The 144,179-nt window shown below is 36.4% G+C and overlaps 3 protein-coding genes and 4 pseudogenes across 9 annotated transcripts; 3 read left to right on the forward strand and 4 right to left on the reverse strand.

The window, feature by feature from the left end:
* Positions 1 to 13,803: 13,803 nt before the first annotated feature.
* Positions 13,804 to 24,973, reverse strand: LOC122145156 (annotated as a pseudogene).
* A 7,997-nt stretch (positions 24,974 to 32,970) lies between these two features.
* LOC122145157 lies at positions 32,971 to 41,125 on the reverse strand (annotated as a pseudogene).
* Positions 41,126 to 43,615: 2,490 nt separating this feature from the next.
* Positions 43,616 to 48,834, forward strand: LOC109089955 (trichoplein keratin filament-binding protein-like; the record flags this gene model as incomplete). Its single annotated transcript, XM_042757373.1, has 12 exons — positions 43,616 to 43,825; positions 44,393 to 44,603; positions 44,688 to 44,744; positions 45,128 to 45,198; positions 45,443 to 45,616; positions 45,836 to 45,948; positions 46,314 to 46,380; positions 46,471 to 46,643; positions 46,737 to 46,818; positions 47,983 to 48,168; positions 48,247 to 48,390; positions 48,483 to 48,834. Coding segments are annotated over 12 exons (1,521 nt in total), but the record flags the coding sequence as incomplete, so codon positions are not given.
* An 807-nt stretch (positions 48,835 to 49,641) lies between these two features.
* Positions 49,642 to 73,117, reverse strand: LOC109089954 (ARF GTPase-activating protein GIT2-like). Of its 7 annotated transcripts, none has more exons than XM_042753821.1 (21): positions 72,450 to 73,117; positions 68,605 to 68,738; positions 67,125 to 67,237; positions 66,353 to 66,458; positions 66,057 to 66,143; positions 65,827 to 65,957; positions 65,066 to 65,160; positions 64,766 to 64,811; positions 64,537 to 64,542; positions 64,345 to 64,396; positions 63,495 to 63,567; positions 63,286 to 63,383; positions 62,122 to 62,233; positions 61,887 to 62,029; positions 61,632 to 61,781; positions 59,111 to 59,389; positions 54,732 to 54,814; positions 54,305 to 54,496; positions 52,579 to 52,734; positions 51,376 to 51,439; positions 49,642 to 51,042 (listed from the first exon to the last, which is right to left on the reverse strand). In XM_042753821.1, exons 1-21 carry the CDS (start codon positions 72,529 to 72,531, stop codon positions 50,830 to 50,832), a joined length of 2,415 nt encoding a protein of 804 aa, XP_042609755.1. In that variant the 5' UTR covers positions 72,532 to 73,117; the 3' UTR covers positions 49,642 to 50,829. The 7 variants fall into 7 exon arrangements, with proteins under 7 accessions (XP_042609755.1, XP_042609760.1, XP_042609756.1 ...); XM_042753826.1 differs by lacking the exon at positions 52,579 to 52,734 and adding an exon at positions 57,341 to 57,433; XM_042753822.1 differs by lacking the exon at positions 64,537 to 64,542.
* Positions 73,118 to 73,424: 307 nt separating this feature from the next.
* On the forward strand, positions 73,425 to 80,581 carry LOC109090346 (ankyrin repeat domain-containing protein 13A-like; the record flags this gene model as incomplete). The annotated part of the gene is given in 14 exon segments (XM_042757374.1): positions 73,425 to 73,915; positions 74,703 to 74,838; positions 75,190 to 75,314; positions 76,018 to 76,063; positions 76,163 to 76,306; positions 76,535 to 76,724; positions 77,326 to 77,392; positions 77,613 to 77,694; positions 78,191 to 78,252; positions 79,239 to 79,369; positions 79,508 to 79,637; positions 79,639 to 79,666; positions 80,160 to 80,301; positions 80,509 to 80,581. Coding segments are annotated over 14 exon segments (1,464 nt in total), but the record flags the coding sequence as incomplete, so codon positions are not given.
* Positions 80,582 to 91,140: 10,559 nt separating this feature from the next.
* Positions 91,141 to 99,207, reverse strand: LOC122142746 (annotated as a pseudogene).
* Positions 99,208 to 116,381: 17,174 nt separating this feature from the next.
* Positions 116,382 to 144,179, forward strand: part of LOC109090364 — a 35,614-nt pseudogene continuing 7,816 nt past the window's right edge.

Here is a 144,179-nt window from a genome sequence, read left to right on the forward strand (position 1 = left end):
GCTTCCATGCCATGGATTTAAAAAATGACTATATATATATATATCATTAATGTTTTTTTTTCAAGTTATAATTGGTTTACATTGCTTTTTTAGTTTCATAGCTATACTACATATTGGCTCCTGAAACAATATAAGTTATGATTGTTTGGACCGTCCCTGCTGGGAAGGAGATATAGAGAGATGTAGACTCTCTGGCTTACTTTAATTGAATCGCCTCTGCTTATATATTATCCGTTATATACTCGGCCTAAATCATATGTGCACCGCACCTCACTACAACATCCAACTAATAATTTTTCATTGAAATGAATTGAGTGGAATTTTCTGCCCTGTCCTGTCTAGATCAGGAGTTATCTCGATCCTAGTTGCAAGTGTATGTATAGGAAACCACGGTTTGTGTTTGTGCACAGCAGGCCATTGTTACCGCAGCAAGTATTTGAAGGGCACAGGCCCCTGTGGGAGAGAGACAGAGCAGCAGTAACAGGGGGAGAGATATGGCAAACCCAGTGAGCATGATAGAGAGCTAAAAAACCCATAATCACCTCTGAGTGTAAAAACCACTAAGTGATAACTATTTCCTCTGTGTGGCTTGATGGCAGGGATCTAACTCTCTTCGGGGTGCCGTGCGCATACAAGGCCAAAAAAACAAGGCGTGCCTGATAAACGGCCATCCCTCTAACTTCCTCATCCTTATCCATCTCGCTCAGCAACAGAAATACAAAATAGGCGCAGCTGCTCTCACCGCAAATCTCTTGCACTGCGTCTCGAGCATGGCACGCACACCAAACTGTAGGTCTTGCCCCCATTGTGGTTCGAACTCAGTGAGGTGCATGTAAACCAAAACACTGCTTTTAAAAGGTGCGTTGCCTCTAGTGCAGAATGTACTCTCATGGAGAGCTTCGCTTCTGATCTGGCTGCCACCCCGCACACATACTACGCATCGAAAAGAGAGATACAGATTCCACCCAATGTTCATCCCAGAGATCATGCCAGGGGCCTCAGTGCATTCTGGGTAACTCGGCCGCATCCAAACCTAATGCTCCGTTTGATGGTATAACATTTTGAGATGTTGTAATGTTCTCTCAAGGAGTTCACGGCGGCTGCATCCCAATACGCCTAGTCGCCTACTTATAGTATGCACTTTGAAGTATGCACTTCATTGATGAGAGGAAAGTGTGTACTGCAAAACACAGCAGTGCCAGTATTGTTTACCTACCCTCATGTCGTTCCAAACCTGTATGAGTTTGCTTTCTTATGTTAAACATAAAGAAGATATTTTTTGAAGAAGATTGCTGGTAATCAAAACAGTTGGTGGTTCCCATTGACTTCCATTTTCTTTTCCTACCTATGGAAGTCAATGGCACCCACCAACTATTTGATTACCAGCAACCTCAAATATCTTCTTTTATGTTCAACATAAGAAAGCAACTCATACAGGTTTGAAACAACATGCGGGTGAGTAAATGATGACAGAATTTTCATTTTTGGGTGAACTATCCCTTTGATGTTCCTGATGACCTGTGTATTCCCATTTAGACACTTGTTAGCAACTGCTTTTTCAAGACAAGTAAACACTTTAAAAACAATCTCAAGGAGTATTACGGGTGTATTTTATGCTGTAAAATACACCCGTAAAAATACACAGACCTTGTTTCAGGCATTTAACCAAAAACCCATTAAAAACCCCCACTGACTTAAGGACGATGCAACTGGAAGTGCTAAAATTTAAAAAAGTAAAAAGTTGTTTAACACATGGGTAAAAGGACAAATGTCCGACGTGTTAGATATAGTACAATGCAGGAATGTATTTACACCTAGATGGGTTCATGAATGGTCCACAAAGAATTCAGTACATCCTTTCTGAAAGTCTCTCTTTTTCTTTCTGTGCTGATCTCTTTTTTAGTCAGACAGTCAGCAAAACTAAAAGACAAAAAGAACAATTGCATTGTTTGCTAGGTCGCAAGCCAGAAGATTTCAGGATGGACTTCACTGGCCTTTCCTCGGAGGAATTGCAGTGAAACTGAAGATAGCTGAGCCACGATGAAGAGACACAGAAAACGAGAGAGAGAGGGAGGGTGAAGAGCTCTTTGTATTTGTCACTAAATTGGATTAAAGATTTAGCTGTGGTCATCATTTGTAGTAATGTTATGCAGAGTTAAATGCTGCTCAGAAGCCTTCTCACTCAAAGAGCTTTAATACTGAAACCGAACAAAGTGCATTCAGCCGCGCTGAACACAATCTCTACGGGATGAGCAGTTTCCTTTTAATGTTACCATAACTACACTTCACTGCACTTTTGGCAAATTTCCCACCCTTTTGAAAAAATTTCAAAACCGCTGCTGTTTCTCTCACTGTCTAATGTGAGGAAGAGCACTCGACAGTCTGGAGATTAGTTCAGCAGTTTTATTTCCCATTAATGCTGTATTGTTTTGTTGGGCTCATACTGAGAATACATCTGTGATTGAGCAAAAAGCAGTTCCGCAATGTTTTTCAGCGCTATTAAATAAGGAACGGGTGGATAAAAAAACGAGAGAGAACCAATCAAAAAGCTTTAGACAATGAATCTGGAAATTCCGAGAATCGGCTGTGTGTGTCTTACATGCAGTTTAATGCTTGACAAAAGGACTTTGTTTTTTAATCTTTTGAAAGAGATGCACCGTTGTTAATCTGACTTTTTGTAAAGATGAAGACACTGACATGAACGATAGTTTACTCTCCTCTGAAAGCATCTAATGCGTAACTGAGGGACTTCAAGGATGGAGGGGGTGGAAGAGAGAGAATAGAGATGGAGATGGCCTTTACCTTTTGTATGCTTGTAAAAGGCACAATCCCATTTAAATCAGTTATGGAGTTCACAGTAGCAGTAAAGATCTTTCCAAACTAGTCTGAGCCAGTTTTTAGCTCTGATCAGCTCAAGCCAAACCGACTCAGCTACTGCTTTTCCTTTGAAATAGTTGTTTAGTTAAATACTGCTGTTCATCACAAGTTCTTCTTGGTTTATTGGTGGTGTTTAGTGTAAATATGCTAAAATGTAAAAAAAAAAAAAATGGATAGTAATATACTTAAAAGGATACTAATAAAGCAAGTTACAATTTTAAAGTAGCTTCCCTTGTGCTGGTGGGTGTACAAATAAATGGGTTTTATCAGTCTGTGTGTTGAGCGAACTATTAAAAAAGAGAGAGTGAAAAAGCTTTTGGGGGGATGGAGGAGGGTAGATGTGTGTGGGGCTTGGAGGGAGAAATGCAAATAACCATGAATGTGGAACAATAACAGCGTGAAAATTCAACTTTGCAGAAATTTCTCACAAATCAACTTCAAGCCCCCAAAATTGTGCCATCAGCACTCCACCCAAGCCGAGCAATGTCTGACTTCATTAAGGCTTGTGAGCGAAGGTGCAGCTGCACATGAGTGTGTTTGATTAACTCTGCAATGATTTCTGACTTAATCAGTCAGAACAAATTCAGTGAGCAGGAAGCCTTTTCATCAGCCAGACTCACTCACCTGCACATCTTCCTGCCTTTTAGCCAGCAGCAAATTAGCAAACCGAAGGCTGTCAAAAATGAATAATTGAACTACATTTACAAAGATGAAGGCTAAACTGGTACACTATATAAATTTGTATTTGCTAGGCTTTGACTAGATTTACTACTTGAAATAAATACTTCTTGGTCACGTGTGGCGGATTAGTATATTAGTTGTTATTAAAGCATCACGAGGAGTCCATGGTTTTCTTAGATAAATTAAAAAAATATACTTGTAACTTTTAAAAACAAAACATCCTCCTTAGTAAGAACTACACAGACTAAATTTGAAAAGTAGCATACTAGCAGACTCATATTTCTGCATATAAAGACATTGCATAAATAGTTTCCAAATTCACCACTGATCTGTGCCTAAATTCACATATTGTCAGAGTATGTAATGCATTTGATGAAGAATTTACTGGACCATTAATATAGTAGGCTACATTCTGTACGCATCAGAAGTGTGTAATATGAGTACAATCTGGTCATACTAACCTTCCATGTCACCTTTGACATGAGCTTTGTTATTGTTTCCTGACATTCACAATATGGTGATGCCTTATCCTGAGGTAATAAAGTGTCCATCATATGGCAGTAGGTCATTCAGATAAATTTTGCCTCGTTTTTACCACACTTTAATACGATTGCATGGCACCCAGTTTTCATCTTGGATAGTTATTTTGCTTTTTAAATTATATGTTTTGTAAAAAAAAAAAAAAAGTCAACATTAGCTGAAAATGTCCTGTTTATTTTTCTAAGGTTCAAAAACAACTGGAAGAAGGTTAGAAGATGGTATGAATTAAGTTACATTGTAGGTAGACCTCAGCCAGGAGAAAATTTATAATATTAATAATAACAATAAATATATATCATGATAGATGATAGATATTGCTGTGTGAAGCTCAGTGTTGATTTTGTATCAATACATACAGATTTTATTTGCAATAAGCAGATTCAGACATTCAAAGCTTTAGTGTTCAGTCCAAAGTAGTGATGTAAGAACACAAAAAAATGTAAAATGTGCGTTTCACAATCCAAACAAGGAAAACTCCACCTCTGCTGTCTCATATTGGAAATCTCATTCATTCAGAAATGCCTCACGTTTGGCGACGAATTCTCACCGCTATGTCTGAAAGCTATGCCTTCCTCCTCCTTCAAAGTAAGAACAAATTTACTTGGGAAAAGAGGAATGTCTGAACCAGCAAAGAACAGAGAGGGGTTAAACAGTGTCAATACCATAACCTCATTTATTTGCCGCCCTTAGGTCAGCAGGGCCTACTCCCAGCTGATGTTGGCCATTAGTCCAGCCATTTGACCATATGTTTGGAACAAAATGAGTGCTCGGCTAAGTCATGGATCCGATAATACAACCCTGGGCAGTTACTGTATATTTGACTTTTAAATAGGACTGACTGATACTGTATGGTTCATCCTGAATGAAAAAGATCCCAGTGTGCAGTATTTTATAATGCCAACCCACACATTCACTTCAAAATATTATTGGAGCTATAAAAACATGATAAAATGCATTAACTTTCAGATGGGATCAGTTGCATAAACATGTTCACCAGTGTTGAGACTGTCTTAAGAACTAGTTTGACTAACTAGCAGGTAACCACCGTGGTAATCAGTCTTACTTTTTGGATTCAAATTAGACCAATTTATGCTTTTATGTAACTCACTTTTAAGAAGTTATGACCAGACTTGCAGAGAAAAAAAAACAAGTCATTATCTTTTAAGCCCAGTCTAAGCAGTTTTATGCAAACAGCCATTCTCTGGCTGGGTATATACTCTGCAAAATGATGCCATTTGTTTGTTTTTGAAATCTTTTATTGTACTTTCTGCAATCATTTTATTTGTATTTATTTATTTAGTATTTATTTATTTGTGTTTATTTATTTTTGTCCCCAGAATGGATACTGAAAAAACAAATTACATTTATGGTAAAACTTTAATCTGTCCAATAATCTGTCTACTTGCATACTGGCAAAATAATTTGAAGGGAAAATAAGAATAAAAAAATAATAATTTTAAAAATTGAAATGGGTGGGGGAATTGCTGTATATTTAAATGCTTTTGCATTCACTTCTAAATTTTTTTATTTTTTTCATAAAAGTTTTACGTTTCTCCAAGAAACTTTGCATTTGCTTGCAAAGATACTGAAATATACAGATTTATTTTCTTGTCATTTCCATCACAAAAAGTTTTGCAAGAGAACGTAAATGCAATCTAGCTAAATAAATATGTTCTAAGAACATTTTGTTAACGTTCCCCTTAAACTATGAAATTGTTATTTTTGAATGTTCTTTGAACATTTTTTTTTTAATGTTTTAAAAACATTTTTCCTTGCGCGACATGCAAATGTTAAAATTTCATAATCATTTTGCAAACATTACTGGAAGTAACATTTCATACCCCGCCCCCCCCCCGCAATCATTAGACAAACTTCCAGCTAAAAGCTTGCAGACCCCCCCAAAGACCATTCACCATGAAAAAATATATAAATCCTGTTTTGAATGCTTCCAGAACATTACTAAAGAACAGATTTCCTCTGAATGAAACATTCTCTGTTAAGGATTCTCTTAGAGAACCTTGCCAGACATTTCATATCTGAGACCCAAGATATCAACATCTCTAAAGTCACACAACATATGATGGTTAAAAAACAGGGTTAATGTAAATTTCTAATTATATATATTCCGAATTTGTGTGTTGAATTTAAGTGTAGATTTATTCACTAGAAATGGTATTAGCATAAACCTTAATAAAAATGGTATTAGCATAAACCTCTAATAAAAGTATTGGTGTTTACAGTATGTATTTTTTACTGGAAACCCAGACACACACACACACACCACACACAACAAAAAAAAAAACTAGTTCATTTTTTTTTTGTGTTCAGGGGACAAGTTCAAAAAGGCCCTTTTTCTTTGGCTTCTGAGCTCAAACTCACACTCAGATTCACAGTATCAGTGCACTGGCAAATAGCCATCTGACTCGGGCCTGGGCGGCAGAGTTAAGTCACGGTTAGTTCGCGCTGACAAATATCATTCTGAGGCCAAGCATTCATCTTTCTTCTTTGTATTATCCATCTCTTTTCTTATTAATTTCCTTCCTGCACCTTTCTATCACATTCTCTTCTTCCTGCAGCTCTCACCTGTGGTTTGTCGTTCTCTCTGTCTCACACAGAGGAGTGTGCGGTTGGGTGCTGAGCCGCTTAGGTTTCTGCTGTGGTTACAGAGGTGCTGACGGTGACACTTGCTGGCCCGACCGTGCCCTACTTACAGAGAGTGAGAGAGAGAAAGGGAAAGAAGGAGGATGGGTAGGCTAAGTGTCAGCAGTGTGAGGTGCTCAGTGCTTAGATAAACTCCTGTGGGAGTATGGCCTATTTAAAGTTGGTGCTAAAGAGTGATTAGCCTCCAATCGGAGAGGTGGCAATAGATCCAGCATGTCCTTCAGCGTCAGAGGCAGACGAGAGGAGAAGAAGGATGAAGGGGAAGAAGGGGAGTGTTTTGTAGGTTGCCACTGAGCATGGGCAAAAACAATCACATCTTGCAGTTGACACATTGGTCCAAAATGACACCTAGTTTTCCACAAAGTGTGATGAAAAATGATGGCAAATACGTTGACGGTGCACTTGACCATCTTTAGCAAATGAAGTTTTTCAGATTTTTTAGTTTGAGTGAATATTGTGCATGTCGGGTTGTATATTCTGTGTTATTTGTATTGTGACTTTTACTGGTCTGGTACGGCAGACAATTTAAAAAGTTACTATGGTACTTTCCTTTTTTGAAAGCATGGTAGCATTATAGTAGCTCCTTTGGGTACCATGTGATACATATTTACAAACTTTTGCTTTTTTTTCAATCAGAACCAATTAGAAGTCAGATAATACACAGTAAAAATATGAACTACAGTACTGATTGTGTGTACACACACAGGTGGCAATTCGTTAAGTTTCAGTTGTTGTGTAGAACGCAGTAGCAAACATATGGAACTCTAGGGCCATCTAGTGGTCAAAAAAAACAGACACATAAAAAAACGCCCCTAGTCTAGAATTTTTTTTTTTTTTTTTTTTTTTGTTTTTGGTTTTTTTATTGCAGGACCTTTCAGCAAAGAACGAAACAGAGTTTTAACACAACCAGTATTAATTTAAACAGATTTTTCTAAAATTAAGTTTTCCACATTAATGGTCTCATTCTTCCGAAGGAGTATTTCAGTATGACGTTTGGTGGACCTAATTAAAATCATTTTTAAACAAAAATGCATTCACGATCTAATGGTCAGAAAGTGGTGTCAGTCTGTATGAAAGCAATGACATTTTAGTTCTGTTAAATGCAAATTATCTGTAGTGCATATTAGTAGCAGATTTAGTGATTAAGAACACAAAAGATCAAGTTAAACATACAGTAAGTAGCACCAAATTAAATACTACAATAAGAACAAAGCTGCTTTTTCAGATACTTAAGAGTGGGCAATTCAAAATCTCTTTATTGTTGATGTGTGAAAACAAATCTCTCTGACTGCTGGAATAGTCATCCAATCCAGCACATAAAAATAATGTTGATCAACAGCAGCATCAATCATCTAACATGCGGGCAGGATAATATTTTGCTACTAAGAATATATTACCATCTATTCCTTTACATTCTTCTGATGCCTAAACAATATGTATGTCTAATATAATACAGAAAGGATATTTGCAATGACCAGAGTGTGTGAAATCAGGCTTGAAATCAGCCCTATTCCAGCCCTCTATAAATCACACTTCATGGACTTTAGAAATAATACAAAAAAGACCTAAATTGAAAATGTCAGTTAAAAGAAAGAAAGAAAAAAAAGATTTATCAATCATGTACAACAGCATACGGACAATGCCTTTTGTACTCTTTAAAAATATATATTAAAAATACATAAAATAGTTCCCCTAAAATATGTCTTTTTTGGCATTGGTTTTATGGGTGAAATAAGAAACCTCTAAATCAAACTGAACCGGTCGGATTTAAATCATTAACCACTATCACACCACCATTAGTTCAGTGTCACAGTGTCACTATTGCTAGCATACTGAGGTGAAAATAGCAAACTGCTGCTGTCTGGCATTGTACACACTCCTGGTGTGGGTGCCACATCTGTTTTCTGCATGACCTTTATTACAAAACAAAGCCAAAGGCCAAATCCGAGCAGCATTTTCTGTCCTTTCCGTTATGGGTTGGCAATATACAAAAGAATAATAAAATTTTTTCATGAAAAAAAGTACTGTACTTTATCATAAATGTACATTTAACACTGAGGTATCTGACATGACTTTGGATTAAAATGTAACCTTTTCCACATAATCCACAAAAAATGGCAGCAGGAATCAGAGCAGACAGATGCTGATACTCAAATCCAAGACATTGTTTTTTGATCAAAATAATAATAATAATAAAAAAATCTATTTAAAATCTATTGCACACATCCCACGAAAACCCACTCAACATTACACATTTAAATATGTTCCTGAGTGTCTCATGGGTCCCCAATTACATGTAAAACACACATCATCATCATAAAAAATCAGGATACTTTTAAAAGTCCATAATATATATATAACTGAGCTGTTTTCTCTCCCAATAGTTATTAAAAACTGTAGAACTACATTACATTTACATCTACATTTAGTCATTTATCAGACACTTTTATCCAAAGCAACTTACATTTTGAGCACAATGGAAGCAATCAAAAATAGCAAAAGAGCAATGATATGTAAGTGCTAGTAACAAGTCTCAGTTAGCTTAAACGCAGTACACGTAGCAAGGGCTTTTAAATAATATGATAAATAAAAAGAAAACAGAACAGCAAAAAAATAGAGCAAGCTAGTGTTAGAGGTCTTTTTTTATAATTGTATAATAAATGAAAAGAAAATAGATAGAATAACAAAAAAGATTAGAAAGTAGTCGTTCGATCCTTTTTTTTTTTTTTTTTTTAAGAATAGAATTAGAATAGTGAGTGCTAAAGGGGTTAGAGGGTCAAATAAAGATGGAAGAGATGTGTTTTAAGCCGATTCTTGAAGATGGCTAAGGACTCAGCAGCTCGGATTGAGTTGGGCAGGTCATTCCACCAGGAGGGAACATTTAATTTAAAATATCGTAAAAGTGACTTTGTGCTTCTTTGGGATGGCACAATCAAGCGATGTTCCACTTGCAGAATGCAAGCTTCTAGAGGGCACATAAGTCTGAAGTAATGAATTTGGGTAAAGGGGGTGCAGAGCCAGTGGTGGTTTTGTAGGCAAACATCAATGCCTTTTTATTTTATGGGAGCAGCTATTGGTAGCAAGTGCAAATTGATAACAGAGGTGTTGACGTGTATATTTTTTTCTGCTCATTAAAAATTAGTCTTGCTGCCGCTTTCTGGATTAATTGTAAAGGTTTAATAGAACTGGCTGGAAGACCTGCAAGAGAGCATTGCAATAATCTAGCCTGGACAGAACAAGAGCTTGAACAAGGATTGTTGCAGCATGTTCTGAAAGAAAGTGCCTGATCTTCTTAATGTTGAATAAAGCAAATCTGCAGACAGTTTTAGCAATGTGGTCTGAGAAAGTTAGCTGATCATCAATCATTACTCCAAGGTTTCTGGCTGTTTTTGAAGGAGTTATGCCTTGATTGTGCCTAACTTGATGGTGAAATTGTGATGAAACGATGGGTTTTTGCTGGAACCACAAGAAGTTCTGTCTTGGAAAGGTTAAGTTGAAGGGTGATGGTCCTTACATCCAGCAAGAAATGTCTGTTAGACAAGCTGAGATGCAAGCAGCTACCTTTGGATCATCAGGATAGAATGAGAGGGTAGAGTTGAGTGTCATCAGCATAGCAATGGTATGAAAAGCCATGTTTCTGAATGACAGAACATAATGATGCCATGTAGACAGAGAAGAGAAGTGGTCCAAGAACAGAGCCCTTATAAACCCCAGTATTTAGATGTTGTGTCTTGGACACCTCACCTCTTCAAGATACTTTGAAGGACCTATCTGATAGGTAAGACTAAAACCACTGGAGTGCAGTTCCTGAGATTCCCTTTGCCAATAGGGTTGATAGGAGGTTCTGGTGGTTAACCATGTCAAAAGCAGCGGATAGATAAAGCAAGATAAGTATTGAAGATTTGGATTCCGCTCTTGCCAGTCTTAGGGCTTCAACAACTGAGGGCAAAGCAGTCTCAGTTGAATGTCCACTTCTGAAGCCAGATTGGTTGCTGTCAAGGAGGTTGTTCTGTGTGAGAAAAGGCGCTCATTCAAGTGTACAGCTCGTGACTATTGTCAGCTTTTATAAAATACATAACTGTCTGCCCAGTAACAAAAAGTTTCAAGGGCTTGACCCTCTTTTAAGTCCTTAGCGTTCAGCTTTAGCTTTCAGACTTGTGTCTGTGTCTGCCTGTGAGAGGCTCCATCTCTAAGATATGGTCTCTGGAGCCCCTGTTCAGTTCAACCACTCTTGGGACGACCGTGGACCAGCGATCTGTTGGAGTAAGAGAAATTACAGCTGTTAGCTGATTTTTGAAACATACAAATTTTTGTGTATTACTGTGTACACAACAAAACAAAATAATAAAATATATATAACAATAAAATAATCTACACAAAAAATAAAATTACACACTTCAACTCAAAATAAAAATTTACAAAATTTCAGTCTTTATACTTCAAAGTTTCATGTTTTATCTAATGTATTACTTGGCAAATTCAGCTTTGTCATAACAGGAATAAATTACATTTTAAAATATATTAAAATTGAAAACATTTTTGTAATAATTTTTGTAATTTATTATTTTGTAATAATAAAAAATATCACTGCAATTTTAAAGTTAATTCTAATCAAATACATGCAGCCTTGGTAAGCATAAGAGACTTCTTTTGAAGTTATAAATAAAACTAAAATTATTGGAGTACGTTTTACAAGAAAATACTATTTCAGTCTTTATACTTCAAAGTTTTATGTTTTATCTAATGTATTACTTGGCATTTCTTTGAAATTAATTGTGAACTTTACTAGCAATTTCTGAGTGAAAACTGGGCAAAATCTGTGACCAGAAGTCTTGAAATATATTTGTTGATATATGCAGCATAGTGGCTGTGAAAAATCAAGTCTGCTTGTTTACCAACCTCTTCGAAGGCCCCGTCCACCCTGTGTTTGTTCGTAATGGTCTTTCTGGCCTGGATCCTCATTTATGATCCCCAGATTTTGAATAAGAGGGAAAATGAAGGCCCATAACTCTGGGTAGCATGAAGAATGAAGGCCCAGAACTCCTGTAATTTACTTGAAGGCTTTATGCTGTAATTTAATAAATGAATGGTGGATATCTTGTAGCTGTACCTGAAGCACCAGCGTTTGTCTGGCTTTCCATCCAAGCCCTTGCCCACAGTAACCATCTCTCCAACACGGAAAGACTTCCGCAGACACACAGGGAAGGACCGCGTCAATGTCTAGGATAGTTTGTTGCCCACTGATGCAAACAAAAGGAAAATGAACATGTTGGAGATGAAATGCATTTATAACCACCAAATACAGAGTTGAAAGCCTTGGACAGAAGTTAACAAAAAAAATGATTTGACTTCCTGTCAGATGGGGGCACCAAAATAAACCACTGAAACAAAAACTTAAAAGGAAAAGTTCACCCCAAAAACTGCCATCATTCAGTTTCTCTCTTTCATGTCATTCCAACCCAGTATTTTCTTTTCTTTCAAAAAAACCACAAAAGGAGAGTTTGTATGGAGCTTTTATGATACTGTGGGGAAATTAAAAACTTGGATATTCTGCCTTACATTTCTTGTGTTTCACAGACGCATTAAAATATATGGGGCTGAAATGATATGAAGAAGAGGAAATGATGAGAAAATGTCCATTTTTGGTCAAATTACCTCAATTTCAATACTATCTAAACAACCACTTTTGACCTTTTGTGTACACCTCACCTGCAGTTTCCAGATCTGCTTGCTCTCTTTGGACACCTGTCCCACCGTCTCTCCCATCAAAGCAATTAACATGTTGAGTAACAGGACGAAAGGTGAGAATAATGTAGGTGACCAAGAGAATGAGGAAGATGACGGGATACTGTGCGCCCTTTAGCATGTCGTCCAGCTCTCTCCAATGCCTATGGTCAGCTTAAACAGGTCCCAGGAGAAATTCGCTGAAGGTGTTTGTATCTCGGCATTCTGGGTATTTGGGGCAGCTATCATTACATGTCTTCTTATCAGGGCAGATAGTCAGCAGTGACACTAATGCTGGTGCAGAATACATAATGAAAGTTTCACTAAACTTCTGACAAATGTTTCCCACAAAATACCAATAAATGAACTATTATTACAAGAATACCTGATGCATAGCCGCATGATCATGAATAGCACATAGACCAGCAGGAACCGGAACAAATCTTTGATTAGAATCTGAACAAAATACCCAAAATGAAGACACAATGGGTGTAAACGTAATGGTCTCTCCGTTAATTACACTGATAATATTAGAAGAAAGCAGACCGGCAAGGATGATAGTTATTATGAGAGTTTTTCATGTAGTTTCTAGAAGCAGTGTACACTATTAGGATGCGGCCATTACTGGAAAATAATAAGGGATAATATGACATTTACTATATATCAGTATATAATACCATCTCTACCTTTCACTATATTTTCAGAAAAAGAAAACTACACATGGTCCCATGTCCAGTGGACCTTACTAAACATTAAATGCATTTATATATAAACACACACACATTATATACAGTGTGTGTGTGTGTGTGTGTGTGTGTGTGTGTGTGTGTCTGTGTACATGCATGTATATATATATATATATATCTGTTTTGAACTTTCTATTAATCAAAAAATCCTGAAAAAAACATATGACTGTTTTCATTAAAATATTAAGCAGGACAACTGTTTACAATGTTGATAATAAAAAGAAACTGAGCACCTAATCAGCATATTATAATTATTTCTGAAGGATTATGTGACATTGAAGACTGGAGTAATGATTCTGAAAATTATGGCTTTGCCATAACATGAATAAATAACATTTTAAAATATATTAAACATTTTTATAAGAATAAAAAATATCACTGCAATTTTACAGATAATTCTAATCAAATACATGCAGCCTTGGTAAGCATAAGAGACTTCTTTCAAAAACATTAAAATCTTAATGTTTTAAATGAGAAGAAAAAGTAAAGAAAGCAAATATCACTATCAAAGTGATTTCACCATTTAGAATCGTTCAATTAAATTTAGTGTACATGTTCCTTCACCTGCTCTTTTTCATACCTTCTGAATTATGATGCTGTAAGTTCCAGTGAGTTTAAAGCCTCTGGTAAAATAGAGGGTGTTCATCCAACCTAGTGCTAGAGCAAACACCATTACAGACACATGGGCCTCAATCCCTGACAGATACAGCGCTGCACTCACCAGCACCAACACGGAGTAGATGAAGCTATGGAAACACAAGGGATTGGTCAACAGGTAATGTACTCGTCATCAACATACTTCAACTATTAAGGTTATCATTTGTTTTATATTTACTGGTGGCTTATTATGATCTCAAAATTGATTAAACACACTGTGGCCTATGGCTATTTTCTGATTTTGTTACTGTAAAGGTTATAAAACATCTTTTAGTTTCTATCTGGCTTTGTTACTGAGTTTTCAATATGTAAGATTTGCTTTTCAAATGCAAAATGCCTTACTGTTTTACCAATGCCATATATTAATTATAATTAACATAAACATATCAGTGAACTGCAGTCATCTTTGCTTAGATCACACTGTTTTTATGCAAGGAGATTAACTATTAAAACATGCCAAAGAAAGGATTCTGGAAATTATTAGACAGCTCAATTAAAAAGAGGTAGGAAATCGCCTTAGGGAAAGACATTTGAGAGTAAAGGAAGACACAAAGAATGGAACCGAGTGTCTTACTAGAGAAGTTGAAAGGATCCATCAATAAATAAAGAATTCACCCCCGGGCACTTCTTCAGGAAAAGGTCCTTAATCTAAATCAGGGGAGAAAACCAAGAAATGCTGCTAAAGGTTTTTAGTGATAGCAAAGATAGGGAAAGAAAGAGTGATTGTGTGTACTAAAACATATAAAACACTGTTGGTGAGATGGAAGTGGGATCTTTAAAAAAAAAAGTACTAAAAATGAATGGTTATTGTGTATGTAAAGCTTACATTCGTTACAAAGAAAAAGACTCCAGAAGCCACAGTTACGATCTCCCCTGCCAAACGCACCTTGGCTTCTGTGGTGTTGTAGGCGTAAGGGGGCTGTGGAGGTATAAGGTTTAGGAATCAACTACAGACCTGTTCATTCCCAGAAAGCATCTCTACCACATGAACTATCTATCACACAGGAGGGCCCATCTGGCAAAGGAGTTATTACTCTGTATTTTTATATAAAACCACAAGCACCCACATGTACACTATCATTCAAAAGTTTGGGGTAGGTAAGACTTTTTACAGCTTTTGAAAGAAGTCTCTCATTTTCACCAAGGTTGCATTTATTTTGATACAAAATATACTGTAATAATACAGTAATATTGTGAAATATTATTACAATTTAAATAACTTTTCCATTTTAATAATGTAATTTATTTCTGTGATGGCAAAGCTGATTTTTCACCAGCCATTACTCCAGTCTTCATTCAGTGTCATATGATCCTTAAGAAATAATCTTTAATTTGCTGATTTGCTGCTCAAGAACCATTGATAATAATAAAAAAATTTTAAAACAGTTGTGCTGCTTGTTCAAAAGAACATCATTTATTAGAAATAGAAATCTTGAAATATTAAATGTCTTTACTGTTACTTTTGATTGATTTAATGCATCCTTTGCTAAAAAAAAAAAATATATATATATATATATATTTATCATTTCTTTTTTTTATTATTATTAAATAAAAATAAACTTTCATTTACCCAAAACTTTTGAACGGTAGTGTTCGGTAAAGCTCAATATACCTGCTGGACAAATTATACAGTGTGCTTTAGCCTGATTTGAGCCTGATTTGAGCTAAAAGCTGAATTTAATTATAATACTATTGATTTTGTCATTTGATTCGTAAATTGACGTTATCAAAAAGTAATTTTGACTAACAATTTTTGAGATTTCATTCATTCACCATTGAAGCAGATGTAAGATTAGTCTGACTGGAAAATGAGTCAACTGTACTCACTGTACCCACTGATGGACGATAATAGGCCACAAGAGTGAAGATGATCATAGTGACAAGGTAGGAAAACACACTGATGTAGAAGGTCACAGCAGCAAATTTCTGCCACTTGGCCCTCAGCAGCTCGTTTATGGGTTCCACCGCCAACATCTCATGGCGATTCTGAGGGCACAACCGATAAAGCATGTCATAAAGCTGATCACTGGAACAGCCATCAACTTAATGAAAAAAGATTCTTGGTGATTATGATTTTTTTGTGTATTTTTATACCATTTCCATACATGCTTTTCTATACATTCACAACAACTTGCACAAGTTATGTCACAACATTCACCTCCTGCTGTTTATGTACTCTGCAAGGCCTCTAATCTCATGTGATAACATGACAAAATACTGAGTGCCATACAGCACACACATTATCTTTCTCACTTTCTTTTGTCTATCCTCATGTTCACCTCAATCTTGCTGTTGTAGACGAGTATCTCCAGAACAGAGACTTCCTCTCCGCAGGTATCCAGTGAAGACAGATCATACAGGTTGGAGTAGACAGGTCCATAAGCCCAGTCCTTAAACTTCCGGGAAAGATGTCGAGCCTCCTCATCTTTTATCTCTCTCCGGATAATGTGCTGGAACACCTGTGGAGAAAAAAAACATTTCATTTTAGTTTTCCCATTTCCTACCACACTTTCCCAATGCATGTTCCTAAAGCAATCTCCTACCCCAATTTTGCCCAGCTTGGCTGCCATCATGAGAGGGGACATGCCATCATTGTTGAGTACATTCTCCAAAGTTGCAGTCTGGGTAGGGTTTGGCACATTTGATGAGCAGCAAGTCGTACATCTTAGTGACGAAACGTGTGTTGTCCCGAGTGTTGTCAGCGATATGGACCAGGGCGTGCAGGACTGTGTTTCCCCTCGAGTCCTGCCTCCGCAGATCTGCCGCCTTGTGGCTATTCTCGGTCAGATAATGCACCATGTCTGGTTGGTTGGGTACAAGCTGCAAGTGAAAGAGGCAGCTCACCTGTATAATCAGAAAGAGACAACATAATGAAGAGTTCAAGTTGTCAATTTGTCTAAATTGTAATTCTAAACAAAAACATTATAACAACATTTTCTTTGCATATACTACCATTTAAAAGTTTGGGGTCAGAAAATTTTTTCTAAAGAAAGTAATACTTTTATTCAGCAAAGGTGCAATAAATGGATCAAAAGTAACATAACAGAGACATTTATAATGCTACAAGAGACTGTATTTCACATAAATGCTGTTGTTTTGAAGTTTTTATTCAACAAATAATCCTGGAAAAAATGTATCATCTTTCCACAAAAAAAATTAAGCAGCAGAAAATGATACTAAAAATATACGTTTCCTGATTTCTGAAGGATCAAGTGATACTGAGGACAGGAGTAATGGCTTCTAAAAATTCGGCATTGCCATCACAGCAAGAAATTACATTTTAAAATATATAAAGATAGAAAACAGTTATTAATAAATTGTAATAATATTTCACAATATTACAGTTATTACTGTATTTTTGAAAAAATAAATGCAGCTTTGGTGAACATTCTTTTTATAAAACATTTTAAAACAATGCCTTAACTTTTGAAGTGTTTATAGCAGAAACTTTTATTTAGTGCATCATTTTATCTGTAAGTGTTTTCCACTGTTTAACTGAAAAGATCGGTTTAGACCAGCATTATGGGTTTATGAGTTGGTTCAGAGCTGGTGATTTACCATCCTAGTCTGATAAATCTGGTTGCAAAAGGTAGTTTAAAAAGCCTAATGAGGACCAGCATCCAAAACACAAAAATGCTCTAGGATCTCCAGATGTCTCTTTTATCTATCATTTTCCTTTACTAAACACCACGATGAAGAAATACAATTAGCCACTAAAAGTCAATCAGTCCTTTGCAGGGCTCACATGACAAATGTGCTTTTATCTAAATGTCACTATTTGTATCCAGTCCTCAATTAGTGCTCGTCTCATGAGAACCATCTCAAACAGGAAAACCAAACAGAGAGACTTGAGAGTGAGCTGTTGCCAGGGGTGACAGATTATTTTCATGTCACTTCTTATAGAAACGCTTCCCCCTCATTGATTTGCACGCGCTCAGAGAGCGGTTAGCGTGACTGCTAAATCACATTAGCTGTCAGTGCTCACAGGTTCACGGGAAGCTCCGCGGCGAATGACTCCCTTCGTGCTCAGATCAGGAGGGATTAAACACTGACAGCCCGTGTCTAATACAAATGAAAATTATTTACAGGTGAATAAAAGAGAGATGGGGACTCCTGGCAGGGCACCAGAAATGTTAATCCTATTCTGTCATCCTTGGATTATTTTAAAATAGTTTTGCATCTTTCAATCAGTTCCAACGCAGACGTCTTGTTTTGGGGTTTAAAAATTGTGTGAGATGTAAATGAGGTTCATGAATAGGGAATTCAAATTCTCAGCATGATTTTAAAATCACAGCTTTGTAACACTAATGTCCTGAGAGGATAAACTTATTAGAATATTTGACATGACAAAAGAAATGTAGGGGCAGGACTTACACAAATTATCCAAAGTTGTCACTTCAGAAGAAAAGCAAAGCTTACATTTTGGATGAAAAATTACAAAAACAAACTTTTCTTTTCTTTGGAATTACATGCACTAATGAATCATGCACAATAGAATGCACAGAATATGCCTCTATTGACTTCCATTGTAATTTTTTGTCAATACAGTGGGAACCAAACATGAATAGTTTTTGTGTGTATTCCACGGAAGAAATAAACGTATACAGGTTTGGAACAAAATGAGGGTGAGTAATTTTTGGGTGGACTGTCCCTTTAAGAAAATCAATTTTCACATAGCTGTAGTAACACACTCTGGTCAACAGGGGGTAGAATGTGTTCAGGCAGATGAGGAGGAAACTTTTCTGGTGTACTTCAGACCATCATCAGGCCTCCAAATATAAGATCCTTTTACTGTTTTTTCCATTGCAAAAACAGAAGCTCCATTCACTCGCTTACATCCTTATTGTATACATGACATAATGTCTTGTTGGTTTTTCTTCTAAGCTCCAGAAACCTTTTTATTCATAGCTAATGAATGTAAAACTGTGTAATGCTCCTTACATTTGCCAACTATAGGGAGGGTTTTAGGAAAAAGGAAAGAAAATCACCTGATGTTACTATGGGAACCACTGGGCCAAATGTATTGAATAATGTATTGTGTATTCATTGACAAAGTTATAAAGGCTGGACTGCTGCTGCAGAACAAATACAGCAATATTGTGGTATATTATTATAATTTAAAATAACGTTTCCATTTCAGTATATTTTAAAATGTAATTTCTTTCTGTGATGGCAAAGCTGAATTTTCAGCTTCCATTACTCCAGATCATCAGTGTCACAGGATCCTTCAGAAATCATTCTAATATGCTGATTTGGCGCTCAAGAAACATTTCTTATTATTTTTAATGTTGATTACATTCTTTTACAATTATACATGTCTTTAAATTTGTCACCTTTGATCAATTTAATGCTTGCTAAAAAAAAAAAAAAGTATATTACTAATTTATATATTCATTTCTGTCAAAAAATAAAATCTTACTGACCCCAAAGTGACTGATAAAACAGGAAATGGAGCGTCCCTACACATAACTTTGGGAGTTAAAGGCTCCAGCATGTTGTAATGAGGTTAGCACTGTATAATTGGGCCAGATGTTTCACAACAGAGAGCATTAAAGCATTCAATATATGAATGAAGAATTATTAATGCAACTGACGCAGCTTCATAACCTACACAATACACTCATATTCCCAATACATTAAACATTAATAACTGGTTGGATCTTGAACTATATTCCTTATCACTCGCAACACAGACTGTTTAAACCTTAAGAACAAAACTAGCATCAACAAACCCACCGAAGTAGAAGTATCCACCCTCCTCTCTGGGCTGGAAGAATCGGCCCCTGGCCTGGGCATGAACATCAGCCCCCTTCTCCCACCAGAAGCTCCACATACTGTTTGCATCGTCGTTCTATGGCGATATGCAGTGCCGTCTGACCTACAGACACCACATTTTTATTATAAATGCAGATGCCAGTGAAGAATCAGTTTGAAGCAGTTCGTCACGTGATAATGAATTGAGCACAACATCCAAACCAAAGCGCTCTGTAACGTTACAGAAAAACTGATATCTATGACACATCTTATCAGAAAGAGCAGCGGGAACCAGCATGATATTATTAGATACTATCAACTTATCTTACACACGAGGAAGTATTGCAATATGAAAATAAGGCAATATTGCTCATGTTCTGCCCAGAGCCTGTAGTTTTATATTTGAGGGTTTGTGTGAGAGCTCTACAGGACATAAAAAAAAAACACTTTTTTTTTTCTCACTGCTAAGGTCATCTGCTTCTTTTGTTTTTTAGATATATTTTAAATTAACAAAAATACACTCAGATCTGTTTGCTTGGCTATTAACATTTATGTTTTTTTAGTGACCCATGTGTCATCTTAAGAAATGAAATCATCTTAAATGACTTGATTTTAGTATTTCAGTGCATTTGTATGTGTTTTTGGCAGTGGGTCTACACAAGGAAATCAGCTGCCTGACAGAATTAGCCTATCTGACATATACACTTTACTGCCTGGAGGACTGGAACCAACACTAGTAAACAAACTGAACCAATGTGTGATTGATTGTTTCCTGAGGAAATGAGAGGCAGACTACACAACGTCTGCTGCAAGTACATTATTATGTATTTCGAGAACTCTAACTTCCCTTTATTAAAATAATGCTTGCCATTACAAACCTGGCATGTACAACATGACAAAGATTACAATGGAATAAAAATCAAAAATTTAGGTCTAAATATGAGTCTACTGCCAGAACATATAAATAAGAATGAAATTGACTGTAATATATTTATAATATGCGGCCTTTCAAAAGCTTGGAGTTGGTAAGATTTTTTATATTTCTGAAAGAAGTGTTTTATGCTCAGCAAGGCCACATTTACTTGATCGAAACTACAGAAAAACAGTAATATTGTTTAAATATTATTATAATTTAAAATAACTGTTTTCTTTTTTAAAATGTTTATTTTAAAATGTAATCTATTATTTTAAATGTAATTATTTTCTGTGATGGCAAAGCTGAATTTTCAGCAGGACACTACTCCAGTCTTCAGTGTAAAATGATCCTTCAGAAATCATTTTGGTGCTCAAGAAACATTTCTTAAACTTAAGCAACTGTTTTCAACATTAATAGTAATAAGCAAAACTGTAAAATTGTGATTCTTTTTTTTTTTTTTGGTTAGAAAGTTTAAAAAAACAGCATTCATTTGAAAATAGAAAATCTTTTGTAGCAATGTTTAAAGTCTTTACTGTCACGTTTAATCAATTTCATGTGGTACTTGAATAAAAGGTTTTAAAACTTTTGAATGGCAGTGTATATAAACATTTTAATATATTTTAATATTTGTAATATTTTGGCCCGTTTACCTCTGTAATTGACATAAAAGAGAAGAAAAAGTAAGAGACATAACATGAGATGCTGAATTTATAACACTGAAATTTGTCACCCTCAGGAGCACCAGTGTGTCTTTGCTGCTAGGCCTCAGCGCTGAAAACTGTAATGTAAAACATTCATCCTTTTTTTTGTATCAGAGGGAAGGGAACGGGTGTGGCCCTGGCAAATTCCAAATACTCTAAACAGCGTCAAATTCAGCACTGCCTGTGAGGACTCTTTGTACTACTAACAGGGTGGAGAATGCAGGAAACCCAACGCTAACTCTGGGGTAACTTCTCTAACATTGAGCTCAGTCAGAAGCATACATGAAACTTCCACCCTTCCTGTTCGTATTTCATTAACCTGCTCAGGGCGGCACTGGAAGCTGCTCAGAGTAAATGTTTAGCTCAAGCCACAGATTTGGGAAACTTTTAAGACAAATGATGCTTGAAAAATGGGTTCTAACGGCTGAATTTTTTTGTGTTTGAATCTGGTCAGTCTTCAGTGGTTGGAGGACTCACACCTATAATACACATCTCTGAAGGGCGTGTTGATGAACTCTCCTCTGAGGTTTCCTGTCTGTTCGGCAATGTCCAGCAACACAGGGATGGTATCGTTGTGACCATTGTGCAGGTTCAGAAGTGCTTTTGGTAGACATGTCTTCCCTGTAGAAGGTTCTAGAGAAAGTAGAGGAAAGAACATCTGTTATCAACGAGAGTTTTACATTTTATTAAGAAATTTGAGTCTGTCCCAAGTCTGTACGATATTCTGGCTCTTAAATATGACCTGTGGCCCTCCTTCAGTGTACTTCTATGGGATTTTGTTTGGCTTTTTTATCATCCAGCAAGTGCAAATTTTGGGTCTGATAAATTAGAAAAGAAATAGAGAGAACATTTATATGTCAAAGTGTAATAATTAACGTTAGGGATTTGTTCAAATCACTAATCTGAAGTATAAAAGTATCAGCAATGTTGCTGCCTCTTCTTTCATAAAGGTATCAGATTTTTCTATAGTTTTCTAATTCCTGATCTTCTTCACTCATGGATCAAGTGAGATGTTTTCCAAGCATTTACATTTAGCCAGAATTATGTTTGATCCCCTCAAACAGAATCCTTCCTTCCATTTGTTGACAGTTTGCTGCGATTTCTTACAACTCTCTGTTAAAGCTTGCTTGGCCTTTGAGGCAGGAAGTAGAAAACGACCCCACCTTGCGGGGTCACTTAAAACTGATATAATAGAATTTCCTTTGCTAAATGAAAATAGCACAAACAACAAAAGCCTAAGAAATGGACCATGAAGAGAAAAAGTGTTGCGATAACATAGGATATTTAGGGACACGACCCTTGACGGGCTTTGTCTTTTTAATAAAAAAAGTGAAATCATTATTAAGGGAAGTCAAATTTCCTATTAAGAGTTTCTTACCCAAATAAAACTGTTAAGACATCATTGTTCAGACATTTTTCAATCTGAATTCTGGACAGCAAACCTAACATGCACTTACTGCTCTTTGCTCATAGTCTAAACCCAATCCCAGAATGCACCTTTGAACTCCTCATCTATCAGCCTCTTTTCATGTGACTGAAGATACTGCAGGAGACCATCCAGAGCTCTTCGATCTGCTCGAGATACGGCTTCAAACAACAGCCAACGGTTGAAGACTTTAAGAACAGGGGGCTCTGGGGATCCCTCGTCACATGACATCTCAATCTCGGCCTTCCTGTATGAGGAAACAAATGCTTTTAAAGGAAATTTGAATACGAATTACGACTCCAGTGAAAAGTGCACCTTTCATCATCATTTCCTGTACTCTTTCTGCTACAATATCAAAAAAAGTGGCAAAAAGCCCAAATATGAACCAAAAACACACAGAAGCTATGTCTCTCACCCTCGTGGAAGCTTCTTCCTGCGTTTTTTCTGGTTGTTGAGCTCCCTACATGTGCCATAGTCGAACAGGGAGTCCATAGGTGCTTTCTTAGGCCCAGGTGCCACTGGATACTCAGACATGGTGGACTCAAGACGGTCCATGGGGTTAGGAACTCCCTTTTTAAAGGCTCCTGGGAACCTTATTCGCGAGTTCTGCTTGTTATAATTCTGTTGTCCAGGTCGAGCTGAATCTTGGGGCGAATCCTGAGTTGGCTGTGATCCATCATCATTGTCCAGAAGTTCTGCCAGTGAAGACATGGGGAAGTTGGGATCCCCAGTCTGCTGTTAATTAGGTCCTTACCCTCTGACAGGTCCTCAGCAGCAGTACCGGATGGTGAGGAGATTGAGTTTGACTCTGTCATGGCCAGACGATAGCGCTTTAATAGAGTGGAAGTGGAGAAACCCTGCTGGAAAGTCAAAAATGTATTGTGTGAACTTTAAACGCAAGATAAAACAATTATTCTGGATTATGCTCTACATCAGAACCTCCAAAAGTGGATCATTTAAATGGAAAGTAATTAAAACTGCAGCTAGGCAACCATCTCAACCAATATGACAGATTTTATTAGATGCATGCTTAATGGAACTTGTCCGGGGCTTTGGAAACAATGTAAAATATACAGTTACTTAAAGTGGTCAAAGTTCATTTCCCCAACTGTAGGCTAATTAGTATTCTTGAACCTTGATCAGCACTGGTATTAAACTTAACTGCATCAACACTGAACTGACTTGAACTGGATAAAGAAATTGCTGCCTTTTGTAGAACTGCTTAAAGCTAAACTGAACTCATAAAAGAGCTGCTTTACAGCGGAACCGGACTTGTCTCCATAGTTGTTTCCATTAGTGAATCTGCTGTAAAGCTCTCTGTAAAGCTGCTTTGACACAATCTGTATTGTATAAAGCACTATAGAAATTTCTTGGTTTCTGGTTTCACCACTCCTTGAGAAAATCCACTTCAGCATGAATAGAACTAAACATCGAGAACTCTGCAGGAGAGATGCATTCCAGAAAAAAACAAAAAACATGACCTGGAATCAAATCTGCACTGGACTTCAACAGTCAAGAAAACAATTTTATTCCTGAATGCACAGGAAAAATGAAGATACATACCTAGTAATAAGGCTGCTGGAATGCTGGTACCCTTAGATAACCTTATGACCCTGGCCTTCCTCTCTCTCTTTTTCTCTCAATAGTGATTAATTAGTTCAGTTGGGTCTCTTTTTGTTTGATGACAGGTTCTTTCCCAGGTAGGTTCATCTCTCCAGCAGGGTCAAGGCTATTTGCGTGTGTCCTGACTTTCATTAGCGGTTCTATATTATCTGGTTGCTTTTGGTAGTTAACCACTACACACCTCTGCTTTTCTCAGTGTAGCTTAATCGAGACCGTTTTAATAAAATGTTCTATTATTTATTAATACATTGTGTATGACCTCCTTGAAATTGCAGTCACGAACGAGCTGAAAGTAACAGCAAAATACAGTTTAAAGACATTTTCATGACACTGACTGCTATCAGAACAATGGCGTTTTCTCCTTTCTTACATTGTATGTACGAAAGAGTTGTCATCGCCAATGAGGACTCTTACCAAACTTCTGCTGTAACTTTGGGCTGTTAATCAAAAGCATTTCTGTCTGACCTTCTGAAAGCCTTAACAAATTTTGCAGACCACTTTTGCACTGAAATGACAGCTTAAGGAAAGTGTTTGAAAGTCAGGCTTGGACATAACTAAGTAGAAATACATAGGCTACTTACTTCAGTCATTTCTTTGTAAGCTATGTGCACTTTCCCAATGCCAAACTACTCCTCCGGGGAGCTGGAAAGTGTCAGGAAAATTGCAGAAGAGACACAAACAAAGCTAGAGGGGGGAAAAAAATACCAGCGTTTCACAGAAACACAACAGTCAAACTGCAACTGCAAAGAAGCTTGCTGTACAGATCCATGTCCTGCTGACCCATCTTCCTACAATATTCCCAAGGCTTTTGAAACCATTCAGTCATTATACACCTAGTTCATATTTTTGTGTTTATATATAAATACCCCAGGCAAATTTGTGGACATCTTGCAGCCCCCATGCAGCTCTGAACGTTGATTTGCATACTGTCTGCAGGAGAGATGCATTCCAGAAAAAAACAAAAAACATTCCTGGAATCAATCTGCACTGGACTTCAAATCAAGAAAACAATTTATTCCTGAATGCACAGGAAAAATGAAGATACATACCAGTAATAAGGCTGCTGGAATGCTGGTACCCTTAGATAACCTTATGACCCTGGCCTTCCTCTCTCTCTTTTTCTCTCAATAGTGATTAATTAGTTCAGTTGGGTCTCTTTTGTTTGTGACAGGGTTCTTCCCCAGGTAGGTTCATCTCTCCAGCAGAGTCAAGGCTATTTGCATGTGTCCTGACTTTCATTAGCGGTTCTATATTACCTTGTTGCTTTTGGTAGTTAACCACTACCCAACCTCTGCTTTTTCTCAGTGTAGCTTAATGGAGTCGTTTAATAAAAATGTTCTATTATTTATTAATACATTTTTGTGTATGACCTCCTTGTAGGTAGGTAGCCTTAACGAGCTGAAAGTAACAGCAAAAATACAGTTTAAAGAGACATTTTCATGATTAATTGACTACATCAGATCAATGCATGCTTTTCTTCTTTCTTACATTGTATGTGTACTTAAAAGAGTTGTCATCGCCAATGAGGACTCTTTACCAAACTTCTGCTGCAACTTTCGGGCTGTTAATCAAAAGCATTTCTGACTCCTCTGAAGCCTTAAAACAATTTTGCAAGACACTTTTGCACTGAAATGATAGCTTAAGGAAAGTTTTGCAGAAGTCAGGCTTGACATAACTAAGTAGAAATACATAGGCTACTTACTTTGAAGGCCATTTCTTTGTAAGCTATGTGCACTTTCCCAATGCCAAACTACTCCCTCCGGGGAGCTGGAAAGCGCTGCACAATTGCAGAGACACACAAACAGAGGCCAGAGGGGAAAAAAAATACCAGCTGTTTACAGAACACAACAGTCAAACTGCAACTGCAAAGAAGCATGCTGTAAGATCCATGTCTGCTGACCCATCTTCCCTACACATATTCCTTTTGCAAGGCTTTTGGAAACCATTCAGTCATTTACACCTAGTCTATATTTTCTGTTTATATATAAATACCCAGCACATTGTGGAAATCTTGGCCAGCCCACATGCAGCTCTGAAAGTTGATTTGCATACTGCTGTGGCTTTGTCTATATCCTAGATCATTTCTTCCCCACCCTCTTGTAGTCTTGGATTTCTTTTTTTTTTTAATTAATTGCACCATGCTCTGAACTGCCTTTTGGGATTTTTTGAGTCTGTTAGTGTGCTTGTTGTGAAACTGCATTGTACCTTGGATTGGCTTTGTTTTAATTACATGCTGCATGAATCTCAATCTTACTCCAGAATCTGTATCAACACACGTAATGCCTGCCCGTCATCACATGATAAGCAAACCACATTACTGAACTGACTCAGACAGGTGAACAAATGTTAATGCATTCGCAGTATAAATTATAATAGAAAGAAATTAAGAATCATAAATCAAATAAAAAAGATTAAAATTTATTAAACTTCAAAAAAATTTGGACACTTACTGTATATATTTGATATATGTTGGTGTCAATGCATGTAATGTTTGAACCAAGGCACTTCGTCAGCAGCTAAAAAAAAAAAAACACCCCTCTATTCATCCCATATATCCCCTCCATACCCACCTACACACATCCCACTCCAGTCCCTTTGTCCACATACGCACAATCCATTGGGGATTCATCTCAGTTCTAAACTGATTTTCTCATTTCCCAGAAGAGGCATGACTCACACTCCCTCTGTCCTATTCTCTTTTCCCAGTTCAAGGGGAAATTCCTCCATTGCACCCATGTTCAGTAAGTCCGGATAATCCCTGAGACGCATGAATGTATGCTCACAGCCAAGAACCACCAGGCCTATTGCTGATGTGCATTTATTCCAGGGCTGTATAAATACCTAACCCCAAAAAGTGTAAATCTGTCATATGTTTAAAACCACAGTTTCTTGATTTGTGGAATATAAAAGAAAGAAATTTTACAGCACGTTGATGCTTGCTCTTTCCCATACAACCAAAAGTAGACCATGAAACGGGGTGACAAGCAACCACTATGACAAAAACAGGCACAGGGTCAATCCATTTCAACAAGAATACTAAATAACAAGAATACTTACAATAACACAAGAATGCTCAAAAGTGTTTTTGCTATACTAATACAGAAAGGTAATCACTCAAAAAAGTGGAAAATTTAAAATCAACCATATGTACCATATTCTCAGAGGCTATACTGCGACTAACTCGTTGGGGCTGATACATTTTTTGATTGTGATAGTTTTTTTGAACAACAAAACACTCCCGCCAACATCATATATACTGGCGTTGGGTATCGAAAAACTAGCACACATGTGTAAACTATGATATGAAACATCATCTATATTTGGTTTGCCCTGTTTCTACACTAGAGGCTGGAAAAAGTCATTAGTTTTATGGTTTTGCGACAACTGCTTCATGAGAATTTTTAGTCATAGTGAATGTAGAATTAATTCTGGATGCATCTGGCAAGCCGTGGGACAGTGTCGTGACAATACTTAACTCACCAGCACGTAGAGAGGCCATTCATCTTGTCAAATATCGGGCCAGCAGTCTGCAACAACGCAAAGCAGCTTCGGGACACCACTAAGTATCTATAACCGCCTGTGAATCTGTCTTGGACTGTGCGTACACAGCAGTGCAAAACCCACATCGGTTACCACCTTTTTCGTCATCCGTGTACATCGCTCTTTAGGCCAGCACGACGTTCGACCACGGAACGCTCCTACAAATTGTTAGCATGATGCGTTGTCTTAGAGCACAGTTAAAGCAGTTTGGTGGCTTGCAGAGAGTCCAATTCCATCTCCCACGTGACTCACTCCCATGGGTTCAACGTGGTACCTCATGGGCAAACAACTCTCTGATGGATTTGAGAATCCCTACTGTGTGATGTGTGTGTTCGCCACTCTTTGCTACACCATGCACCCTGGGCCTAGGCTATACGAAGATCTGGGTGTATTACTACCTAAATCTACAGTTTGTTTGTGTGTGCAGTTACTCAGTGTTGTTTCAGGTGTGTGTTACAGAGGTTTTTCTAAAACCAAGCTTCCACTCGGATACAGGCCCCCTCTGCAAGGGCCCTCCCTCGATCATAAGCTTGGTTTTGAGTCTCTCATGCTTGTGTGTCATGGTGAACCAGACGCTGGCTTCACCCACCATCAGCAGGCCACTCGCATGAGTGCTGCCGCGCACCTGCGTTGTGTAAGGTTGCCAGGAAGTTGGCCGCGCCAATTTGTCGTGCCCGGTCGATGCGCTGCCCGTCTGTTGCTCTGAAATCATAGTGCCACACACTGCCAACAAAGTCAGTCTCTCGCATATGGCCGTCATCCCCCAGAAAGGAAGCCTCTTCTAAAAGCTGGCTCACAAGAAAGCCCCGCATAAACAGTTTGCTTGAAGGCAACCTGTTCAAGAGCATGAATTCACTGAAACATGTCCTGTGGTCTGATGAGACTAAGGATAAACTTGTTTGGCTCAGATGGTGTCCAGTCTACAGCTGTGTGCGCGATGCCTGGTGAGGGGAGTACCAAGGAAATTGTGGTCTGTGACCCACCGTCAAGCATGGTGGTGGGTAGCAGTTCATTGGGTAGTGGGGCAGTATGAGTGCTGCTGGGTACTGGAAGCTGCGGTTCCATTAGAGGAAAAAGCGGACGCGCTCACAAGCATTGTACTGTGAAAATCTGAAGCCGGAACAGGAGGACTCTCCTTCAGAAACTGGTCCCCTTCCCGTTCCCGAAACGGCCGTTTTCTCCACACATCTGTGTATCACACAACCCACCAAACACACCGCCAAGATGACAACCCTGGCCCTGCCTCTGCCGAGGTAAATCTGAAGGCGAGATTGCCAAGTGGCAAAGTTTAGTTTCTCAGACCCAGGCAACTCCTTTGAGCCAAGACGGTACGACCGACCAGCGCGCACCCCCCTTGCTGTCTCCCTTCTAACATCAAAGCCACGCTCCAGTGAACCCTGTACATGTCATCGGCAGGACGTGGACGAGGAGTCCCAGCAACACATACCTACGTGTGCAGCTCTGGTGAAATTCCATGACCGACGTGAGGATTAAGGCCTCAGATCAAACAATGGTACTCACACAAAACTATTGACACCATTGGACACAGTTGCTGAACACTATTCACTTAGGGGCTGTACTCCCCTTTTTAGTGCCAAATATATTTAGACAAAACAATGGCTGTATGTTTGAGTTATTTGTAGAGGACAAGTAAATCTGTACCCTGCTATACAAGCTGCAAATTGATAGTCTAAGTAGTATCACTTCTCCAATGTTTCAGTTCTATAGTATTGTCCCGTGACATACATATAATAAAATGACTGCCTGATAATGTGAGGGGTGTACTCACTTTGTTTGTGAGATAAGCTGTATAGAGCTTATATATACCGACGAGAATAGCAGGCTTATTAGATGTTCTATAGGACAATCTTTGTGCTCCAGACTTAAAAGTCTGGATGAGTCCTCAGTGTATTTAGTTGTGTGAGTTTATTCTCTGTAACCATAAAATAGGCAAGTTGCCTATATTATGTTATGTATATGTTTTTAAACCAGGCATTTCAAACAGGTCGTGTATTGAATGCCAGCACCGTAAGGCTACATCCACTGATACTGAAGCAAAGTTTTTTATCACTCTTGTCCCAAGCCGGTTCAGTATGAAAGATTTCATTGGTTGGAAAATGCACAATACACAAGCCCCCACAGTTATGGCCAATCGGCATGGCCACAGTGCTATCCACATTACTGGCTACCAGCAGTACCTCTGCTCTCGACCCGGACATCCCAGTCCATATCACCACAGTGAGTGAAAGCAGAACAGTGAAAGTTTTGATAAGGAACAGTGATGACACGAACAGCGCGATGGCCTTAAGTCATCTCTTACTGTGTTTTGAGAATTGGAGGGTGCGATGGTGGTGCATCAGACCGCGTAACCGGGAGAACTAATGAGCAAATATACACAGATGGAGAAAAAAGGCCGGTATACATAGAAGTAGCATTATGATAACTAGATGGAAATGGACAGAGTCAATCTCCATGGTCCCAGAGGAAGATATAACCTTCCTTTTCCATGTTCACCAGGGCTGTCAAAGAGTCAATACAGAACGTAACTAAAAATGATGTTGTGAGAAAAATGAACGTGTAATTCAAACAGCATTCAGTGCGTGGTTATGCTGACAGTGACAACCACAGTTCTGAGCCCATGAAATGACTTTGTAAACCTTTGGAAACAAATAAACAATGAGCTTGATAAACAACAGAATCTGTGCATGTCAAACAGGTTCTATTCTCCTGGATACAGACAACCACTGATTTAGAGATAATCACGGAATACGTGGCCACAGAAGTTGTTTTAGACTGTTACTGTTTAAAATTCTAAATGGTTCTAAACTCCTTTAACATATGTTCTAAACGGTTTCAAACGTTTTGAATGAATTTCAATCTGCCTCAAACATTTCCCACAACAACCAAAAAGTTTAGAAAAACTGCATCAGAAAAGTCAAGGGTTTAGGAAAAGTTGCTCAGTCAGTCAAAGACAAATGTATTGCTAGTACGTGTTCTTCTTAGACGTAGTAATCAGTGTATTCCTTTTATGAGGTAAGATTCGTCCATGTATTATTCAGGTGGGATCCGTTATAGGCTCTTTAGGTTAAACTTTATCAACGGCTCATGTTTACCACACTGGGTGTTTCAAACTGGATAATAGGAACAGAGTGCGACTTGACAGCTAAGAACAGTTTTCGATTTCCCAACGCCCACTGAATGAATGGAGAGCCTGTAGTATTCGAATGAAGCGCTGTGCGACACGTAAACCCCGAAAGACAACTGGGGTCATTTTTAGTCTGAAAGCGTAACCAAACTAAAATATTCACAGCCTCTACACTTATGAACCTTGAGCCATTTTTACCTTAGAAAGATTGTAGACAAAAACTATTCTCCGTCTACAATTCGAGAACTTCACAAACTATTCACATTTCTAACGGTAATACTAGCAAAACGTAAGCTTTTTTTTCACCCATTTCCCTTTTACTTTTATACCCTTGAGAACATACAACATTACAATACTGTTATATTATAATCTATTATACATATTATAGCCTAATGTATACATTGTTAATTCATGTTTGGTGTGCGTGGTTGTTAAGTTTCTGTGAAAAATATGGAAAGTTAATGCTATGCATACAGTTCGTGAAACTTAGCAAATTAAAATGATTTTCATATACTTACTACAAATACCCTACAAACAAATACTGTTAAGAATAGGTTACTGATTGGCCATAACAGATTTCACCCGGCTTACGGTACATTGCTAAGCTTTTTAGCGTCTACATGCAAAATGGTTGGGCACAGCACCATCTGGGTTGTTTTCTGAAGAAGCAGATTAAGCGGACTGTAACGCGCTTATATTTGATCAATACACAATATATAAGGATAATATGTCCGTTTTATACAGCTGACTAATTATTTTAAATAGCTATTACCAAAATACATACTTTGCATTTGTACGTTTACAATGTATTATTTTTCTTCTTCGTTCCCGATTATTTGAATTTCGTTCAGATGTTATGGTTTCAAAGTAGTTGTTAAAGGTATTTCTTAAAACATACTTGAATAAATCTAATTAAGTTAAACACGTTAAAATTAGATAACCTCAAAATAACATTATGTAATAGATTCTCTTTTATATAAATTATAAATTAAAATTAATTGTAAGTTATTTGTGACTTTCTTGGTTAATGTACATATATTCAAATCTGGATTTTAAGATACCCACCGACAATGGTTTAATATTCATTTACATATGCGTGGAAAAAGTATGGTATACTAGACAAAAATCGTATTCTTATAGGGGGCTCTCTTTTGGGGCAGCCAAGAAGGGGAAAGGACAACAACAAAATACAACTTACAAGGTCATGATTTTTAATGAGATTTTTAATATAGAGACCAAACATAATCAGGATCAATGTGAGGACACTTTAAGATAATTAAATTACAGTGGAAAAGCAAATCAGCACCAGAAAGGCATTAATCACATGGTCATCTTGATGTACTGCTTCAGTTTTAGTAAATAGATAGAAATAGAAAGTTTTACTATTTACGCAATATGTTTCGCAACATCAATAGAGTGTCTTCATTGTCACTTATAAAGAAGTTGTTTCGGTTATATCTTTGTCACAATTCAAGAATATTTTTTATCATAATATATAGAATCAAACAGTACAAAACATAACAGCAGTACAGTCGCAAGTCAGAGTTATGTGGTTAAAGGAGCCTGCAGACTTTTGTTTTTGGTGTAATTTATATAAGTTAAAATTCAAATTTGCAGTATATTGTTAAAGGAAAAACACCTACCATAATTCATTTATCATAACACATACTTAAAGTGAACATGTATTAAGAATCAAACAGAAATTAGTAGTCAGTTTAAAGTTATAAAACACCTCACCAACTTGTGTTTTTTAAGAAGACTCCTCTACTAAAGAAACGCCAAGGCATCGAACCGTTAACATAAAAAAGAACAAACAATAACAGACCATCCTCCACTTAAGAAACTATCATCAGAGCCTTCAGCAGCTTGGACATAATTTGTCCTCCCTAGGGAAAACACAACAGTATACTGCCGGAGATGCAGGATCCAGTCGGACAGAAATTCGAAGGAGACGTCCAGTGAGGAGGACTAAAGAGGCGTTATGGGAGGTGGACGATGATCCAGCGGGAGGGCAGAAGATGCGGGTATGAAGTTTGCTTGTTTGTGATAGGTGAGCTCACAACAGTGTAGTCAGGCTCTGCATTCCAGTTGGTGTAAAATTCAATAGATGGCGGTTCATAGTAGCTGGTGAAGTTTACTAGGAACCTGCCGCACTTATGTCTAAGCATTCTTCCTCATTGACCTCTCGCACTCTAGAAAGAGCTTTGGAGAAAATCTGATCTGTATGTTGCGGCATATAGGTGCTGCCTAAAAAAGACAGGGCAAACCTCAATAGGTTTTTCAAAGCATTTTACAGTCTTCACAAGAAATGTCTACATTTCTTCACTTCATTTCACTTTTAGATGATGAAAAACTATTTCTAACTTGGATACCAAAACAACCTGTTGACTATATACATACAAAATGTTTTTAAGAAACTTACTTGAAATAGCTTCTGGACAAAACAGCCATGATACCTCTTCAATGCCATCTCATAAGACTTTGGTGATGTTGACTCTGATGAGGTTAGGGTTGTTTTCATCTTATCCCATCACCTAGACTCTGTAAGAAGAACCTGGATAAAGCGTAGCCCCCCTAACAGAAAAAACACAGGTTTTGTTTTAAAAGGCTAGTAGTTTAACCTAAAAAGAAAAATTTGCATTCCACATTCAAGTAGTAGTTCAAGAATGTTCGTGTGCTTGTTTTCACAGAATGAACTGAATGGGGGCAGACGTTGTCCAGCTCCAAAAATGTCATTAAATCATCAACGCAGTTGGTACCGGACTAAGGGGGCTAGTAAATGATGAATGAATTTACAATTTACTTTAAAGGAATAGTTCACCAAAAATGAAAATTTGGTGAAAATTTTATTCACCCTCAGGCGATCCAAGATGTAGATAAGTTTTTCGTCATTGGAACAGATTTGAAGAAATTGAGCACAACATGACTTGTTCACCAATGGATCCTCTGCAGTAAATGGGTGCTGTCAGAAATGAGAGTCCAAAAAAAACTGATAAAAACATCACATTAATCACACAAATAATCCAAAAACGACTCTAGTCGCCGCTTATTGGAGTCCATAATCCATAATAAACACTTCCTCCAGTGAACAAGTCCATCCCCTTTTGTCTTCTCACATGAAAATCCACCAACATATCTGTTTCGGACTGCTTTGATGACTTTAAAGCTTGACGGTTTGAAGTTTAAAGTCTTAACGATTGGATTTGTTTATTAGTAACACGCACCTTTTCACTTCACAAGATGTTAATTGATGGGCTGGGTCCCTTGTGGATTATGTGTAGATTACTGTGCTGATTTTATCAGCTGTTTGGACTCATCATTCTGGCGGCACCCATTAACTGCAGAGGATCCTTTGGTGAGCAAGTGATGTAATGCTACATTTTCTCCAAATCTGTCTGCGATATAAAGAAACAAACTCATCTACATCTTGGATGGCTTGAGGGTGAGTACATTTTTTAATCAAATGAAAATTTTGTACGATGAACTATTTCTTTAATAAAAGACAGAAACAGAAGTCTCAAAGTACCATGTGTTTTGTTATGGCAATTTTTTGTAAATTTTAAAATCAACTGTTTTTTCACGGTGTCCACTTCTACAAAAATCAAAAACATTAAAGGGGTCATTTATGACGTTGCTAAAAAGAACATTTATTTTGTGTATTTGAATGTAATGGCAATGTGTTTATGCGGTTTAAGGTAAAAAAAAAAAAAAAAAAAAAAAACCATTATTTTTCCACCTGCTATACATTATTGTTGCACTCTTATGCCCCGCCTTTCTGAAACGTGTTGATTTTTTACAAAGCTTATCGTTCTTCTAACAAAGTGAGGTGTTGTGATTGGCCGGAATTACTCAAGCATGTGACGGAAAAATGTTACAATACATTAAAATACTGTGATGACGTGTCCCGGCACGGAGACAAACCCAATAAAAAACCATTACAAACAAAGGATTTGTTGCATCCAGTGGGGACATAATTACGGATTATAATGACTTATAACTGTCTTTTTACACGTTGCTGTGTGTATCGTGCACCTAAACATAAAACCATGTCTGCACTTGTGATTCAGAGAAAAAACAAACAACAAGCGCTACTATACACTGCTCCAAACTTGTGTGTGTTGAATCAGTCAGTAGGCAAATTTTCTTTAAATAATTACAAACGTACTTACAGGCTGTGAGTCAGAATCACCCAGACTGTCCTGTGCACAAAGTTGGAATTGCCCCACTTTATAGAAACAACTCTCTCAGGTTCAGGAAACAGTCCTCCGTAAATGCCGACTGGCAAACATCTGAATATTTGGGTTGAAACTATTCTGGAACATTGGCTATAAATACAAACTTTAACTGCTGATTTTCTAGGTTGTGGCCTCTTTTGGGAAGACCAAACAAAGTATTTTCGCTTTCCACAACAAAACACACGAGCATGCATCCATGAAATGGCGGTGGCAGCAACAATACTACAGTGAGAATAAAAGTTATGCATTCTTTCTTTGCGTGAACAATTGGGTGGTGTTATGCAAATCTTCCCACAAAGTGACGTAGACGTGGGGTCTTGTTTAAACGAGGTGTTTTTAGGGACTTTAGGGGCGTGGTCTTAACTTTTATAAAGAATATCTCTTTGGGTTTGAGACTTTAGTCTTTGCAACATTAGGGATCTTATCTATGCACAGACAGCTTGTAACACTCCAATAGATAAAGGAAACTTTAAATTGCTTCATACGACCCCTTGAACAATAAAACTTTTCAGGCCAGCCTTGCCTTTTCAGCCACATGAGGGCAAGTGTTGCTCCTACTTTTGGCCACTCAGTTCCATGCATCTCCTTCTCTGCCTCCAAAATGTGCTGCAAGGTTTTAAACCTGGTAGGGGTTGCTGTCATACACAGCCTTGATTTTGTGTGAGAAAAAGCAGAGATGGGGTGGAGTATGATTGTAAAAGTTATATTGTTCAATGCTTATCAACCGTGTATATCACGTGGGTGAACTTACAGTGATGGTTACCCACAATACAGCTTTGATGGGAGAAAAAACAGCAGAGCCAAGGCCAATCTAAGAGGTGAAAAAGAGAACAGATCAGTAATATTTAAGTACATGCAAATATTTTAATAACACTTCGACAATTTGCATGTATCTGAAATGTTGCCTGGCAACCTACTTAACACATGAAAAGTAGATTGTTATGCATATGTGAGAATGCAACATTCTTTCACAGAGCTGTGAGGTAATCCTTTTACATGCTAGGATATTTACAGGAATATAGCAGATACACAGAAAAAGAGTGAACTCTGACATTACCACCTTAAAAAAAGAGGTCTGTACAATTAACTGTGCTTGGAGAGCATGACAGATTTCTGAAAGCACCCATGCGGTTCATTAAAGTTTCAGCACCACCCATTATCACCGCTAAGACCAAATGTATTGCGAGTGTGATAATGAAACAAACACCTGTGGAAATGGAAACACACTAAATCACTTCTGTTTCCATTCCTGCTACCAATAAATACTGTATATGCTTTTTCAATTTTTGTTTTAGACTTCTTCATTAAAAAAAGTGATTTGATTATGATTTACTATGGGCTGTTTGTATTCCTAACTCTGTAAATTAGATAATTATAAATAATTATAAATTACTGTTTAATATCTGTATATCAAATATTCATCGATAGTAATAAATTAAGGGTGTGTTTACACTTGTAGTTTGCTTCTCTTGGTTTTATTGGTCTAGGATCAAAAAACAAATACGTAATAATAACCTTTATTTCGGTTCGCTTTCTGTTCACACTGTAATTTTTTATATAAAAAAACATAACATTATAAAACAAAAAAAGATAAAGTCACAAGTACACTTTAAGTACTTTTTCATATATCACAGATAAAACTATAGCCTAAGAAAGTTCAAACATGATTAAAGGCAGGTGAACAGTAAGAAAAAAAAAGAAAAAGAAGAAAATCAGAAAAAAGAACAAATACACAAATTACAAGCATAGATAAAATAAACTGTAGTAATCAGGTACAGAAATGTAATAATTAAGTGTAAAGTAGAGTTGTGACGTTCGCGAACGAACCGATTCTTTTGAACGGCTCATAAATATGAACGATGGGAGCCGAGTCGCGGCTGGAGGGGAGCCGTTCTTTCTGTCGTTCTTTTTTCCTATGCGTGTTTCACACAGATAAGCTGTTAGCTGTTTTGCACAGACATTCATTGCAGCCCACTTTGTTATTGTTCATTGACTTGAAGGGGCTGATGTCCTATTTGCAAAGTTTACAGTAGTAATAGTATGTAGTATGTAGACATTTCCATTTTATTTATTCTAATTTTATCTACTTTAAATATTTTTTGTTTTCTATCAAAATGTTCTTGTGTGATAACAATGTTCTTGTGTGGAAGTGTTTGTAGTAAAAGCTGTTTTTGCACAGAAATTCATTGCAGCCGGCTTTGTTTTGATGTTTATTTGGTGAGTAGGTATTGTATGAATAACATAAGTCAACGTAGCTTTACACACACACACACACACACACACACACACACACACAACACAGACACACACTGTGTACTAAAGGTAAATCCAAAATAGTGATGTCACTGTCTAAGCAGAGGGATTTGTGCAACCCTATGGAATATAGTCCACACATGACAAATGAGATAATAATCAATGTTTCAGAATAATTCAAACTCAGATATTGGTGTGTGATATCTGAGTTTTAATTATTTGACTACAAATCTCACCTCATCACTCCTCCCAGTGATTATTTCCAGGATAAACTGAGATGCCCCCAAGCTGGCTTCTTAAAACTGACTAAATATTTAAAAAGAGCCAAAAGAGCCGTTCTTTTGAACGGCTCTTTGAAAGGAACGGATCGCGAAGATCCGGATCCCTCAAAGAGCCATAAATCCCATCACTAGTGTAAAGTAACACATGTATAGTGTTCACTGTATGAATTAAATTTAGATTATTCTTTGTTAAAGCTGTGTTTTGTTGTTTGATTAACATTAATGACATATTCAGCAGCAGGTATTAACAGACTGCTGTCCCTTTAAGACCGACTGCAAGGATCCAGAATAATGAAACATGTCAGATTTCTTTCTCAGCTGTTCACATTAATTTAAAACATAACTGCCTGCGTTTACGAGAGTGATAGTCGAGATGGGTATTTTGACATAAATCTGTGTGTATGTCTGTTCAAACATAAGGAGATGCGAAAGACGATGCAATTAAACAGCTTGAAAGATCAAAGGCAATTTTTTATATAACTCTGACTGGATTCGTCTAAAAAGAAGAAAGTCATGCCTTGAGGGTGAGTAATTTATGGCTTAATTTTTGGATGAACTAACCCTGTACCCTCGTACCTTTACATCTCATTATACCAGTGCACACCGGCCGAACGATTGCACTCTCAAAGTTCCCCTCTTTCTGTGCTATTATATAGTTTGTTATATTGTATAATCCATAGAGAAATGCGTGTCTCATGGATTGTTGCAGATGTGATAGCCTATATTTAAGATAACACTGAAAAAAAAGACAACTCACAGCACTAATGGATACATTTATTAGTGTTTTTAATAAAATATGTGTGCTATCAGGAACCCATTTGTATGTATTTATTTATTTTCTGTTTTGTTATGTCATTAAAAAAAAAAACAAACAACATATTATACTATAAGAATTCAGTAGAATGCACATGTGGGGGTGCACATCAATATTTTTTCAGGAAGCCCAGAATTCCCTAGCTATGCCTTGACTGTAATGGGCAATATGACGGATTCATATTGCTAGTTGTGGCTTATGTGACGAAAAGAGAATGTTTTAGTTCATTTTTCGGTCCATGTTGTGTTCACATATTAGTCGAACCGTGCCAGAGAATCTGAAAGCCTGAAAAGGTGGGTCTCGGTCCATTTATTTGGTTATTAGGATGAACCATACTAACAGAGCAAGTGCAGCAGAGTTTGCTTTAATCAAATCAAACCTGTCAAGAAACGGCACCAAGAAAACCAGGACTGCCACTAGTGCCCCTCACAAAAATAGATGCATGACATCCCATACCAACATTTTATGCAGGCCGAGGATCTAAGCACATACAATCAAAATGCCTGAAAGAAAATTTTTGATACTTAGAAAGTGATATACAGTATGTGTTCCTCAAGTGAGAGTAGCACCCGAGTAGAATTTCCCAACATAGAAGTGATATGTTCAACAGTGTAGGGTTCAAACCAGCATAGCCCATAGGAAAGATCTGGGTCGTCAGCATTTTGTACTGTTAGCAAAAGGAGCATCTCCGGTTACAGAGGACTCCAAACAATCTCAAAGTCTGAATGAATGCCTAACAATTACAGAAAACACACGCACACACACACACAGATTCACTCACATCATGTCTAACAATGCCAGCCCTCAGGGCTTTTTGTGATAAAGTGCGAAAACTAGACAAAATTGTCTTTCTGTGGGATTTAGTGACATCCACAACAACCAGTGTCCCCAATCACCTTATGAAATCACAGGATAATAAATACGTCCCAAATCACAGCCTGCCATAAAAAGTGTGTCTATCGAGGTTAAGTTCCAGTATCATTCATATCATCAGATCTTAATCTGTAGACTCCAGTTGGAGTTTCTTGAAGAACAAACAGTGGGGTCCAAAGTCTAAGATCAATAGTGAAAATGCTTCTTACTAATATATATATATATATATATATATATTATATATACATATATATATATATATATATATATTATATATATATACATATCGCGTGTGTGTGTGTATATATATATATATATATATATATATATATATATATATATTATACATATATATATATATATATATATATATATATATATATATATATATATATAGCGTGTGTGTGTGTATATATATAATATATATATATATAATAAATATAATATATTATTATATATATATACATATACATATACATATACATATATACACATATTTTTTTAACTTTTACTTTTTAACTTTACTTTTTATTCAAATGATTATTTTTTCTAATGAAAATGTTTATTAAATGAGAAAATACTAAGATTTTATTAAACACAATTTAATTTCAATAAATGAATGCACAATTTCATTAAAAATAATAACATCAGCAAAATCATCTGAGTCAAAAAATTTAAATGTAAAAGAGCAAAAAAACAATTTTTTTTATAATATATCAAGTTTGTGCTAAAATGTCTTTTGTTCAACATGGCCAATTTAATTAGTGACCTAAAATAGAGCAGAAACTACAATAAAAATACAAACTACAGCAACAAAAATAATAACTCAGGAGCTAATGTGAACACCTCAGGCTTGGCGTTTCAAGTGGCAAATTCATTTCAAATGCATTTTTATACCAAATGACGCTTTGAACAAAGATTTTCTGAATGATGTTCCGTTACACCAATGAATACAGCAGGGCAACTCAACACCATGCTAATCAATTTTCTCAACTTCCAAAATCGAGGGCAGCAGATTAAATTATGCATGCAATAGGTTTGTGGCCTTCTTTGTGAAAAGTAATTTGAGCCAAAAAAAGATTAGTCCTCAACAGCAAACAATGGCTTCTGCTTGACAGCTAGGCTTTGTCAGACAGTAAATTACTACCAACTTCTGCAGAGCACTGAAGATCTTGATCAGGAGTGGAAAATCTCACCCCTGATCAAAAAAACATAAAAAATCATATAATGTGTATAATTATGTAATTGAATCAGTTTAAAACTCTTAATTATTCTATAAACGTGCACGCGTCTCTCTTACACTTTGTTCAATTTTATTAACAATAAATTTGAAAAAAACACTTTTAAAAGATCTAATATACAAGGTATTTAAATTAAAAACATTAGCTATATTATAATTTGCATATTGAAAAATATAATAACTGTTTGACGACTTAAGTTACACTGAACGCCTTAAAACATCAAACTATTGCCCTACAGATCATTTGAAAGCCCAACCCATCCGGCTGTTTCATGACAGCACAGAGTTTACGATCAATCTGAGTTTAAACTATGAGAGATGACGGAAGAACCTACCGAAGAAGGGAGGAAGGTGAGACACCGCCTCGAGAAACGCCCGGGTTTCCACTTGTTTGTCGGAAGGAAGTTGCCGGAACTGGTGCTCCATTAGAAGAGCCATGATTGTCTAAAGTGGGCGAAAGTAACTTTTTGCCTACAACATAAGACGAGGACAACACAGCAGAAATTAAGACAGAACCCGGAACTACCGCCGGACAGACAGGCACAGTGTTTACTTCTCCACTTTTACTAGCGCTGCTCCGCACAGCTGGACAACCCCTACACCGCACCTCTGTGCAAATATATGCAGCGCATAGCGGAAACGTTTGGTAGGGAGGAGCCAATCACATCACAGGGGGCGGGGCCGAAGCTTATAATATATTATTTTCAGTACCCACACTTTACAATGTACAGTCATGAAAATGTTACTGCACAGAAAATAGCCAAATGAAATAATGTTTGTGCTACAGAACCTTTATATACCTATATAACCTTAAATCTGCTATTTTCTTTAACTGATATTATGCTGAAAGTTTTTTTGTTTTGTTTTTTACTCCCACCATTAAAACAGATTTATCAGATAAAATATGTTTAAAAAATATTAAGGGAAACTAAAACTAGTTTGTCCAATACACCAGTCATTTAAGGAGGTTATAGGCCTCTGCTCTGATTTTCCCAGACTTGTGGACCCTTTTCACACTTCCGGGTTTCTCAGAAGCAGAAGTCGTCATAGTTGGGTAATCTTCTATAGTGGTGAATGGGAGACTACATCAAATATATTTTTTTACATTCCCATTTGCTTAAACAGCAAAAGAAAAACAATTTTTTTTAAAAAAGAGGAAAAAATAGTGAATGACATTCATAATAGAAAACAAAATAAAAAACAACGTCAAATCAAACCTCACTCACACAGCCACAGCACCATCACAGCAGCATTAACTATTTTGTAATCAGCAAAGGTTTTATAATGCAATGTATGGTGTTATAAATGTATACATTAAAAAAATAAAAAACCTTTATAGGATTTATGTGTTGCCGATGTCCGGTCCATTTATGATTATGGTCTGTGCAAAATGCTGATAAATAGTGAAGTAAAATATTGAACAACCAGTTCTCTGTAGATGTTACTTCTCTTATTGTGGTTTAGCTTTAGGCGTATTAAAAGATTCCGTTTGGCTGACCATTTAATACAAGACTGATCCATCATGAAATCATCTAAAGGTGTTTTTCTTTTTCTTTTCTTTTTTTCTAAAAGTGTTTTTCTCTTTTTTTTCTCACAATTGCTTCTTTGTGGATTGTATAACTTAAATTGTATAAATTAATCAAACCGCAGCTCCAGTTTGAATCTTTGCTGAAAGTTTAGGGGCCTCATTTTGTTAATAATTAAAATGTCCTTTACCCTCTTACTGACATTAGAGGTTTAAGCGGAGAGTCTTTCTGATGACGATTAGGCACGATTATCTGGTCACCATTAATCATTCACATGCACTGTTTAATTCATCCACCAGCAGGTTTAACCCACAATGACCCAGAAAGTCTTGTCATCCTCTCTTTATTAGTGCTGCCATCATTTTTAATCAATATTTAATCTTCTAAAGCAGAGTGTTAGTCACCTTCACTTCATAACTTTATCAATATACTAACACCCAAAACCCTAAAATACTCATCACAAAATTACTGAAAGGCCAGCATGTCTGAATTATAAGTATTTTAACAGCTTTTGATGCTTTTGAAACTTGTCCAACGGTGTTATAAATGACATGGACACAAACATTTAGTATCATTCAATAGCTATTTTAGATTAAATCAGTTAGCATAGTTCAAATTGTTTATAAGACTGTAAGTGCATTTGACCAATTTGAACTGCAATGCTGATTTGGGGTTTTTGACAGCTATTTATGCACTAAATACTTTATAATTATGAAAAGGAATCACTCTGACGTTATTCTGTGAAGACCATGCACAAGAGTGAGAATGCCTGCATTTTTTTTTTACATGTATTTTTCTGACTCATCAAGAAGACTTACATTTTATAGGCCTACTCTTGTTTTAACATTATAGACAAAACTTTGATTTACTATTTTTTTCTTAAAAAACCTCCAACGTAAAAGCTTATATGATAATACTACTATACGACCTACAAAAAATCATAGAAAAAACACAACATATTACCCCCCTATCGCTTCTCCCTTCGCTCTGTCAACTCAGACCTGTTTGTACCTCACTACGCGCCGTAGGTAACCAGGAAGTAGCGCCGTAACCAAGTGGATCGCTTCTCTTTCGGTGTTTTGTTTAAGCGTCGTTATCTGCTTTCCTCCTAACTACAGTTTTGTTTTCATATTAATCATTTGATTCAGAACAGCAGCGGAAGCTCAACGCTCCAGTGTGGTAAATTCAAAGCTTTCAGCGTTAATGTTCAAACGGAGTTAGCAAGCAGAGCCTATTTTACGTCTTTTGCAGTTTCATCGGTTAACGTTACAGTTAGCCTCAAATGCAGCATTAGAGCATGTCATCTGCAGTAATCACATTTTATAATAACAGCATTTTGTGAATTAAAACCGACTGCTTCAGTGATTGCAGGTCGAGGTCTGTCATAAAGCTTCAGAACTGAACTCTGCGACTGCCGCTCCATGGCTTTACCGACGCTTTCAGCGCATTGGCCGGGTCGTGTGCGGGCTCTGGAGAGGCAGCTGGTGCGGCAGCGGGAGCAGGAGGCTCGCTGGAGGCAGCAGTGGGAGCTGCACTCTCAGTACTTCAGAGAGCAGGAGGTCCGCAGCAGCAAACAGGCGCAGTGGAGCTCACGGCAGTCCTTCCAGCGCAGGTACTGATGGTGAATCTGTCTGGGCCGGGTGATGAATTTGTTTCATTATTCCCTGTGTTTGTTTGAGCTAATGCACAAAGTCTATAACTGAGAACACTTCAGCACACATCATGGCCTGTTCTGGGATCAGTCTATGTGACCGTTTTCCCGCCAAGTTTTCAAATCATCAACATTTCAGTTAGCTGAACAGCATAATACACTTTTAATACACTATTAAATGTTGGAATGTGAATTATTTGGTACTTTTCACTCTATTAAGCCTCTTTCTGAGAAGTAAAATCTTTGCAACGCTTATTAATTTAAATATATGGATCAATCAGAAGACAATGTGATTTAATGGATGGGTTTAATTGTGAAACTGCATTTTGGAATTAATTTGTTTATTAAGATGTAATTATTACTTTAAATGTATTATTATGAATATTACTATGATTGGCTGATTTCACTAATACGGTGGATGATAAAACTATCAGGAAAATCCCATATAAATTAAATGGCTTTTGCATACAATGATGAAGGCAATGTATCTGTAACAAAGTTACAAAACTTCTTTCCTTGGCGTTTTAGTATGTCAGCATTTCAGCGGGAGCAAATGAAGGAGGAGAAGCGGCGGAAACTGGAGGAACGCAGGGAGCGTCTGAGGTTAATGCTCCAGGAAGAGAGAGACCAGCTGGAGGCCGAGCTCACAAATGTTCGCCCAGACAGAGACACACTGACCAGACAGCTAGTGGGAAAAACAGATGCCCTCCGGTCTGCCAGAGAAGAGAGGAGGAAAAATGTACAGTATGAATGCTTGTCTTAAAATTATGTTCTGTTATACAGTTGAAAGTGTCTGATTGATTTATTTTATTTTATTTTTCAACTTGCACAGGAGCTGCTGAGGGAACACTGGAAGCAGAACAACCCAGGACTGCGGAAGGTCAGTCATATATCAGGAAAAGAGTCTCAAGCTGAAATTTTGATGTGTAAGTTAGTTATGAGTATTATTAAGAGGCCATTTGTAAGTAAACACATTTTTTATAATGAATTTATATACAGAACTGTCAGCAAGATTTCTTATATAGATTTACCTCAAATAAAATTGCAAATAAAAAGCTGAGAGGGGAGTCAGAATTCCTGCAATGAAATAAACCTTATTTTATCAAGAACCAGACACGACTGTAAGTTAATAGGGCAAGTGATGTGTTTCTTCCATGACTGATCTGTAACTCTGAGCTCGGGATTTGGTTCCGAACACACGCAACCACTTCTGGAGCATTGTTTAATCAGACATCTCAGTGTCTCTAATGTTTGTGTGTACAGGTGGAGTCAGAGTTGCACAAAGATCACATTGTGAGCCAGTGGCAGGTTTCAACAGCAGGAGAAAAAAACAGGTGAGACGTTCACAGGAGGTGTTAAATGCCAGTGCCGCCATGTTGGCTCATGCATACCAGTTGAGCATCATGTAACATTAACATCTTGAATTTTTGTGTACAAATAAGAGTAGCTGAGTCCTTGGAGAAGAAGGACATTTAATTTTTTTTTTTTTGAGAAATTGACTTTTTTTTGTTTGTTTAACATGGCCAGTGTTCTTTACTGTTATTGCATTGAAATGTAACTCTGTTCTGTAACATTCAGGCTGATGAGAGAACTCAGGAGGAGAAACGGCGTTTTGAGAATGAGTATGAGAGGACAAGACGTGAGGCTCTGGAAAGAATGAAAGAAGAAGAGGAGAAGAGAAGACAAGAGGAAAAGAAGCGAGCTGAAGATCTCCGTAAACAGATGGAGGAGCTCAAACTACGGGAACAGGAAGTATGAAATTACTGTAAAATAGGTTATACTTGTAATGCATTGCTACAACAACAACCATGTGACAAATAACAAACACATTAAAGTGTTTATTAATATGTGTGTGTGTGTGTATGTATATATATATATTATTTTAATTTTTTTGTCCAAGAAAATGAAACTTTTCAAGGTCTATAGTTTGCACAAATGTAAGGCTTTTATTCCATTTTGTTCTTGTTCCAGGCTGAGCGTCTTAAGCAGGAACAGGAAGCTCTAATGTCTCAACGCTGGGAGCTTGAGAAGCTAGAGGATGAGAGGAAGAGGATGGAGGAAAGCAGGAGGAAAACTGAATTTGGGTAAAATATTTAGACAAATTGAGGGATTTATTTCTTCTGCAACAATGTCAACTAAAACGAACTGTTAAAAATGGATGTTCATTTAAATAAATTTGAAATACAATATAAATATTAGATGAAAAACAACTAAATGCAAATTAGATGTTGCCTTGGTACCCTTGCTGAAATAAATAGTGAATTACAAAAATTATCTGAAATTTAAAAATTACAACAAAAAAAGAGAAAACCATGTAACTACAATTAAAATGAAAACTAAAAGTATAAAAGTTAATAAAAAATAATAAAAAAAAAATAATATAAAAAAAATAATAAAAAACTGACACTGTTCTGCAGTAGCCTAAAGCCACTGTTCTCTGCCTCCACAGGCATTTCCTGACTCGTCAGTACCGTGCTCAGCTGAAAAGGAGAGCACAGCAGGTGCAGGAAGAACTGGTAGGTTACCTCAAAAAACTGAAGTTTTGCATCAAAGCTGTATATAATTTGTTCTGACTGAGTGACTGCAATACCTTTCCTGTCCACCAGGAGGCAGACCGCAAGATCCTGGCAGCGCTGCTAGAGGGAGAAGTGGAGGAGCGGAGAACGGAGAAAGCCAGGAGAGAGAGAGCTGTCGCTGATGCCGCCTGGATGAAGAGAGTCATCGAGGAGCAGCTCCAGCTGGAGAGGGAGAGGGAGGCAGAGTTTGATATTTTATATCGGTGAGTATACTCAGAATGTTTGTTAAGAACTTGAAGAAATGTGTTTGTAACTGGACGTCAATTTCATACTCTGATTTTGTTTGCCGCCTGCAGGGAGGAAGCTCAGCGTGTTTGGGAGAAGAGAGAGGCAGAGTGGGAGAAAGAGAGAAGAGCTAGACAGAGACTCATGCAGGAGGTGAGACACAGCATGCCTGAGGCTGACGGCCAACAGATCAGTAGTCACATGCTCCAACGCTGGTTTTCTTGAAACCCCTTCAGCAGTGCTCTGTACAAACTTCATGTGAATAATTTTATAAAGTTTTGTATTTTTAAAAGAGGTCAAATAATGTGAAATTTTCCTTAATCTTTTGAGAAATAAGTAGTATAGATATTTGTCCCTAGACTCATTCTGAACTTGCTGACGTCAGACAGATGAATATATTAGTATATGACTTTCAAACCCTCAGCTAGCAAGTAAGTGCAAAATATCATTTCATATACATGAAGGTCATAACAGCAAAAAATAGTCTATTTAATTTGGAAGTCAGAGAGAGGGCGGAAAATAGTCATGGAAAATCAATTTTTGTGCAAAAACTTTACTATTATATACACATTATCTTTCAAAAGTTGGTATAAAGTCTCCTATGTTAATTACGGCTGTATTTATTTGATCAGTAATATATAATGTGAAATATATATATATATATATAAATATATTACTAATAATATATATATATATATATATAACTATATAAAACAGTTGTGATTAATAATTTTGTGGAAAAAATAATACATTCAAAAAAGAATCTTTAAAAAGAATCATTTCTTATTTTTATGAATGTAAAAATAGTTGTGATTAATAATTTTGTGGAAACCGTTATACTTTTTGCTCAGGATTTTGATAAATATTACATTCAAAAGGATAGCACTTATTTGAAATATGAATCTTTTGTAACATCTTAAATTTCCTTACTGACACTTTTGACCAATTTAATGCATAATTTATTAAAAAATAAATAAATTTGTACTTACCATAAACCTTTGATAGTGTTTTGTTATGTATAAAATAAGGTTAAAAAATGTATTATAATACCCCTTTAAAGATGATTGGTTTGTTTATTTATTTTATTTTATTTTATTGAAATCATAACTTATTTTATAGCCTTTGTGGACCTCTGTGTTTGAAAACAGTCATTATTTTTGCAATGGCAGATAAATGAATCACCTTATCTTTAAATTATACAGTTATATGTAATGATAATATAATCATAGTATATACATTTTTTAAGAAATGTGGTTAAATAGCTGACAGTTAGAGTGCGTTTGGATGCTATGATATATATTTAATCATGTTTGGAAGGTCTTGACAGGACGTCAACAGCAGTTGGAGGAACGAATGAAGGAGAACAGGCTGGCAAGGGAGGAGTCTCTGCAGAGGAGAGAAGAGCTCATCCAGCAGCTGGAACAAGAGAGACTCACCCTACGCCAGGAGAGGGAGCAGCAGGAGGGAGCCCGCACAGCTCGCATGCAGGAGATCAATGCACAGGTCTGGATAGAGTTAACACTACTTTGTAGATTTACTTGGGTTATATAGATGTCTTCAACTGATGTATTCGTCCAACAGGTGGAGCACAGACGCAAGGAACAGTGGGAGGAGCAGCGACGACAAGAGCAAGAAGAACTACAAGAGAAGGAGGAGCTTAGACAGCAGGAGGAGGAACTTCGTACTGAGACAGAGAGAATGATTCGACAGGGCTACAAGGAGAGAGTGAGTCAAGATTCAAGTGTAAATGAAATCATATGAAATTAGATTTTAAGTGCAGTGTAATATAATAACTGATCTATTTTTCACCATGGCAGATACACAGCAGACCCCGGTCAGCATGGACATGAGAGCACTTCACAGGAAGAGTCTTTGTGCCACATCCCCTTTCAGATGCATTGTTTTTCATTAAGAATTGGGGATATCCATGTCCATGTTGATCTCGGCCACTTTGTGGTTAAATGACAACCAGGTTCTCCCTCAGAGATGCTTTTAATATACGTTTATGATTTACATTATGGTTTCCATAAATGATTGTATAGGTGCGTTTTAAACCTCAAATTTCCATTGCACTAGTGCTGAGGTTTGCATGTAGGTCTGTTTTTATATGTAGATTGTTTTGTATAGATTTGACAAGGGTTTCAATAAAACGTTATCCATTGTCTCCTGCATTCATATATAATTAAGAATTTTAACTGGACAGCAATGTGCAAAAAGTAATATTATAAATGTAAAAAAAATTAAATAAAAAATGAGTGAGAAGATTACTTATATTATATTTAACACTGACTAGAATAAGTGTATAAAATTAAATTATTACATTTGTGTTCTTGACTGACACTTTATTCTGGAGTTTAAAAACATTTTATAGTGTTTTACAGTTATAGTGTTAAATAATGCATATCAGTTTTAAGATAAAAAATGCCAGTAAGACTGCTAATTAAATCATGGAATACCCAAAAATGAAAAATTGCTGAAAATGTACTCACCCTCAGGCCATCTTAAGTTGTAGGTAAGTTTGTTTCTTCATTGGAACACTTGGAAATTTAACATTACATCGCTTGCTCACCAATGGATGCTCTGCAGTGAATGGGTGCCGTCAGAATAAGAGTCCAAACAGCTGATAAAAACAATACAATAATCCTCAAGTATTTTGGCTTGCACTTCTGTAACCAAATCTGAATTTATTTTCCCATGTAGTGTGTCAGCCATATTCCCACACCAGCTAAACACCCTCTGGCTGAGGGTTGAGCAGGAAAGAGATCTTAGCAGACCTGCTCTAATGTTTTGATTGTTTACACTTTGGGGTGAGATAAACATGCATGGCATACAGTACTTATAGTAGTCAATGAACAATTAACTGGGTTAAGAGAATGTATTTTTCGCTTACAAAATGTTTTAAAATCATGAGCAGAAAAAGAACAAGAAGAACAGTACAGCTTTTGATAGTAGAAATAATTTGAGATAAGGTTTAGGTCTTTTACTTTTCACTTTATTTATATGACTCAGTTTCTGATATTAACAAAATCCCTGGAGCATCAATTGAAGCTAAAAATGATAAATTAGTTTATTTAGAAAATAAAGAACACATTTTCTTCTTAACCACAGGCATAGCAATTACATTAATGAGTGGAAGACCAGTTCATCTGAAAAACTACAAACACTCAAAGGGAATATTAACACTGAGCTGCAAGTCGCTGACTCCAAGCTCTAATAACACTGAGCTACCGGTGCACTGCACAACTGTTTGGTAAGACTAACCTGATCAGGTTAGAACATAATACTTAAAGAGGAAATAAAACGATCTGCAAAGTAAAGAGCTGCCCAAACACTGAACTGAATGTACGATAAGATGACCTTAAAAACACACACACACCTAACCCATCACAAACAGTCTCTGCTGGTGGAGGTTGTTCATCTGCAGTGTATTGAAAAAAAAAAAGATGTCATTAAATACTGTACTGTGACCTCCAAATAACTGATGAAATATAATTAAACTAAGGTTAATTACCATTTCCCCACTATATATTTTTTTCTTTAATGCAGACTGTAAATCTGAATTACAGCCACCTGGTTTCTTCAACTGAGAAAAAATATATTTAACATTTGGGCATCTTTTTAAAACTATATTTAATATGATTTTTATCTTTATAATTACAAGTTTATTGTACCTGTATTTAAAATTGGCCTACCTGACCACAATAACTGAATGTTTTGTACAACAGATTATTTTATTACATTATAGATTTAACTGAGATTACTGAAAAATAGGCTTGATTTAACGATTTAAAAACAACAGACAACCACAAATAATGAACTTAATGTTTTCAGAATAGTGCAAAGAGTCAGACATTTACTGAATATTTAGTACGTGATTTGCTGCTCATTTCTATTCATTCTTCTCGCTCTCTAAATCCACAACATCTCAACTGTCACTTTCACAGGTCAAAACATATACACGTACTTACACAACCCTTGAGAGCATTTCAGGCTTTATCTTATGGCTTTAAGCCAAACAACACTGATAACAGACACCTTCAATTAAAAAAAAAACATGCAAATACACCTTAGATTAAAAAAAAAAAAATCATGTGACATACCCAATAATTACTGGTAAAATAACATATGGTGAAAACAGTCAGGTGGAAATGGGTGGAAGCAGGATCAGTTGTTGTTCTCTTTGGTGGTTATGGTAACAAGTTGCTTAGCAGCCTTGGCGATGTCATAAGCGCACTGGATGACCAGCTGGGTGACCAACTGCATGTCAGCTGCGGTGCTGCTCTCCAGAGGAGACGCTTTCTTGCACTCACTCTGCAGCCGGTTTGCGCTGGATGTTAATAATCGTAAAGAGCTCTTCACCGTCTCAGAGCGTGGTCTCTGTTGACAAAGGTGAAAATACAGAAATAAATACTAGTTAGACTAGTTTATAGTATTTCAAGGCAACTACTACAAATACTACACAAGAAAGTATTTGGACACTGAAGCCACTCTTAAATGTATATAAATATTTTAGTGAATGTTACTACTACCACTACTCCTACTACTAATAATATACTGTATATTTAAATAGTTTATAAATAATATTTGATCAAAAGTGCAACCTAAGTGTCCAAATACTTTTTGTGGCCAATACACGTCCAAATAAAAATCTAATAAACACCCTACAGATATTTTTATTGCATTTATTAAGTGTGGAGAGAGAGTGCACACCTTGGGGAACAGGGCAGCCATTTCACTCACAGCCACATATATTCTTTCTGCGCAGGGTATAAAGCTATTGGAGGAGAAAATAATAGACACTGTATTAAAATCTCAAAATAAAAACCATCAGAGTTTGAAGAGTGAAAAGTCAAGCTATCCACAGAGCAATCAGAGAGTAACGCTTTAAAGGCCCGTTCAAACCAAGGATGATAACTGTAACAATAAAGGTATAGTTTTAAAAAGAGTCCATACTATACACAGAGAAATTATATCATTGGAATCACTTTAAAAAAAAACTTTCAAAAAAATCAACAGCCAATCAGAATACATCCTGCTTTAAAGAATTTGAGCATTTAAAGCAGCAGACGACAAAACTGCAGTGCATAGTTATAATAAACAGAACATTATCGTGAGTTGATGTGGATGCTAATATAGTTATCGTTAAAGTTTTTGTTTTTGGTGTTAACGGGCCTTAAAGCTGGACATTTACACTCATGGAAAATACAGTTTGTCCAAACTATTGTATTGTATACAGATATTTTCTGTCTTTTAAAAATACCTTTTGTTGAATAGTATTGATTTTTCCCCACTCACATAACAGTTCACAGAAAAGTTACATTACACATTATACATTTGGTTTAATTTAGAAGTGTTGCAGTGAATATACATTTGGTTTAATTTATTTATAAGTGTTGCAGTGAATGCTACAAGTGTTACAATTTCTGTGCAATAATCCACCCCCCAAAAAAAACAAAAAAAATAAACATGCAGATTTGTTTGAAACATTAGTTGTGCAGCAGACAGACATGATGCATCCCCAGTGCTTTTACATTTTTAAGAGAATAAAACTTGTTTTAAAATAACTGGGCTTGATGTCCTTCACTAAACCAAAAAAAAAAATATAAAAAAAAACACACAGCTTTTCAATCAATCAAATAAAAACAAACCACAAAAAAAAAGAAAAACTATTAAAAGTTAGATGGATGTCAGTACAAAGCCTTTTCCTAAAAGAGAAACCAAGTGCACCAACACAAGTTCCTCCAAATAATAGTGCAGTTTAGAAAACAATAAAACTGACACAAGCCTTCAGCATTAGACATACTATTAATCATGCATATTCCATTCATGTCCAGATAAGTGGGTTATGAAGTTATGAAAAGAGAGGTAGAGGTAGACACTGTGCCTGTGAGGCAGGGACAGAGGCCAGAGTACCAGGAGGCAGGGTTGTTGGGGTTGACTGGGTGGGGAGCTCTTAGGCCGAGGGACTGCATGGGAGACGGGGGCTTGTCTGCCCAAGGCACCAGAGTGCTGAAACAACCCAGACTGTGTCTAAGTCTGCGGACACTCTCCCTCTGCTCACATGGTGTACTGGTGGGGAAAGAGACAGATCGGGACCCAAACAGAGCGTGGCCCCCGAAAGCACAGACCCCAAATGATGAACACAGACAATTGAGAACAGACAGAAAAGGGAGAAGGTATGAATGGAGGAACTAATTCAATGGATGGGAAAGAAGTGATTTTCAAAAACAGGCACTTTCCATGGATAGGGTACAAAAAAAGGCTCAATTGTGAATTTTTTTTTTTTTTTTTTTTTTTACTTTCCAGAAATATATATTTAATATATAAATATATACATATACTATACAAAGGTTTGGGGTCAGTAAGATTTTTAAGAAAAAAAATAATACTTTTATTCTGCAATGACACTAAATTGACAGTAAAGACATAATTTTACAAAAGATTTCTATTTTATATATATATATAAAAATTATAAATTCAAAATTATAAATCTATACTGTATATAACTAAAGATTACAAATATAGTCTAAACTACTAAACTATCACTCAGTGGACACTAGCCAGTTTAAGACTAAATCTAGGATATATTGGCTTATGTTTCCCATATTTATCATATTATTATAACTTGATTTGCAGTTTTGCAGTCATAAAAGGCTTGATTTGCCACCCCTCCATGTGCAAAAAAGAATCTAAACAAAAAAAAAAAAAAAAAAATATATGGTAAATATATACATATATATATATACATATATATATATACACCCCTACATATATGCTGCATAAAATATTATCTATATACATTTACCATATATATATATAAATATATATATATATATATATACATATATATATAGTATATATATATATATATATATATATATACATATAATATATATATATATAATATATATATATAGTTTTTTTTTTTTACTATAGTGAATTAGATATTAATTCAATACATTTTCAAAATTATGTCATTGTGGTATGGTGTCAATTGTTGGTAACAGCTGAGAATGTAAAGGCTGGAAAGGCCAAAAAATAAGCTAAAAAGTGCTAACCTTTCATAATATGTTAGATTTCATCTGAAATATCTAAAAGTTCTCACAACTAAAAACATGGATTTGTGTCTCTAATGCTTTAGTCCACCAAAAATTAAAAATTCTGTCTTCTTTTACTTACCCTCATGCCGCTCAAAACCTGTATGACTTTCTTTCTTCTGTGGAACACAAAAGATGATACTTTAAAGAATGTTGGTTTCCAACCAAAGAGTTTCAATTCCCATTGACTTACACTGTCATTTCTGTCCATACAATAAAAGTCAATGGTCACCAACAATCTTCAAAATATCTTCTACGTTCCGTAGAAGAAAGAAAGTCATACGGGTTTGGAATGACATGAGGGTGAATACATAATTTTATTTTTTTGGTCAACTATCCCTTTAAATGAAGTAATGCGAAAACAATTTGTACCCTACTCATGGAATGCGCCAACAATTCACATGTGAAATTGTTAAATAGGCCTATGTGGCAGAAGTTAACAAAAGGAAGAAGGGAATTAAATGACCTCAGATTTATTGCTGCCAAATATGATGATGGAAGAAATATGAGATGGCAGATGTTGACATTAGACGTCCTCTCACCTCTCATGCTTGTTCTCCTGCGCAGCCCTCAGCAGGTCCTGGATGTTCTTGGTGATCTGCTCAGTTTTACGGATGACGTCTTCAGTGCTGGGCAGACTGGGGTCAGGCTCACATTCGTGATCATCCAGCTCAGGTATAGAGCCGCTGTCTCCCATCCAGCCACTGCTGCGCAAACGACATCTTCGGCCAAAGCTGCAGGGAGGGAGGACATTATATAAATGGAACCAAGGCGTCAGGGATGAGTAATGCTTGATGCACAGTTACTTGATGCCTTTAGAGCATCATTAGTGTGTTTCCTCACTTTACTTGGCCAAAAGTGGAGGACAGGCAGTTCTTATTTTCAGAGGGAAAAAAGGCTGGCTTTGTTTGTGAGCAGGATTTGAGCCAGGAGTCATTTCAGATCATAAAAAGGAAAATGGACACATACCCGGAGTCGTCCAGATCAGATTCGTTGACAGTGTTATCATAGTCACCATCAGACACACTGCTCTGCTTGTCAAATTTGGAGGCCTAAAGGGACAGGAAAGGATACAGTAAAAGACAAAAACACACAATGAAATTGCAGTGATGGCATTAGAAATATCAACATGTCTGGCAGTTCTTATGAAATTAAACTGAACAATCTGCATTAATTGAATGGTCAGTAGAGTATAAGCAAGCTTTTAGCCTTTACATACATTAGATATTTCAGGCAAATCTTTGAAAAGCATCACAAGGTGATCACAATGAAAACCTGAGGTGAGCAAACAAAATAGTTTTACTCAAGTCTTTAAACTTCTAGCCTAGCTAAAATCTACCATATTTAACTGAGCGCCAAAGTTGTCAACAACAATTTGAACATTATTTACACTAATTTGATTACTTTCTCCATAAGACAAATATGGCTGGCCACTGTTATACATTAGGCTTTGGATGCTGGATGCTAACAACGCCAAGGTCATGGTGTTGACTACCAGTGAACACAAAAAATGTATGTACACTATTGCACTACTTTTTAAAAGATTAGGGTCATTATTTTTTTTAAAGAAATTAATACTGCAATGATGTATTAAATTGACCAAAAAGTGATAGCAAAGACTTTTACATTGTTACAAAAAAAATACAGATTTCAAATAAATGAAATGTATATGAAATTTAAACTTTCTATTCATCATAAAATTAAATGTATCACAGTTTCCATAACTATATTAAGCAGCATAACTATCTTCAACATTGATAATAACTAGAAATGTTTCCTGAGCACCAAATCAGCATATTAGAATGATTTCTGAAGGATCGTGTGACACTGGAGTAATGGCTACTAAAATTTTGCCGTCACAGGAATAAACAACATTTTAAAAATATTTTAACAGACATCATTGTAGTAGGTTTACAACTGTACCTTGAATGCACTTTTAAATCCAGTGGTAGGTCATCTGTTTTGAAACAATGACTAGCAAATACTAAAATTAAAGTAAACAAACTTGTGTGTCCTTAGGGGTTAAACTCAGGACTACAACTGAATCTAGGTCATGGCCCTTATCAGTGTATTCCTTCATAGTGTAGTAAAGCAATTACAGTAAAGATATTTGACAGCTTCACTGGAGCATGATTCGCTGTGCCAAAGGATAATGAGGTAATGGGGTCAGATGCCAGCCTCACTCTGACCTGGGACATTACTAAATTCGTATAGCAATTTCTTGTCAGGCAGCACCAGTCATGATGCTTGGAGAACTGCCACATCATGTCAGAATAATCAAATGAATGCTCCACATTGACTTGTTTATGCTTCTGCTCTCCACACGTCTCCTTGCACACAAGTATGTAAAAATGCATCATTGATTTGTGACGTATTGATCTAACAATTAATAAAAAGTTCAATACAATTTAATAATCGATTATATTAATAATGCCCGATGTACTGCACTGCAGATTCTATTTCATACACAATATAATTGTTAACAGCTGTAAAAATTCCAGATCCTCAGTTGACTCCAAGTGAGGACATACTGTACACACTACCGTTCAAATGTTTTTTTTTTCTTTCTAAAATTAATTAATACATTTAGCAAGAATGCAGAAAATTTTAAATTATATGAATCCTGAAAAAACTGCATCTCAGAGTCAACAAAAACCTTTCAATATTAGTCAGAATAAATTTTTCTTGAGCACCAATTCAGCATATTAGAACGATTTCTAAAATATCACGTGGCACTGAAGATTGGACTAATGGCTGCTGAAAATTCAGCTTTGCTATGACAGGAATAAATGATATTAAAATAGAAAATATTTTATATTGTAATATTATTTCACAATTTTACTGTATTTTTTGATCAAACAAACGGCCTTAGTGAACATAAGAGACTTTCGAATACAAAAATAATGTGTATTTAACTGTGTTTGGGAAAGAAAAAAAAAAAAAAAAAACTGCATGCGAACACTCCATGACAACAGAATGTATTTAACTGTGTTAGGGTAAAAAAATTATTGATTCATTTAATTGTCAGATCAATGCATAAAAAAACCTGGCATAAACAAGGCCCAAAATGCATGCAAACACTCCGTGACAACAGAAACATTCATCTAAATATGACTGTAATCTGCACACACAAAGTGACCAAGCTAATTCAAACCATTTACATATCAGTGTTTCATAATTGTGTATTTCTTCTTTCTACTCTCAGCCCAGAGCACATAGCATTGCGAGACATCCTGAAGAGATGAGTGAGCAGCAGCAGCAGCAGACAAGCCCAGAGCAGTGCATCCTGGGAGTGAAGACACGAGCCATGAAATGTATGTGCTATCTATTAGGATGATGGTGATGATGATGAAGGCAGAAATACGTATCAGTTGAAAACAGCAGCCCCTGGAGGGTTGGTGCAGGGACTGTTCATGCATGGTGATGCGTGGAGCACAACAGGTGTAAGAGGAAAAGGGATTGATGGGAGTTGAGGAGGCAGAGGATGAGTTTGTGAAGGAGGGTGGAGAGGAGGTAAAGGGATCCTGGTGCTTCCATCCGCTCCCACGATGAACGGAGCATGTGAAGATGTACTTAACCCTTTGCGCACTCTCATCCCACAAACAGGATGGGGAGGATGAGGGGAAGAAGGGGAAGGAAGAGGAGGTAGCCACAAACACACCCTTTCCCATCTAAAAAGGGGTGCAAATTAGTCTTAAGACAGAGAATGTAAGATAACTGATGAAAAAAAACAAATGCAAAATTTTTTAAATACTTGGCCGTGATTGAGAGCCTGGACTAGAGAAGTCTAATAAAATAGATATAAAAAAATAATAGTAGTAAAATACTAATAACCATTAATGTAGTAGCTATCATGAAATTACAATACTAATAATTTGGTAACATTTTACCATAAGGGTTGATTCTTTACCATTAGCTATCATGAAATTACAATAATCTAATTTAATATTAATGTATACACACTACCATTTAAAAGTTTGTGGTTAGTAAGATATTTTAATATTCTTGAAAGAGGTGTCTTATGTTCACCAAGGCTGCATTTATTTGATCAAAAATACAGTAAAATAGTAATATTGAGAAATATTATAACATTTTCAAATAAGAGTTTTCTACTAGTATACAGTTTTATAATGGGTTTTATTCCTGTGATGACAAAGCTGAATTTTCAGCAGCAACATGATCCTTCAGAAATTATGATTTGCTGCTCAAGAAACATTTATTATTATTCTCAATGTTGAAATCAGTTGTTCTGCTTTATATGTAACCCACAGTTAATATTCAATGATAAACAGAAAGTTCAAAAGAACAGAATTTATCTGAAATAGAAATCTTTTGTAACATTAATTATTGTCCAATTTGATCCATTTAATGCAAGTATTAAGTATCAATATTATTATTAATTAATAATTATTAAAATTAATAATCATAATAATATTACTGAGCCCAAACTTTTGACTGGTAGTGTATACCAATACATTATTAACATTATATATTAATATTAGTTATGTATTATGAACAATCGTGAAGAAACATTTTTATAAAACCCAGCACAAACCCAGTGTTGAATAATAATGGACTGATGAATAAAGCTTGAACAGCTGCAACATTTACATGCATTGGAAAATAATCAATTTCATCAATTTGCAGTAAAAGCGATGAAAAGGCATAGGGTTAAAACATATATTTTTTAATATCAACACTCAAAAGGTCAATAAAAAAGTGGAAAAGGAAATTAATATAGGAACTTTCATTGTAAAATGACATGTGAAAATAAAATACTGGGCATTTTACATCGAGATGAATTTTGTGAGCTTGAATAACTGTGACATGTACAACAGATATTTTTATGGTTTAAAACTATATATACATATATATTTAAAAATCATTTTATCTCAGTAAATCCCAATTATTGAACACAGGTAGGTCATTATCTGTCATACTGGCCAGCAAAACACACACACAAATAAAAATAGCTAAGTGCACCTTTACCTTCAATCTTGAAATTAAAAATAAAAATAATATGTACAAACTAAGTTATATAAAACAATGAGAATGAGACTGTGTGACTTATGCACTGAGTTGGCCATAAAGACATGTCTTGTATCTCCCAACTGACACATGAAATTAAAAAAGGGAAACAGAAAATATGGTGAAATAGCTGCTATGTGAGCCAACAGGATGCAAAGTTAACTAGTAATACATTGAGTAGTCTATAACGTAGCGTGTATTTTGGAATCGCTCATAAATCGCTGAGAATGGGAAATGTACCTTCAGCATGCTGCAACATTTGGAAAGGAAGGTGAAGAAGAAAAAGAAGGAGAGAAGGTGAGAGGCAGGTTTTTACTTACATAGGTTGGGAAGGGTTGCAGGGTGGGGAAGGTCTCCTCAGGGTAAGGGGTCTCTCCCTTGGGGAGAAAGGGCTTCAGACCAGAGCCAGTTTCATACATAGACATTGGGCGGCTCACCCGTGCAGATAGGTGGCGTTTCAGGGCAGAGGAGGAGGAAGAGGAGGAAGAGGAGGAGGGACTGGAGGGATTGGGGTGGTCAGGGCCGCCGGGGGCCTGATAGGGTTGTTGAGCAGAGACCTGCCGCCTGAGAGAGCTGTTCTCGCTTTGCAGAGACTGCAGCTGAAGAGAAACACGAGTAAGCCAGAGAAACGCAGAGAAAAGCAGAAACTGTAGCAAAGATGAGCTTACAAGAAGAACTCTTAATTCGTAATTGTATGAGTATGTGCTTTTTGTGCATGTGTACTTTTAGTTGTTTCTTGTAAATTTTGAATTTATATTAGGCACAAAAAAAAGATTAAACCAGTCTTTTGCCTTTTCCATTTGATAAATAAAGTTTGTATCAAAACAATGGAACTGATTCAGATAAATTTTTTATCCTAATTGATATCATAATTCTCCTAGTGTTATTCAGAGAAACAGCTCGAGCTACAATGCAGTTTTTCTACTCTTTCAGTTTATTCTGAAATATAAATATATAAATTGATATATTTTGTGAATGATTTGTTCGTTAAAATAGTTGTTAACTGAGTATGTGCTTTTTGTGCATGTGTACTTTTAGTTGTTTCTTGTAAATTTTGAATAGATTTTAGTACAAATTTTTTTGTGAATGATTTGTTCGTTAAAATGTTCGTTCACAGATTTTATGCACAAATTTGTGTGTAAACATTCTTAGTGAATGAAATCCAATTACTAAATTGTATATGAAAACATAAAAATGAACATCATATTTTCTACTATTTCGTTTGATTAACTAGCTTTAAAATCTGGCATATGAGAAATAAAAAGTATTAATAATAATTAGCATAATATCCATCTTTTTAGAAAAAGCTTTCTGATCCATGAAACTGCAGGGGGCTTGCGATGTTGTAATAAAAAGTAAATTACAAATTAAAATTTGAACAACAAAATAACTTTTAAATATTTTTATTTTAAAACCAATTTAAAATGTTCTATAAAATTAGACATTTACTTAGATCTTATTCTTAACTCTTGTACTTAAAAATTATGATGAAAAAAATAATTATAACCATTATATGGAGTTGCTCAATAAATCCAAACTCCTTAACGGCAAATTCCAGTTTAGCATGCAGGAACTGGCAGATGCAATGTCTAGACATGCTCACAGAACAAACGCATGTTAGACATGCTTAAGAATCTACAGAGACAGAGAGAGAGAGATTCACTCTGCAGCTCAGAGAAAAGCCAAAGCTCAAGTCAGACACATTGGCTAGGATCAGAAAGGAAATGCGGAGAGTAAAAAAGAGCCTAAAGACTTAATTCACGATAAAATTATTTTGCCCATTTCCATTTTTACCCATTAAGATGTTCATCCAATGCAAAGCCACACAGTTTTATCATTCAAATGTCTCAATAGCCTAATTTTTCTAATCACAAACATTTATAATAGCATCCAAGAAATATCATGTATAACCTTTTGTGCAGGAAATAGATATAATCTAAAACCACTTTCAAATCATTATACATTTTAAGCAAGTTTTCAAATCTTTAACACAACTAAACTAGTAACACGTTCTTTTATGAGAGGACCTAAAGTGGTAAACAGTCAATCATCCATAACCAAATCTTTAATATACATCAATCACCCTTTCCAGCTATAATTCAATTTGAAATGTCCCAAGAAAGCTGGAACTGTAATTTCTTTAAATGCTCATTTAGGGACTGACCTTATTTTATATTTGAGAAAACATTACTAAACAATTATAGCTTGATTTATGGATGACTATATTGACAATAAACTTCAGTGAGTGTGAGCAAATTCTCTCCGACTAAAGTATAAGTTGTCATCTTACAGAATAATCCTTAAATGGGTTTTAATGTCAATGTGAAAGAGAAATAAATGAGATTTTAAACTATTTTCACACTGAAATGACAATAAAGGCCTGAAAGTCTCCAAATTCAATTCATAATCATTGTTTTATAGTCAATCAGTTTTAGCTCTGATTTGTATTCTGGAAACCCTTGTATAATGCAAATACATATAGAACACAGCCAATTAAAATGAGTCATGCTGATGCAAGAGCCAACTTAAATCCGGTTTGTGGTTAGGGAGGTTAGCATGCCAACTAATCAACAACAGTCAGTATGTTTTGGTTTCATGTCTCTAATACTGTATCTTGTGTCTTTTCCAGTGGTTTAGAGGTCAACGTCATGCTGGTTATTTGAACACTACAGCAGGTATTACAGTATTATTTTGACATCAGCATTCCAGGGGATTTTAATCGTTCAGTCAAATTTGCCCCCTCACGTGCGAGAAGAGGTGCAGGTGTAGGGGTTAGACAGTCTTGCTTTGTTTAACTGCTCTGACCAGGGCTTTCAGCGCTCACTGCTGAATCTCTGGTACCTTTTTCTGCATCAATCTCAGCTCCTCACTCAGATTACTGTTGGCCTTCATCAGTGTCTGAATTTTGGCCTCCGAGGCTGAAAGCGCATTTTTCACCTCCAGAAACTCCTGCACGGAAATCTGTCCATCGGACACATCAGAGTCCAAACTCTGAGGAGAAAAGAAGTAGCTGGGTAAGACAGCCAACATGTGCACATCTACACTGCAATGGCAAGAATGGCACAAGACAAAGTTCCTAAATCTTTACATGTCTACCTTAGTTCGGTCTTTTTTGCACACTCGTAAATCAGTTTCCGTGTCCTCATCAGATGCCACACTGTCATAGTCTGGCTGGTCAATTTCCTGGCTTTCACTTCCATGTCGACTACCCGTACTTTTGAAGAATACATCGACATTGTCTACGAAAAAGTAGACAACAATCATGAAACATCAGTAAGAACTTTAAAAGAAATCAAGGCGCAAGACTGGTGTGTCTGTATGCAGGCTGTACCTTTAGGACTTGAGACTGAATTCCCCTGCTGGCGTCGCTTTGCATCACTTAGAATATCAATCACAAGTGTGGCAAATTCATGAGCATTAAACCTTGCCAGCTTTTGTCTTCCCTGTCAAAGAAATTAAGTGATGATTTCAATGCATGTTCATTGCCTGAACAACTAGTTGGTCTTTACATCACTTGCTCACCAATGGAACCTCTGCAGTGAATGGGTGCCGTCAGAATAAGAGTCCAAACAGCTGATAAAAACAACAATCAACACATTCCAGTCCAATCAAAATGTTCTTGATATTTAAACACATAAGCGATTAAAAAAAAAAAAAAAACATACTGCAAATTTTAGAACTGGAAAAGAACTCTCCGGATTAAAATATAAATATACTTTTCTACCATTCTGAAACGACCGGATTTGAAATTGGGAGAACCTCTTTATAAACTAAGAAATGTAATATAAAAATCTGAAACTGCATTTCACGACCCCTTTAATAGATAAACGTTCATTGATGGACTGGAGACATGTGGATTATTGTGGTGTTTTTATCAGCTGTTTGGGCTCTCGTTCTGACGGCACCCATTCACTATAGAGGATCCACTGGTAAGCAAGTGATGCAAAGCTAAATTTTTCCAAATTTGTTTTGATGAAGAAGCAAAATAATCTGCATATTGGATGGCCTAAGGGTGAGTAAATATTCAATAATTTTACATTTTTGGGTGAACTATTCCTTTAACTTGATATTCCTTAAAAAGCAATGGACAAAGACGCCCATCTGCATGTGTACATTGATTAGAAACTACTATAGTAAGTTTATGGTCATTTTCTTGAATTTTATTGTTGAAAGTGGAGGTTTGTTACAAAAACACAACTTTCTTGATTAGTGGCAGTGTCTCAAAAGACAACTTCTCTATAATCTAGAATATGCAAAATCTAGCATTTGTGGTTTGGTTCTAAGCTTCAGTGCATAGTGTTTTGATGTCATTTCCTTTTTTAATAATTTTGTGAAATCTGTTTCCATGTTCATCTGACACATTTTTGCATGTTGCACTTTTAGCTGCAAACACTGCATTAAAGGTGTTATAAAATATCACGTGAAAGTGCAATATCTTTATTTCCTGTTAAAAAAAAAAGACTTAAAGCGTGATAACTTTCTGTTTAGAACTTGCCTGGTTTCGTGTTGACGAGTACTCTGGGTTTACAGGAAGGAAAGGCACAAGTGTTGTCTCTGTTACCAAGGTGCTGTGGTTCTGAGTGGCCAGCCAAACTGAACCAGATACAAAGAAAGTGCTCATCAAAGTGTCACGCTTTGCACTCGTATAATGTACATTCCATGAGTCAGTTCTTTCCATTGTTTATTAAATGCAGATCATCTCACCTGCATCAGTCTCTCTTCGATCAACTTCATCGTACACATCCATTGCCAATTCCTCAAACAAATGATCGCTGAGCTGCAATAATATTAGCAGAGTTGCATCAGTCATCTGTGCTCTAAATGGTTGTAAAACAGCATAAAATCATGTTTGGAGAAAGGTTAATAGCATAAATGCTGTCTTTTATATTAATGACTGGCAGATAACGGTTTTGGGGGTGTTGCTGCACTTAAAAGGACATCTGCTTCAGAGAAGCCCAACGGTTTCCTCAGTGCTTAGCTGTGTTGGCTTTTCAAATAACAAGCTACAGTACAGTAGTTAAACTACAGTTAAGCTAAGCTTTACCCTAAGTTTACCTACACCGCAATCTACTAGCAAAATGTAGCTATTTAAAGAGGTAACCTTTAGATGCATCTATCAAATGGCATCATTTATCTCTGCAATCACAGTAGTGTTTATCTGGTACGCAACTAAACAATAAGGATATGGCTTTGAACTTTGGTAATACTGTAGATTGTATTCAGTTAAGGTGACAACATTTCAACAGAAAACCTGACACTAAATAAAACCTGAAACACTGATGTGGTCAAAAACATTAACTATTTAATTACAATATTCTGCTTAATATATCAACTTATATTAATATATCAAGTTATGCAAAAAAGATGCAAAAATAAATTTGGAGGACTTCTGATAATAGTTTGATTAAATAAATCCTAAAATAGTTTTTATTGTTTTACATCAACTGTCTGAACATGCCGATTCACTAAAAAGAATCAGACTTCCCAAAGCAACTGTACTGAAATAAGTATTTTAATTAGCAGCATAAAATAAAATAAAATAAAGAGGACTTACAGACTGCAGTTTTCTTTTAGCAGCTTTTGCGAACTCTGATAACTCCAGACTGCTATAAAAGGGAATAAAATGGTAAAAAAAAAAAATATATATTAGTTTGTCTATTAAATTGATTTATTATAAAAACTGTATGGTAAAAGATAAAAGGTGAGATTAAATTTTCAATTGCCATTCTCAATATCAAATACTTACACATTTCTTTTCCATCAAAGACAGCAAAAAAGGCAATGGCAAGATATTAAGTTTAAATTATGTTAATCTTAAAAACTTGTTTGGACTGCTATCATAGCCATGCAAGGATGTATTCTGGGATCAGTATTATCCAATGACCAAAACATGACATATTCCACTAGTAGAAACTACTATAAAAATGGCATCAGTCCACACAGGAAAACATTAGAATGCATTAGATTGTTACTACCTGTCCGCCATCTGTGGTATAATGAAATGCTGTCCATTCTTGTGATCTAAAACACAGAACGTATTGACATTGACATAGTTTAACATTTTCAATTGACAATCCAAACTAAAACAATAAAACATTAAGCTGACTCTGACATCACTGTGATATTTTATTGAGCCATCTGGCGCTCTAAAGAGCATAACCCACTAAAGTAAGAGCGTGCTATAAACTGGCTTCATCAGCATCTGCAGCCCCACAGCTGGATATCAAAACATCAGCTCTCACGATAGCACACCATCGCTCTGCGCTCTGACTCACCAGGCTTCCGCCCACAGAGATAGAAGGCCAGCCTGTCTGTGAGCTCATACTGTATTTCCACCAGTCTGTCTGCCAGGTCTTGATGGCCAGCTTGCCTGATTACAAACAACACAATGACGTTATGACACATGGGTTTTTATTTTGGAACTTTAAGGTCCTGTGCCAAATGCTGAGACTTCTGTGGAATTGCACACCAATAACAGGGCACACAGCAGGCATTCTGAATCATAAAATGACAAATGGGACACCATACAGACCAGTGATGTTATTGTTAACTCAAAAGCACGTAACAGAATTAATAAAACTATATTTCTTTAATTAAACCTGAATTTTTTTTTTTAAATACTAATGCATTTTATAATAGTATAAAAATAATATGTAAAATAATAATATTGTTAACCAAACAGTTTTGGTTCCTGTTGTTGTTTTTGTTTTTTTGTCGACACAATGGAAGTCAATGGGTACCATAACTGTTTGGTTACCAACAATCTTCAAAATATAATTTTTTTTGTGTGTTTCACAGAAGGAAGAAAGCCATACAGGTTAGGAATGACATGAGGGTGAGTAAGTAATGACAGAATTTTAATTTCTGGGTGGACTATCCCTTTAATCTGGATATTTGTCAGTAAAGGCCACATGACAAATCTATGACAAGTATTCTTTTTAATCACTGCATTGACAAATAATATTGGAAGTAATCATTAAATGCAGATTTTAGTGCCAAGTAACTTTGGAACATCAATGCATTAGCTATTGACTACCTTGCATAGTGGATGGGCGTTTTGCCAGTGGAGTCCGGAGCACCAGGGTCTGCCCCATAAACACAGAGGAGCTCAGCCTGGCACACTTGCCCTGCTTTAGCTGCTATGTGCAGCGGAGTGTTTCCTTTCTCCTGTTTAAACCAGTGCAGAATCGTTAAAAATGAGCAGTAAGTTCGGAAAGCATTTTTAATGTAACTGAATATGATCAAATTAAGATCAGAGCTTTTTACCGGGTGGAAGTAGTTGGCTTGAGCCCCAAGCGATAGTAACCGCAAACATGTCTCAAGATTGCCGGTTCTAACGCTGGAGTGAAGTTGCTAAAGAATCAAAGACAACATACGTCAATAGAGACTTTTTTCAACAAGTCTGACAGAAGACAACCACAGCAGATGAGTATTAGATGTGCTAGAGGAGCAATAATGTAAAGTCTGAAAAAAATGCACCATAATGAATGCATTAAATATTTGAACGAACTGAACACCTTAAAGAAGAACATCAACCATAAAACTAGTAACTCTTTACTAACCTTGCTTAGATCAGCGGCTGCTGAACTGTCGTCATCTCGACAGGGTAAACGATGGACGAAAGCCAGCATTTGATACTTTGATTTTATGAACTCTGTTTTGTTAGGGCTTTTTGGGTGAGAGAAACAATGGAGCTATTAGAGTCAGTTAACATTGGTATAAACTATTGTACAATCGTATACACTATTGTTCAAAACTTTTTGTTTTTGAAAGATGACTCTTATGCTCACCTAGGCTGTATTTATTTCATTAAAAATACAGGAAAAACAATAATATTGTGAAAAATTGTTATCATTTAAAATAAGTGTTTTCTATTTGTAATATATTTTAAAATGTAATTTATTCATGAAGGCAAAGCTGAATTTTAGTAGCCATTACTCCAGTCTTCAGTGTCACGTGATTCTTCAGAAATCATTCTAATATGCTGATTTGGTGCTCTAGAAACATTTCTGATTATCATCAATGTTGAAAATTTATGTTATTATTATTATTATTTATTATTATTATCAATGTTGTTCTCCTTAATATTTTTTTCCAGGATTATTTTAAGATGATTAAAGAACAGCATTGTTTTGAAACAGAAATCATTTGTGGCATTATAAATGTCTTTACTGCCACTTTTGATCAATTTAATGCATAGTTTCAGAATTATTATTTATTTTACTGACTCAAAGTTTTGAATGGAAATGCATACCAAACATGCATTTTTCTATAATATAAAAAAAAAAAAAAAAAACCACTTTCAAAAAATTCAAGAAAAACAAAAATACTCACTGGACTTTATCCTGCGGATTGGGTTTGCGTTTCCCGCTCGTGATGGATGACAGGTCCAGCAGAGTGTGCTCCCATATTGCATTAGCACCATTGTTGTACAATGTTTGAACCATCTGTGAATGAGAAAGAAATTGAGGGCATACATCACAAGACAAAAATTCATTATGACAACATGCTCCTTTAAATATGCTCTGTGAGTCACACTCTCTGCTGGAAGGCCCTCCAGTGAGGTCGCACACCAATAAACCATTTTCTTATAACCATTCAAAAGACTCCATTGATGGATTAAAAAACAGATCTACACATAAGAGTGTGGAAAAATGTACCAAACAAGGACACATTAAATGAAAAGAGACATTACTGGATTAAAGCTATGATTCATTTACATCAAAACAACAGGAACTTGAGAGAGTGGATGCTGCAGGCTGTACAAGTATACAATACTGTGACCGATTTTCGTGTTCTAATTAAAATAAGAGGCAGACAAAATCATGGCTATTAGATCTCTTTCTATGAATGTTTTTTGCTCATTTAAATTTAAATTAATTAATCAAGTGAATCTGCATACATATTGACTTAAAAAAAAGAAAGAAATAGTAAATTACAAGAGAGAGTAAAAACTTATTAAAAACTGAATTCTGCTAATTCTGTCATCATTTACTCCCTCCAATGTCATTCCAAACCCATAAGACTTTGGTTAATCTTTGGAATACAAATTGAGATATTTTTAATGAGAGGTTTCAGTCCATCCATTTAAAGTTCAGGTAACCAAAAAGGTTATAAAGTCATTGTAAACTTAAGTTTTGTGCATGTGAATAAAACCTAAATTCATCCTGACCAAAGTGTTATGGGTCTGGAAATACATAAAGATGAGTAAATGACAGAATGATGACAGAATTTTCATTTTTGGGTATATGAATTTGCAATTTCATTGTATCTGTAATTCTAACCATTTCTGTCACATTTGCCTTTTTTACTTTAATATTGAATGTTTTGAACTGTGAAAATGAATCATTAAATTTTAATGTAATTTTATTTTCAATGTTGGTGCATACAGTACTTAGCACTTTTCAATAATAAAATGCATGATCAATTTTTAATTTGAATTATCATTTGATTAAACCAATTTGAACCACCTACAGTATCTAGAGCCTTGAACACTTGTTTCAGTTAGTACTCAACTAGTTATACAGCATACTGGACAAGCTGGTACATACACATGTATTGGACAAGTTAGTTATACAGTATATAAAAGTGGACCAAAGTTAGAGTTTGAGTAAGGTTCAAAATCTACCAACAATACTGTAGATATCAACATCAGCCATAAAAAAACCCATATGGATCGATCCCTACTTTATAATCTGCCTGAAACTAAAGATGCTTACTACAATGTCAAAAAGTCTCAGATGAAGCAGGGTGGTCAGTTAAAGGCATAATAAAAGGGTCCCAGGGTGTCTGCTTGTCTGAGAGTGTAACTCACCTGTAGCTGGGTGGGCGGCCAGGATGTGTTTGACAAATGCCGCACTTGTGAGTTGTGGCGACCCAGACTGCGGTGAACACCGCAGCACCCATCACATATCAGAACTCCTCTGTTCACAGACGCCCAGCGAGGATCTAAAGCATCCCAAGAAAATCAACAGATTAACAGGAAGAAAGCAACAGCATGTCTCAGCATCGTGTTGATCACTGATCGATACACAATAACACTAATGGAGCTTTTTGGCCGGTGCATGAGATTGAAAACAGAAACACAATACTTTTTAAAAAAGGAAGATGCTTGTTACAATAATGCACTGAAGAAAATGAACAGAAATGTGCTTGTCTATTTACAAAATTAATTCAAGCAGTGCACAGAGGCAACATGAAATGGGTGCCACATTTTCCACACATTATACTTCTGTAACTGTACTTCTGGAATTGACTATATTTCGAACTTTTGAAGAGTACAATTTCAATTTATGTAGTTTTAAATAATTAATTTATTTGTTCCACTATAATAGTCTGATAAACCATTACTAGTAGCAGAGATGCCTAACAAAAGTAAATATGAGCATTTGATTTTTCCTATTAAAAAATACGTAGTTCATGACGACAACAAAACGCGGTGCTGAGTTCTTCCTTATAAGGCCAGACTAGCAAGGGTTTACTGTCATCCTTTCATGTTCGGCTGTACACGCGCTAACTTCCTCTTACATACACATGCCTCAAACCACAACAAATGCTAAGCAGCTGAGCTTTACTTCCAGGGTACGAGCAGGTGACTGGGAAACACTGCATGGCTTTACTTTCACTACCTTATAGATTATTCGAGAGGGTCGTCTGCAGTGTAACTCTAAACTAGTTTAACTACAGAATTTAAATTAAGCATCAAGTGGCAACCTAAAACAGTTTTAAAAAATCTGATCAGTTTTCAAAAATCTATTAAATTAACATGGACTGCATATCTCCAACAAATTTAGTATAAAATAAAATAGACTGAAAAGGATTTTTATAGCATTTTTATATGCATAAACAACAGCAGAAGAGTGAATTACCAGCATAACACAAGCAACAAACACAAGGCTAAATATTGCAGCGGTATTATCACTTACATTTTTTTCACCACTTTACTATACCTAAGCACATTATATGGTTAGCTGCAACCTGCAACCCATTTTTAGGTCACAACCCACCAGCTGAGACCTGCCCCAAACCCTTGATCACTCAAAGATCCCCCACTACTACACTTGACAAACTCGACAACCCCAGAGACAGAATGACTGCTAATACATTAACACTTGTCACTGGCAATCGTCCTTCATGGGCGTCCAATATCAAGCCAGTTTTTAAATAGAATACTCACTCCTTAACTGAGTCATGATCAGTGAAAGTGGGGCCAACCACAATGGACCTATGAATGAAGTGTCTGATTAGCCCAAGATTCGTTCATATTTTCAACTTCGTTCCCCATCAATCCCCCACCCCCCTTCCCAAGGTCAGATTACAGCCAACTTGCGATTTCACTTCCTTCAGAAACAACGATGTGAGTCAGCGCTTGAGAGTGTCAGAATTCCCCAAGAACAGAGTTTTGAGGATTTTATTGTCACACTGATTACAGAAAAATGCTTTTTCTAATTAAATGTTAACTAAATGCATATTTTATATTGTTATACAGATTATTAAAATTTGAGCCAAAAATATTTTAACCCTGTGGTGGTCTTTGGCCATATTGGACCTTATGTTTTACATTTTTTACTTCATCAAAATAGTACAAAAGTACCAAGTACAAAACTTGGTCATTTTGTTGCATTTGCTATATGAACAACACACATGCACACACAAATCTGAACATTATTTACAAAAGTTTAATGGTATTAAAGATAGTCACACTTGTGATCTTTGCAATTAAAAATGACTGGCATAGGAAATTAATAGAAAATAACAAAAAAAAAAAATACAGATTTTTCAGGGGCTACAATCTACAAATAAGCCATGATGAAGCAGTTATTAATAGTGTCTAAATGTATATATCCAAATGCAAAACCTAATAAAAGTTAGTAATTATGTCTGAAAATACTCTTATGAGCAACTATGGAATACACAGCAAAGGTAAATATAAAAATCTGCCTTCCATGCATTAGACTTTAAATCTAATGCTTGATTGCTCTCATTTTAACTTAATGTATTATTAGAAAAATTATTTGCCAATTATTTTAGATAGAAATAAATGGTGAATAATTGAGAGGTGAATATTATTTAGTACCTTTAGATCCTCTCAAAATACCAAATACTAAAGAACATTAACTATTGAAACAAAATATATTCATTTGCTTAAAAAAAAACATATACATACATATATGCATATATACATACATACATACACACACACACACACACACACATTACAATGTTACATTTATTTTCTTCAGTCTATTTTGACCTCAGAGGATTACAAATATGATCCCTATTCCCTAACTTAAGTGAGGAAAGCTAGAGGGATAAATCTAGACTAAATCTGTGCCAGGTGGGAAGGCTATTAAAGATACCCACACTTAAGAAGTGAATGACTAATTTGGGTTTCACAGCCTGTGTGAGGGATATATGATACCACAATTGCATCAGTCTGACAGAAACATGAGCCATCTAAATTAAAAACTGATCCACTGATAAGCAGAGAGCAGCCTAGAAGCAAGTCACTTCCCTTCAAGCAAAGGAAGTATCAAACAACAGCTGCAAAGAGGCCAAGGGCCAGAATCAAGCACCTGGCACAAGCATCATTCCCCCTCACCCTCAGTCTCCCTTCCTCTACTTTTCTTTCTCTTTGAGCCAAGTGCTGCTCTCTTCCCCATCAAGTGCTGCAGCGGCTAAAATAAACCCCAGTGCTGAATGACTAAAAATATTCACCCCAACAACAACTGCCCAATGACACTGACACGCTGGGGCAGCCCAGGCCAGCTGGTGACTGAGGCGTAACTAATCAAGGGGAATCAATAAGGGGAATGAGGAAAAAACTGAACAACAGAACATAAACAAATCACAAGACAAAAAGTTAACAGCATTTCATAGTTCAAGCACCAAAACGGGTGCCATCTTAAATACAGTACATTTCAAATATAGGATTTATGAAATTGTTCCCTACAAATTTTAGCAATTAAATAAATGTGTTTTTTCCCATCTCATTTATAGTCCCTGGAGGTCAAAACTCTCATATAGTCAACAGAATTATTTATTACTAACATGTGCTGGTTAGGGTCACTTGTTAGTTATAAATATTGATTACGATCAAGTGACCCTAACCAACACATGTAGTACCCTGACTTCTCAAAGACTGAAAAAAAATGAATAAAATGTCTCAATTAAGCAACCTTACACCATCAATCAAACTAGATATTGTAGATGTTTTCACTAGGAATACCACTTGATGATCAGTAAGTACATTTACCTATTTCTCCAGAGAAAATAAGATTAGGTAAAATATAGTGTGATTGATCATAGATATTCACAGCATCATCTGAAGCTGAAAAACACCCGTAGAGTTGAGTCAACACTGCATGCAGTGGCTCTGTCTCAAAACCTACTGAGCCGCCATCGTTCAGCATGTTTGGACACGCGCTTACGATGCCTAAAATGCTGTCTAGCTAGACAGCGCACTAAGTTTTGGGACGTAGCCAGTGGCAATACATCATTACACTCCAAAATACATATATTTATTATCAATTTATATATCCAAAATAGAATTAGGGTTTGCTTAAAATCTGAATCATATATGTGTATAGTTAAATGTCATCTTTCGGTCACTTAATTCAGTAATATCACCTGGTTATCCAGTTACCGGAATATACTCACCCGAACTGCTGCAGTCCGCACAAACTTCGCTATTTCGCAGCCGTTTCGACATCCTGGTCTCCGAGAACGATGGTATTACCATGAATTATCGAATCACAGTCGCACACGGGTACATTTAGAGCATGCACTGCTTTGACATGATGATCGGATCCGTTTAAAAGCGTTTTATCACTGAAAGAGGATCTCATGCCCGAAGAGGACGCGCATACGGAAGAGTTGAATGTGTGCATGCATCTGCACTGCCGTTGGCTGTATGTGAAATAATGTATGTCAGGCTAGCTTGAAATTAGGACAGGCGCGTCAGGCAGTGGAGCCTGTCATGATGCATTAAACACTACACTACGGAAATGCTTGCCAGCAGCCCATTAGATCGCAGTAGAGTGCCATCTGCCCTCCCAGACCACACATTTGAGTTTAGTGGCGATAAATCAGCTTTCTCGCGCTGCCTGACACACAGTGGACAGACGCGTCACTGCAGCGCGTGAGATATTTTATCAAATCATCCATCTATTCGCGGGCCATTCCGAAAACATAAATCATATTTATATTTGGGGTACAATTAAAAACTCAGAATTAACCAGACATGGCCCGAAATTAGATTCAAGGAATGTAGGGCGCGATCATTATAATGTAATGCGTTCGTCGTGCCCGCGCATGCGCAGAAGTGATTCACCAGCCCGGGAGCCGCTCCCGAAGAGCTGAAGATCATTTAAAACACTGAGGCGTCACGCCTACCCCGCAGGCGAGCGAATTATTTATTACGATTATTTAATGATGTTTCATTTGAGAACATTTTCGTTTTATAGCTAATTTTCAAAAATAGCTTCTATTTACGAATGCGCAGAATTCACTCTTTGACTTAAAATAGCCATATTTTATGGCACGATCTCCCCTCCTTCATATTAAATGGTTTAGTCTGGAGTTGGGCTTTCCCATTTAAAAAAAATAAATAAATGTATATACATATTTTTTTTCCTTTACCATTTTTATTGATAGGCCATATATAGCTAATTAGTCTCTTATCGAATAGTTTACATTGATGATATTATTTATAAATATAACTAAATGCAAAAGGGTTTGGAGGAAAGATTTGTCAAATGACTGGGGACACCCCCACCCAAATAGTCTCAACCTGCCACTTCCTTGTTTTTCAAAAGTTTATTTTGGAAAAAGTTGATTGCGTTTTCGGCGTCTTCTTTACTAAAATCCACTTGTTTAATAGTCAGAGTCATTCTATAATTATCAACAATTAATTAAACGCATGAAGAGATTTGATGGTTCATGACAGTACGTTAGCTAGCTCGCAGGCTGGCTCTTGATTTTGGAGAGGGAGGCACGGAGAGTTTGATCGAGCCAGAATGTTATCCGCCACCGCTGCCAGCGTCGAGGATTTCAGCCTTAGGTTTCCACTGCATACCCTGGTCTGGGAGAATGATTACAGGAAGCTGGAAAAAGAGATTCAGACGGTATGTGTGGGATATCCGTAGCTGCTGATGCGTGTACACTGCTGGTGCAGCTGATGGAGGAATCAGTTCACTGCTGTGGGATTTCTGCCTCCAGTGAATTTCATGACATGCTTTTCATCTATTTAATAATTAAATGAAACTGGAATTGACTTATTATTGGATATTACTGCAAATGCTTCATCAGCTTGCCATCTTCTTGTTAACTACAGCACTGCTGTATATCATTGCACTGGAGAGCTAGCGAGCTCTTCCTAACATCAGGAAAGCTTCATTTTGCTGTACCATGCTGTAGATCAGGGGGTTTTTTTCTCTCCCCTTTTCAAACTGTGGTTCGTGGAAAAACCTGGAGGAAAAAACTACTAATAGTATACTAAATTCTAAGAGTAAACTAAATAAATAAATAAATGTTTATTCAAATAACTAAATAATACATCTATTAGTGCAGAACTGTAGTGAGTATAAAAAAGATAAAAAATAATGTAACATATCACCTTTGAATGTCCATGGCATCTAAAAGACTGAATATTGCTACTAACTATCTATCTATCTATCTATCTATCTATATATATATATATATATATATATATATATATATATATATATATATATGTATATATATATATATATATATATATACAGACATCATGATCATTCCACAGGACGAGTATCCAGTGTTTTGGTTAAAGACAGTTGCATTCCACAATTTCATTTTCAACAGCAATGCTCATGATTTTCGGCCCTTCTCAGTTTCCTCACTAAGATTTGAGCCATTTATGCTGACTTTCAGAGTAACATTGAAGAGGTGGATCCCAGGGGCCGGACCCCTCTGCACCTGGCCGTCTCACTAGGACACTTGGAGTCGGTGAGAGTGCTGCTCAGGCACGGCGCAGATGTTTCCAAAGAGAATGGCAAAAATTGGACAGGTGAGAATAGAGCTTATGAATTGCACATTGGTCTTGTAGGTCTTTTATAGTGATAAGACATCAGATTGTTTTACAATAAAGCCACAGCAGTCTTTGGAGTAAATTGCATTGGCCCCCAAAACCATTACAACTATTATGACAACTTGCACATCAGTAGATTTCCCAGCCAGTGAAAGCGTTTAATACCTCTGGTCCTGCTTTCCCAGGATACAGTGTTATATATACACTAATGAATACCTCCTCTATATAATAGAAGCTAGTGTGTTTATATATCCATTATAAGCCCATAGATAAAGATGAATTCCTAAGAGTCCAGTTAAAGCAGATGTATGACTGTTGTTGTCTGTACAGTGCTGCAGGAAGCAGTCAGCACAGGAGATCCAGAGATGGTGCTGCTGGTTCTCCAGCGACGGGATTATCTCAAAGCCTCCACTGCGCTGGGTGGTGTTCCAGAGTTACTGTGCAAGATCCGAGAGGTGCGTCTGCCAGTTGATTTTGTTTATTATTTTGGTGTATGTTGAGAACTATCATATATAATATATTTTAAAATATAATTTTTGCCTGTGATGTCAAAGCTGAATTTTCAGCAGTCATTACTCTAGTCTTCAGTGTCACGTGATCCTTCAGAAATCATTCTAATATGTTGATTTGATGTTTAAGAAACATTTCTTATGATCAATCTTGGATACAGCTGTGCTGCTTAATATTTTTGTTGAAATACAATTTAATGTATCCTTGCTGAATGAAAGCATTAATTTCTTTCAAAAAATAAAAATCTTACTGACACCAAACTTTTGAATGGTAGTTTAATTTGTTTAAGTCTTTTGTTGTCGTTTAGCTAAACTGATCCTTTGGGAAAACCTCAAAGGCATTTTGTGATATTCATGTTTTACTACTAAAGCAATCAGGTTGACTTTTTTTTTTTAAATTGTCACGTGCATTTTCTGTCCTAAGGGCAAATGTTACCTTTTTGTTTTACTTTCACTATTCACTTTTTACAGCATATGCTTTCCTACTACCTAACAACCTCATAAAATTGCCCTTCTTTGATGCTATTTGCAATACTTGTTATATGGAGGTCAAAGTGGTGCATGATGCTTGAGTTGAGAGGTGTGTTGGAGCCCTGATGTGAGTCATGTGAAAGGGGCCTAAAGTGTAATGAACCTCTTTTTGTCCTAGTCTCCAGACTTCTACATGGAGATGAAGTGGGAGTTCACTAGCTGGAGTAAGTGCTCTTTTCTCCTCACCTTTTCTGTGCATAAATCCTTATGGCTTTATAAGGCTGTAGAATGATCCTCATTTGCTGCTTCTGCTCTGGTTCCAGTTCCTCTCGTGTCACGTGTGTGTCCCAGCGACGTGTGCAGAATCTGGAAGAGTGGGGCCTGTCTGAGGGTGGACACCAACCTGCTGGGCTTTGAAAACATGACCTGGATCAGAGGAAGAAGAAGCTATATCTTTAGAGGAGAAGGTTATTTTCTCTGCCTGTTTGCATGTGTTTACAGTTGCTTTGTTTTTAAAGAAGTCTAGTCGGCCATTCTGACCATCTGTGGTTTACACATTAATTTGGTGGTGGGGTTCTAGCAAACATGCTGTGAATTCTCATTTCACATTTGTATGTTTACTAATGCACTTCATTTGAGGATGTTTATTTGTAGTTGATCAGTATCTTGTGGACTTTGCATGTGCATGCTCACAGACAACTGCACTGAACTGATGGAAGTTAATCACGAGGACGAAGTGGTGGACACTGAGCGCTTTGATCTCTCCCGTGAGATGGAGGATGTCACACTAGACTCCATGCAGCCTGCAGAGCAGGAAGTAGCCAAGAGGCTGACAACACCCATTGTCAACACATATCTGGACACAAAGAACATAGCGTTTGAGAGGTATGGCCCTAGATATAAGATTTACATCTAATAAATGCACTCAAAGTTTGGGCTTAGGAAGACTTTAATGGTTTTACCTCTTAAAGCCTTATTGTCTTCAAGTGTGTTATTAATGAAAAAACACAGTAGAAATAGTAATGCTGTGAAATATTACTACAATTCAAAATAACGTTTTCTATTTTAATATATTTTGAATGTAATTTAAGCTGATTTTTCACCATCCATTACTCCGTCTTCAGTTTTAATGTTAAAAATGTTCAATGATAAAAATAATTGTGCTGCTTAATATTTTGTGGAAACTTACATTGGGTTCTTTGATAAATAGAATGTTCAAAAGAACAGCATTTATTTGTCAATTTTGCCCATTTTTGCCTTGCTGAAAAAAAAAATTATTAATTTATTTCTTTAAACAAAAAAATAAATGCTTTCTGACCCCAAACTTTTGAATGGTGGTATATATGAAAAATGTCACACATGGATTTGCTTGTACATTGTTGCACAGTGACTAATTGTTTGATTCACAGAACTAAACATACATAAAACCCTTTTTTCTGCTGAAGAATAAATCGAATATGCTATTAAAAACGTATTTTGTACTCAGGTCTAAATCCGGTATCTGGGGCTGGAGGTCAGACAGAACAGAAGTAGTAAATGGATTTGAAGCCCAGGTAAGCAAATGACCAGCTGTTTATGAACTATAGTACCATTAAGAATCACTGGAAAGAAAAAACAAATGTACTCTACTCTTTAGAGTTACAGAAACTCCAAAGTGAAAAAAAGTGACTCTTTTTTTTTTTTTTTTTTTTTTTTTTTTTTTTTTTTTTAAGAGCAGTGAGTTTCAGAATAAGGCAGTCTTTGTCCTGTGGGTGATGATACTGTTTTTGGCAGGTTTTTTCAGTGAACAACGTGAACGTTGTGATTCGCACCAGGACGGAGCACCTCACAGACGAGGAGAAGGCCAGGATAAAAAGTAATTAACCCACTTTAAGCTTTCCACTATAAATATCATTCCCCTTTTCTACCAAAATGGTGCTGGTGCTCGACCGGGAACTGCAAATCTCCCTGTGTTTCCACTTGACTGAACTGTGATATAATTCACATTATTACATTTCATAACTAATATATTACTAACTCTGGTATCGTTTAACACTACAGTATAGTGCCTCTGACAGTATAGCTTTGTTTTGCATGAGCCTTGTCAGCTTTGTTGCTGATTCGAAAACTTGATTATATTTAGTGGTGACATTATGTTGTCCCCTGGCCTCTGACATTATTGGTTTCAGGTTGTAGGGGTCAGTTTGACGTCAGTTTTTCTAGCCAGTATTTTTATCTGGCGATGAAAATGCATGAAATGGTTCCAGATCGGGCTCCAGCACCCTGTCAGTGGTAAAGGGTCAATGGTTCCCTGCAGTTCTCTGTTATGTTAACTAGTTAATATCAACTACTGATGCTTTTGATCTCAACAGGTGAAAGGAATGTTCTGGAGTCTTTACTCGGCACTGTAGAACAACAGATCGGAGCTCAAGGGGTAAGATGAGCAAACAAACCAGACACAGTGAATTTGTTTTCTTCTGAAGTATTTGGGCACTTTAGCCACACTTATACATTTTTGAATGTCAATGAATTTGATATAAAATTTCAACCCAAGTGACATCTCCAAACAAAATGTATGATCTTTTTATAAGCCATATGTGACCCTGGACCACAAAACCAGTCATACAGGTCAATGAGCCATATGTGACCCTGGACCACAAAACCAGTCATAAGGGTCAATTTTTTGAAAGTGAGATTTATACATCATCCGAAAGCTGAATAAATAAGCTTTCCATTGATGTATGGTTTATTAGGATCAGACAATATTTGGCCAAGATACACGTATTTGAATATCTGGAATCTGAGGGTGCAAAAAAATCAAAATACTGATAAAATTACCTTTAAAGTTGTCCAAATGAAGTCCTTAGCAATGCATATTACTAATCCAAAATTAAGTTTTGATATATTTGCGGTAGGAAATTTACAAAATATCTTTATGGAACATGATCTTTACCTAATATCCTAATGATTTTTGGGCATTAAAGAAAAATCGATAATTTTGACTTATTCAATGTTTTTTTTTGGTGTAATGCTATAATTATACCCCAGCGACTTAAGACTGGTTTTGTGGTCTGGGGTCACAAATTAGAAATTACTTTTAACAAATAAGTGTCAAGGTGTTTTTAATTGAATGTATGAAGTCAGTTCTCCTCAGGAACATCATGTTCCACTAACGTAGTGTAAAAATACTTTATTCATTTTTGAACAGTATATCTATTGATTTAGAATTTGAAACCAAAAAAATTTGCTTTTGTGGAATATTAAGCTTGAAAATAAATATTCTTTTTTTATTATTATTAAATCTTGGTTTAATATTTTGTTTTTAAGTGTACAGTTTTTTTAAAAAAAAAAGCATTGAGTCACTTGTGTTTTACAAAGCTGGAAGGATTCTGTATTGATTGTTTGTATGTATGATTACAGGACATGACTATGGAGTTTGCCACTGCCACAAACCCCACAGCTATTACTCCAGATGAGTACTTTAACCCCGACTTTGACCTGCAGGGCAGAGACATCGGTCGACCCATTGAGCTCACCATCAGAACACAGAAGTAAGGATGACCATTCACTCAACCTCACTAAAATAATTTTTTTAATAAATAATTAAATATAAATAAGTGATTTATTTATTACACACAAATATAATTGAAGAATTGTTGAGGTTTTTTGTGTTCCGACCCCCCTCTCAGGTTTAAAGGCACCCTGTGGATGAGCGAGGAGCATCCTCTGTCTCTGGTGGAGCAGGTCACTCCCATCATTGACCTGATGGCTCGCACCAGCACTCACTTCGCCAGACTCAGGGACTTCATCAACCTCAGGTTTCCCCCCTGGCTTCCCTGTGAAAATCGGTGAGTGAGAGAATGAAAAAGAGAGAAACAAACAGCCCGACTGCTCAGTTCTGAAATTAAAACCCTGTCCAGCATAAAATTATGTGCATTTGTAGTTGAATGCATCAGATTAAATATTAACTTATCTAACCTGCAACAAAACTGCAAGTACACTCTTTAAATTACACTTAATGTTTGTAAATTGTGTATGGAAGAGAGTTTAGTATTAACTAATCTAGCCGTCCTTCTCACAAGTTTCTCAAGACTGCTTTCATGTTTCAAGTCTGAACTTAAGTGTGGTCTTTAAGGAAAACTTTGTAAACCTTTTCTGCTTCCATTAGTTTTCCTTAGTTTTTCACCTGCCAAAAACTCAAGTGACTGTAGTCAAGTATAGCAAGACAAGGAAGACTGATACTGATTCTGTATATTTCTTGTGTGAATGGCTTTAATATAAGACAGAACAGAACATGCTGCTAAGTAGATCACAGGATTAATTCTGTTTCTGTTTCTTCAGAAATCCCTCTGTTCCATGTGTTGAATGCCCGCATCACGTTCGGAAACGTCAACAATTGCAGTACAGATGAGCCTCTGGACTCCAACCAGTCAGCTTCTACACCCACACCTACAGAAGAGAAGAGTGACAACCAGGCTTCAGGTTTGGAAACATATTGACTCCTCGTCTGTTTCCAAATAAAAACGCAGAGAAGGACCTTTTGACTGTACCAATCCCAAACTCCTGACAAATCATCTCAAAGGCACCTCACCTCATAGTGGGAATAGAGTTATTTGGTTAGTTGAGCAGGGAAATGTTCTAACATGAACATTACAATGTGATGTGTTTAATGTTTTACTTGCTCCTGCAGACATGCTCCATTCAAGGTGTGTCCATCTGGTTTCATGGCACCTGCGCACTATCACCACCGAGGGGGCTACCGCCCACTCAACACACGCATTACAACCCAGTCAGTCATTATGAAGAGCTGCTCCAGTATGCCATTCAGCAGAGCCTGCTTGAGTCCAGTGCACTGAATTCACAGGTCAGAGAGCGTCCTCTTAGCGTATTTTGTGCATTTCTTGATGATGTCAGTCTCAAAACAGTCTGGCTGGCTGTTTTGGTTTCAGGACACTTGGAGTGAGATTCTGAAGGACAGACAACACAATCCATGATGACCCGGTTGAGTGATGGGTAATTTTTTATGTGTTTATAATTATTTTTCCAGGGGCAAATTGAGTTATAAATACTGTTCAAAAGATTGAGATCTGTAAGAATTTTTTTTTTTTTTTAAAGAAAGTAATAATTTAATGAATACTTTTAAAAAGAGTGCATTAAATTTGTATATAAAATAAAGACATTTATAATGTTACAAAACATTATTATTAAAAAAAAAAATTTCTTTTAAAACTTTCTCTTCATCAAAGAATCCTGAAAACAAATTTATCATGGTTTCCACATCAGTTTTCAATAAGAAATGTTTCTCTTGAACACCAAATCAAATATTAGACTGATTTTGAAAAAACGTGTGACACTGAAGATTGAGTAACGGCTTGCTGAAAACTCAGCTTTGCCATCACAGGAATAAATTGCATTTTAAATTGCATGTGTTTTTTACATTTGTTTTTAAATTTCTTTAATTTGTATTTTTGATCAAATATAGCAGTGTTGGTGAGCCATATGAGACTTCTTTCTTTCAAACGTTTTTAAAAATCTCACTGACCCCAAACTTTGAGCAGAAGACAAGTATGGGAAGGGGTGATCTCTCAATCAGTTCTTGTGTACATTTTCTTAAATAGTCTCATTCTTGTCACATTACCACAGATCTGGGTCTGAAGGAGTTTTAGTAGACCTTAGTTGACGGTGACACACCCTCAAGCTCTGGCTCCACCTCCAGCCCCGACACTGATCTGCAATTTGGCTATGGAGCTCTCGGCCCGGTTGCACAGGAGGAGGAGGAAAGGAAAAAAGAAGGAAAGAAGAAGAGAGAATTACCAAGGATTTTACAACTCTCCTTAACAGAACAGTGACAGAGTAAGATGGAGGGAAGGATAAGACAAAGGGAGTTCCTGTTATTGCCATAACCATTAAACATTTTTATTTCTACTCTTCTTCAGATTCCCGCAGTTTACACAATATTTACATATTCATTTTTGGAGCCACACAGTAAGGGCCGAAAGGTTCTGCTTCCTTAACCGTAAAAAAATACAACATAAATAAGCAACATTTATCCTCATGCTCACTCATACATTTTAAAACTGCATTTTTTTCCACATTCTTTTCCGCCTTCAAAGAGGTGGAGCATGCATGTATGTTTACAAGAAATCCAGTGCCTTGCTTTTTTAAGATTGTGTGATAGAAAGGTTGTGATGTGTCTGACAGTCCAAACATGGTCCTGTGAGTTTTGTATGTCTTGACAGTAATAACCACGTTTTTATTATTATTGTTTTTTCTTGACAGAAAAGAAGGTTGTTTTGCATTAGCATTAGCTTTAGGTTTATATTAATACTGTACTCAGGGTTCAACTGATATTCACCAGTTATCAGTTCCTTTAAAACCATTTTATACACAGCCAAGAAAATGAAAAAAAAAAGAAATGAATGTTTTACACAAAGCAGTAGGACAGTACCATTTTCAGCCTGTGTGCTTTTGCATTAGACAATTTTCTGACTGAAGCAATCTCTACTGTAAAGGCAATAAATCACACCGCCGTGCCTCACCAGAGTAAGAGGCACTCAATACAGACCGGAATATTTCTGAAAGGGGCTGTCCAATGTAAGCCAATACACCTCAAGTTTTTAGTCTTCCTAATTTGTAAAATGATACAATAAAGCCACTCAGATCGCTGTGATTTATGTTGTAATGCAAAGCATGAATGTGGCGGTACTGGGTCACTTTTCTGGCTCCAACCAAACCTCATGCTACACTAAAGGACTAGGGGAATGTGTGACAAGAAAACAAGCTTTTTTTTTTTCTTTTTTTTTTTTTCTTCAGATGCTCTCGTTTCTGTGGAAATGTGTGTGTGGTTGGACAGCATTGTTTGCTGACTGAAGTTCTGATGTGGTAAATGTGGAAGAACCTGCCCTGCTCTGTTTGGGAATGTTTAGGGAATCTCTCGCTGTTCATTCCTGTTGTAGCTGACAGTGCTATTTATTTTGACAATGTTTTTTTCTTGAGTCTTGAACTGTTCTTTTGTTGATTTCTTTCTGGTAAGCCCTTGTGATGTTCCGAAAGACATCTGTGTATTGACTTAAAGCTTGCAGTAATCTCTCACTACTTTTTGTATGTATGAAGCAGTGTGTGCTTGAAACCGATTTTAACCATATCTTCTGTCACCTTAAATTGACATTTATGTGCTTTACTCTTCCTGTAGTGAACCAGGTTCTGAGGATAGTGGCAGCCACAAACTTGCATTTATAATATAGATGTTTTATTAACAGGACATTGATTTAAGTTTCCTGTATTTATTCTTATGCTGCATTTAAATAACAATGTAGGGTAAATCAAATGTTCTGGCTACGATTATCCACATATCATTATTCCTGGACACAGAATTCAGTTTCTTTCTTTATTTAAAACCCTTATTTAACTTTTGGTATCTGGGTATAAGTCCTAACTCAAACTGATTGCCAAAATGTTTAATGGTCTTTACACGGATCAGGTTTAGTGTTGGTTGGTTTGGATCTCGGTTAATTGTCATGCTGCAAAATGCAAGAGAAAGTATCCGTTTGAGCATGTTGATGAAATCCTGAAGACATTTGTAAACTGTGATGTATACTTGAGACACACACACACACACAAAAAAATGTTTGTACTTTAATAAAAGCACTTTATTGACTTTTTGGGGCTTCATTAACTATGTGACAGTTGCATAGCAATGGCAAATCAAATAAGGCATAAAACAAGCAAAGTGATCAGATCAATTCCATCATAAACATCTAAGTTATAAACATTTATTTTCTACTAAAAATTTTAAAAGTGGTTTATTAGGGCACAATATCTGAAACTTCAAAAATTATGAGATATCTTACCATAGAACCATGAAATTGCCGCTTTTTTTGTAATACTTTTTTTATCTTAAGATTCATGCAGTTTGTAGTTTTAGTTTAATTATTTGTTTTTTGAAAATATCATTTTAATTCTATTAGGTTATTTAACTTTTATTTCAGATATCCTAAAGGTTACCGGGTTAGTTGGGTCTGGTAATACTGTATATAATCTGTCCTGTGCCTCATGAAACAAACCAACAGATGGCACTGCTCTAATGCGCACCTATCTTTGTCTTTCTTCTTTTTTTATTATTATTATATCTTGAATGTTTTTTGTAATATCTCTTTTTCAAAAACTTTATCCTTTGAAAGTATTTGTCTGGGACTCAAATGAATTGCATTTGCAGTTAACTGTGGGAAGGAAAAGAGAACGACCATTAACACATTTTCTTTGAAGATATATGGATAATATGGAAGTATTTTCTGGACTATTCAAAAGGAATTGAAAATTGTAATTGCAAGTGTGTTTTCAATTTGTGGATGCAAAAATTGTGACGTAAGCCAAAGTCTAATCCACTCCAAATTACACCAATTATAGTAATATTATTGTAAAAGGAGAGCATTAGAGGATGTGGCACAGTGGTGTCTGATAGTTTATTAGCCTCATGCATGTACATAAAGAAGGTTGTTTATTCATCCAAAGATACACTTTCCCATTGAGAAATCTTGTGTAAAGTGACATTTAAAAGGTCCCTAGATGTGAACGGTTGTCTTGGCACCTCATCTCAACAGACCTTCGAGTGCCATGTGTTGGCAGAGGAAAGCTGTATGTCAGCAGTGGTTTGAGGCAGTGTGCAGTCAGTCTCAGCCCTCTGTGGGAATGAAGTCATGATTTCAGTGAGATCATGAGGAAGTGAAAGAAATAACAATTTAGAAGAAACTGACTTGAATTTTATTGCATGTCAAATGCAATTACTGAAATGTGATAGGGTTTTACGGCAACGCTTTACAATAGATCCCAATAGTTAATGCATTAACAATGCCAACACATTCATTACCATATTTATTTATCTTTGTTAATGTTAATAAAAACACAGCTGTTTGTGTCAGCACAAATCCATTAAATATTATCAAAGGACTTAAAATTTTAATGTATTATTAATATTACCAAAGTTTAACTGAGGTTAATAAATGCTTCAGAAGTGTTTTTCATTAATGTAGTTAACAAATGGAACCTTATTGTAAAGTGTTATCAGTTTTACACAATGATCACATGATCTAACATAAACTGAAAGGCTTTTGTACGTGGACTGTTTCTACCGTTATGGAAAAAGCCAACTATTTCCTATATAAGAAAAGTAGGATTGGATCAGACCAGCATATTGGTTGACTTTGTAGAAGACCACATATAATTTAATATAAATTACAGGTTAATTGTCTTCTAGTGTAGGTGCTTAGTTGATCAACTTGTGTACTCTAAATTTACTGTAACAAATTCAGTCTAACGGTCAATTTTTTTTTTTTTTTTTTTTTGTAGCAAGTGGGAAATCATATCAGTCGTGTTTACATACATGGCTATATCCACCTTTTTTCACCACTATTTTCTGTGAATGAGCAAGTCTTCTGATTCATTAGCCACAATAGGAAATAACTAGAAGAATAACAAAGTGCAGTAAATGGTAAAACTTGTGTTACCCGAAGCAAAATACAGAAGGATCCTAAATGCTACAACTTGTTAATTTTTGGCTTTAAAAGCCTTTAATTACTTTTACAGGAAATTGTTTTCTTGCCTCATTTGGGTTGCCTGACTTAATTAGCTCAAGTGTCTTGTGGGAAATTACTCAAAGCAACTTTTCTGTTAACTATTTCCGTGCCTTCACCTCAGCAGGTGTTTGACTTATGGGCCAACTGCTAAAACTGTGATGAAAAATCATTATGCAAATATGAATAAAAGTATCTGTCTTCGATTTAACCAGTGTGAGATAGAGATAAACTGCTCAGCATATGCTGATCTTATTACATGCGAGCGACTGGATTAGAAGGATGAGTTGTGTCTCTCCCTTAATGAGAAAAAGAAATTCATAGATGAGATTGAGGAGAGGACACTTAAGCAGACAAGCCAGAGAGAGAGAAAGAGAGAGAAATACTGATGTTTAGAGCAAATGTGATGGAAGTCTGAATATGCTTATTATTCAGTACCATGATATATTATAGTATTACTACAATCTCATACCAAGTTACAAACCATTATATTACTTTATGGTACGGGTTCATGTAAAGTATACTGCCACAGCTATTGTTTTGTACCTTTTTTCAGAGATTGTAATAAACTTTATAGAAGTATAGTGAAAGGTAACAAAAAATGGAAACTAAGTGTATAACATGTTGATTTTATCATTGATTGCATTCAGTCATTCGTTTTGACACCACAAGCACATTCAGACAGATTCAGGCCTTTGACTTTATTCTGTTAGCCCTATTCAAGAGGTATGGCATTTCGAAACGGTCATATAAACATCTTTACAATAAATACATGGAAATACAAATTCAATGAAAAAATAAATAGGTATAAATTCAGACTGTGCACATGTAAGGAAAAACATCTTTATAGGCTATACTCGTGTTTAAAATAGTGTTCGGTTCTTAAAATGTAAATTATAAGCTAGGTTTGGGAGAGATTTTGGATTGATTACACTGATGCTTAATCGAAGATTGTGACCTCGATTTTATAGCAAGGAAGGCGCAAGAAAATCAATATTAATTATGGTCATACTGACGTTGATTCGTAACCTTCCAATAGCAAAGTGTTGGATCCCGACTATTAAATAAGCTCATGCTGACGTTGCTTTGTTTCTCGTCAAATGGCTTGGTTTGGCTCATTAATATTCACAACCAAGCCTTCGCCACACAGTGGTGTTTCAGTTCCCGGCCTGTCACCTGCGTCGAAGAGGTTTGTAGACACAAACTGCCATTCCAATCATGACCCGCCAGCAAGCAGTATGGACAGAACACTTATTAGAAGAACTGCAGAAGGAGATAAAATGAACAAACAATTCAAATAAGGGCACAGGACAGATTATATACAGTATTACCAGACCCAACTAACCCGGTAACCTTTAGGATATCTGAAATAAAAGTTAAATAACCTAATAGAATTAAAATGATATTTTCAAAAAACAAATAATTAAATAAAATACAAACTGCATGAATCTTAAGATTAAAAAAGTATAAAAAGGGGCAATTTCATGGTTCTTATGGTAAGATATCTCATAATTTTGAAGTTTCAGATATTGTGCCACTAATAACCACTTTTAAAAATTTTAAGTAAAAATAAATGTTTAAACTTAGATTTTATGATGGAATTGATCTGATCACTTTTGATTGTTTTTATGCCTTTATTTGATTTTCCATTGCTATGCAACTGTCACATAGTTAATGAAGGCCCCAAAAAGTCAATAAAAGTGCTTTTATTAAAGTACCCAACATTTTTTTGTGTGTGTAAACAGCGACAGATTTTGCCTCAGCAGGACTTCATAAGGTCTATCATGTAATTTAGACACTCCCAGTTGAGCATTTCCAGATTGGAAAAAGGTTATGCAGCAAGCGATGAGAGAGATCAGGCGTGCTGACATTGTATCGAAACAGCGAGCAGGATGCAACCCAGTCCAGAAGGTCCTAAAGCCGTCGAGTTAAACCAACACGAACATCCCAGTGGATGCCCTTCGCAGTTTCCAATGCAGCTCGTGCATAATTGATTTTATTGTGACAGACCTTTTACATGTTTACCATAAATTCAGTGATGATGCTCTGGAGAATTTTTTTTTTTACATTTTATTTTTTTGCACGCAGTGTAGGTCACTCTCCACAATAGTCGATTCTGTTTAGTCAGTATTTTTATATAATGACAGCAAGATATTTGACCATTGTCTATAGCTACATGCTGGTGCTACTTTCATGTCTCACATATTACTTCTTTGTCTCTTTTTATATAGCATATTAGAAAAACTACTACAGTCATCTTGCACCTCAACATGTTTTGAGTTTTGCCAAATATTAGAAGACTTCACTATTCACTTTTTTGCTGCCTAAAAAAAAGAAGAAAAAAAATTCTGAGTGATTGATTGATTACTTGGTCAAAAGAGAGAAAGATGTCAAATTTGCTGTCACTCCCCCTCAGCTCTTGAAACAGCATTAAGTTTATTTGGCAATTGCTCTTTAATTGCCAAGGTAAGAAAAACACAATGCATAGTGTTATAAATGTTCATTAACAGTTTTGTATATGAAATATACAAAATATAAAAGTTTGCTAGAGTTATAATGTTAATAACTGTGAAAACGCATTATCACAGTCGGTCTATTAATTTTTAGATTTTGTCTTTTTGATTGTTTGTTTTCTGTTGTAATTGAGTATTTATACGTAAGTTTCAAATTAATCTACAAATTAAATCATTTAAACTAAAATATGTATTTATGTCTCAGGCATTATTGCAAAATTAATATCTTAACCAAGTGTGCAAAGATTCTTTTAGTTGAGGCATTACATAAATGGTCATTTCTAACCAGAATACCTTGAATTTAGAATTGCGTTCATGTTAAACCTGTATGTTTGTTTAATTATAACAAATTCTGAATGATAGACCTATAATTAAATGCTCCATGCTTTAGTTTAAGGATTCAGACTCCCTTTGACATTAGGCTTAAGGTACCCTCTTATAAATATAATAATATTAATAGTTAATATTCAGAAATTTAATAACATATTTGCATGTTCACAGTTCTCTGATGTTGATTAATGATCACATTACATGGAGCTAAACAAATATTTTTGTATCTTTTTATAGGTTTTTTTTTTTATTTTTTTGCAATTTTTGCAATTTTTATTTTTATAAAATGATATTATTAACTATTCATCAAATGTGTTTGGTGAACCTAGTTGTTAAATCCTGCTTCAGATTCTTCTATGGCCTCAACTTGCAGGTCACATACAGTTTGTCACTCACTAGCCTTTTCCGTGCAACTCTTGGGCTTTCCATTTTGGTAATTAACAGAGGAGCACAGAGCCTGCAGCCCTTTTGTTAGGCTCCTCTGTAGTTGAATCTGCGGTCCACCTCTACTCCAGTCGCCTGCACTGAAGCCTTTGATCCATTCTACGGCCTCTGCTAGAAGTGGCTGAATGTGGAATAGCATTATCTTTTGCTCTATTCTCTCACCCCATACCTGAAACTGGCAGAACTGAGCCACGTTTCCCAGACCAGTGATTGGTGGCGATTGAAGATCTAGTCTTTAATAAAACATCTCATTTAAATGCCTGACACAATGCTGTTCTCTTACCCCTTTACAGATGCTGGATACTGCAGCTCAATGCAAATCAACATGTTAATTAAGGTGCAAGGCTGTTCACACTAAGAGAACGAAAGTGGGAATCACAACATAGTATTGTAAATCTGAATAGATAGATGGTTACAACGCAAATTCATATAATGATAGATAGATAGACAGATAGCTATAGATAGGAATGTTCAGTACAGCTTTATTTATTTTCCAGACATACAAACAAGCAAAACTCTCCGCCACAACCTACAGTGCAGACATAGTATATGGACCACATTTTGAACTATCCATAATAAGACATTCATAGCAATTTAATATTTGGTCACATCCAGAGTTCAGTAAAATCCTCAGTTCTTTATATGGAAAAAAAATGTGGGAAGAAAATGAACACATTACACATAGCTAGGATTTGGGCTCAAGTTTTCTTAGAGAATGAAAATTTCAAACAGTCATGTAATGTTAGTTCAGAAGAAACCCTTATTTTTGTCTTTTTGTCCTTTTTTTGGTGAGGCACAATATCAGTACAAATGTTACAAAGTTTTGACAAAGTAGCTACAATATTTAGACAGAGTTAAGGCAGAAAAACACCATAATGATTAAATCTTGACAACAATTATTTCTTGAAAAAAATGAGTGAGAAATGTGTTATGAAGTACTCTGTTCTAATTGGCTGAATTTTTTCACAATGAGTTAATCTCATTTTGCATGTATCTCAAAAAATGTTCTGTGACTTGAAGGGTACATCTGACTTACAATGTAAAAAATACCACTGAACTCTTCATCTTTATACAGTACGTAGATCTTAAATTAAAATAGAACATCAATTATTTGTAAATTGCACAGATTGTTAAATTAACGATTATAATTAACATTGAATGTCAGTTTTCATTTTACAGATTAAATCTAATTGTACATCACTTTCAAATTTTATCATTTTATGTATTCTGTATATTTCATTTTGTATTTATTTCATTTGTATTACTCTTTGTATTATAATTGGACAAATCCCTAAACCTATGCAAAAGTTGCTTATTTTGCTGTGGACGCATGTAACTCAATATATGTGGCTTTTTTATGTGAGTTATGTTTTTGCTGTTTTTGCTCTCAGTGGTCTATGGTATAGGGCTTAGCCCATGCTGTCAGTGTGAATGTCTGGCAGTGTTTCTCTCTCTGGGTCGCAGACATACAGCAAGACGCTGAAATTAGATTGAAAACATCATGTGAGCAACTTCACCCATGTTATAACTTACAGGAATAGTTCACCCAAAAATTAAAATTAGCTTAAAATTGACTGAAAAACCAAAATATACACCCTCCAGATCAAACTATATGTATCATCGGAGCAGAATTGGAGAAATGTAGTATTACATCACTTGGATCCTCTGCAGTGAATGGGTGCCGAAATGAGAATCCAAACAGCTGACAAAAAATATCATAATATAATTCCACAACACAGCCAGCTAATCAATTAATGTCTTGAGAAGTGAAAGCTGCATATTTATAAGAAACAAATCCATTATTGATACGTTTTACATTTAAACTGTTGCTTCTAGTCAAAATACAAGTCCATAATTCACAATAACGCTTCCTCCATCCCTTGTTGTCCTCTCACGTCAAGATCCACTGACAGATTTGTTCAGAACTATTTTGCACTGTTTTCACTAAACGGTGCATTATCTGTCCATATTTCTCTCTTAACTCATACGAGATGACTTTTTCACTATTGAAATCAATATTATGGATAGAGGACTCATATTTTAGCCAGAAGCAATGATTTGAAGTTAAAATCATCTTGATGGATTTGATTATTACAAACATGCAGCTTTTCACTTCACAAGACATTAACTGATGAACTTGAGTCATGTGGATTGCTTGGGAATCATTGTGTTTTGATCAGCTGTTTGGACTCTCATTCTGATGGCACTCATTCACTGCGGAGGATCCTTTGGTGAGCAAGTGACGTAAAGCTACATTTTTCCAAATCTGTTCCGATGAAGAAACAAACTCATCTACATCTTGGGTGGCCTGAGGGCGAGTAAATTATTTAGCAAATTTTCATTTTTGGGTGAACCATTCCTTAGAGGTTTCTCATGAGATCTACAAAAATGCTTTTCAATTGGGAGTAGTTGTTATTTTATTCAACTACTGTCTCACCTGTTTAAGAGAGCCTGGGGTCCACACAAGCTTGTACACCATGTAGATGGGGATCCACATGAAAGAGGAAGCTCCGATGATGTAACCGACCGTGATGCTCCAGTCTGGGAACTCGTAGTCAATATAGCGTGAGGGGCTGAGGGTTCAACAGTGAGCTGATAATAATGTACTAAAGAAATAAACAGGAAAAATATTTAGTGAGTTAAATTAGCAATTAGCATTCATATTAAAATTAATAAAACTGTTATTTATAAAATGCAGGTGCTTTGAAAAGTCTATTTATAAACAGTAAAACCATTTTGAAATTCATATTATACTTTTAAAAGTGTTTTAACCACATTCATTCAGATTAGGTTATAGGTCACTGCAGTTTTTTTGTGTGAGTTCAGATGGATTGAATAAGTTTGAAAACATCCTTTAGAGTGAGACTCTGATCAGATTATTTTATATTCAAAAGGTCCACATTATCCTGTAGACCTTACACATCCTTTTGTGGTCTATGGAGACTGGAAAATTGTAGAGCGGTGGCCTTTGTGTCTTGAAGGAACAGTGACAAATGTCTTCTCTCCAGCATTTCAAATAATGTCTCAAAACACTGTCTCAGGAGATGAAAGTGGCAGCCGTTTATCAAGGTTTTTTTGTTTGTTTGTTTTTTTATGAAAAAAAGAATAACAGGAACAGTATGAAAAAAATTATTGTGTTGAGGTTAGCTGTGATGCATGCAGAATTATCTGAGGAATATTAGGCTGTAAGAGTGCATGCCGTTTGACATTTGCAGACTGGGAATTGTGACTGTGTGGGACAGGTAAGGGAATGAGATTAATAAAGGTAATAAGGGTGGAAAAGAAGGTTGTGGGTGCTTAAATAGTTTTGGAGCATGAAAGATGACTTTAACATTTCACAAACTTTGCACATACTGTCAAAAAACATCTTTTGTTTCAAACTTACAGCAAGAAAAGCTGGGCTGATAGCAACCCAACACACTTTCCAGAAGAGTCCTGGAGTATAGCCCAACATTGATTTGATATCATTGCTGAATCTGTTAATACCTGGAGAAAATTAAATAAATTTGTTTATTTTTATATACTGAAATTTTTGTTCATGTACACTTAGACATGATATATATATATGTGTGTGTGTGTGTGTGTGTGTGTGTGTGTGTGTGTGTGTGTGTGTGTGTGTTTATGTGGGTGTGTGTGTGTGTGTGTTTTTTTTTTATAGTTTTATATAGTAAAAAATCTTACCATAAAACCAGGATACTGCTGTGGCCTCCAGAAAGACTATAGCTATAATGGAGAACCAACTCCAAATTCTTCTAGTAATTTTACCACATATGCACCACCCTTGCCAAAATAAAAATAATAAATTAATAAAAAAATGTTACATTAAATAAAGTGCCAAACTTTGTCTGTCTGTCAGCAATTTTTCAGTTACATTATTTGGTCAAACATAATTTTTCATCTTTAAAACCCACCTGTCCTGCAAGATAGACAATCAAATTCTAGATTTTATATTATGTACTCTGTTATTATAATTTTAATTCCGCACTGCTGAAATATTCTTATTATAAATGTCAACAAACTGAGATCAGAAGTTGACTGAAACTCACATTAGTAAGGGTGCTGAGAGAGCCCAGAAAGCAAACAACCACCAGTCCAAGAACAAACAGCTCTCTCCGATGGGACAGGGTATCTGGGTACTCATCCATTACAGCTGTGATGATGGCCTCTAGCCCACCGAACTGAGGCAAGAAAGCACACAAAAAAACCTTATGAACATGCAATTATATATTTTGCAAAGCAGTATTGACTGTATTGAAATATCTCTTTCTTGTTGTTCTACTCTTTGTTCATCATTTTCTTTCTTTATACCAACTACATTCAGGATTCTTTGTAGATCATTTCAGAATTTGACATACTATTGGTTTTTGAAAACTTCAAAAGGTAAAAGTCTCACATTAATATCACTCAGTAGCATATTTGTATAAATTTCATAGACTGAATTATAATTAGTATCTTCATTCTTTCAGTCTTTATCTATAGCAAAGACAGTGTTATGTATCGATTCTCATGCACAGCCAAAAGAAAACAAGATGTGTGCTGATTGCCATGATGACAACAAAGTTTATGACTGCTCTGATGACATGTAATTTTAACAGAGCCAAACTTAAAAACAAATGTTTCACTATACCAATATTTTGTTGCTTTCTTGCAAACAATGGTATTTCTATCTGGATATACAAATCTAGTTCTCTCTGTCATTCATTTTTCATATCTATATTTCTATAAATCTTATACTTTTGCTGACTTCACATGCAGCTATATACTCTATATTTGTTTCTGTACATTCACAGGTACAAGTGTATACGTACAGTGCTGTCCAGTCCAAGAGTAATCATCATCACAAAGAAGATGATGGCAAAGAAAGTCGACCCAACCATGTTTGCTATGGCTTCTGGATACGTGATGAAGAGCAGACTGGGTCCTAGAGGAGGTGCAGAAAGTCAAAAGACAACCTTGAGTTAAAAAACGAAATGCTTTATTTACAGGGCTGAAAGTCTTGTATGCTATTTTGGGTTTGATGCAGCACACTTACAGTAAAACTCAAAATTATTGAACTATTGAAAAGCAAAAAAGGAAAGCTCACCTTTGTCCCTGGCTACATCCTCAACGTTTACATTTCTCTGTTCAGCCATATATCCCAGGACAGTGAAAATAACAAAATCCTGACACAAAAACTTGTCAGGCAGTTCACCAGACTGGTTACAATAGCATCTCTGTACAAATCGCAAACAAAAAAAAATTATTACAAACTAAATTTAAAAAAAAGTCTATGTGATATTCTCATCCTTAGATATGACTTGATCCCTTTAGATTGCCAATGTGCCTCCTCACAGTTTCTTATAGTACTACACAATTCAATTTCCCCTCACTCAAACTATGCTGCCTGTTCATCTCTTCAAAACTGGACATAATTTGCAGTTCTAATCTTGTTTTTACATCATTTACTCATGGGGAAGAGCATTTGTTTGGGTTTCATCATATGATTCATCAGGGCCTAGTTCAGTTTGATGGCATTTCTCCTCAGTTAGTGGACACAGAGCCAAAATGTAAATAAATGGCTAAGCTATAGATAGAATCAGAATTAAGAGTGAGTGGGCATCAATTTGGCCACAACTGGCAGGTCTGTTTTGTTGTTCTGTTCATAAACTACCGTTTAAAGCATTGGGCTCAGTAAGAATTAAAATAATAATAATAATAATAAATGTTTCTTTAGCAGCAATTCAGCATATGATGATTTCTGAAGGATCTCTGAAGACTGGAGTAATGATGCTTTAAAAGAAGAAAAATCCAGCTTCACGGGAATAAAATTACATTGTAAAATATATTCAAATAGAAAACATTTTAAATTGTAATAGTATTTCATAATTTTACTGTTTTAACTGCATTTTTGATCAAATGAATTCAGATTTATTATGCATAAGAGACTTAAAGAATCATACCAACCCCAACATTTGAACAGAAGTATATGTACAAATAATTAATTTATGATTCAGGTATTAACTCAAACTAGATATTATTTTCATATCCTTTATATTAAACAACCATGAAGAACTCAGTGCAAATGCTGATAAACAGAAACTCCAGTAGATCAATGTGATGAAAATGAAGGTTTTGTCTGTACCTGTAGCAGTTATTGTTGAAGGGATTGTAGCTGGACAGGGCAAGCAGAACACCAAAACCAGGACCAAGAGAGAAGAAGATCTGCGCAGCCCGCATCTACCCATACCTACAAAATATTAGATACTTTAAAAAAAAAGTGTGGCTAGAGACAAACACATGAAAATGTGGTTTGAATCATAATAATAATCTTTAAAATTCACTATGCTGAATACAATGACATCACAGAATACTGGGTTTAAGCAGTGCTTGATCACATCTGAAGATTTGTGTGAAGAGAAACGTGTGTATGTGCATCTGCATGAACGTGTGTGTCAATGAGTATGAGGGCCTTTCATGATGGAAAAAAAAATCTGTGCCAATTACGCATCTCATTAGCCCCTAGTGCTTTATTTTTGGTTCTCATCACGGTTCTCTGCAGCGCTGCCTCACCTAGCAAACAGTACGGGCTTATATAGTCACACGATTAAAAATGCAGTTTACATATTGCCTTCACCGAACATTTATATACCTATGACAACAGTCCTTTATTTATCTTTTTTTCCGTATTATTAACTTATCTCAAAATTTATGAAGAAATATGCCCTTTATGAAGTCCATATTTTTTCCCTAGTCAGTTCAGCTACTAGTGATTCACGAGTTTCTGCCCAAATGCCTGAGGTCCATTTTATTACTGCATGAAATAAAAACACTTACATGCATTTTGCCATCAAAACAGCACATGAATACATTTAAAGAGGTAACAAGATAAGTAAAGAATGTCAAGAAACAACGCAATCTAATTTAACAATAATGAATGCTAGACACTAAGAGAAAAGACTGAGAGCCTCTAAGAGAAAAGCACTCACGCTGGTCTCCTTCAGCTTCTCCCATTTGGGATTGAGGTAGAACACCACTCCTTTCCACGCTCCTGGCAAAGTGGCACCACGGATCATAAGAATCAACAGCACCACATACGGCAGGGTGGCAGTCACCCATACTACCTGAGAGAGACACGTGAGGATGAGAGGATGTGGAATGATTTTTCCTCAAATGATAAAACATGCATCATTTAATAATTTAGGACTCAGTAACCTTTCCTGAAGTCTTGACTCCTTTCCACAGGCTGAAGTAGACGATGGTGAAGATGAGGAAGAGGCAAAGCATGAGCTGCCAGCGAATGTATCCCACATCCCCAAGCCCAGATGATTCATGGACTGCCAGGACATTCCTCCTGTTTTAAGAAGGGTTTACAAATGTGCAGTCTGAAACTGACCTGAACCACAAAAGTATATGCATATAACACTTTAATGTACACAAGTTTACTGGACAAATAGGTTCTGATGTATAAGAAAGAAATGTGGGCACAATGCAAAATATGAACACAATTCTCCACAAACTGAAAAGTTTTATCAGTCTTTTTGCAGTTCTTTTGGCCCTTAACTGAAAGATTAAATGTACTTCAAGCTGTTCCTGTAGCTCAAGATCTTTGAATTTAATTTGTAATATATATATATATATATATATATATATATATATATAGATATATGTATATATATATATATATATATTATATATATATATATATAGTCAAAAATAAAAATTATTCAGACATCACATGTCATTTTGTGTTTTTTTACTGGTGGGGGCAGTTCATATGTAAGTGATGATAGCAAAAGACTACCAGTAAAACTGATAAAGATTTGGGACCAAAAATTATTTATGGACTACCAGTAAAACTGATAAAAATTTGGGACCAAAAATTATTCAGACACTTTGACCTGACCATGTTTTGCTTAAGTGTTATCTGACATTATCAAGATGAATTTGTTCCGACACAGTTTAACTCAGTTTAAGTTCTTGTCATACTTTATTACCATTTTCTAAACTATAGTGAATAAACTGTGATAATGTGTGAAGTGTCTCAATAAATTTTGGTTTGACTGTTCAACCTTTTCTACTGAGATTTGTAGTAGTCCATATTTGCGACATATTCGTCTACAATGCTGTTTTTTCCTATTGTTATATCTCTTTGCTAAATCTTTCCCTTTCCGGCCTCCCTCTCTCTTTCTCTGCCATATTTGCCCTCTTTCAGTGCAGCCACTTACATGCACTTACGTGTAAAACTCTTCGGCAGGTGAGGCGTGAGTAGTTAGTCCAGGTCACGTTGTCTTTTCCGAAGTAGTTAGTGCAGTTTTTTCTGTGTTCCAGGCATTATCACAGCTGGTCCAGGGCAGAGTGCTGCTGAAGGAGGAGTAGAAGTAGAACAGAGCCCAGGCGATGATGGTGTTATAGTAGAAGGACACATACAGTGCAATGATGCAGATGGCGAAACCAATACCTGACAGGGAAGGGGAAATGATGTCAGTGTTTTGTTAATGAAATCTCTCAGTCTGAGTGTCATTTTTCTCTTTCCATCTATCTCTGTGACTGTGTATTAGTCTCTTATTCTTTAATTTTATATCCATCTAGACTTTTCCAACCTTTTCAAAGTTAGGACTTTAGAAATGTGAAAATTTATAGATCTTTAAAGCTAAAAACATTACAATACTGTATATGAGACAGATTTAGATTACATGATTCTTACCTTTGAAAATAGGGCAAATATGTTTCCATATGGATATGGCACCTGTTCTGTGGAACTGTCCCAGAGCTAACTCCATATAGAAAAGTGGCACCCCACCAAATACAGCCATTAGGACATATGGAATAAGAAATGCACCTGAAGAACACAATTATAACAGATTAAAGCGCCATGTCTGTATGTTGTGAGTATTTCTGTATGTTAATAAAGCCTGTTACATTTCATTTCAATGATTTCATAAACCAGTATGCTAAAAAAAAAAAAAAGGGTTTGAGATGAGATTTGCAGTCTGACACTTGTTGATCTCAGTATCTGCCCAGGTTAAATAATGAATAGCCTTTACATGAATGATGACTGCAGCTGGCCATGTCTGCTTCACAGGTGCACTGGTGCATACGTTTAAATAAACAATTATAAGTATTATTTTATATACTGAGAATAAAAACCAAAAAAATAATATATAAAAATAATATAGTAAACAGTGTAATATAAAAAGGCAAATAATCCCATGGCGGAAACAGGGGAAACCACGTGTGAAAAAGCCTGAAAAACATTTTTTTTTTAACGTTTGACTTCAGGTTTGTTATGTCAATATGTTTGTTTGTTTTTTTTTAAATAAAAAGAAAGAAAAAAAGAAAGAAAAAAGACAAAAGAAATTCAGAAAACATACCAAAACAAAAAGAAAGAAAGAAAGAAAGAAATAGGAGCTTTCAGGTATCTTACGAAAGCATTAGTTGTTTTCACCTTTTATAAATAGGAAATTATGCACTGTAGAATACATTTCATGATGGTGATGGATGGAAATCTTTGTTTCCATTCATTTCAATTTTCACAAAATGTATGTTATTTCTATTCGATGTTAATGTTTTATTACTCGATTCAACAATTTCTTTTTTTTTTCTTTTTTATTAAAATTGGACGAAGCGGTTAAATTGGTTGTGGTGTTGGCAACACTTTAATTTTGCTTAAAAATGTAAGCCACCAATTAAACCTACATTTTACATTTTATTGAGCTGAAAAGGTTTAGTGTAAGATATTATCAGAAAACAGTTTAAGTTGCTTACTCTGTAGTTAGGTTTGTTATTTTTTTTTTTTTTTTTTTTGACAAAATAGGTTTGTCAAACGTTTAAAATAAACACAAAAAATAATTTCAGCACCATGGACAGCTCATCCGGCCATCGACACCAGCTTTTAAATGTATTATTTCACTTGTCAAAGTAAAACAGACACAATTAAAAGAAAGAAAAAAAGTTAAAAAAAAAACTAAATACAAACTGAGTTCAAAACTCTTACCGCCGCCGTTTTGATAACAGATATAAGGAAATCTCCAAACATTTCCGAGGTCTACAGCAAACCCAATGACTGATAAAAGAAAATCCATTTTTTTGCTCCATTTATCGCGGGATTCTGTCTGAATGATGACGGGCACCGGGTTGCTGTTGTACCCGGCGTTGTTTGGAGGACCCGGGGCGCAGAGGTTCCCGTGAACCATCACTTGTTCTTGGTGGGGCATCTTCGCTGGTCCCGGTGACTTGGCAAACTGCAGAAGTACTTATAAACTGCGTAAGAAGTGCCTTTTGTGAGTTTTTTTTTTCCAAGAGTAAAAAGTAGTAAGAATATTTTTTTTGGATTATGCTCGATGTGCGGTCAAAAGAGGCTGCGCGGGGGACCGCAGCATGCTGCTGTGGTTGATTTCCCTACTGGTGGGAGTAAAAGCTTGAGGATTAACCAAGAGTCCCCCACCTGAGCGCGAGAGCTTTGAACGAATGAGATTACACGCGGGAGATGCGCGCGACACCATCACTCACCCCTGACATCCCGCGTGCCCACCGCTATCATTCAAATGGACCTCTGCAAGAGCGCGCTTAGGTCCTCAAGAAATATTGCTCTATTTGTCAACGTAATAATGTTTTTTTTTTTTTTTTTTTTTGAAGACGAGGCAAGAAAAGCATGGTCAATCCTTAAATACTAAAATAAAAAAAAAAAAATAAACATTAAAATTTTAAACATTAAACTAATACAAGCTTTTCCCCCGCTTGAAAAATAAAATAAAAATAAGATAAACAGCCAATTCAGTCTGGTTACTGACTAGCCTAAACTGATTATTAGCTGGTCTAAAACTGGTTCAAGCTGATAGAACTTGTTGGACCAGCAACAAACCATGTACTGGTCATATAAGATGGTCAAGATGATCGTGACAGATGGTCAGCCAGATATTTACCATCTAAGATCAGCTAATGACCACCTTATATCAGCTAAAAACCCATTATCATGTACTGTAACTAAAAATATCAACCCACTAAAACAAATTTTGACTTAAACATTTAGGAAATCTCATGGTAGATGTTACAGTTATAAACTGCAGTGATGAGTTCATTGTGTTTTTTTTTTTCTAGCATATTGAATTTAATTGTGTTGAAGAAATAAAGTATGAAAACTCACATCGAGAAGAACTGGATGAAATTGTGACAAGTTAGACAAAGATGGAAAGTTTGTTGATTTTTATTGAATCTGTCATCATTTGCTTACAAAATCAAACTGTCTCAAAATCAAAACTTATGAGGCATATAGCTACCAACATAAAAAACAGAGCTAGATTAAAGAAATAAAAAAAAAACTGATTCACCCATAGTATAACACACATGTATGTGTTAGGGTGAATTAGAAATGAATATTTCGGATATAACCTATAAGGATATAAGTTTTTTTTTTTTTTTTTTGGGGGGGGGGGGGGTCCAGTTTAAGGTAAAAATCAATATTTTTAATCCAACAAGTGTGGTGTGTGGTGACTTTCATTTAGTCAATATCATGTCTGACAAGCATAAAATGTGATCAAATGTAAAATACTCTAATTTCATTTTATTTATTTTTTATTGTGAAACCAGATTTGCAATATGTTTTTGTTTACTCAAGTTGTTTATTGTCTTGACCTGTATCCTACACCTGGCATTAGGCCATTGTATTGGATGAAGAATGGATTGTGAGGTTTCAGGCCCATGTTATTTTGACAGCAGAGCAGTGTGAATAACATTTTAAGTTTCCCTGGCTTCCTGAGTAGGCAGATGTAATAGTATTTACTGGAGATCCAGGAGAGTGTATCTGCTCTGTGGTCTAACTGTCCTCGTTAGGTAAACCTAATAAAAAGAGTTTGAAATCAAATCCACCGCTTTTAGCACTGGCTAATCGAAAAAGTCCTAACTAGATATGGAGACTGCAGTAATCGTGTAGGTCACTGGCTAGAGAGTGCAGTAAATAACATTAGACTCGAAAAATGGAAGCCCTTCGCAAGGTCCGGATCATAGCCCAAGTGAAAGAGAAGATAACTTACATTTACATTTAGTCATTTAGCAGACACTTTTATCCAAAGCGACTTACAAATGAGGACAATAGAAGCATTCAAAAATAGCAAAAGAGCAACAATATGTAAGTGCAAATGACAAGTCTCTGTTAGCCTAACGCAATACATGTAGCAAGGTATTTATATATACACACACACACATACAAAGAAAAGAAAAACAAGTAGACAGATTAGAAAACATAGAAAGTTAGTGTTTTTTTATTAAAAAATAAGATAAATAGATAAAGTAGAATTAAAATAGATTGAAAGTGCTAGAGTTAAAGGGTCAAATAAATATGGAACAGATGTGTTTTTAGTCATTCCTTGAAGATGGCTAAGGACATTGGATTGAGTTCGGCAGGTCATTCCACCAGGAGGGAACAGTTAATGAAAATGATTTTGTGCTTCTTTGAGATGGCACAATAATGCGTTGTACACTTGCAGAACGCAAGCTTCTAGAGGGCACATAACTCTGAAGTAATGAATTTAGGTAAAGGGGTGCAGAGCCAGTGGTGGTTTTGTGGTCAAACATTAATGCCTACAAGCAAGCAGCTACTGGTAGCCAGTGCAAATTGATGAACAGAGGTGTGACGTGCATTCTTTTCGGCTCATTAAAGATTAAAGTTGCAGCGGCATTTTTGATTAATTGTAGAGAGAGAAGTGGCTGGAAGACCTGCCAAGAGAGCATTGCAATAGTCGAGCCTCGATAGAGAAGAGCTTGAACAAGGAGTTGTGTTGCATGTTCTGAAAAAAAAAACCTCATTATCCTAATAATGTATCATCAAAAAATCAGCACCACCGCGCAGTTTTAGCAATATGGTCTGAGAGATTCAGCTTATCATTAATCACAACTCCAAGATTTCTAGCTGTTTTTGAAGGAGTTATGGTTGATGAGCCTAACTGGATGGTGAAATTTTGATAAAGTGATGGGTTTGTTGAAACCAAAAGCAGTTCTGTCTTAGCCAGGTTGAGTTGAAGGTGATGGTCCATCATCCAACAAGAAATATCTGTTAGCCATGCTGAGATGCGAGCAGCTATCGTCGGATCATCCGGATGGAATGAGAGGTAGAGTTGAGTGTCATCAGCATAGCAGTGATATGAAAAGCCATGTTTCTGAATGACAGAACCTAATGATGCCATGTAGACAGAGAAAAGAAGTGGTCCAAGAACAGAGCCCTGAGGCACCCCAGTAGCTAGATGTTGCGGCTTGGACACCTCACCTCTCCAAGATACCTTGAAGGACCTATCTAAGAGGTAAGACTCAAACCACTGACTTGCGGTTCCTGAGATGCCATTTTCCAATAGGGTTGACAGGAGAATCTGGTGGTTCACCGTATCAAAAGCAGCGAACAGATCCAGTAAGATAAGTATAAAAGATTTGGAAGCCGGTATTAGGGCTTGCCAGTCTTAGGGCTTCAACAACTGAGAGCAAGGCAGTCTCGGTCAAATATCCACTTCTGAAGCCAGATTGGTTGCTGTCCAGAAGATTGTTCTGTGTGAGAAAGGCAGAGACTTGTTTGAACAGAACTCGTTCAAGTGTTTTTGCAATCAAACTTGAGTCCATTAATATAGAATTAATGGACCATGTTAAGAGAGGTACATTCATTGCTACTCATTCTGATATTAATAAATTCATAAAGCTTCATAAATTATAACTGCAGGACATGTTTAATACCTTCGTAGTGCAATATTGTGTTCATTGTAGGTACATTCAACATTCCTCTCAATTCACCTCCATAACACAGCCATGCTGCAAATACAGTGGAATCACTTGATTTAAGAATTTTAGACCTGCATTACAAAAAAAAATCATAACAAATCTGTATATTCATAGTATTATATATTATGCACATATCTTAAGAAATCCCCACACGTGGCTCTCTTAAATAATTGATTCTGATTGGTCAGTCGCACCATCCAGGTAACAAAACAAAAAAAATTACAATATATCCAATTTAGCTTTAATAATTTGGTAAGCACAGAAAAAAATGTTCAATATATCCACCTTATTTTGCAATGTGGAAGTAAGCTATTTCCTGTGAGTGTGTAAGACATAGAAAAAGATCACATGTTGTACAACACAGCTGACTTCAGGAGTATTAACTATCTACAGTCACACATTAATATTTTTATGTTTATATAATTTAAATTTACTTTAAGACAGCATTACCACCTAATATAAAAGCAACAATTAACTACAGCTTAGTTCTAGAATAATCCTTACAGGAAATAGTTTGAAAGCATTTCCTGTGATCTTTGACAATTAACCCTGAGAATGTTTTTTTTTCCTGAGAAAGTTATTTAACTGTAACTTGAACTTGTCCAAGGAAAAAGGACCCTATTTTTCCTGAAACAAAATCTGCCAATGACTTTATTATCAGCCTTGCTCTGCTATAGTATTATCTGTCACTGCACAGATCATACTGCACACCTTGCAAGATTTTTCAGCCAAAGTCTTTATGCATTGGCCAAGTAGGTCTTGGCTTAGTGGGTCTTACTTAGATCATACTACTTTCATCATCATCAAAAAAAAACAACAACACAAAAAAGCATCATACAACATTAATAAATTACAACATTAAAGAAGCTTCTTACAAAAAAAATCCTCTAAAAAAAAACAAACCTAACTACACTACAACCAGGTGTAATAGGAAGAAGTAATTTTGGTACTGTGCATGGGCTTTTACAGTGCAAACTACATCGCTGATAGCTAAAATAAACCAGAACCTTTAGGCTGGCTTGCCAGTTTGCTCAGATTTATTCAGTCAATATACCAGCACTTACTCCAGAGTCATTCAAATAATAAAGTCATGTTTTATGTATGAATTGATCTCTTTCTGTTGTATTAGTGCTACATCAAAGCATTGATATAAAGCATTAAGGATCATCAGAACCTGAGCTGACCCTGATCCAGAGTTCTTACATCAAGGTTGATTCCTGCTAAGTATAAGCTGACATATATTAACACATGCTTTGATGCTGAATGTGACATAACATTCAATCTTTTGTAGGTTCCAGGGAGCTGATGTGAAAACAGTTTTGATTTTCTCCTGTGATTACTGGGGGTGAAGTGTAAGAACAGGGAACTGGCATCAGATCAGGTTAAAAGAGCAGCTGAGTCCCGAAGCGCAATAGACCCCCTATGTTAAAGCCTAGGTAAGTTGCTGGGTACTGTTTTCAGGGGGAGTTCATGTGTGCGGTTAAAAGAACATCAGGCTGACAAGGACCCCCCCAACATGCCTTGCTGCCCATCAATGAATGTCTACTCGGATCACACAGGGCTGTAAGCAGAGCGCTGCTGAACGGCAGACTGACAGCTGCTTTATCATGTGAATACAAGTCCAGAACCAGCTGTTGCTTGTTGCAGCATGTTATATATTATGTGATCATGTCTTTTGGCCTATAATCTTACTGCATGACAAACATCATCATTTACTTTTGATATGAATAGAATGCATTGGCATTTTATTCATGACCATCACCCTTTCCATCATCATCATATCATAAAATTTTTGCTGAATTGTTTTTTTTTCTCTGACTTCCCCCTAACTTTTGAATGGTAGACTGTCACATTTTTAATAAAAATATGAAGCACAATATGAAAAACAATAATTCATGATTCAGCTTTTGTCTTTTTAAATGGTTTGGGGCATTCAGGGTCATCCTCAACTGGATAAAAATATATATATATATATATATATATATATATATATATATATATATATATATATATATATATATATAATATATATATATATATATATTAAAAGTTTTCTTTTAAGGGATTGAATTAGGGTTGTTATAATTGCATTATAACTTAATTTAAGTGATGAAATTGTAATCTAATTTTCTAATTTATTAATTTAATAGTTTAATATAGTTTAATTTAATATATTCTTAATTTTAAATAATTAGGTAAATGTTTCTGTGTGTGTGTTTCATTTCATTTGTAATCTTCACCTACACACCTCTGTATACTGTGTATTGTGTTGTGTATTGAGTATTGTATATTGTGTTGTATTATAATTATTTAAATACCATGTGTATATATTGTACATTGTATTTAATGTTATATCATAACTAATTCCTTAAAGCTAACTTGAGTAAAGCTCAGTTCTGATGTTAATCATAAACATGCTAATGCAGTGCCTTTCATGGCTTCAGTGCACTACAGATTTACAACCAGAAATACTCATAATGTACATAAAAAAATCTATATTTCATTGATTACTTAAAAGAGAATGGTTACTGATAATTGTCCCAATAAACAAATAAACTTTTATATCATTACTTGTCATCTTAGAAAAAAAAAGGAAAGAAAAAAAGCATTATCATCTGAAGTACTATCCTTCCACTGCATTAACTGAGCAAGTGATTGTGAGATGCTAAGCCCTCTGTGAGATACTAACCCACCACTACCACAAGGTTCTTGTCATCTTAGAAAAAAAAAGGAAAGAAAAAAAGCATTATCATCTGAAGTACTATCCTTCCACTGCTTTAAGCCCTCTGTGAGAGAGTAATCCATTCTTAGCACACTTACACACACAGAAGCTGCTGATAACTTTATATATTCAAAAGAGCACAACTCTTTCATCTGTATTTTGTGCATCACCGTATGGGGGATATAATGTGACTCAGTATTTTTCTGACATAATGTGACTGACTCCATAATGTGACATAACAGCATATACTTCAAAGTGAATGTGTTAGAACTATTAATGACTGATCTGCATTTATTTGTGCTGTTTGGATATACAGTAGTACCATATCATCTTAAAGAACTCTTTAGCTGAAATTGTTCTTTTTTTTACAGAACAAGTAAGTGTGACCAGCTCTGTTCTGTTGAGGATACTTCTATCCTCTTCTACACATATAACTGACAGAGAAATGTATCTTATTATAAATATATCACAAACCCTTACATTCATTTCTCAACTTTATGCATAAACATGCCCAGCCACAAAATCACTTCACTTTTTCCTTGTAATATTAGGAAGGGCTCACATACTGTGACTTTCCTTTCACAATGGCTACTTTTGACCTTCATAAACATATTTGCTTTAACTTAAACAAATGGAAGAGACACACTGTAACTCTAAACTCAATAGTGTCTACCCAGACATTACCCAGACAGATGACATCACACATTACAACCTCATCATCTGCAGAGAGAAACTGACACTCAATTACACCTAAACACACTGGAGTAAATAAAAGTACCTAATTGACACATTTTGCTTTCAGTTAATGTAACATTTTTATGAAAATTAATATTAACAATTGTCAGGCTCATCTGTTAAAATTCTTGGGATCTGGAGTAGGACAGTGTGATAGATCTTCATCACTAACAGCCTAACTTGAAAAAGCCATTTCCTGATAAACTTATTTTGTTTTGGAAAGGTGGATGTATACTCAGCGGTATAGTAGACATAACTATGGTTTATTATTTTGTATTTCATAATTGTTGCCGTAAGTGATGTGCCATTTCTCTTTTACAGCTTCAGGTTGCCAGCTGTCAGTTTCTGTGATATCCGCTTAGTTCACTCACTTGGAAAATACATTTGTTGTCTGTACACAAAGCCAAATAATTGTAGCACTGTCATTTATAATTCTACACCATGCTGATGTAATTGATTGCCATCTTTCCGAAGAAATCAGTAAAGCTGGAATACTGTAAAAAGCCATTTTAACCTTCAAAGTATTGTCCTTGTTAAAACAGGGTCCATGTCAGAGCTTTGGTGCAGTGCACATGCCCAGAACAAAAAATGGGAACCCAGAATCAAATCTGACCTGGGTTGCATCCTGATGGATCCCTTGTCCCCTTTCTCACCCTTTCTCATAAAATAAAGGCACTAAATAAATAATGGAGTCCATTTTGCCTATATAACGTCATGATTTGTCATTTTTATCAGAAGGGTTTTATTATAAAATTACGTAAGAGATATGTATGATAGGGGAAGTCGTGGCCTAGTGGTTAGAGAGTTTTATTCCTAACCCTAAGGTTGTGGATTCGAGTCTCGGGCCGGCAATAACACGACTGAGGTGCCCTTGAGCAAGGCACCGAACCCCCAACTGCTCCCCGGGCGCTGCAGCATAAATGGCTGCCCACTGCTCCGGGTGTGTGTTCACGGCGTGTGTGTGTTCACTGCTGTGTGTGTGCACTTTGGGTGGGGTAAATGCAGAGCACGAATTCTGAGTATGGGTCATCATACTTGGCTGTATGTCACATCACTTTCACTTTCTTCTCTGCCAGTTGCATTTGTCAATGCAGACAATGCAATAATGTTTTAAAATGGAGAGACTGTGTAGGCCCCTGGAGAAGGATATACACACTAAAAATGTAGCAGAAAATGTAGCCGGTGCGAATCATGTGATCTGTGGGCTGTCAAGTGAGGTGTGGTGTCTCCCAGAGTCATTTCAACTGAATGGTGTCCCCATTCAGCCTTGAATGTTAAAGGGGCTCTTAATGAAGCTTCACTGAACAAACCTGAAATAACTGTAATGATACTGCATCAAAGCATCTATGTGATAAAATGCTATTACTAAAACATCTTTTGCAGTTTGGGAAACTTAAAGGAATGTTTCACTCAAACAGTTAAAATACAAGTCCTTTATTCATAATATTGCTTTCTCCAGTGAGAACGTTGTTTTGTCTGAATCAGGAGAGAAATATGTGCAGATCAAGCGCTGTTTACAAGCAAAACCAGTCCAAAACAGGTCTAAACAAATATGTTGGTGGATTTTGATGTGAGAGGAGAACAGGAGACAGACTTTTTCACTGGAAGAAGTGTTATTATGGATTATAGATATTATGGATTATGGATATTTTGGCCAGAAGCGGTGGGCTAAAGTTAAAAAAGCTTTAATTATGTATTGGTTTATTACAAAAACGCAGCCTTTAACTTCGCAAGACTTTAATGGACTGGAGTCGTGTGGATTACTTGTGGATTATTGTGATGTTTTTATAAGCTGTTTGGACTCTCATTCTGATGGCACCCATTCAGTGCACAAGATCTGTTGGTTAGGAAGTGATGTAATGCTAAATTTCTCCAAATCTGTTCCAAAGAAGAAACAAACCCATCTACATCTTGGATGGCCCGAGGGTGAGTAAACTGTCAGCAAATTTGCATTTTTATGTGGATGGTTACTTTAATGGAGCTCTGAGCATCACAATCTGTTGTGTAGAGATGTTAATTTAATAATGATTTATTCATTTTTCATGGATTAAAACTTTTTTGCCTGTCAATTTTCCTCTTCCAGTTCATAAGTCATAGGCCCTGGGCTGAACACTAGATTTGCATGGTGGTGGATTTGTCTGGCCTCCTGTCCACCTAAATCGACCGTATCTCCTCTCGCCAGCTCAATCTACATGACAGCTTTCCCCTTTAGGTCTGCCCTCACCTATCCGATCATCATCACTGAGTCATCCAACCTTTTTGATATACAATATTAGCCTGTGGGAACATAGCAGCATGATATTCCTTGCTTTTTTCTGGAATCTTTCAGTGTTTTGTCATGGGAAGTAAGCTCTGTTTTTATCTTTTATTTTAAATCTTTCTACATAGTTGGGTACTAAATATTTTTTATGCTGATTTTACATCTAGATTTTGTGATTACTGCTACTTATATGTTTCAGCAGTTTGTACTATTTTGAGGCACACTAAGACATACTGTGTTACATCTGCTCTCCTATCGGTGTCTTAAAGTCACCACCTAGCGGACATTGCCATGTATTGCGAATTCTTTTTTCCATCTTCTTCTTCTTTTTTGTCCTTTGTGCTTAACAACTTCAATTTAAATCTTCTAAAATACATCATGGATATTGTGTACTGCATGAAATACCTCTTTTACAGAATAAAATAATGCCATCTGTCACATTTATCCAAGTAAAGTCTAAAGGCGCGTCCCAAATCGCGTATTTATGCACTATTCTATGACGTTTTTTCTAGTATACAAAGTGCAAGTAGTGCGTTCACACTGAAAATTACAAAAAGGGAAAGTGCACTTTAAATACCCGGAAGATGCACTTAAATACCCGGGGGAAAAACACAGTATGGAATGTTGGACACTTCATGAACTCAACTGTTGCAGCTTTAATTAAGTAGCGAAGAGGGAGGGGCTATCATACTCCGATTATGAATGACAAAATAACCTTATATATTCCATACACTACATGGTTAAGAACATAGTGGATAAGTATATACAGTCATTTGAGACGCAGATTAACTTTGCTAAATTCAAAATCATACTATTGCAAAAATAGAATTATTGTAACATGAGGACTGTGATTTTTATTTTAACAACAACAAAACACTAGTAAAATGCAATGTTATTCATTTGAGACTAAAATGCATGTTCTAGATTAGACAAACTGTTCAGTACAGGGCTAATCAAAATTACGTACTAGCTATTATATTTAGATACTACTATGTGGCAGTAATGATTTGCACTTTTCATCTCTTACTGTGAACAGCTGTGCACATGAACTGATATGCTTTTTTTTCTTCTCTTCTCATTATAAGATTTACAATGTCTTAATTAGAATATCGACTCTATATGTTCTTCCTTATGGAGGAGATACCATCTGGTTTGTAAAGTATGTCTGTCTAAGCATGTGTGCATTCTGATTTTCTTTATTTACCAGCTAATTCAACAAATCCCTACCTAAGTAATCATTTCAACTTCTCTCTCTGCTGTCAAAATCTATTCGGTAACACTTTAGACTAAGGTTTCATAAGTTAACATGAATTTCACCATCTGCTAAGTGTAAATGTAGATTCCACTCACCACTATCTGACATATCCATTTAAGAATTAACACTATGATTCTTGGTAGCATATACATCTTATAGAAGCTGGGGAAAGGTATCTATTTACTGCTGTTAAAATGGTTTCCATCACAGACAATGTTATGCAATGAAGCAAAGTTGAAAAAAAATAAATAAATAAGTAGGGGTTCCCTCAAAAAGCACACAATCTGCATAAGTGCTGTCATGCACAAGAGCCTTGAATTAATTAATTACTGATTTAATGACTCACATGTTTGAATGATGACCAATAGCAGGCCTGTTGGTATGGAGTGGCTGTGCCTGCAGGCAAGGCTGTAATCAAGGCAAGGCCCAGAAATACATAATCAGATACTGTTTGCTCATTTCTGATTCAGTTCCCTCTCCTACTAAATAGCCCTTTGCACTATGGAGAGTCATCCAGGATGACCTTTTCTACCAAAACTCTAGCATGACTGGGACTCACTTACCTTGAACACTTGACTACAATATAAAATATTCTTATATGCTATATATGCTGTTAAATGTGATTAATTTGACCTATGTTTTTAAATTTCATGCCTGAATGTCTTTCTTGAGCAATTATTGTTTCTTTAAAGAAACAACCTGCTACCTGCATCTTTCGTTGAGTTATATGTTTCTATATAGCTTAAAACCATCATTTAAAGCAACTGTATGTATGTTTCACCTTGAAATGTCCCTTTTCAAGAATCATGATTTCAGAATCATTCAGATGTTACACTGATTTTCGATAAGGCAAACTGGCTTCTGTTTATTTCCCACGCTCCCCTTCAAATGCCTGATGGATGGAGGGAGCTGGTACGAAATTCCGCGAAAATGTTGGATTTCACTCACTTAACTGTAGGGGCTCCAAAATCACAGAACTACACATAACTATATTTGGTTGTATTTGAATTATCTGTCTTTTAGAGAACACAGGGCAATGAATTTAGTTAATGCAAGCACATTTGGTGTCAATTTCCACCTCAATAGCCATTGTTTTATATTACAGTCTGTATACATTTCAAAAGTCCAGAGCTCTCAATTAAGCACCAAATTAGCATGAAGCCCTTTTGAATTAAGTTCCCATAAAAAGTGATGTTTGTACACCATCATCTCTATTTATTATATTATATTTATTTTTTTACTCTGCACCATATATTGGTTTTCTTGATAAAATGTAATTGTATGAAAGTCTTACTTCAACAATGAGGTGGCATTTCCCCCAGAGATGATGAAAAGATCACAGTTTTCTCAGACTTTACTCAGTTAACATTGGGGCCCTACACTGTTGCTTAGCAACACATGTAGCTGCTGAAGGTTTGGACCCTAAGCTCATTCCATTTTTTTTTTTTCTCTGACCCATTATGAATTAAATTTAATTCAAAAGTGGGAACAGAGTGTCTTTATCCACAAAAGAGAAAAAGAAAAAATCTGATTTTCTTCATTTCATATGAAGGAACACTGTGGGAGCATGATGCACTTTCAATGTAGATTTAAACTGCCATCTCTCCTTTTATTTTTTCCAGCTGTATCTTCTGTGCAGCAGAGAGCAATGTCAATAGCATGCTGCTCTTGTCAATGTCACAAGCATGTCAGCAGGATTTTGCAACCTATCATCCTTTTTTCGAACTGAGGCAGCACTGGAAAAGTTTGGATGCTACATGTACCATTCAGCATTTCATCTGTTAACAGTTTACATTAAATAATCTATAATTGGGTTTAAATGTGATAACGTTGTGATAACGTCTGTCATTTTCCAAATTTCTTCCTCCTGTACATTCTCCAAAATAGTGTTCTATGAAGAAATGTCCTAAAATCTTGAGTCTCTGATTTGCTAAAAATGTGCTGGCTAGGCAAGTGAAGATGTGACTGGATGGTTAGAGATATTTTGGATTTCTGAAGACATATTTCAGTGATATTTGTCAGTTATTAAGGACATTTTTGTGTGTGTCAAAAAACGTCAAAAAAAAAAAAACAAAAACGCAGCAGATGCACCTGCTAATCACGTGACCTGTCAGGCAAAGGCTGTTCAAGCTTTTCCACAATGACAGCAGCAGGAGATCAAAATTCATTTAGCCCCCGATGACACGTTATATACACGTTATAATTACATGATTAAGTGGTAAATAAGCATTTTTCTCTATTGACAGCCATTCAAAGTTATATGTGTATTCAGACTATTTTTGGCATATAAACAGGGGTAAACTGGGATTTGTTATGGGAGGGATCTATGGTATTGAGCTTATATATATATATATGTGTGTGTGTGTGTGTGTGTTGTGTGTGTGTGTGTGTGTGTGTGTTTGTGTGTGTATTTATGAAGCAATATTCTCATCAGTTTTCTATCAGCTGTGACATAATCTGCGTGCGTTTTACTTTTTATCCAAGGTTTTTTTTTTTTTTACCTTTATAGGGGGCATTTTCCCACTAATCGCATTAATACGTTCATTTCAGATTCTTACATTTGATCTATAAATTAAATTATAATAATGTGATTATATGTTATCAAATTAAATCATTTACACTGAAAAAAATACAACTGCATTAAATTATATTATGAGATTATTTTTAAATATTTTTGAATATGCAAACAAGAAATTATGGTGGAAATTAAAACGCCAGTAAGTGCCAGTAGTGAGCGTTTAATGAGTGAGTCATTGAGTAGTTCATTCAAATGGCAGATTCATCAGATCAGATGTTTATGCATGGGCTAATGAAACTTTGACTCAACCGTTTCGTTCAAAACATGGAATCAATCAGCAATGAATCGGGTGGTTGCTGTGAGATGCACTGTGTTTCCGGCTAAAAAGTGATCTAATATTATTGTATTTGCTTATTGATCTGTTTTATAGAACTATTAAACAGTCATAATGGTGAAAACGTTGTGTGATGTTGCCTAACTAACTGTATTTTAAATATAAAAACTTTCCATTTTGAATTTTTACCTCAGGATGCTGAATTTCTTAAAGGGGGTCATATGATGCGATTTCAAATTTTCCTTTCTCTTTGGAGTGTTACAAGCTCTTGGTGAATAAAGAAGATCTGTAAAGTTGCAAAGTCTCAAATCAAAATAGATATTCTTTATAAAAGTTAACACTCGTCCACACCCCCATGAAATGGCTCGTTCTAACACACCCCCAAATCTCTACATCAGTATGTGGGAAGATTTGCATAACGCCACCCAGATGTTCACGCAAAGAAAGGAGGCGTACCTTTTGTTCTTGTTGCAGTATTGTTGTTGCCGCCGCCGCCATGTCGTATAGACCCTGTGTGTTTCACTGTGAAAAGGAAAAACTACTTTTTTTGGCCTTCCAAAAGATGACGATATCCACTTCGTCATGCCTGGGAGCTGATCCGTGCTGGCCGCTGAGGAAATACATCAACTTTGCACTGTGGATCCCCGAATGGGCTTTCACCATGGAGGAAGCGGCGTCCAGCCCGGGGTCGTCACATGTGGTTGCCGCACGCACAAAATACGCTCCTTCGTAGAATCCGCCTGCCGCACCGTTCTCAAGCCGCCCGCCTCTGCTCACTCAAGCCGGCTGTGGCTCACTCTAGTCCTCCTGCCTCTGCTCACTCTGTGACGCTGTTTTCGTTGAGAAAGCGAAACTACTATGGTTTTTGCTTTCTAAATGAAAACAGGACTAGAAATCATGTTTATATCATATTTATAATGGGTTTTATGTTTATGTCTCTTCCCTCCGGCCGGACAAGGCATCACAATATGTCCCAAAGCTTGCCTACTATTCTTCTACATACTCAAAAGTACAAACCCGATTCCAAAAAACTTGGGACACTGTACAAATTGTGAATAAAAACAGAATGCAATGATGTAGAAGTTTCAAATTTTATTATTTTATTCAGAATACAACTTAGATGACATATCAAATGTTTAAACTGAGAAAATTTATCATTTCAAGGGAAAAATAAGTTGATTTTAAATTTCATGGCATCAACACATCTCAAAAAAGTTGGGACAAGGCCATGTTTACCACTGTGTGGCATCCCCTTTTTTTATAACAGTCTACAAACGTCTGGGGACTGAGGAGACAAGTTGCTCAAGTTTAGGAATAGGAATGTTGTCCCATTTTTGCCTAATACAGGATTCTGGTTGCTCAACTGTATTCTTTGTCGCATCTTCCTCTTTATGATGCGCCAAATGTTTTCTATGGGTGAAAGATCTGGACTGCAGGCTGGCCATTTCAGTACGCGGATCCTTCTTCTACGCAGCCATGATGTTGTAATTGATGCCATTGTCATGTTGGAAAATGCAAGGTCTTCCCTGAAAGAGACAATGTCTGGATGGGAGCATAATTTTTGTTCTAGAACTTGGATATACCTTTCAGCATTGATGGTGCCTTTCTAGATATGTAAGCTGCCCATGCCGCATCGGCGAATGGCACGGTGGATTGTGTTCACCGACAATGTTTTCTGGAAGTATTCCTGAGCCCATGTTGTGATTTCCATTACAGTAGCATTCCTGATTGTGATGCAGTGACGTCTAAGGGCCCGAAGATCACGGGGATCCAGTATGGTTTTCCAGCCTTGACCCTTACACACAGAGATTGTTCCAGATTATCTGAATCTTTGGATGAGATTATGCACTGTAGATGATGATAACTTCAAACTCTTTGCAGTTTTTCTCTAAGAAACTCCTTTCTGATATTGCTCCACTATTTTTCACCGCAGCATTGGGGGAATTGGTGATCCTCTGCCCATCTTGACTTCTGAGAGACACTGCCACTCTGAGAGGCTCTTTTTATACCCAATCATGTTGCCAATTGACCTAATAAGTTGCAAATTGGATCTCCAGCTGTTCCTTTTATGTGCATTTAACTTTTCCAGCCTCTTATTGCTACCTGTCCCATCTTTTTTGGAATGTGTAGCTCTCATGAAATCCAAAATGAGCCAATATTTGGCATGACATTTCAAAATGTCTCACTTTCAACATTTGATATGTTATCTGTATTCTATTGTGAATAAAATATAAGTTTATGTGATTTGTAAATTATTCTATTCCTTTTTTACTCTCAATTTGTACAGTGTCCAAACTTTTTTGGAATCGGGTTTGTATGTACTCTTTCTTCACAAAAAGAGTACATACTTTTAGGGCATAGTATAAGTAGGCGAATTGGGATGCAGCAAGACTTTAGCTGTTGAGGCAATTGTTGTGTCCGGGTGTGCCCGCCCACTTCATGTAAACGAATGGGATTTGAGTCAAAATAAAAAAAATAAATAACACTTCCAATACAATTTTCCAAAAGATGGTTTTGGGTCATTTAAGGTATTTGTTATCACGCAGACTCTGGCTCTAAATGACGTCATTTACTCAAGATGGCAGCGGCCATACTGAGATGCTTTGGCTTCACTTTTCTATAATAGAAGGAATAGGAAATGTGTCGTCCATCTTTTTTTACATTCTACTGGAGAATCCGGTGTAGTCACGGTGTTAGTGTTGTGCATTTTGATTTCTCCTGGAGAGGCTGTGTGAGCCTCGCCTCAGCAGCTCAACCTTATACTGTCAATAGATGTATTATATACAGTTGCTATATCCACTATTCGCCACTTACTCTAAATGTAATAAAATCTGAATAATACTTGCGTTTTGGTGTTTACATTGTTATTTTTGGTTACTGATGTTTTAATCATGTTACTTGTCCAGCGTTAATGAAGCGTAATGTCAAGCTCTGGAGTCTGTGCCGGGGCTCAGCCCCGGGCAACCAGTCCCAATCTAATATGTGCTGTTATTGTGTTGATAGCTACTATGGTACTTTCTGTGCTTTTATGTGCTGTTATTGTGTTGATAGCTTCTCTTTGTTGAGTCGTTCTCAAATGATAGGATGCATCTGCAGGTTTGGTTTGAATTGATTATGGTACATAACTTTAATACAACTCTCTTCTTGTTCTCATTGTCGATTCAGTCAGTAGCAACGTGGGTGAGTGAGTAGTTCGAATCTTTCAGACTGAATCTCAAATTGATTCAGCCAGGTTCATTTACCCCTAAGGAAGGTTAATTGAAAATAATCGATTTGCAAGAGTAAAACAAACAAATCCCCCTAAAAAAAAAGCAAGAAAAAATAAATAAATCGTGCGCACAATTTAAAAATTTGTTCTCTCGAGTTATTTAGCAGTCGAGGTGGTGCACTTTTCCTGCATGCCATGTGAAAATCGAGGGAACGAAATAGTAGCCTATATGGTGCACTTTTCCTGCATGCCATGTGAGGGCTCCGTATATTCATTCGTAAATCGGGCGTAAATGGTTCTAAACGGCAGATAAAAAACCTAGACATAAATATTATCAGGAAAAGTCGGTATACGTTAAAGTATACGTTAATCTCCCTTATCAGACAAATTATTATTTATTTTTTTGGGCGCACAGAAGTTGTTTTTTGGAGTTTGTTCGACATACACTGCTACAGGCATATCAGCACAGTTACCGCTGAGTCTCGTATTCCTAGAACAGAACAGCGAATTGTTCAATTGTCTCGTTCATCAGCTCCAACCAAAGAAATGCTCTTTCAAAAACGGTACCCAAATTCTATTTGCTAATGCTCTAGTCTGCCAACAAAACAGTCGAGCTTTAACCGGGAGAGATTTCAGTGAACGAACATAAGAATGATTCGTCTAATTTTTGTTTAAAACACCAATTTACAAACCAATACTACTACACCCGAGCAGCTGCCATTGAGATGAACAGAAATTCTAACGGTTAATTCACTCCAGGTAGAACTACTTGATACACGGAGAGTTTGCCATCTCCACCGTTGCAGGAATAGCTCTGGCGGGTCACGTGATCTCACAGTAGCTCCTGCTGCCAGAGACATTGAACTGCGTTGTCTTCATCCAGTCGAGTCAGTCAAGCGTCAGTGGAGTGGAGCGCGAGAGAGCTCAATACCACAATCATGACCACCAACAACAGCAGGTGCGACAAAAATTCTGCTTTCATCTTTCGAAACACTTCTAAACAGCATCACACGTTTGCCTTTTACTTTTTCTCATATTTAACTATTCATTTTCTATGTGTGTGTAGGCTATATAATTTATTGTTTCTTTTCTAGAAGCCGAGACCCGCCAGAGACTGCTGCGAAACGTGAAGAAGGAGGTAAATGATAGTAAAAGCAATTAAAGCCAAGTGAACATAAGGCTGAAACGCCCTTTATAATGTGACTCAGACATGCCGACAAAATGTGTGGTGTAAGTTAACCAAACACCGGAGCTAACATTTTACCAGAAAGAAAGCTGTCAAAGCAAAATAAACCTTTTTATTCTGTTAATTAATTGTGTAGTTACTGTATTGTGGTAAAATCATATGTAGCCTAACTGTGCGATCTCAGTCCTACAGTAGCCTATTTATGAATTATTTATTGGTTTTTACATATTATTTATTCTTGAATATGCTACAGCTGTTTATCGGTTTTCCCCCATCAAGCACCTGTCAGACTTAATATAATAGTCAGTACGACATTTTAGAGACTATTTTATTCAAATGTGATGTTGTTACAGTCATAGATTTGCGGGTAACATTAACGAACCCATAAGCACTCTATAAGAACGTTCTGTGTGTTACAACTGCAATGTGATTTCTAAAATATGTGTGCTTGTTCATAGATTTTCTTGTTTTGGACATGTTAAATACAGTTTAAGGTTCACTGCCAGAGTTGCCAAATCCGTGTATTTTACGCGACGTTGGGCTGTTTTTTTTGTTAAGTCGCGTTTAAAAAAAATGTCACGGGTTTTGGGCTTATTTTAAAAAGTATGGTTGCTTACATTGGCTGGTTTTCCCCAATATATTGTTGATACTGTCTGTTCGCAGCTAATAGCCAAGCCCCCTCCTCCCCCTCTAAAGTAAAATTGACATGTGACGTTGTAATCCAAGCGATGATGGTTAATAGATGTAAATAGACAAACAACACCACCAACAGAGAAGGAGAGGAAACATGGGAGAAGGTGAACGGTGCAGGGGAGGAAAGGAACCGAAATCAGTTCGTAAAATATTTTTATATTGCATTATCATTAAATCAATAAATAAACAAGCAGTAGGCTAATACTAATCATAGATACATATGGTTCGAGTTTATTTTTATAATAAATATGTGGCTATAAAGCTCCCCCTTAGTGCTCTTGTCTTATTCTCATTTTTTCATCTCCAAAACTAGGCTATTCTGTTCGCAGGTGATCGGTGCCCTCACGCTTTGATGATTTTGTAAAATAACTTCTGTTTTTGCTGTGGTTTCAGTTTTACTATGTTGCAGATTAACATAAACAATTGATAATAAAATAATGTCGATTATAGTAAATAATATAATAATATGGGCTTGTTTTTGAAGCTGCGGTTGCTTATTTATCTTGTGAGAGTTGGCAACACTGTTCACTGCATCTTTTGATTTATTTGTGGTATTGATTTAAGGCCAGTCCAATCTCTTTTTGCAGCACAAAATGCATTGTGTGGTCTTTGCCTTTCAGTCATTTCATCTGATTAATAGGTTTCAATAATCCTTTTGGCTTAAGCAAGGACTGTTCTGTCTGTGTATTTGCACGAGTGTATGTTTAAGGAATTGCGCAATGGATGAGGTTTTGTATGAATTTGGTGTGAATTTGTTGATGATGTCCTCACAGCAGGCTTGTAGTACCTGTACTTGCCCAGTTCTGATTCTGATTCGATGATTTATGGTTTACTATTATGAGTTTCGATTGCAAACACTAATATTCTTATCTATCCTGTGTGGTTGTGATTTAGACATGAGTGTATACAGTGGATTTATAACTCATAACTTTTTGCCAAATGATCAATGTGCCATCCTTTATGGACCCCTTCTTGTTGTAGTCATGTGGTGCAGTGTATAAATAATGAGAAATGATGCAACCAATTAAAAAAAGTTACAAGAATGAACATGGGGGAAGAATTCCTTGAATCTCAACACTTCAAATAAATGGCTATGCTATTTTTAATTTTGTCATTTCATGTGAATATCAACAGTCAGTAGAAACAGTTTTGAGGTTAACTGATCTTGTTTTGTGTTTCTGAAAACATAGTGATCTATGACATTGTATTATGTTAAAAAAAAAAGTTTCTATTTGTGAGCACAACCATGTTTTTAGATTTGTTAGAGCAAAAATTATAGTTTTTATTTTGAAGTAAAAAAAGATTCAAATTAGACCCTTGGGGGTAAGAACTGGCACAGAAGGCTCCAAGTTGGCATGATGTTATTATTTTTTTTAATTTTCTGCTCATTGTAATTAATGGGGTTATTATTAACTAGTTACATGAATTAGGAGAGCATTTAAGAACATCTTTGCTTATCATTAAAAACCTATATTTTAAATTAAATTTATCAATAGTTTTCTATTTAATTTACCCTTAATAACACATTGGCCTATGCATTATCATCACGCACAGGCTAAACTTATTAGTTACAAGTTTCAATGTAAATGCAAATTGTTCTTAACAGGGGAAGTCTTCCCCCATCTTACACTACTAGAGTCTAATTTAATATAAATCTTTGATATTAAATTTTTTTTTTTTGGGTGGATGTCGGGGTATTTCAGTTTGAAGGTCCTTGGCAGTCAGAGTCTGTCATTATAATTTGCCATTGCACTGTGTCTCAGTATATCATAGTAGATGCATAAAAAATGACATTTCAGTGCTTGAAAAACATTATTATGAAGACTGGGACAGCTAATCAAGAAGAGTGGAGGCAGGTGAACTCTCACCCTGTAATGCTGCTCATGATGACAGTGTATTCTTGATCCACAACCGTGTTTACAGCATAGCTGCTTGGAAACTGGAGTCATTTTGCCATTTGCAGTCCATATTTACCCTTTTGCAGCTGTTTAACTAAAATTATGAAAGATCACTATTACAGATTTATACATTGCTGAGATGAGGGGCACAGGGTAAAGCAACAAAAGCCTCATTCTGTGCCTCCCTCTCTCTCTCTCTCTCTCTCTCTCTCTCTCTCTCTCTCTCTCTCTCGCCTCTTGCCTCTCCCCACACCTGTTTTTGACACCAAGGAGAGAGTCATGCCCGCAGAAAGCCTCTCCACACTCTGCCCAGCAGCCCACCATTGTTTACCTTTCCTTTTCAGCTTCCTTTTAACACAGCTAGTTTAATCCATTGCTTATCAGTGTGTCCTTAAAGACCCTCTTCTTCATCTTTAACTGGAGTATGTATTATGGAATTGCTATGGAATTGTTTGTTTAACAGAAACATCATTAAATTAGTTAGTTTGACAAACTATACGGTAAGTGACGACTAGAGGCAGGTCGTGATAAATCCGTGAGAAAGTTGTGATAGACCACTTGTTTTTTTTTTCTTGACAGACATAAGCCCAACATGGTAGCTGCATCTCTTTTTTTCTTTTCATTTTCTGCACTGGTTTTGAGGAAAATCTATGGAATTCTGTAGGGATTTTTGTTGAGTTGTTGAAAAACTACTGGTTGTAGAGTAACGTATAAAGATTTCTTTTGTGAAATGGTATGCAGGACATACTGTGCTCCTGGATTCCTAAGTCCACTGCATAGTCATTGCTTTTGAGAGTTCAAGGTATACTATTATGCTAGAAAATCATGGTTCAGGCAATAATAAGTTCCATTATTCTGTTTTTAACTACAATTGATTCTTAATTCTAATGTATGTTAACTAAAATATTATATATAATGGTATCAGAAAATGTTAAAAGCATAATGTAGACTTAATACTTTTGCGTTTCTTGTGGGAGTTTCTCCTAAAAAATTTAATAACAGCAATAGACCCTGTTTATGGCACATTGAAGTTTTTTCTGTAGGAAACACCGGGTAAGGTAAATGGATGTTTCAAAGCTGTAGTTTTCAGTCCTGTGCCTGGGGTCTCCTTTATACAGAAGAAATGCTCATAGCCATTAGGAGAGAGTCTATTACTAAGCTCAGTGTGATGGATAAGAAGAAGGACCTACAAAGATGTTCCGTACTCTGGTCACAGTGTTTTTTTTTTACACAAATAAATCCACAAAGATAATGACTGGATGAGTGAATTGATTTGTAACAAGAAAGGGACGCACAGAGATGGCTGTAAGAGAGATGATACTCCACACATCTGTATAGGGAAATCGTGGTGCCTCGGACAATCACACAATCGGACAAAAGTTTTGTGGTCATTAATCGCCAATTATATTTGGATGCCAGAAATGTCACAAATTCCCAAAAGAAGAAGATAAAAAGCATTACAGGGGCCTAAGCGTTAATTAACATAAAAAAAGACAGATCAGCCGTGACACTCAAAATTAAGTCCGGCTTAAAATCTTATGACAGGTCTATGTGCATTACAGCATGCAGTATTACAGTATGTTCATGGAAATGTGCTGCCCCAAGATAATGTGAAACTTGTTCCTGTAGAGAGCCATATGGACCTGGACTGATTAATAACACCACCCACAGAGAATCTATAATGGTGTGAAACGACATAATTTTATCTGGGTGAAACTAATATTGTGTATATTGACGCAAATGCAGACTCTTTTCTGTAGCGTTTTTTTCATTTTTTCCTCAAAAAGTCCAATTATGGCATTATGTCACTGTTTTTTCTCTGTTTGTTGTATGAGGATAACTATTTATTTGAAGTCAGCATTGACATATGAATTCTTTTGCCATTTAACACAAATCATGTGCACGCATAATATGATTTAATAAAGCAGCATTTGGCAGCATTTTGTATTTTTATTTTAAAAGTTTTATTGCCCCCAGGAGGTTGTGGTTGTGGTCGTTGCTAGATAGCACATGACAATTTAATATAATTATGAATATAAAAAAGTAGGCTTTAATAGAAAGTGTGGGATGAAACATATCCTGTAAACGGAATGTGTGTCATGGAAAAGGAAATGCATCGTAAACAAACATTCCCCAATATTGTTTCTGTTTATATCCTATACTGGCAAATAGTTTCAGTCAACACCCCATGCTAAGCCATTTTATCGTAAAAACGGACAGTGTGTCCAAAGAAAAACATGGTTTTTGTAACAACCAAGTGTTTTCCTAACGGTCTCCACTTGTCATTGGTTTTTGCAGTGTCAAGCAGTGTAGCCAGTCACAGGAATATCTTGATTTCCTGAATGCAGTGACCCATCAGAGGTGTTTTAAGTTAGACAGAATCTAATCATTGCCTCCAAACGCCAGAAGTTTGTTCAGTGGCGGGGTCTGTAAGCTCATGAATCTTATCACGTTAAAAAAATTAAAGTGTAGACGCCTTAAATTGTGGAGTGTTTTTAACCATTTATAATGGAACTGTGGTGAGATTGTGATTAACGAAGATGAGTGGCAGCTTCTTAGTGAATATCTAATTGATATAAATTCACTCCACTTAATCCAATTCCCGATAACCATTTATCTACTATCTCCACTTTGCACATTGGGTAGCATTTTCTAACTTCATTTACGCTGAGAGCAAGTGTAAGTGGGGTTCAGTCAGAGCTGTCTGGTTGATTGGTGAGGCTGGGACGTTATTTAAGACATACAGAAATTATTTTTATGAGAGGAAATAGTTTAAATATTCCTTTTTACAATTTCAAAGATGAGTTTTAACATATTAAAAATTAGGTGACTGCAGGGGGACTTTGATATTAATAAACACCCAAAGACAATATTGTTGTCCCATGTGGGCTTCTGACAGCTTTCTGGAAGTACGACTGGGGCTATAATTTCTTTTTCTTGTGTGAATTTGCCTGCTTTCTTTCTGAGTAGTGTAATAATCCACTCAAATATAGCCTTTCATTCTATGTCATCTCTTCAGCATGATGAAGTGTGGTAATATTCAGCAAATCATTTTTGTGCTGGTGGCAGGAATCGTGGCCAATGCCATCTCCCTTTCACGAGCCGGAATTACTATAGGTATGCTCCAGAGATGAGCAAACATTTTTCAATGTGTTGCCCAACCCATTGGGAAAGTAACTTGGCAACCAAGCGTGAGACTTGCCATGCCATCTCCATGAAAACCTTGTCATGCTGCGAGACATTCCAGGACACAGAGACTCCAAATAAGAAAAACCCTACAGTCTTCCATATAAACATTACACACACAGCGATTGATTAGAGTTATATGACTATCACTCCACAACTACACTCTAAATGAGGCCTGATCAATAAGATGTTTAGAACACTCAATTAGTAAACATTTCTTCAACATTTCTATTTGCTCTTTATTTAGCATCAGTGATTTTTTATTCAGACTTGGCAATGCACTCTCACGAGGATAAATGTTGTTGTTTTATTTGTTTTCATGTGGCATTTCGTTCATATTCTTAAAATAGGATAGGTGCAGGGGGCCCAATTTGTGTACATTATGCAGTATTAAATCTGTTTTTGTTTCTTGTTTTTTTTCCGGTGTAAAACTGTGATTAGTGTTCACCACTGGAAAAAAAAAAAAAAAAAAGTCTTTAACTAAACAAACAAAACTTTAATTACGCAAACACAAATCCGATGATGAATGACAGACTCCGATGATGAATGACAAAATACGTAATTCAGACTCAAGATGGTTGAGTACATTTTGTGCATTGAATAAGTGCGTCATTTGGGACAAAACTACACTTAAAAATGATAATTACACAACTGTCTAAAATAGATTTTTTTAAATAAATGAATGCTTTTATTCAGTATGGACGCATTAAATCGATCAAAATCACAGTAAAGACATTTATAATGCTATAGATTTCCATTTCAAATAAATGCTGTTCTTTTGAACTTTTTATTTATTAAAGAAATTCTTTAAATCTATCATGGTTTTCACAAGAAAATGGATAAGCAGCCTAACTATTTTGTTGAAGACTGGAGTAATGGCTGCTGAAAATTCAGTTTTAAACCATCACAGGAATAATAGCATTTGTTAAAATTAGCAAATTTGCTTTAACAGAGATAACTGTCCCTATTAAACTTGAAAATATATAGAGCACAAATTCTCGTTTTTTATGACTAAGACCACAATATTTTTTAATGCTTATTGAATTACATTCAAACCATGCCTGATCCATCTAAAAAAATCACTATCAGTGCCAGGTATCTGTCATGTATTGGATTTGTGTGCATCCCTATAAATAGTAGAGCTCTTTATATCGTGTGCGTTGTATATTAACCACAAAGTAAGACTTTTAAGCACTTCAACCTCCAGAAAGAGGCACTCAAGAGTTCATCAGCAAGGCTAACCTGGAATGCTGTTTTTCAGCTTCAACTCATACAGTGTCAGGAGTGGATTTGTTTCCTCATTCTAGTGTATGCATGACTCCAGCTGCTGTCTTGATTAAAACAGGCATGAAACATGACCTTATACTTTTCTTCCACCTCTACTCAAGCAGCGACACAATTTGTTGCAGTATCATTTAAGCAAGAACCGACGGGTATGATCTAAAGACTTGCAATATGTCGTCTTAGATCTCTCTTCAGGATGTTGTTGTTTTCAAAGTCTTACAAAGGACAGTAAAAGCTGTTTGCAAGAGACTCTGCAAAAGAAGTTAAAATGACAGAGCCAGCCTTTACAAAGCTATTCAGTACATTTTGTACCTTTGGTGGTACTCATCATGTTTAGGATTTGACCGAAGCTTGGTCTCTATTTCCAAGGATAACAGACATTTTGTTTTATTATAGTCGTGTTGCTGATCTGTACCTTTGTGAATCATACTATTGTTGTTTTTCCAATGAGTGTGATTCTCGGTTAGTCTCTGATCAAAGAGGCATCCTGTGTGCATCCGTAGCCCGTGGGTCTTTGCTCTATGTCTCCCTCCTCTGGAGGTTTACTGTAGGTAGGTGTTTATCTATAGAAATGGAGGAGGAGAAAGTGTTTACCTCTGGAGTTATTTATAGCGCTCAGGGGGGGGGAGTGAGTCCATACTTGGTTCAAAACTCTAAGTGATTAATCTGATGGGTGCAGAACGACCATTTATGTGCTACTCATGTTTCAGAATTATGAATAAGATTAGTGAGAAGAATCAATACACTAGATTAATTTCACATCTGTGAATGTAGGAAGTCTTTTTCAATAATATTAGCACTTCAATTCTTGATCTGCTTTTTAATAATTAAAGCGCTTGAGTCAATTCTTAATCTCAAAAGTAGTTAGTCTGCAGTCAAACACCAACAACTGAGCGCGGTATAACTGTGCCTAGCCGTATTCCTGATTAAGCAGTAGTGAGTTTGAAAGTGTAGTGTTTACTTGTACGACGTTTTTTCCTGTGTTGATCTTGGGATTTCCAGTTTAATACTTGACTTCAGAATCTTCGGAGTCAGAAGAAAAACGATCTTAAAGGCTGGTGCTGACTGCCGGGGCTCTTTTTTAGTGTCAGTTTTTAGGGCAACAGGGTCAGACGGCCGGTACACAGTTTTTTGCTCTTGACACAGCTTGTGTGTTGTACCTCATGCTACGACTTAGAGTAATATGGGAAATAGAAGAGAAGGTCAGGGAGTAATATCTGAATCACAAGTACGTCCCACAATCTGAATGCTAAAGAAGCAAGGCTATGACTCGCCAGTAATGGGTCTTTTCACATTGAAGTTTAACCCGGGGTCCATTTGAACACTGTTCAGGCGTTTACCTTACCATTGAAAGTTGATTTCTGGTTCATCAAACTGTTCATTTCAAAGCTGGGCACAGCTGAAATTTTTTCAGAAGCCATAATCTTCAGTAGCATTATGGGATTTTTTAATTCCAACTCACATATGTTGATGGGTTGGTGGTCAAAGGAACCATTTCTTATTTTATCAACAGTGAAAACAGTTGTACTGCTTAACCATGATATATTCTTCATAATTTTGTATGTGAATAGAAAGTGTCAATAATAACATCATTTATTTAAAATAGAAATCTTTCGTGTGTGTATAGTATACATCAGAAACAATGCTAATACTGAAATGTGTATATATATATTTAAAAAAAAAAAAAAAAGAGTTAAGAAAGGGCAATCTTTTGAGCAATATATTGTCCGTATGTGGAAAATGTCACATGTTAAGCACTCGTTGTTGTCTGAAGGAAAACTAAAAAACTAAGACAAAAAAAGGAGGAAACACACAAAGGAGCAGTTTGTTGTCACCAGTTTGACTTTTGTTGTCTTTTTATGATGTAACACTGTGAAAAGGGCATGACACAGTTTTTGCGACTATGAGCACCCCATTAATATTTAATAAAGGCAAAGACTTGAGACGAAACAGGAGGGTGCTGAACCCTTTCATAATTGCAAGTTGTAAAACACTGCTTAACCCAGGTTTAGCTTTCACATTACCCCCTGCCCTCACTTTCTTGTTGATGTCCAACGTATCAAACAGAGGAAACACACTTAGCAGGAAATTTTCATTAGCCACTTCCTCAAGCAAATCAGGCAGGCCTAATTTCCTTTCAGTCAGACCCTTGCAGTCTGGGGAGACCAGAGATTGCTAAAACAAGCTTTTGTGCAAGTGAAGGGTTTTTTGAGTGGTATAGTGTATATTTTATCTGTCTTTGAACACTAGGCCAATATTAGATTCCGAATATGCACACAACTGTGGTTTACCTTCACCCCGAGTTAACAAAATCTGTGGAATGTGTATTTCTCTTTATATGTATAGTATAAAGGTATATGTTCTTTTTTTTGTGTGGCGTGTGTGTGTGTGTGTGTGTCTGTGTGTGTGTGTGTGCACGTGCAGTGCTAGTCAAGACCCTAGGAATTCCTACCCCTATAAATCTAACTCACCCATTATCAGTTTTTTTTTTGTTGTAACTGTGTTGCTTGCATCACAGCCAAGTTTTTTTACCATTCTGTGATTTTTTAATTGTAACAGTAGCAGACCCACAATGAGTGGTCAGGTGTTACATTTGCAACTTTAACATTCAGTCTTACAGTAGACTGTGGGGGATAATAATGTGGGTACTGAAAAGTAGCTAAATAAAACCAGCAGAAAAATGCATTTACAGAAAATAATGTTATTTTAACAACATAACATATTATATAAAGCAGCAAGCCATCTGTACATAAAAAAACAACAACTCTTAAAATATAACTAACTAACTGAGGCATAATGATATTGGAATATACTAGCAAAGACCCCAAATGTAGGCAAAGGTAAATAATGTTAAGCGGTTATTCGTACCAAGTTTATGAAACAGAATTATGCCATGGTCTGTCCTGAATACTTGATTCTGATTGGCTGGGGGCAGGTGTTGATTAAATTCGTTTACTGCCACACCGAGGTAGTTTCCAAGTCAGTTTTAATCACCGTTCTATATTAATGCGAATGCGCTTTCCTATAAACATTGTTAACCATAGTAACAATCTCACAATTTGTAACTGATGAAAATAACAGTCAATCTCAACCTTTATTTGTTCCAGTCACAATATTGCAGCGCAATATAAACTATTATTAACATCTTTAATATGTGAAATGCTGGCAAATAACCATAAGCGAGATAATCAACAGCTAGCTGTGCGACAGCTGGCCCTGTATCGATATTGTGGCATGTGTGCAGCACTGGACTGCGCTTACATTGAATATAAGATTACCATTTAAAATGGTGTAGAAACGTGCAAGGTTTCTAAAAAAATAATGAATAGAGCATAATATATAGGCTAAAACAAGGTTTAATTTAGCCACAGAGGAAACACAACCGGGGTTACCTGATATAAAGAGACGTACACTCCCCAGAAACAGAACTTCCCCACTTGCGCAATACGGAAATGTCTGCTAAGTGTGTTACTTGATGTTTTGACACACCTGGCACCATGTGTTACGCGCGATCTCTCCCCTCTGTGTGATAAACACGTTTGCTTTCTGAAAACACCGGCTAGCTCTTGCAGTTTAGCGATCTCGCACCTTCAATATTCCTATTCTCAGAAAAAGTGTAATTCATTAAGTGTTTATTTATACTGAGAGAGAGAGAGCGGCTGTATGTATGGACTTTACCACCCCGTTTTGGCCTTGTTTTTCTGTTTTAAAATTAAAAAAAAAACATTGAAGATGTGGCTTTAATTCCTTTAAAAAATCAACAATGTTACCAGCTCATTGTTTCCTGTCTGAGTCGATTAAAGAGGCTTTTTTATTGATAAAATTGCGGGGCAGGACGCTTAAAAGTTTGTGTTACATGAATGTCTGTGTGCGCGCAGTGTGATCTGTGTGACTAAACGTGTGCGTAAGATACAGTAAAGAGCAGCGCATTAGTTTAGAAATCCTTTAATTTAATTTTTTTTACCTAGAAAGTGTGGTTAATTTTTGCAATGATATATCCTACCAGCCAATGTAAAAAATATTTGTTAATATCTTAGTATGAGTACATTACAATAATAAATTTTACTAGAATGAGTACATTATTATTTATGGGCTTAAAAACAAGATGCAGTCAAGTCAGAATATTGTAGTTCTGGTGGGGAGTGCCCAGATGTAAACATGAAACATATGCCCGTACTCTAATATTAGTACTGTGGTACAGTTATGGAGGCCCTCATATATGCAGAGGTCAACTTGTTTCCTGCTCGGCCACTTGTTAGAAATGCCCTATAGTATGCAAGTGTTTAATAAACACCTGTTTTTGTTACTAATTTTTGCTGAGGTGAAATTTCAGTTGCAGTTCCTGTATAGGGATACGTATCGTAGCATGGCCTCTGTATCGTGAGCATGACTGGTGAGACTACAAGGCCTTGCCGATTCACACATTGTGGGGAGAGTTAATGTAAAAATAGCCTCTAACAACAAGGCAAAAATCAAGGCCATTGCATGTACTCTTGGGGGTAGAGCCCCCATGGTGGCCATGGAGGCCCTAAGCAGCGATGCTTAGGTCACTTGTGGGCTTTTGCAGCCTGATTCCTACTGTAGAACCACATCTACAGTCACGATGAGGAAGCGCTTTTATGCAATAAATCCTGCGTGCCAACTCGCAATTTCTCCTTTTCCCTTTTCTCCTCTTTAATGAGTCAGGGGGTGGTGAGTAACAGTCTGCTATTTCAGTTCCCACGTATGATACACTCTCGCTCTTTGCTTCCCGGTATTTATGGCAGCGCGGAGCGTGTTCTTTTTCAGTGCTTTGAGTGTTTGATGGCACTAAATGAGAGTACTTGTGAGAGAGAATATATTCATGAGACCTGGGCATTGTTCCACAGAATTCACAATCATGGGAAGCATCCACAGTGAAGCATAAATAAGCTGTAGAAACTTTTTGCTTTAATTCATCATGCATGGCTTCCATTCAGCTGACGCCGCCAGCTTCTGTCTTCTATGTGTAACAACAGGTTCAAGCAGATCATGGAGGAAGGCAGTCACAAGGAAGTTTCGTTTCATGAAGCTACAGCAGCCATATTGTCTCATTCTGTGGTAAGTCATTGAACATACAAAAGTTGAACTGAAATGTGCTTGGTAGAAACATTTGTTCTATAACCACAAGGGGGGGTAATTTCTTATGCTTTATGTTGAGTGTTCTAAAGGCTATTGTGCGGCCTGAAGGAAAGTTTTAGCTTGAAGTGGCTTTTTTCATTTTACAGACAGATCATGTGTCCCCACCTACATGCATCACCTGGTGCAGCTCCTGATTTATTCTTTTTTTATCTGCTCCTTTTATACACAAACATAGAAAATATCTAAACAATTACACAATAGATGTCATAAAAAATATTGGAAAGGCTCTTGGTTCAGTATTGGTAGATTGTGTAAAAGTAAATAAAATACTTTTTATGAAACAGTTACTGTACATAAATAGGTTAATTGGATTAAAAATTCTTTACAAGTATTTGCACACAGTGGGGAGGGGGACGAGTGCGAAGGGCAAGCAAATAATATAACGAGGCTTATCAGGGCTTGGAAGGTCAGCGGAAATAAGTAACAGGCAAACCGACAGTGGGGGGGATAAAGGGAGAAAAGGAAAGGGGGAGAGCACCAGCGCGAAGTTGGAAGCCTTGGAAGAACGGACGAGGACAGGGCAAAAGGACACTGTTAGAGGTCGGCATCATTAAACAGTGTGACAAACAGGGATGTGGAGAGAGCATAGAAAGACGCACGTTAGACACGGGCAAGATAAAAACAAGGGACGACAACCAGACGGATGCGGGACCGTGTACAAGAGGAAAATAGGGAAAAGCATAAATTGAGCATAACGCGACTTTGTTTTACGATAACGATTCCTTCTTTAAATGAGCAGAACAGAGTCGAAAAAAAAAAAAATAACATGCGTAACCTGACACTTTTTTAGGATAGTGGCATAATCGTGTGTACATGTGAAACTTAGCAAGTATATAGTATTTGGGGTAACAGGGAAGTATTAGTTTGTAAAATATGTATTGTGACAAAGCAACAACGACTCCAAAGCTGTTAGATTACAACCTTCTATTTGTTTTGGATGCTTGAAAACCCTTTTTCCAGCTTTGACCGGGGGCAGTCCTATGATCTGTTTTGGATCGATGTACTTTTTGTCTTCTTTTGAAAAGATAGGTCTCTTTTGGGTTGGCTCACCATAGGTCTGGGCATTTATTTGATTCAAGATAAATACACATTAAATGGGCAATAATCGTGTTATAAAATATTATTAGAATTGAAAGCTACTTTGTGCTTTTTGATTTTAATACTAATTTTAACAATGTGAAATTATTCTCTGTCGCAGGGCATACATAATCAGAATTTTATCAGGTCTTCTTGCATATTCTTCTCTTTACTAACTTAATATCACACCATTTTACGATATTTCAAAGAGACACAATGTTGAGGATAATTAAAGCGACTCATTTTTTTCTCTCTTGCGTGCCATTGGAGGCTCTGGAAAATCATACATATGCTCGTTTCAGTATCTGCCAGAATTGATGGGCAGCTTGATGGTTTGGCTGGTTTCGTCAGGTATGAGCGAACTTTCAGACATTTAACAGGGCTTGGAAAGTGGGCCCAAGCCCATCAATGTCAAAAAGGAGACGTGAGCAGGTTTATGTTTAGTCTAGATAAACATATTGTCCGGGATCACACTTTCAACCATGTAATGTGCGACCAGTAATGTCGAATGTACGTAATGCTTGGATCGTGTTTACGGCAGTATTGGCTCGCGGCGCGCCGCTGATTTGTCACAGAAGCTAATGCAGGACGCACATAATATGGGAGTATATACGTGCATTTCGTCCTCTGTCTGTCTGGTGTGCAAATTCACTATCAAGGCCGGCATGACCATGATGTTTAATTTATCGATGCGCATAGCATAAACAGAATAAGCTTGAGTAGTTCATTAAACGAATCCGCGTAATTTCTAGCTCCTGTTTCTGGGCCAGGGCCCCAGCTATTTATGATCAATATTCTGTCCCGCCTGGTCTAAGTGAAGGCTTTTTTTTTTTCTTAACATTATTTTTCATCTTACATTTTGTCTATAACAGATTTTATTTCTCCAGATGCATCTATGCTGCGGCAACCAATATGTATCCTCACGCTTCCCCTGAACTTTAATTCACCTACAAGCTCATATCTGTCTAGTGGGTTCCAAACATTGTTCTGTTGAGCTAAGGTTTGCTAATATGTGTTTATATTAACTCGGCACTTGTCCGCACTCCAATCGGTATCTGCTTGTTATAAATGTGCTTGTCCATATGTAGGAACAAAATCCAACAAAACTCTTGGCAGTTGGCAAGCTCCACAGAAACAGCTAGTGGATGCATCTTTCCTTTAAGCCTACTACTGTGGTGTTTTCTGAGTAACACCAAGCAAAGTTAACTTGAAAAATGACCTTTGGCTATGATAAAAAAAATGGCCTTGTTTAACCTTATTATGTTCCTAGGCTTCAGTGCAGTGGGATTCCCTATGTACTGGATTATTAGGGCCCGTGTGGGGCATTGCTGAGTTTCCTTGGTTTTCAGCCTGGGGGGGGGGTTGTTTGCTCCTCCTGTAATTCTATGAGTTTCTAGATGCATTTGTGGACTCATCCTGTGCCCCTGGACTTTGATCTGTGTCTCAAGTCCAGTCGTCAACTACCTCCCGTCACAAACTTCGACTGAACCTCTGCTGGCCTAAAATCCGAAGAGGTCAATAGAAAAGGCAAACTACAAGAAAAAATTCCAAATGAGATCTTTTTAAATATTTCCTCAGCAGTGCAATTAAATGGATATTTTTATGCTATGCCAGACGTCTCAGATGTTTCAGAGTTCTCAGACTATAGATGCCAGCTGCAGTTTCATAGGTTCTTTAATGTCTTAAAATATACTATTATAGTTCTTTCATTTCATTTTCATTAATTCTCTAAAAGGTTATAGTAGTCCTTTTGTGTGTTTGGGCATTTCATTTCGTTTTGGCGAAATCGCTCTGTTTACAGTTTTTAGTGGGGGGGAGGGAGTTACTTAGTAGCTTAAACTACAAGGAAGGTGTGAAATATTGCCTCTTGTCAACGAGCTGAATAAATTGGTTACTTATTATTATTTTTTTTTTTTTTTTTTTTTTAATGGTTGTTAAAAGTTTTATTTACAGTAATAGTGCTGGCCCAGATTTGCCAAAGGTACCAAGTATGCAACCATCTCAAACGGTTCTCCATAAAATTCTTCAAATTCAAAATGCTTCCTGTATGTTAACATTTGTCTCATTTTGTCTTTTTATTTCTCCTAATAAAATCTGAGAACAACGTGATACTTAAAGGGATAATTGAATTTATTTTAAGGATAGCCCCTTGAATAACCACCCTCATGTCATTCAAATCGGTATGCAACTTTTTTTCTTCTGTGTATTTCATACTTACAATAAAGTCATTGGGTCCCATGTTGTTTTGGATCCTACTGATTTTCATTGTTTGGACATTAAAAACATGGTTAACTCATCCTTAAAAAATATTCGTTATTTAAAGAAATTGTTTTCCAAAGAAGAAAGACATTGTTTTAAGCATGAGGGGAGTAGAATGATGGAAAGAACACAATTGAAACTCTATTTAATCTACTTGAAATAAGAACGAAAACAACCTCTAAAGAAGCACGTAACAGTTTCCTCTAGGCACTTTTCAACAGAATCCAAGACAAAAGCAAAAAGATACTGGAAGAGAAAAGAAAGAACGCTTAATCTTTATGTTCATAATGGATGAAATTACATTAGGAGGTTTTGATGCTATCACTGTAGTGGTATAATATTGCTCGCTGCTTCTTCTAGTGAGAGCACTGGCAGATAATAGGAGATGACATGGAGGTAGCCAGGCTCTTGCCCATGGGGGAGTAAATTAGCCATCGCGCTTATAGTGATGTTGTACCACACTGACAGATGGAAAATGTCCAACACTGAGATTTCTCATCTCAGGACATGGGACACAATTATCAACTGTGTATCTTCCTGTGTGATTTTAAGACACTTTTAATTGTGCCTCTAAACACGTGTTGGCTTTAAAAGCATGCTTTTTCCGGTCCCCCAGACACTTTCAACAATCATTATGGTTGTCAGTGGAAAAGTGCTGGTCATGTGGGAGTGGGGAAGGAGAATCATATTATCCAGGTTTTCATTTCATTTCTAGTCGCACTGTACCGGTTGATTACAAACCATTAGGGCTGGTGGTGTGATTACATTTTTAATGAGCGTTTGAGATCAGGGGTTTGGGGGTGGCCGTCCTGTCTTCCCGGCCATTTCCTGTGACAGACTGTTTGTGGGGCTTGTATGTTGTGTGAATATTGCTTTGGAAACTTTATTTGGGCTGGAATATAATTTTCTTCCATCATGGGCAGTCTCTTTGTCTCTGCATGTTCCCCTTTCCATTTTACTTTGGGATGAAGCTAGCTTGTCATTTTCTTGCATACTGATGTTGTCATTTTATTATTCTCAATAGTAAAATGACTGAAATTGAGACATCAGAACAGTCAAATAAAAAGTAATTTAGCGGGCCGTACTTTTGGCACGTGCGCTAGTGCTGTGCCCATCCATGCATCTTCGAGTAGTCTGCATTTCTATAGCTGAGTTTTTCAATCACAGATTATTCTGTAGAAAAGTAAAACAAAGGTCCTACAAAAAAGAAAGAAAAGGAAATCAAACACGAATGAATAGTTTAGGGACAACATTTAAATTCTGTTCATCATGTTATTAAGCCATCATGTCTTATCCTCCAAAATCCATAGGGGGTTTCTTTGGTCTTTGGATAGGAAACACTAAGACATGGTTAGAGGCGCACAATTTCCCAGGTTGCTCTTCTGTTTTTGTAGCTAGGCACTAGGCTTTCTGTTACCAGTAAAGGTCTTTGGCGACCCTTAAGCTTTGTTGCTTATATTAAAGTGACACACATAAATCTGTACTCAACCTGATTTTGCTGTTGTTTGAGTTTTTCACTCATCGTCATATACTCATTGTGTTTTAATCTGACGCATAATTAAAATTGTTTCTCTAGTTTTCTTGTTATCGTCCTGAAATGGTAACTTAGTGGTCCTTTCTGGCTTATATGTGTTTTTTGTTGCTATTGGTGGTTGTTCCCGTTACATCATAAAGGTTATCTTTTTAAAATGCCCTGCTCATATAGAATCCACATTCCATTGCCGCTTGCGTTACTTCGCTGTGTGGGCTTTAACATTTTTCAAGCAAATAACTGGGGAGTGCACGAATAACCAAAAATAGTGGCAAATTCGAGACCTGTTCCCTATACCTGTCATTGCTAGTCTCTGATCGGCGTTGTGTCTAGTCTTACATCATAAAACACGTCGGTCACTACGACGATACATGAAGCGACGGCCCAAATGATCATAATTTCGAGATATTTAAATTCGTCCGTCAAAAACCTGGTACATATTATGTATTTAGGTCCAGAACCGCTTGAAGGGACAGTTTTCAGTGAAGACAACTTCAAATTTTCATAACGAGAGAACTATTGTATTGGTCACTAACTGTGTGAAGCTTTTTTTATTTTATTATATCAGAAGCCTTTCTGATATATTGCGGATTCTGTAAACAACTACTTTTAGTAAAATGAATGAATGAATGAAGGAGACATTCATATAGTGCTTTATTGTGTATTGCTGTACACCCAAAGCGCCAAATCATATGGGGTGATCTCTCCTCAACCACCACCACCAGCGTGCAAAAAACAGTACAGAGCTATGAATGACATGATGATAAAATGAATACATAAATGTTAAAAAGAACATTCTGCTATATTGAATAAACTAAAGATCCGCTCTCATTAGTTTAGTGTGTCTTTAGAAAACGTGTGGACCTTTTTGGTAACCTAGTTGATGGTTCTGTGCATCTACTGCTCATTAATTCACCTGCTCATGTTTATCTGTGTTCTCTCTCTCTTTCGGTATGAAATCCATTTAGGGCTGGTCAAAGAGGAGTGATGACTACAGCCATCAAACATGAAAAACAGCTGCTGTGTTTTGAATGGGATGTACATCTCTGTGAATTAAGAGATTTTATTAAACCTGAGCTTTAGACTGGTTTTATCTCTTGTGCTTTCAGTCTGCCAAATCAGAGACTTGGACCACGAATATGGACTAGAGGAGGAGATCAAAAAGTCACACTCTGATATTGGCGATAAGGCGATTTTAAAAGATAGTATAACAGAACACAGGAGAAAGAAGTTGCCATAAAGCTGGAGTCAGATGAGAAAGGCCTAATTTTGAAACTGTTCACAAAGAATGATTATAAAAGAGAACCAAAAAGTCCATACATTGGGGACAGATGAAAAGACAGAAAAAGACAGGATGGAAGGAAAGAGTGAGAGAGAGAAAACAGCTGATGTTGTTCCGCAGGAGCCCTAACCCCAGCCTCTCATTGAGCAATGAATCATGAGGGTTTCCATGGCTCACACATTATTTCCATTCCGACCCCATGTCAAGCATATTCACAAGATTAGTCCCAAAGAGAGCTTCAAGTATCCAGCGTTTGCAGGCCACTGCCAACGTAAGTGCAGTGTTCCCTGAGTCATTCAGTAAATGTGTCTCATCAGTCCATGTATTAGTATGATCCATCTCAACGTGTCCTTTCTTTGTCTGGGTGTTTAGCTTTTGATTACATATTTAATTGTTTTCAATTACATATAATTCAAATGTTTTCAGAAATGATCTAGTTTTGTAGATTTGTAGATGGTAGATTTTTATATTTACTTGTCCTGTTGTGCGGTATTCTGCACCAAAATATCTTTGTATAATTACAGCTGAATTGTAAAATCGAAGTTCATGCTGACAATTTCATGCATTAGTCATCCTCACACAATGAATATTGCTTTCCTCAAATTAAGATTTTCTGTGTCCTTTTTTTTATGTATTTGAATAGACAGGTATAGGAGTTTATAATATCCAGACTAGCTAGTCTTTATCAACAAAAATTAACACCATTTAGGAACCCCTCCTTGCACATTTGGTCTCACGGATAGTTTTTGCGGTAAATGACCAGCAGCTGACTGTACAGTACACTATTTGTCCTTACTAATAATCGTTATGCTTGTATATTTACCTACCATACCCAAATAAAAACTTTAACTAACCAATTTTTTGAACCAGGCCCCTGTAGATTGTGGAAGAGTGCCTGAAAGTGTGTTATTCCCGCATTTTCACAGCACTATTTTGCAATCATGTCCCTGATTGATTGTTCCTCATACACAAAAAGCCTTCACTCACCTGTTTGGTGTAAAGTCTCTTTCTTCTTTATATTGTAAAATGATCCAAAATTTATGTGCTAGCCCCCTTTTTTATTTTTATTAATTTGAAATTTAACGGACATGTCATAATGCGTTTTGAATAATATAACAGACACGACCCCTTAGACGTCTTGTATCCACGAAAAATTTTAACCCCCATACTTATGGAACCCCTGCCTTGTCACTATATCCTATCGCCAATTTCGGTGCAGCGGTATTTGGGGTGGTGGCGGATCCCTCCATGTAACAGAGTTATGTTGATTATTTTATTTTTAAGTTTTTTTTTGGCCGACTCATAAATATGACTACACAGCTGAACTGTATTTCCCCCTCTAAACCCACCGTAACATCGCCTCCGCCTCGTGCGCGTTCCCCCCGTTACTGTGTTTGTATTTTGTATGCCCTTTTTTATTATGGTACACCTTTCCCGCGGCCCGGTCTGAGTGCGGCTGAACAAACTTTAACTGAAACCCAACACAGGTGACTATGGGCACAAAACAGAACAATGATCAGTTTCGTAGATTTCTCGATTTCTCGATTTTTGAGTGTCACCTTAAAGTTGTTTTATTCTGCAGCTGAAAAAATTTGAAGGCAGCAGCTTCACCAGTCAACCAATTTTGCAATCACTAACAGCTCACTATTTCATTGTTTTCTCATGATCACACAAGAAGCCTTGCATGTTTGGTAGTTTTCATGGTCTTTTCTTATGTATTTGAATAGGAGACCATTGTAGGAGTTATTGTCCAGACAGCTAGTCTTTGTAAAAATGTGGGGTATTTAGGAACCCTCCATTCACATTTGTGTTATCACGGTAGTTTTGCGGTAATGACCAGCTGACTGCTACAGTACACTATGTCTTACTAATAAACTGATGCTTGTATCTGGACACCTACCATACACTAAAAACTTTAACTACCCCGTTGCAAACAGCATGTAGATTGTGGAAGAGTGCCTGAAAGTGTTTATTCCCGCATTGTTCACAGCACTATTTTGCAATCAAATGTCCCTAATTTTATTGTTTCTCATACACAAAACCTTTCACTTTTGGTGTTAAAGGCTCTTTCTTCTTTATGTGAAAAGATCCGTTTATGTGCTATTGTCCATTTTGTTTGTGTAATATGGTGTGTGTAGATGGTCTGTTGAAGCCTGTGTGGCTTTCATAGGGTGTGAGAGAGTGATGATGTCCTGCGACTGGTTTCCTACGAAGCAACAAGGATAGCTGCACTCTTCACCAAATTGGGCAAAATCTGTTCCCTTCCAGCTGAGGAGCTGTGCAGAAAGCAGAAGCCTAGCTGGATCTGGTCGTTGAAAAGCAAGTGAGACCCAGGACACCTCCAATTACAAGGCACTACAAATACACTAAAGCAATAAAACATAGAACACACACGGTAGCACAGACTTTTAGTATATTTCATATCATATATATTATTATATTATATATATTATCTGGCTATATATAATCTATTATATATATATTATATAGTATTTTCTGCATCTCATATGCAGATATAACCAACCCAACATAATGTCCACTGGCAAATATATGTTCTGGAAAGTGTAATATGCGTAGTAGTTACCACCTAGTGGACAAATGTTCATATAAACACATAAGTATCTACATGGGAATTGATTCTGGATGCTTTACAAAATGGTTTGTTGACCTTTGTGTCTTTGCTTCAGACGGAATGTCACGTCTTATTTCTTACAGCGAGAGCCAAACACCGTAAAGATGTCCAAGCGTCCCAAACTTGCTCGCCTCAGGCTGTCAGACCCTTGGTGGATCCAACACAGCACTCATTGAGAAAGTCTTGGAACAAGATTGTAACTGTACCTGGTGGAAAAACAGCAGGTGAGAGAGGTGGGATATGAGATATAAAGAACAAGCAGCTTGACCCGTTTCTTTCCAGGTACAATCCAAACTTGCCAGCTGCATTTCAGGATAAATTAAAGTTCTTTTAATGTTGTTTTCAGTAGTTTAACGAGAGGGGGGCTAGCCTTAATGGATCCTGTGGACGTCCCTATCCTCGCCTCTTTGTTAGGTAGACATGCTTTTTTTAAGAAATCATTCTCATTCTTAATGCCACAGGTCATCTGGTGACATATTGTCAATTTCACTTGTTTTAAAAACTTGTGAAGTCAGTGATCAGCTCATTATTTTCACAGCACTCAATGGAAAAAAATAGAGAAATATTAAACTACTGAAATAGTATAGTATTGGTAAAAAGAAATATATATATATATTATGTTATTTTAGATTATCCCACTATTTAAGTTGGTTTGTTAAAGGGTTAGTAAAAGGGTTAGTTCACCCAAAATTGAAAATTCTGTCATTAATTACTCAAGAGAAGAAATTGTTTTAATTAAGTCCATATTTTATTTTTCTATGGCACACAAAAAGTATTTTCTTAGCTTCATAACATAAAAGGATACTTCCCCCCAAAAAAGAAAATTTTTGTCATTAATCACTTTACCCCCATGTCCGTTCCAACCCCGTAAAAGCTTTGTTTGTCTTCGGAACAATTTAAGCTCATTTTTAAGCTTTGGCTAATTTCAGCTCAGATTCGCCAAAATAGCACTACACTGATGTGGAGTGACACAGAGACCTTGACAGTTGAATAAAGTCGGTATTTTTGTTTTATTCGCATACAAAAATTATAACCGTCGCTTCATAATGTTACTGTTGAACCACTGATGGCAGATGGACTATTCTGACGATGCTTTTCATACTTTTCTGGACCTTGACAGTGTATTTTACTTGGCAGTCTATGGGACAGTGACAAGCCTCCCTATTTTCATCCAAAATATCTTAAATGTGTTCTGAAGACGAACAAGCTTTTACGGTTTGAAACAACATATAGTTAATAGATTAATCACAAAAATCACAAACCAAGGAGGAGTATCCCTTTTAAGGTTGAACCACTGATGTCACATGGACTATTTTTTTGATGTCCTTACTTCCTTTCTGGGCCTTTAAACGTTTCAATTGCATTGCTGTCTATGCAATGTCACAAAGCTCTTGGATTTCATCAAAAATATTTAATTTGTGTTCTGAAAATGAGCAAAGGTCTTACGGGATTGGAAACAACACACTAGGTTTTGGAACGGAGCTAGTTTCTCTTATTGTTTCTTTTGTATTGCTGGCATTGTGCAGATAATCCGTTTTCAACTTTATTTCTTTTTTAGTGGGCCCCTGTGCGTTAGAGTACACTAAAATGAAGACGGCAGATCATTTCTGGACAGATCCTTCAGCTGACGAGTTGGTGCAAAGGCATCGTATTCAACAGTGGCCACTGCCGACAAGACTCACCTACAAAAGAGACCTGCCCTCTGCGTGAGTGACCTGTGATTGAATAAATTTTGTATTTTTGTAAGTTGAAACACTTTATCTTATCACAGGTGTACAAATAAATGTGCATTTCTATTTGGTGCTGTGCAGAAATTACATACATCACCTTCAAAATGATAATGTGCAGGGTGATGTATTGATCTTAGCATTCTGGATTATGGCACTTTACACCAAGAATTCATAAACACTGCAATATTTAAAATGGTGTGTTCCTAAAATGGTCAAAAATAAGAGCTAATTTTATAAAAAACATTAATATAGTCTGTTCACATTTGACAAAAATAGCAAAATTGACAAATTTGCATTTGAACGAGATGGAAGTGCCATTTCAAATTTGAAATTCACTTGATGTTTTCAACCGTGCCTCAAGGAAATGTCAGGGGTTCCAAAAGCAGTTTATAGTCAGTCAATTGCATGTCACATTGAAGTCATAATATATAGTGACATAGCCAATTTGGCTTGTTTTTCACTTTCAACATCTTGTGTAATTTAGTTAGTTTGAATGATTGACGGTTGAGCTTGTTTAGGATGTTACACATAATTTTTTTTTTACACAACAGACTGCATAACATCGATAAAGCAAAGGCAAAATAAACGACATCTGAATATTTCAAAGCTTTTAGTTTGTGTATTTGATCTTGTTCAGTGAGGTTCTAGTCTATAAAATCAGCGCAGTTCACTCCATCACAGACCTCCGAAGAGGGTGCTCCATAAGAGTCATGCTGCGGTCAGTGTATTTGGCGTGTAGTTGCTGTTTCTGAGGCGAGTATGAACTTCCACTCAAGAGATATGTTTCACATCATTACCCAGCTCCATTACCGAACGCAAGCCGTCAGATTCCTGACTGATCACCCTCTCTGGCCATTGCCAACACCCACACAAAACAGCAGGACACACAGAGCGCTTGTTTTTTGTGTCTGATAGATCTGACTGCACTGCACTCCGGGCTTGTTTTCTGATGTATTTTTTATTACAAATATCTGCTAGTGAGCTGTAAAAGCCCAGATTTTGGTGCTGAGTACCTTTTTGATATATGAAAGAGAGGAGACGTAAGTATACATGATGACTCACCTGCGGCCACACATTTATCCACATTTGGACTGATAGATGTAGAGGCATATTATTAGGAAAACAAGATGAATATCTCCTATAGCACCTTTGTTCGCTAGTGTTTATCACATTTATTGTGTATATTGTCTGGTGAGATTAGTCTTTGATGTAATGTTTAGGTAGAAACATACTGTGTTAGTGATTGCCCACAGCTCTTAATAATGTGTGCATGTGTGGGTTCAGATTCAGAAAAGACACTCCAGTAGTAGTATGGATGAAAGGCCATCTCCCTCCCCCTTCGCCAGAGACTACGTGGAGTCTCTTCATCAGAATTCAAGAGCGACCCTCCTGTTCGGAAAGAACAACGTACTGGTGCAGCCGGTAAAATAATGCATTAAACAGCTGTCAATTATGACAGATCTTTAGAAGATTATTTCTGACTGCATATTTTATCTAAAGATTAAATTACTTGGTTTTATTGCAATTAAATAGAAAAGCTATTATAAAAGTGCAAAAAAACAAGACTTTGTTGCTGAAAACATACTATGAGCTGTATTTATTATTGATAATAGGTTTATAGTTTGCTTCATAACGTGGGCTTCTGTTGTGGTACTTTCAGAGGGATGATATGGAAGCAATCCCAGGGTACCTCTCTCTACACCAGACGGCTGACTGCATGACGCTGAAATGGACGCCAAAATCAGCTAATGAACGGCTCCATGGGAGATCTTGACTATGAGAGGAGGTGGGACTCAGAATAAACAAAATAAACCCTTTTTTAAATAACGATTTGTTCTTTTATTATAATGTTGAGTTTCTTTGAATCGAAATCATAATGATAATGAATTATTACAGGATTTCTCGTTTCCAGATATCGGAGTATCTTGTGAAGTAATGTATTTATTGATTTGTTTAAAGCTAAATCTGTTATCAACAAAAGAGAAGCTTTAAAACCTGCAGATTTCCGCCAAAATAAAAGCTCTATGGTATAAAATTTAAAAGCGAAGTAATGTATTTATTGATTTGTTTAATGCTCATAATATAATATTGTATAACGTTTAATGTTTATATTTTTAACTATATATAGAGGGCCTTTTTTCCTATATCCTCTTTATCCCTCATGAGTTTTCATCCCAGAAAATAAGGAAAATTATTCCTAACTTTATGATGAAACTGAAACTTATTTCTTTGAATAATGTTAAATGAAAATAATTTTGAAACACTTAAATGTAAGTATTTCTATTATTTTACATTGGTTTATATTATTCATAGTTTTGTTGGTCACAAGCCATTCAAAGGCTAACCTGTTTTTTCCTGCAGTGTTTACTGGGACTACGCCATGACAATCCGCCTGGAAGAGATTGTGTACTTGCATTGTCATCAGCAGGGTAGGTGACATTGTGCCAGGTTGAAAAACATCCAACTGGCAGCCAAATGACTCACATCCTGCAGTTTCTTATTTGTCCATAAATCTGACAGATCAGTTTAAATAATTAATACGCATATAAAATGACCGCAGTGTAATAGTATGAAATTCTACAACATTCATAGACCCTACAGAGTTGCTGAAGGTTAAAAAACATATCTAACATTAATAGTCTCCACTTGGGTGTACTCAAATATTCAGCCAATATCCTCAGTTGTACTTGCCCTTTTCTCATTCATCCAAGCACAAGATCAGTGGACAGATGAGAGAGAACAGAATTAATCAGAAAATAATTGCTTCTGGAGAGAGACGAGAATTTAAAGTGGGGCTTTACTCAGATTATGAAGCAATGTAATTCTGCTAATAATGACAATGAATAATTCCTTATTGTACAGGCTGGGTCATGGCTTCAGTATTAAGAACATCAGGATGATTCAGAAATTAGATACAGTTAAGAGAGGAATTGTCTTGCATGGTAAAGAGGATTTTGCTATGTACAAAACATCATGTATTTAACCTAGTAATATGTGATAGCAAGAGACTGTGTCATTTAAATGTTAATGAACATATCACATTATTTAATATTAATAACATTGCGTATGTATTTTTGTCTGCAGTGGACTGTGGGGGAACAGTGGTTCTGGTTAGTCAGGATGGGATTCAAAGGCCTCCGCTTCGTTTTCCCCCGTGGTGGTCACCTCCTACAGTTCCTCTCCTGTCTGGAAAATGGTCTGCTGCCTCACGGCCAGTTAGACCCTCCACTTTGGCACTTTGGTCCCAGAGAGGAAAGGTTAGAAATTGATCTGTCATGTACCGCGGCACCCGGGGAGCAGTTGGGGGTTCGGTGCCTTGCTCAAGGGTCTCACCTCAGCCGTGGTATTGCGCATTGCTTGTCATCTGCAGTCATTGTATCTTGAACTGATGCTTCACTTTTCTTTTTCCAGGGTAAAGTATTTCCTAAGCTAAAGAAGAGATGTCCACAGGGATCCTCAGACTCTGTCTCAGACAAGAAGAGGAAGAAGCAACAGATTATGTCTTCCGCATTGTTTTCCCAAACAGGCAGTCAGAATTTGGTAAGAGACTGAATCTTTGTATTGAACAAACTCTTGAGCCAGTAAATGTTTCCGATTATGGTATGGCTATTATCATATCAGCTTTTAGAAGTGGATAATAGGAAAAAGGGCCTCTTGTTTCCATCAAGGTATTGTTTGTCATTTTGGTTTTTATCCATTTATGTGCATCATCCATCAAAAACATTCCTTTGGTTTTACTGAAATGTTTTGACTCATTACAGTTACTTTTACCCAGTCCTCCCATCTCTCCCTGGGTACTGCACTCCTGGCCCGATCTCTCTCCCTGAAATCCAGGGGGTTGTGGCCTCCTGAACGTCAGACCCTGGTGATACCAAAGCACCAATGCAGCTGCCCAGGAGAGTCCCTATCCTCCCCTGAGCCCAGCTGTAATTCTCCCTGCCACCCTCTCATCTATGTGTTCATGTATCTGTCTGATGCACCAACTTCATGCTGGTTTATGCTTGCTTTTATGGCCTCTCCTTCTGCAAGTTTTCTGTTTTGTGCAGGGAGTCGTCCTCCAGTGAAATTTAGTGCCCCTTGGTTAATTGTGGGCTAATGGTTGAGTGTTTTCAGGGAGCCTTGAAATTTATGTTTACTATATAATGGCCATGTGTGTTTGTAAAATTAATAGTGGCTTTTAAATCAGTGATCCTATAAATTTTGTGGGCCGCAGCAACCGTTATTACTTCATTAAATCCACGCAGACTGATATTATTGCAGTATTTTATTGTTTGTTTGTTTTTTAAGCTGGGTGTAATAGTGGGCTCTTGTTACTCGGCTTGTGGCTAAATAAGTTCCTTTTTGTATCCAGATGGTCAATGCATAATCAGATTTCTGTGTGTTTGCTTGTCTGTTAGTGGCTCCAGAATTCATAGATCAGGGAGTAAACATGTGGCACCCAACACCAAGGAAATCATCTTGCTCTTCCTGCTCACAGAGTAGTTTCTTTGATGGAGCACCACCTAATGGATGTAACCATGAAAGGTACGATGACAGAATGTAATGTAGTCCAGAAGTTATAGAAGTCATTTTGTCATTTTAGAATTGAAAAGATACCTGCAAATGAACAAGAATAAAGGTCTGAAGTACTCAAATTAGATTTGTTGTTTTACATTTAAATTCACCCAAAAATCAAAATTTTGTATTACTTTATACCCAAGTAACACCTGGTTTATTTGTAAAAACTATAGATGTTAAAAATAAATCATAATAAAAAATGTTTGATTAATAGGGGTCGTATACTAAACTTGTTGCAGTATTCCACTGTATTGCAAAGAT

The sequence above is a fragment of the Cyprinus carpio genome, chromosome A5, assembly GCF_018340385.1.
Source record: "Cyprinus carpio isolate SPL01 chromosome A5, ASM1834038v1, whole genome shotgun sequence".
NCBI lineage: Eukaryota > Metazoa > Chordata > Actinopteri > Cypriniformes > Cyprinidae > Cyprinus > Cyprinus carpio.

Bases quoted from the DNA above. Each gene is read 5' to 3' on its own strand.
- LOC109089954 (XM_042753821.1), bottom strand. From the start codon at position 72,531: ATGGTAATACCATCGTTCTCGGAGACCAGGATGTCGAAACGGCTGCGA. The intron at 67,238-68,604 runs GTGAGTTACACT...TCTCATTCACAG, and splicing joins GGCCGCCCACCCAGCTACAG to ATGGTTCAAACATTGTACAA. The intron at 62,234-63,285 runs GCAAGTTCTAAA...TTTCTTTGACAG, and splicing joins ACTCGTCAACACGAAACCAG to GGAAGACAAAAGCTGGCAAG.